Source organism: Tenebrio molitor, chromosome 3, assembly GCF_963966145.1.
Source record: "Tenebrio molitor chromosome 3, icTenMoli1.1, whole genome shotgun sequence".
Classification (NCBI taxonomy): domain Eukaryota; kingdom Metazoa; phylum Arthropoda; class Insecta; order Coleoptera; family Tenebrionidae; genus Tenebrio; species Tenebrio molitor.
In genome coordinates this window covers 28,440,613-28,582,514 of record NC_091048.1, presented here as the reverse complement: position 1 = coordinate 28,582,514, position 141,902 = coordinate 28,440,613, and the positions used below count along the sequence as shown (strand labels likewise).

Here is a 141,902-nt window from a genome sequence, read left to right as displayed (position 1 = left end):
TCTCGCCACCTCTTCAGGATTCACGCTCAATCGATTATCTCGTGTACACATTTGCCTGCATAATGTCCTTATAATATGGTGTCTAATGTAAATATAATGTTTCTCAGAACCGAACCGTGAACAGCATCTAGACACGGTTGTTCACGAATTGTTTCTTGTTGCCCACGTAAATTCCCGGCACCAAATCTGGACGGTAACGAGAACACCACGGGATCGATATCGAAAACATCACTCGATTCTTTTGGCGACCTTCACACCTCGTCTAATTGTGCAATGCGCGTCAAATCTGGACGGCAAGGGGGACACCATGAGGCTAGAATGGGAAATATCCACTCGATTCTTCTGCTTTGGGGCTGAAGACTTGAAATCTTCCAGTTCTATCACGATTTGCTCCAAACACGGTAATTTCGAAATGACATTAGTGCTTTGATGGTGGCGAAGGTCGATGATAATGGCGATCCGTTAGGCGCGCAGCATTCTTTGTGCAACGCCATCGGCCACTAAGTGCTTTCGCCAATAGTATTTAAATATAATAGAAGCTGATTGTGAAGATTTTTTCTCGACTACCGTAATGCTCACCTGCCACTTCGTCTGTTGAAAATCCTTGTGGTCTGGTCCTGCAGGATCTCGACCGCATGAGCCTCGACAATCGGGCAAAAACTCTTCTTCTCGTTACGACGTTAAAGCGACGGTTCGTGTCTCTGGATTGATTTTTTTTCGGTGGAAACGACTTTCGAATGTGCCGTGAATAAGACGAGGAAAAAATCGTCGTCGCTAATTAATCGCCGAAATGTGATCCTAATTGGGAAATCCGCAGACAAGAGATGTTTTTTGTCCGTCACCCACCAAAAAACTGTTTATTCTTTCGCGTGATAATTGAAGCGTAAATATAATTAACTGAAGTTTAAAGCTAACAAACAAGTTCAGAGGGACCGACCAAAAAAGTGCTAATACAAGGAGCTAATATGATTTCCTGAAGGGAGAAGAGGTCTCGGGGGAGATTTCACGGAGGCGCAATTACGTTGCGCAACGAGGACACCAGTTGCGCTAATTGCGATCGTTAATAAATAATTAAGGTGGTCGCGAAGAGGAGAGATTGGAAAGGAAGAGCCGAAGACAACAAGAGGTAGACATTTTTGGGTTGTGTAATAATTTTGGCGTGATTCTTTGTGAAGAATTTTTCTGACAGAGATTTTCAGACAGAATAATTATTCATATTTATATCGTGTGTTTCTCTAACGTGCTTCTTTTTACGATTTTGAAAAATTAAATAACTTATTTTTAAATTAATCACCTTGTGTAGATTTGTCAAAAATGCTTCACTCATATTTTCAGTGTAAAATATCTCTCTGAATGTTACCAAATCGTTAGTTGATAGCGTCAAAAACGCAAATTGTTTTTTGATGAAAATTTCAAAAATCAAAGTATCAAAGTAAGTCTACAATTCTTCCTAATTATCAAAACAGAAGTTTAAGATTGATTTAAAATTAAATACAATAAAAGAAAAGAAACAAAACCTCGAACTTCAATTTTTAATAGATATTTGGAATATTACATCTTGTTTATTAATAGTTTTATTAAGTTGAAGCTTGTGCCGCTATATTGGTTTAGTTATCCTAAGTAATTTGAGTTATGATACTTTAGATTATGTGAAAGTAAAGCTGAGCAAATGAACTTTAAACTTCACAATATTTTAAGTATCACATATCGCTTATTAGTGGTATCGGGTGTTCATTTAAATTTCCGGTCGAAGTAAGCATTGAAGAGTTGATTGTGAACGCACCACTCGTGTAAAAACGTAAGATTTAAACAGCTGATGCGTGATCCGTAATCCGTAGTCCGTTCACAATCGACTCTTCAACGCCAATTTTTACCGGAAATTTAAATGAACACCCGATACTAATAAAAAGAAATTTTGAACTTTAGATTCCTTTCGTCTTTCGAAATAATTCCGCATAGTACTTTATAATTTATAATTGCAAAGTTAAAAAACGAGCCTTTAATCTATTATTTTTTTACATTTAAAGTATCATATCTCATTTATTAATCATTCAAATTGAAACTTACTTACAAGATAACCTTCCTTTACTTATTCCGAATAATTTAACCTACCTACATTTTATATACGTTGGAGAATGTACCTATAGCAATATTGAAAAATTATCTTTAACCCTGATACTATTTTTTTTTTATATTTTACCTCTCATGCAATAGTTCCGGCAAGTCGAAACTTACTCTCAGCATTTTTTAGTTTTCCTGAATAATCAATAATTCAGATTACTGCACTCTAAGTTATGAACCAACAAAACCAAGAACGTCAAGCTTTCATCTTGAATTTTCTTGGATATTTGAAGTATCATAGTTCTCCAATTACATATTGTTAAAAAAGTTTGCAGTTGAACTTCTTTCTTTCGACGAAATAATTATTCAAGCTAGATTACTTTAATATTAATATCTAACAACGAAGCTAAAAAGTGGAGTTTTTATGAAATTATTATATCATAATTACCTTGTTTATTTATTCCGGTAAGTTAAAATTTACATTTTTCTATTACCTTCTTTGAATAACTTCAGCTATATTGAGCTAGAATATACACTGTCTATAAATGATTGTCGGGTCAAGCCAACTTTGGAAAAAAAATATGATTGTGCCGCTTTTGTGAAATCGATGCCTAATTTTAGTTCGTTATTAACTGTCACTTCTGACATTGACGTTTTGTTCGAACTTTTCAGTGGAGCTTTTGTTTTTTATATTCGTTTTATCGCAGCTGATCAGTTCTCAGTTAATAAACACCAAAAATCTGTATTTTTCAATACAAATTGCAAATACACCCGCTTTTAGAGGTAAACAAACTGGCAACATTTTTGAGGTTAGGTTTTGATGTTTCAGTTTTATTTTAGCTTTATTTTCTTGATGATGGTTTATTCTACTGAACAGAACACGTTCATTGTTGTTTCCTACGTAAGAAATGGAAAGTTTATTAATTGTGAATGCATATATTCATTATCTGATTATAAAAATAAATTCCGGGCAAAATATCCAGACAACATTCAGGGTGGTTCTTTGTTAATTCACATTGGACGAATTGTGAACAGGTTTTTAACAACCGGAACAGTTAGCAAGGGTAAATCATCAGGACGACAACCAAAATGTAATGAAATTGTCGAGAGAAAGGGTGGAAGAGACTCCACAAATATCCGTAGCCTGTTTATCTCAACAATCTGGTGTACAATCTGTGTTGTGTATGTTGTTAAATAAATTTAAGATTTTATTAAAAAACCTGCAAGATCTATTTTTTCTGAAAAACATTATTATTTATGTTGGAAGAGCAGATGGAGTCGATACCATATTCGACAGCCCAGTCTAGGTCGTATTTATCACTAGCATAAAAGAAGAAATGTGAAAGCATATAAAAAGGTACACAGGGACAAGGTCTTCTCAACTAACCTAAAAATGTGACATTCAGGATTAAGCGGCACGTTCAAAATTTGACAAGTTTTCATAGCAAGCTGGACCAGACAATCATTTATAGATCCCCTGTAGAATAGTAAGACCGAGAAATAATTTTTTTTTTTGGCATTATATTTTTCTTATTACGAACTATTTCTCTTATTATGCATAAATACATTTCTTTCTTTCTCTTGAATAATTCGAGCAACGCTACTTTAGAATTGAAAATAGGAAGACCGAGAAGAATGATTTAAATTTAATCACAAATCAAATTGTCCACAGTATGTTAAGTATCAAAACAAAACAAAAAAGAAGATAAAAAGATCACTAGATCTCTATCATTCTCGTGAATAATTTCTGTCAGGTATGATACTTTAAAATATGAGATAATAAAACAAACTATAAGAGTTGATAAGTGTTTTATATACAGGGTGTCTCAGCTAAGATTTTCGAGCCTAATAATAACTCAATTATTTTCCAGCAGATTTTTGTGAAATTTAAAATGCAGATATTTTAGACGGTGAAGAATAAAATCCTATTAATGCAATCACCCAAGTCTTAAAAACGTAATTTTTACATGCCTTTTTAAAATGTTAAAACAATTAAGATTTACATAAAAAATTGATCGTCAATAAAAAATGCTGTAGGGAAAAACTCGTCCTTGAAAGACGTCGTCTGGTTTGCAAGAAAAAAGCAAAAAACTGTGTTAAACGTGGCTGCAAATGCTAAAACGTAGACGCGTATGAAACAAACGCACAATTTTGCAGAATTTTGGTCATCCCTTTTCGCAGAAGCGCAGGTGACATATTTGACGTTTATCTTGCTAACCTTGCAAACACTTACAAAGTTAAAGACAACATTTGGACGTAATTTATTATATTGAATGCTTTAATTCTTCCATAAAGGACTAAAACACGATCGGGATATTTTAGCAAGGTAATTTAGTTCACGTACGCTTCCTGTGTCTTCAAATAACCTTAACCTTACATTTTGTAAAGCCTACATTTGGATAGTGTTCCACGAGAAAACGAACTGTGTCATTGAAGTTCTTAGGACACTCTCCATAGGCAATTTTTTTTTCCTTTTTCAACAATACTGAAACTTCTGCCGCTGTAGTCTATTTTTAGAGTATTTTCACAATTTGACGTTACTAATAAAGCGCGCCCAATTTTGACAGACTTTAAAGGGTGTACAAAATGTTGCTTGGCAATTAATCATCAATTGTTTCAAAAGGTAACTGCTCAAATACCTTCGAATTTTATATTAAATTTCTAACGACAAAATCTAATCTTTTCGTTGAATCAGACAAGTGATTTACTTAATTGTTTGTGTAGACCCCTATTTTTTAATGTTTAACAATCTAATAATAATCGCGCATAATTTTCGATAAAGGAAACATGTGTTACAATTACATTTTTTAACTTGAGATAATTTTATTATTACTAACTGAACCTTCACGGTCTAAAATATCTGCATTTTAAAGTTCATAAAAATCCGTTGACCAATAACCGAGATATTAGGCTCGAAAGTCTTAGCTGAGACACCCTGTATATTTTTTTTACAATATCATAAGCGAGGTTTTCGTAGTGATACGCTTAATAAAGTAAAATAAACCTCCACTTTTCTCCTGAATATAATATACCTAATATAATTTGAACTGACACTCGCCAAGAAATAAAATTTTAAATTGCACAATAATTTTCTTCTTGACATTTTAACTATTCAAGTATCATATTTAGCTTATTACTGGTTAGAATTCCTATCATATTCTTGTGATTTAGTTTCTACGAGCAAAGTCCCAAAAACGAAGCTTTCTTGCGGAATCATTTGACTTTTTTGTTGATATTTAAAGCACCATATCTTACTTATTATCTTTGCATACCTTTCATTTCCTTAAAATAATTCGGCACGGCAAAACTGAAAAAAGATGCCAATAAACTCCATGATAATTCAATTGTTTTTGTGACATTTCAAGTATGTATCATATTTTCCTTATTTAAAGCTTTCGGAATATAATGAATCTTCAGCAAATATTAATAAATTATAAAATACATATGTATTATAAAGTCGCCATTTTAGATCACATGTTCGAGTAGTCATCTTGAAGAAATTTGTTTGAATTCTTTGGAAGAACTTGTGCTATTTTGGTGTACAAACGACCTTCTATTTTTGTCTGAAAAAACTTAATTAGAGTACCATTCCGAGAACGGTCCCCAGGTGGCGGTACTTGCCGTACAAAATTTCTCAATCAAAAGTGAAGCATCCATCGAACAATTGGAAACCACCGGATCTCCACAAAGGCCACGATCGCACTTTGTGCTCCGCCGGAGTAATCCACCAGAGCCAATAATTAATCCAGGCACAGCGGAGAGTATTCCTAATGCATAATTGTTATATCAAAGATCAAAGCCTAAATTAGTTTTGATAATCGTCAATAAATCTAGCGTCCTCTTGGACCAAGGCGGTCTGTTTGAGGTCGGCGGGCGGGGTGGGGGGCCCGGGCTCGCGCGGCGGCCCCTTTGTGATGCCTTATACGGTAACTAATTACCGCTGATACCGCCAACCGCCACAATAAGACGATCGGCGACCGTGTGGTCCGTTCACAACGCGCCCGCCTCGAATCCGCGCGTCCGCCCCGGATCCGCGCCGCCGCAGCCGCACTCTCATAAAACTCCCCGATCCTCACGTCGCGGTCACGCCGCGACGCCCGCCTAGGACGCGTCGCCGTCCCCGAGCGCCCGACGCACTCGGTTGTGAAACAGCCCGCTCCTTTACGAGGTGTCGGCATTTGTTCCGAGCGACTCACTTATTGGGTGGGCAGAGGGCAGTCGCATCGATAAAAAACACCATCTAGAACACCTGAATGGCGTTGCCATGTAGGAAGCCATGTTAGGTGTGATTCTTTTGTTTCTGGGTGGTAAAGAGAGACGGGTTAAGTGTCCGGGGACGGTCGACGGAACGAAAGGGACGGCTCGGGTGGGTGTTTGACGTGCATAATTGAGATTTTGATGGACTGATTTGGGGCTTGATGCGTCGCGGGGGGCCACAACAAAACACCGACGACAGAAATTAACTCTGTTGTTCAAAAATGTAAATAAAAAAAAAGAAAACACTTTTCAAAAGCTATTTTTTTTTTGTAAAAATAAAATAATTTGGAATTTACACCGCGATTTAAATTTTTTGAAAGAGACAAGCGAGCCATGGAATAGAGGGTGCTTTGGTAGTGCCATCTGTCGACCAGAGGACACACGTTTCAAGCTCGATTCGATTAACAAACCAAAATAAGTGAAAACAGAAATCTGACATTTAACTTACAGTTTACTTTGATTATTTTTCAAATTGAAATAAAAATTAAATTAACTTAAAAAATTACACTAAATGGTACCATAAATTAACTGCAAATAAAATATGTAGTGTGTAATGAAATTCAAACCATGGAAATTTCTCCACAAAAACTATTAAAAAAAATTATAACAATTAGGAAACAAACAGGAAATATTTAAATTATATTAAATAATTAAGCAGTTACAAAATGAGTTTGTTGTTTTTGTACTAGTCAATAATTAATGTTAAAAAAATTGTTTGTTTAAACGTAGCGACTTGTCTAAAAATAAGTAGAAAAACGTCAGCAACTATTTTTCTTAAATTATAAATTGACATAAATAATCACATAAATAGTGCTAATTTTGTTAATGTGTTTTCTTGGACTTTTTGCTCTAGTCGTTTATCTAGTTAATTGTATTAAAAATAATTGTACAAAAACAGTGTCGATATTTATCATTTTCTGTTTAATGTCGGTAAAACAGAACTCTGACATGTGCGTTTGAGAAGGGCTGAAAGAGAGAGAAAGCGTTAAGTTGGTAGTGTGGCTACTCTCCGCTAGAGGGAGCCAATATCGCAAATAGCAAATCGGAATAGAAAATTAATTTAATTTTTCCAACCACAAGGAATTAGGGAAATAACAAAAGTGTAAATTGTTGGAAAATTTTGCAATTTTTAATAATGCACGCATGTCAAGATTTAAAACAGCAGAAAAAATAAGTGCAAGGAGTTGCAGTCAATGCATGCACAATGCGTTTTGTAAATTAATAATTGTTTGCATCACAAGGGAGGAAAGGTTTCAACACTTGGGGTGAAGTTTATTCACCCAAGGGAGAAAGTGACACTTTATTACAGAAACAACTTCTTTTTGTTTTTTTGACAAAATCTTGAAATTTGAAATATGTACACTTTTTCAAAATTAGAGCATCAAAGTAAGCACACTTGCCGTAACAAGACTTTTATAAACAATTATTTAAACTTTGACAAATGCGAGATCTTTTGCTGTTCTGGAGACACAGATTTAAAAGTCATAAAGGAATTTCAAAATTTAGCACCAGGCATTAAAATCTGTGACCGAGAAAGTTTATCTCTTTTAGGCTCTCCAATCTTTGACCAAGGTTTCAAAAACACCGTCGAAAAAACTATAATTACAGTTGAAAATCTTTTAAACAAAACTGAACTCCTTAACAGACACGTGGCTTATACTTTAATCAAAAACTGTCTTTTCATACCAAAATTTAATTTTTTATTAAGAACAACTCCATTTTGGAAATTTTCTAATTATGTTAATTCAATTGATTCTTCTTTAAAGTCTTGTTTAGAGAGAATACTTAATTTACGTTTAACTGATTTACAATGGCGTCAGTCCACTTTACCGATTAGATTTGGTGGTCTGGGAATTCGTCGCATTTCCGATATTTGCCTCCCTGCATTCCTATCTTCAATTAATGGGGTTAAAAAGCTTGTTTCTTTATTACTAAACTCAAAGGATAATGAGCTTAATATTCACCATTATGATGAAGCTTTAGCAGCCTGGGGTGTAGCAAATGAGAACGAAATACCAACAATTCCACAATTTCAGAAGAATTGGGATAATATTAATATCAAAAGAATAATTGCCAATGACTTAATCTTTAATTCACCTAGAGACTTGGCTCGTTTTAAAGCTTTGCAATGCAGAGAATCAGGATCTTGGTTACATGCAATACCTTCTCCTAATATTGGTACTCTTTTAGATAACACTTCCTTCCAAGTTTGTATTGGTTTAAGATTGGGTTGTAATCTTTGTACACCTCATATTTGCAAATGCAATGCGAAAGTTGACGAAATTGGCACCCACGGTCTAAGTTGTTTCAAAAGCAGTGGTAGATTTTCAAGACACACTGAAATTAATTCCATTATCAATCGGTCTTTAACTTCAATTCATGTGAATTCAACTTTAGAACCAAACGGACTGTCTCGGGATGACGGAAAACGCCCAGATGGGATGACTTTAGTACCGTGGATTAAAGGTCAACCTTTGGTTTGGGACGTTACTGTTGTAGATACACTTGCAGACAGTTACGTATTGAAATCATCTGAAGTCTCAGGTTTTGCCGCTGAAATGGCTTGCAAACGCAAACATAGCAAATATAGTTCAATCATTTCGTCAAACTACGTGTTTAAAGGTTTAGCATTTGAAACCTTAGGCCCTTGGTGCAAAGAAGCCATCGATTTCATTAATGTCATCGGAAACCGACTTATCGCGGAATCAGGCGATTCAAAATCAAAGAAATTCCTTTTCGAGAGGATTTCCCTTGCCATTCAACGTGGAAACGCTGCAAGCATTCGAGGCACTTTTCCAGATTCCGCAATATTATCGGAAATTTTTGTATTATAAAACAAAAATGTTTATGTAATTATGTTATACTTAATATAATAAACAATTATTTTATCCTTATTTGTTGTATCTGGTTTTTACGAATTATCGACGAATGAATTTCGACAGTGGTTCTGAAGAAATCATTGGGAAGATATTCTGGAAGATCAGGCTTTATTCCCGAGATACATATTTTTCAGCTACCTTTATTTTATTTTGTAAAAAACAACCATCAAAACTTGTATATTGATTGATAATTTTTTCTGCTACTTTCTTTTCTATTAAAAAAAACTCTTAAAATGCAAATTAAACTTTCTCAAAATTAGTGCTCAGAGTAAGCACACTTGCCGCAACCAAAATGGCATTTTATAAAAAGTTTGTCATCCTCATTGTTTACACATTTTATTTATTATCTTTCACTTGTGTCTTGTTTTTACAAGGTTTCAAAGAAATTTGTAAACTTTATGCAACTCATGCAAATTGTCTAAGGGTTGGCGTTCACTAGTCTGCATGGTGCATCGTCTAATGAGCCGCATGTAAAGAAGAAAAGACTTTGATCTGTCGGAAATAAGAGTGTCGAAACGTGTTGTGACAGTTCTGCCGCTGCTGAATTATTGATTGACAATATCGAAAAAATTGTTTGTTGAAAATAGTGTCGATGCGTCGGGGCCATCCGGTGTAGGCCCGCCTTAAGCCTCCTCGCAAAACAGAAAATTTCCTCTACAACCGCGAAATCGCTTAATAAAAACAACCAACCATAATAACGACGCTGTAACAACGATGTTAGCCATGTTGTTAACTTTAAACACTCCAAGATTAATAATCGCTTACAAGCAAAACGCATTAGAGGCGACATTCTCGTTTTTCAACGACGCGATTAAACCCGACGACGAGCCGACCGGTTCGCTCCGGTCCGTCGGACGCCTTGTTCGCGGGACGTCCCCCGAAGCCGTCGCTTCTTCGCGCGTTCCTTAACGAATGTGTCCCCAGACGTTTAAATAGTATTAATAGGCTATTGCTTTTAGGAATAATCGGTCAGACATTATGGCGAGCTCGAAAACATTTTAACTAATCTCTTTACATTAAACGCACAGTCGTCGGCATTGCATTCGGATGCAAATCGCGCGTCCTGCAGGATAACGCTGGAATCTCGGCGATTTTCAGCAATTAAGTCGTCGACGGGATGCGATCGAAAATAACAACAAAAAATCAAATAACAGAACGATTGGTACGGTAATGGTGGGTTTGCGTTGTTATTGTTCGCCGGCCATAATGGGCTACGTGATCGTTTATCTCGAGGAATCAAGGCTGGATCGATGAATTTTATATTAATTTGAAAAAAATATTGGAATAGCGGCGGGAGGAATGTGCAGGGGGAGGAGGAACGAGGAAAGGGAGGGAGGTGTGCTTCGATGTAGAGGAAATTGCGCCTCACAAAGACATGGGTTTCCAGAGAAGAAAATTATTAATTGTTTTGGTTCTAGATTTGTTCAAAAATAAAGACAAATTGACAGTGAAGAATTTGTAAGCGTACAGTAAAGTACCTACCCAAAGTACAAAGAGATTATGAATACGAGTCTTACAAAGAGCATTTTGTAACATCCAGGGGTTTAGAAAAGAGTAAGTGCTACAAAATGCCGATTTATGATATACAGGGTGTATTTTTAAAATGTGCCGAAATTTTACCTACAAGGTTGTTTGACAACGTAGAAGACTAAAAGCAATTAAAAAAAAATGTAGCTCAAAAAATAAATGTCATTTTATTTTTTGACAGAATTTTTTAAACATTTTTTCCTGATTGTTGACAGATTTGAACAATTTTGGTAAAATTTTCTTTAGAGACAAAGATAAAATGATTACCTCGGTACCTTTTGGTACCACCTAAACTCTGTGTCCTAACTTTGTAGAAAATCAAAATCTTACAATCAGAACAGAGAAAACAGTTTTAACATTTAAAATTTCCTTCTCAAAACCCAAATAAACCCAATTTTAGAATAATCTTCCCAGTTTAGCAATTTCTTTGTCACCGCAACTCCGTTTGCCCTCGCCCGGCCTCCTCCCTGCCCCGCTCCAGAATAATTGAATCGATCGGACAACATTTGGTCTCGTCGCTTTCAATTATTAACCCAGAAATTGATACATCATTGTCTTCTTGGTCGAAATGTCTGTTATTTAAACAGCAGCCCTCTGACAATTATCCCGTTTAAAATGCATGTTGCGAGATGGCTCCGGGCCGCGATAATTTTTCAACAAGCCGCAATAATTATCCGACTCCTTATTATTAATATTATTACATTTTGTCTTACGACAGACCCCCTCAATTAGACAATTACCGTTTCGATGGTTGTCCTGTTGTGTTTACGGTTGCAAGTATTACCCTCGAACGGGGTCACTTATGTTTTTTAATTGTTGTCGTTTCGTAATTACACCCTGTCAACCTGTCATTAGCCCCGGTGAAATTTTACGGCTTTTCACCAGAACGACAGACGAGAGGGCGCCCGAAAATTCAACAAAACATCCAAGGCGTACAATTCAAGTGATGGTACCGAAGAGCTATATCTTGGAAAGTAACAAAGAGAAATCCAGACAAAGAAAATTAATTGGACAATAACGGTGCAAATATTGTATCTTGATTTCACGAAGCAGATTCTCCAGGTGCCAAAGAAGTACCAAGACCAAGAGCTACATCTCGGAAAGTAACAAAGAGAAATCCAGACAAAGAAAAATTAGAGAATAAATGGTCCAAAGATTGTATTTTGTGATGGGTCCAAGGAGTGAAGTGACTGAAGTGGAGTCACCAAATGGATCCTCCAGCTGCCAAGGAAGTACCAAAAGGTATAACACAAAGAAATCCAGACAAAGAAAATTAATTGGACAATAACGGTGCAAATATTGTATCTTGATTTCACGAAGCAGATTCTTCGTGTGCCAAAGAAGTACCAAGATCAAGAGCTACATCTCGGAAAGTAACAAAAAGAAATCCAGCCAAAGAAAAATTAGAGAATAAATGGTCCAAAGAGTGTATCTTATGGTGGGTCCAAAGAGTGAAGTGACTGAAGTGGAGTCACCAAATGCATTCTCCAGCTGCCAAGAAAGTACCAAAAGGTATACCTTGGAAACTAACACAGAGAAATCCAGACAAAGAAAATTAATTAGACAATAACGGTGGAAATATTATATCTTGATTTCACGAAGTAGATTCTCCATGTGCCAAAGAAGTACCAAGAGCTACATCTCGGAAAGTAACAAAGAGAAATCCAGACAAAGAAATATTAGAGAATAAATGGTCCAAAGATTGTATCTTGTGGTGAGTCCAAGGAGTGAAGTGACTGAAGTGGAGTCACCAAATGGATTCTCCAGCTGCCAAGGAAGTACCAAAAGGTATACCTTGGAAATTAACACAGAGAAATCCAGACAAAGAAAATTAATTAGACAATAACGGTGGAAATATTATATCTTGATTTCACGAAGTAGATTCTCCATGTGCCAAAGAAGTACCAAGAGCTACATCTCGGAAAGTAACAAAGAGAAATCCAGCCAAAGAAAAATTAGAGAATAAATGGTCCAAAGAGTGTATCTTATGGTGGGTCCAAAGAGTGAAGTGACTGAAGTGGAGTCACCAAATGCATTCTCCAGCTGCCAAGAAAGTACCAAAAGGTATACCTTGGAAACTAACACAGAGAAATCCAGACAAAGAAAATTAATTAGACAATAACGGTGGAAATATTATATCTTGATTTCACGAAGTAGATTCTCCATGTGCCAAAGAAGTACCAAGAGCTACATCTCGGAAAGTAACAAAGAGAAATCCAGACAAAGAAATATTAGAGAATAAATGGTCCAAAGATTGTATCTTGTGGTGAGTCCAAGGAGTGAAGTGACTGAAGTGGAGTCACCAAATGGATTCTCCAGCTGCCAAGGAAGTACCAAAAGGTATACCTTGGAAATTAACACAGAGAAATCCAGACAAAGAAAATTAATTAGACAATAACGGTGGAAATATTATATCTTGATTTCACGAAGTAGATTCTCCATGTGCCAAAGAAGTACCAAGAGCTACATCTCGGAAAGTAACAAAGAGAAATCCAGACAAAGAAAAATTAGAGAATAAATGGTCCAAAGATTGTATTTTGTGACGGATCCAAGGAGTGAAGTGACTGAAGTGGAGTCACCAAATGGATTCTCCAGCTGCCAAGAAAGTACCAAAAGGTATACCTTGGAAACTAACACAGAGAAATCCAGACAAAGAAAATTAATTAGACAATAACGGTGGAAATATTATATCTTGATTTCACGAAGTAGATTCTCCATGTGCCAAAGAAGTACCAAGAGCTACATCTCGGAAAGTAACAAAGAGAAATCCAGACAAAGAAAAATTAGAGAATAAATGGTCCAAAGATTGTATCTTGTGGTGACTCCAAGGAGTGAAGTGACTGAAGTGGAATCACCTAAGGGATTCTCCAGCTGCCAAGAAGTACCAAAAGGTATACCTTGGAAACTAACACAGAGAAATTCAGACGAAGCAAATTAATTAGACAATAACGGTTCAAATATTGTATCTTGTGGTGAGTCCATTAACTGAAGTGACTGAAGTGGAGTCACGAGGTAGATTCTCTAGGTGCGAGAGAAGTACCAAGAGCAATATCTTGAAAACTAACAAAGAAAAAGCTAGAAAAAAATATATTAACAAGATAATAAAGGTCCAAAGACTGTAGCGTGTGGTGAGCCGATGGAGTTTTTGATTCCGTGGCTGTTTCTTGGCAAAACAAAATGAACCCATTTGGTGTTGTAATTTGTTGCACTCGCCTCAGTCTTCTTCCCTTTCTTCGTTGTTAATTGGTGGTTAAAAACGATCCCACATGCATCGCCCATCGATTACCTCCGAAACCGTTTAGAGAGCGATCCTATAACACCGACCATTTCGTAAATAACAAGGCTCGCCTCTAAATACGGCCGAATAAACGTTTCTAATGACATTTTAAAAGTGTGGAGACAGAGTTTTTGCCGCGACCGAGCCGCTGCACTTATTATTAAGGTTTGATTACGGTACGAGTGCATCTAAATGATATAATGGTCGATTATATAGCGGTCTGTTGGAGGTACGACTCGATTCCGATGGTTTTTGTGGCCATCCGGAGGACATTTAGCCTTTCTAAACGAGGGGGACAGAGACTTTTCTCGGCAATTCGTCCGCTTTTTTCCGCCGTATTTACTTTATCGCTCCGCGACCGGAATTAAATCGTAATTTGCAGTTCGCCAGATGATTCCCAGAAGAAGTAGGTCCGAACGGATACCGCGTTTTTTCCTTTGGGAAAAGAAATCTAAAACACCTGCAATAACTAATACGTGATTGTCGCTTGTTTAATGATTTTGTCTTCGAGATGGTCAACGATAAGCGAGATAAAAACGCGATTTCGTGACGTCCAGCTCGGGGACTTCCGAGCTCTAACAGTAAATACAGCTCTGGGTTGTTAAATTGGCCGTTATTCTGGCCAATTTACGTTTTATTACATATTTTTTTTATTGTCTCGCGTATTAATTATTCCGATATGCACTCGGCTAGAGCGAGAGGCGTCTAATTGTCGACAATTATTCAAAGCAGAAATCTGCAACAAAGGCGCTATTAAAATTTAATTCGTCGCTATTATCTCCCACTTGAGCGTCTTGCTCGTTGACTTGAACAGAAACTTGGTTTGCTGCAAGAATTCGCGAACCTCCTACTAAAAATATAAATAAGAAAAATTAATGGAAAGAAACGACTTTCAAGAATCTGGGAGAGGTTTTCAAGGTTTTGCAAAACTTTAATTGTTCTAAAAACAACTCTTTTGAGACAAATGAGACAAACTGATTTAGATTCTTATCCGATATGATTTTTTTTCATTTTTTTAAATCTGCTAAAAGGTGAATTGCTCTTACAGTTCGTGAGCCATAAAAACAACCAGAAAATGCACTACAATGGAAAAATAGCTATTTTCAATACAAGTGAGCAAAGTAGTGCATTTAATCACGAGTACGGAAGTTGGGCGTCTGAGCCGAAGACGAGGACCCCAACCGTACAAGTGATCATCAGCTAATTTTTCTGACCACTAAGTAATAATAATATGAAAAAAATTAAATATCGGGTGTTTATTTAAATTTATCCTTAAATTTGGAGTTGAAAAATCGATTGTGAATCGATTGTCAGTCTGCAGAGTAAAAACACAAACAACGGAAAAAGTGAGGTTAGATTTAAACACCTGACCGTGATCTTGAATGCGTGGTGCGCTCACAATCGACTCTTCAATGCATACTTTGAGGATAAATTTAAATTTATCTCGATATTGTCTTCAAAGCCACATTTTTTTACAGAAATAACAAACTGTTTCCTAAGTAAATTAAAAAAAAATTCTAGACTGTTGTCATTACTCGTTATGAACCAAATAAAAATCAAATATTTTAAGAAGTTTTATTTATTAAATTTATCGTTTCAAAATGAAAACCATATCCATCTTTCACCATGAACAAACTTGTCTACATAAAATTTCACGGTTGTTAAGGAATTTTTTAAATTTAATGAAGCTACTAATAATTTTATAATTTGTAAATGTCAGATAAAATGTCAATAAAGCAGGTTTCGAAATATGTACTACTTCTTCATTTTTATTCTTACTTGGGTCATGAAAAACATTGTACCGGGTGAGTCAAGTTTTACCGCCCGAGCGAAAACACCCACTTCTAATCAATTTTCGTACAAAAAATATTGTACGAACCATTTGCGTGAAGACATCTTCCGTTCATTCGCGCATTAATTAAAGGCACTCGCTCCTTCGTCGCTCGTGCTTTAAAAAATGCGCTCATGCGGGAGCATCGTTTTCCCGCACTTGGTTCGTAAATAACTATTTTCTAATAATTGTGAAGATAAAACCAGTACATTCCGTCAAAAACATCAATCAAGCTCGACAAGATTTTTTGAGTTGATTTCGAAATCCGATTAAAAAATATTGAACCCGGTACTATCGTGTCGAGGAACCCCCGGAGGCTTCGTTGTTACATTGTCAATCTCCCCTCCATCGAGCGTGGCTAATCATTTCAGGGAAACACCAACCGGAAAATGTCCGCAGGATCCGAAGAGATTCCTTAAAAAACACTTACCACAGCCGAAATTGCTACCTTGACCAGTCGAAAAACGGTCATCCGACAGTACACTTAATACCGCCAGTCCATCTTCTCTCTCTTCTCCAATTTACGTCGAATTAAGCCCCATAAAACATATCAATAAGAGTCATTAGGCTTGTTCGGACGCAATAAAACGAACTATTTACAGCCGTCACACATTTAATTCGTTAATTACATGTAGCATTAATTAATTCGCGGTAAGGCAGTTAATTTGACTGCGTAATAAACCTGGAAGGTAAGGACTCCTCTTATCTGTGCGACGATTCTGGGTAACTCGGTAGCGAGACGATAAAAACCGTCGTTAAAACTGGTCCAGCGACGGTTTTAAATTCGTCGCTGCTTAAATCTCCGACGAATTTAACTATTTTACATTCAAAGACGACGTTTTACGACGTGTCTTTAACTATTTAGACTTTCGAACGCCGCCGTTAATTACCCCGATCAGGTGGTCCCCCGAAACCGAAACTGAAGCAATGCCGCTCGCGGTCAACTTTTGGACGGGTGGCCCGCGGAAGCACGATTTTTTTGATTTTTTTTTTGAAATCCGCGTCTCAGCTCTAATCACTTAGTCCCCATGGTGCACGGGTGAAATATTAAAACGTCCCTTTTTCGGCTCGTTGTCACTCCATTTTAATAATTAGGGAGGAACGGCCGCCCGAGACTGTTAGCAGAAACGGCGAAGTCGCACGGACTCAGGTCTGGTGTGTTTAAGCGCCATCAAATATTCAACCGACCCTTTTTAACTCCAATTAAGTCGGGGAGACGGTATTGGTGATTTAGCTGCATCTATTATAAATGCCCGTAAGAGAAAGGATGATGGTGTAACGTTACATTCTCGAAAACTACAATTAGCTAAATTGATACTTGGACGGCTAAAAGCTAGCCCATTGGCTATTCCAGCAAAACGACTCCTATCAGAGAGACAAGAGTAAATTATAGCGAGCCGCGTCGTCTATTATTTAAAGTTGGACGTAATGATTTTGTAAGGAACTGTTTATGGAGAGCGGACGGGAGTGGAGTGTGTCATTGCGCCGTTAAACTCGCAACTTCCAAATTAGATCGACGACGGTTCGGATGCGAGAGCTCCTCGAATTCATTTTTAATCTCGGACAGGATTTTATCGGGGATTCTGCGGGCACGGTGCGGAGATAGACCCACGTACGGTTTTAATAGTTCCGAGGATTCAATTCAGATAAATAAAGGCACTCCTCGACCATAATTCGCCATCAAATGCTTTTTATAATGACCGTTTTACGGCCCGTAGAAGGCTACGGCAATCAATTGATCATTATCCGGTCCGAGGGGCCATAAAACAGATTGCTTCGATTTTTTATACAGCGATCAGAATCATTTTTATGCCGGCGGTGGAGATTACGATGGGGGATTGAGAATCGAAGTGGGCTTCGAGGGATGGAAAATTCTACAGGTGCGAGACGAGACGGGAACAACACATCAGCTCGGTTCCTTTCCGAGGAGTTGCAACAACGAGTTGGACTGACCGGAGGATTTCACTTCGGAAAAATTGCGAAAGAGTCTCTTGATGATACAGCATTCAGGCCGGATCGTTTTATCATCACGGATATTACATCAACTGTCCTAAGATCTTTCATTTGTTAAGAGCTATACCTACCTACATACCTACAGGTGTCTCAGCTAAGAATTTCGAGCCTAATAACTCAGTTATTTTCTAGCGGATTTTTGTGAAATTTAAAATGCAGATATTTTAGACGGTGAAGAATAAAATCCCATTAGTGCAATCACCCAAGTCTTAAAAAAGTAATTTTTACATGCCTTTTTAAAATGTTGAATCAATTAAGATTTACATAGAAAATTGATCGTCAATAAAAAATGCTGTAGGGAAAAACTCGTCCTTGAAAGACGTCTGGTTTGCAAGAAAAAAGCAAAAAACTGTGTTAAACGTGGCTGCAAATGCAAAAACGTAGACGCGTATGAAACAAACGCGCAATTTTGCAGAAATTTGGTCATCCCTTTTCGCAGAAGCGCAGGTGACATATTTGACGTTTATCTTGCTAACCTTACAAACACTTACAAAGTTAAAGACAACATTTGGACGTAATTTATTATACTGGATGCTTTAATTCTTCCATAAAGGACTAAAACACGATCGGGATATTTTAGCAAGGTAATTTAGTTCACGTACGCTTCCTGTGTCTTCAAATAAATTGACGACTCTCTTAACCTTACATTTTGTAAAGCCTACATTTGGATAGTGTTTCACGAGAAAACGAACTCTGTCATTGAAGTTCTTAGGACACTCTCCATAGGCAAAATTTGTTTCCTTTTTCAACAATATTGAAATTTCTGCTGCTGTAGTCTATTTTTAGAGTATTTTCAATAAATTTTCACAATTTAACCTTTCTAATAAAGCGCGCCAAATTTTGACAGACTTTAAAGAGTGTACAAAATGTTGTTTGGCAATTAATCATTAATTGTTTCAAAAGGTAACTGCTCAAATACCTTCAAATTTTACATTAAATTTTTAACGACAAAATCTAATCTTTTCGTTGAGTCAGACAAGTGATTTACTTAGTTGTTTGTCTAGACCCCTATTTTTTAATGTTTAACAATCTAATAATAAACGCGCATAATTTTCGATAAAGGAAACATGTGTTAAAATTAAATTTTTTAACTTGAGGTAATTTTATTATTACTGATTGAACCTTCGCGGTCTAAAATATCTGCGTTTTAAATTTCATAAAAATCCGTTGGCAAATAACCGAGATATTAGGCCCGAAAGTCTTAGCTGAGACATCTGTATAGCATTACATGAATTTGCCAAGTTTTTAATAACAACCCGAAGAATTTGTAAAAATTGAAAAATAATGTGATAATTTGAAAATGATTATTTGTATCATTAGGGAAAAAATTGTATTTCTTTCAAATTTGAAATTTAATACCCGAGATCAGTAAATCACATTACTCCAAAGCTACACATATCATTTTTTTACTACCTCCATTTTGTTCTTTAGAGAAAAAATAAATTAAACCTTGTCAAAATTAGAGCATCCTACTAAGCACACTTCACGTATATGCCATTCACGATGTTTTGGCATAAGGGGAGGCCATGGAAAAAGTGCATTTAAGTTGGCAGTAAAGCTGTCTGTTGAATTAGGTTATGTTTTTCTAAGTTTGAGGTTATAAACTGCGTCATTGTCTAGTGCATTGTTGTCAATTTTACTAGTTTGCAATATAACAATACTCACACATTTTTAATCCAATTTAACAAAACAGGAAACTGACTTGAACAAACTACAGAATAGTAGGGACCGGGACCGAAAGACGAAATGGCTCCTGTTAATTTATACACCACTTGGATAACCCACCTATACAGTGTCTTAACCAACCGGTTAATAACTTCTCAATGAATTTTTCATTTTAACCAAAACATTCCTAGAACTAGATTGTATAAAATCTTGTACCTACTTATTAAGCCTTACTTTATTAGAATCTTTCTGCAAAATATTTACACACCCATCGTCTATGACAAAAAAGAACAAAACTATTCAACTTCCATAATTTCATTAGAAAATTCTGAATCATCATTACCTGCATCAAAATCCCAATCAAATTCCGAGTCAGCTTCTCCTAATGAAATTATTAAAGGAAAAACGTTTTCAAATGAAAGATTTCACATTAATTTTGCCCAATCTTCCGAAATAAGTTCTTCACAATATCTACAAAAATATTGGCAAATTTCAGGAGTACATTTCAAAATAGACTCAAGCCATATATTCACAACTCTATCGCGAAGTTGTAATAGGTCTTACATTTCAATTGGGTCGTTGTTTCTTCTTTCACTATCCGTGTTACATTTTTTTCTTGTACTCACCTACGATTCAATTTATACACACAAAAAAACTGAAAATATGTTCTGCAGTCTAATACAAACATCATTAATGCGTCTTAAAGTCGCTTAATTATGATTACAGTAAATTCGACAACATGTTACGTTCATTTTGATAGGTCCGCATGTCAGGCACTTTAGTGACAGCAGAGATGACAGAAATCAAACATGTATCCAACGTTAAAAAATGAAATCATAGCCTCCCCTTATGCCAAAACATCGTGAATGGTATATAGCCAACAGAAAATAGCTATTTTCAATACAAAATAGTGCATTTAATCACGAGTACGGAAGTTGGGCGTCTGAGCCGAAGGCGAGGACCCCAACCGTACAAGTGATTAAATGCACATTTGCTGATGCGTGTTGAATCTGATTTTTCCATGATCATAAAAAAGAGTCGCGGAATTGAAATTTCGGGCAGCATTTTTTTGTCACTTTTTGAATTTTGAGTTAATTGCAGTAAGTGTATTTAAATCATCCCATTCACCTGCTGTCTACCCCTTATTATGCCGCAAAACACTATTTTTTAATGTACCTAAATTAATCAAAAAGAAAAAACATGACAAGAGTAAAAAATGAGGTTAGGTATATTAACGTAAACTGTACATATCATTATCTGTCTGCATAACTATTTTTCTTAACTGTTAAAATCATTGAAACAAGAACTTCTACAAAATTAGCCCAACAGGGAACTCACGAAAATAGTTTTTCACAACAAAATTCCAAACAAAAGAGGTTATGTTGTTAGGCTTTACATGTTTGTGATTGATTTACCGACTTGAGTTTAATCAGTGATACCAACACATAATGCATTTAGCATGAATTTTTCCAGAAGTTTATCCCAAGCAATTTCACGTTTTTTCGTCAATTGAAATCTAAATAACAGGTTAAAAATTTATATAAGTCAAAAATAAGACAAGCCTTAGTTTTTAATATTCAGAAAGTATTTTATTAAGTATTAAGTTTTATTTTAAGTTTATTAAGTATTTTATTTATTTAAAAACAGATTTAAAAAACTTTCAGTACAACATACATACTTGGCGTCCTCGCAAAACATTCACTTTGCTCACTAGTGAGAAAATATTTTTTCTTCACTAGTGATTCAATTGCTGTCTTTGCTCACTATTTTCAGTGCCATTAAAAGTCAAAAAAGCCTGATTTACATGTGTTAAAAATAGGAACATTCAGTGCTCTTGATTTTCATGATGTACTCAATTTTTTTGCAAACGACTGTACCTACTTACACATATCATTTTCTCTACTACTCCATTTCATTTTCTCAAAAAAAATTGTTTTCGTTTCCGACTTAAAACGCTTTCGAACGATACAAGAACAAAATAATATCGCTTTTTGAATTTCAATTAAGACGTTTTCATTATTATGCAATTTTAAATTTTGTTTTAGATTATTTGCTATATTTTATTATACTGCTTATATTTATTATTCCACTGATTTTTTATTGCCAGTGGAGGTTGCATGCATTTTGCAATTTTATTGTTATACGTCTGGCTCAAATTTATTGGAGTTTGGCAAAGCAATATCAATAATGAATGCAGCATAATTTGTTTTATTCACAACTACAATATCCGGTCTAGTTGCAACGATTCGTTTATCACTTTATCAGTCAAAATGGTTCGATTCTAACATAACTCGTAATTATTATTTTCACTCTTTGGTTCTTACCGATAATATTGTGTCTAAGTTCTAGATTAGTTTGTAATTTATTGCTAAACGAAATTGCATTATTTTAGCAACGCAATCATAGTAGTAGTAATTGAAGTCACCTGTGCTAAAACCGAACAGGAGCAAAAAATATAATGTGTATTGGGTGTTCATTTACATTTCTCCTCAAAGTTGGCGTTGAAAAATCGATTGTGAACACACCAAGGATTACGGATCACATTTAATATTCGTAGGTAAAATAACAAGACTTAGTTTTTGTATCGGAATTATCGGATACATTTTTCAATTTAACGAAAACTTTTTGCTTTGACAATTTTACGAGTTGAATTTGGGCATTTTTATTCTGGTTAGGCCCGAGAGCTTTAGCTCGAGGGTTTAACCTTTGAGTAAAAATGCCCAAATATCAACGAGTAAAATTTTCTAAAGCAAAAATGTTTAAGTGAAATTTATCAGATATAAAAAATTAGGTCGTGTTATTTTTGGCAAGATTAATTTCAGAATACAAACTTTAATGTTAATTATCTATTTATAATACCTACAGTTATTAATAACACAATTATTAAAAACAATTTGAGAATCTGACAGGAATAGCATACAATTTTAATCACTTTTGACAAATGACAGAGTAGTAGGACGTTTTTATCGCGATAAACATTTTTGATTGGATTTTTATCAAGCAAGCGCTCTGATTGGCTGAACATGCATGTTTGATATACATGGGAATTAATCCAGGTATGTACTATAAAACTGACTTTCGCTTCTCTAATATGTTTAATAATTATTGTTAATAACTGTTTAAGTTCTAAATATTTGAATACCACAAGTTCTTAATTGAATTTTATGTTTTTCTAATCCAAAACTCATTCCTATATCAGTAGAAAAATGTTTGGTTCATTTTGACAGAAATTTTTAGTTGAAACACAATTTTGCATCATCCATATGATACTTTGCATTCAAATGTTTTCTTAATTTTAAAGTTTAATCCACAATCAGAACTAGATCTGATAAAGAAAATCACAAGAAGCTTAAGAATCATTCTGATAAATTCCTGATTTAAAATTTTTATTTGCAACACTAACCTCGAGAACAGTTTGCGATGATCTAATTAGTGATTAACACAGTACTAGTGTAACGAAATGAATGAAATTCCTTCTATTTATGTCGTTGATTTGTAACAATAATCCTCGGGCATCAGATCAATTTGCATTTTTAAATCGTCATCAGTGGCGGTGCAAAAGTGGGCGACTCCAACAATTTAAGAAGCGATATAAATAAATATTATAATTATTGAAAGGTCTATTTATCTGTATCTAACAGAGAAAGGATTTTTTAAATTGGTCGGTTAAAACAAAAAAGGATATCAGCCAATAAAAACTTTCAAAATGAGCTCCGCCAACTTCCTAAAAAATAACCAAACGGTATTCACATTCGTTGAAAGCATTATGAACCTGTGATCCAATTTGGCAAACTTCGCATATCGAATTCTCTCCCTTGTGATGATTTAGAAATACAAATTGACCTGTCTGCGTATTTTTGCTCGGCTACCGCCTCGTGCTTCAAATTTCGGCCTCATATCTGTAAAGTACACTGACAGCGCTACTCATATGAAAATAACTACATATTACAAACAAAAGAACCCTTGATAGGTATAACTTTTTTGTTTTCCAATAATTACATATTCTCTTTTTCAAACAATATCTATCTTATAAATAATTGTTTTTTGTCTTTTGGACGGTTATTTTGTATCAGAAATTTTGTTTCTAAATATGTTACTCTCAGAACCAGTGAAGAAACCAAAATAAAATAGTAATTTAAATATGTTTGTCTCCAATTTATTATTTTATTAACAACATTCCAAAATATTGCAAAATGTATACATATTGATGATCCATCACCTCTACTCTCTAATTTTTCCATTAAAATCACAATTTTACCAAATGTTGGACTAAAAACTTAATTTTTTTGTGAAATTTCATGTTTCGTTTTGATTTGATTTCAATAAAATTTCTCTAAAAAAGTTTTTCTAATATTCTGAAATTCTTTGTTTTGATATGTTTTAAAATTTGATCCCTTGCCCTTTTTCTTCCTTTGAGCAAACATTAAATTTTTGCTCCAAATCGTCTCTAATTTCAGCTAAAGAACTGTTTCATTCCACAATGTATTCTGTTTTTGTTTAAAAATAAAATTTATATATTTTCTTATATCGGGTAGGTTCACTCATAATTTCTCCTTAAAGTTGAGGAGTCGATTGTGAACCCATTCGTCACTCGCCTGCATAGTAAAAACACAAACAACGCTAAAAGTGAGGTTAGATCCGAGATACGTAATCCGTGGTGCGTTCACAATCGACTCTTCAACGCCAACATTGAGGAAAAATTTAAATGAACACCCGATACATGCTTACTTTGAACACCTCTCAAAAACGGTACTAATTTTCCTAAACATTTTTTTTATATTGTTAATTTCACCATCAAGTCTTTACTATTTTATGCATTTCTTTATAAATTCCTTTATAAAATTATATTTTTCTCCGCGTCCTTGCAGGACCCGTCGCACAATCATAATCATCATCCTCGTGCAATTTCGACGAGCCACCCCTGCCCAACCTCCTAATCTCGTCGCTGCGTCCGTAATTACCCTTTCGCCGTCGAATCCACCCCCAGACAAGACTTGTCCCCCGCACGATCGTTTTAATTATTCGAAGAGTCTGTCCCATCAAAGATTCACGAGTGGAAAAACCGGAAATTGACATGGAAATAAAACCGTCAATTTATTCGACGATGCGCGAACAAAACTCCCCATTAAAAAAAATCGGTCGCGCGAAACCCACCCCTATGCGCCCCGCCGTACGACTGCGCCCCCGGGGAGGCGTTCTGATACACCTCACCCCGAAATATAACTGCGTTAACTTCATTTCGCCATTTGTATAAAACGGGGCCCGATCAATTATTAAGTCGGCGTCTCGACGGCCGAAACGTCGCGACGTGCGTCGATACGCTAAGGGTCGGTTTGGAAATTGGCTCGCGTTGGAGGCGTCGCAAGAATGGCAAATCTGTCGGGGGCGGGGTGGACGGGGGCGTATAAAAGTTTCAACGGACCTTTGGGGCCCCCTGCGGCCGGTACTAAACTTTGATATTGTTTTATTTGCTGCCCTCTCGCCGGTCAAGCGCTAACTAAATTAGTTCCCCGGTCCGATTTGTATTCCGGTATTGCCCCTGTTTTGTTATTGCTCCGGGAATTGCTAGTTTTCAGTAAGGAATGGCTCGACGTCTGGATTTGATTTTAGGGAGCGAAGCTCCATCCCGGAATCACCACAACAACACCAAAAAAATTCATAATCGATTTGACGTAATAACTTGTTTTGATATTTACCAAATAACAATTCTTTCAAGGTTTGTCTCGAATTAAATTTCACAAATTAATTTTATACATTATCCACCAATCACCTGTCAGATTAGCGGCTCTTATTTTAATTGAGTCATAATTAAGTTTTTCTGCGATGCGATTTAAGCGATTACTAAACCTTGCATTCGAAGAAATTAAATGAATTAAAAATTTAAGAATGTCATTACTGACAATCACATTCATAAAATATTCGAGTCGTTAGTGTAACGTTATTGATCCCTGCAATAATCACCGTGCAGGACCCGAGGACATTTTTTTTCCCAATTAAAATGTCTAACTGTAGACACGTCCCTCTAAACTAGTTTTTGCTCTAGTTTAACGTTAATTTCAGCAAGCAATTACCGAATGCCTTCAATTTATTGTAACAACGAAATCACCATTCTCTTTGGGATTAATCGACCGTTTCCAACGAAAAAAATTTTGCTCCACTTCACTAAATCCCGCGTTGCGAAAACCGATTTTGTCGGAACATTAACTTAACAGTAAAACAAAAAAAAGTTTTGCAACATTGGTCGAATTAATTTTTTATTGTTCTTATCGTTGTTGTTAGCGTTTTGAAGGGTCGAATAAGTGTGGGTTCTTTATGATTTAAAAATATTATTTTGTCGGGTTCGAACGAGGAGCAACCCTTGTCAGCGTCGCCGTCGAGAAAAAATCGCTAAAGAGTGGCCCTCAATATTTCATAATCGGTGTCCAAATGGTGGATGCGCCAGATTTCCGTCTCTTGAAAAAATTCACGAAAAAATTGCCACACCTGACCTCTCGAAGGGTTGGGAAAAGGGTTTTAATGGACGCGGTAAAGCGGACAAGGATTTCGGTGACGTTTAACAATATACGGGGTGGCTCGATGATTCGAATTCTTCAAAATTGGCACAGTGGAGAGTGATCAACAAGAAAACAATCAAGAGTGCTGCATCTTTTGTTTCATCGAAACTGTTGTCTTAGCTTAATCCTACACATCTGTATACTTGCAGTCGTTTTATTGGTTGCCTATCTCCCAAAAAATCTATTGCTTTTGTTTATTTTACAAATTTTCTCCATCACCGGATAATAATATTGAGTTTGAGACCACAAATTATCTACGCCCATGCATTGAATGCTTATTTGCACAGGATTCCGCTACGACATGACCGATAATTTGCAACGCCTGCTCTGATTTGTTCCTTAATTTTTATTTTTCGATCACCCAGTACCTATAGGTACCTATTATCATCTTTCCGAAACCCGAAAAGTTTTTTGTAAACAGTCGCCAACCCTCGCCGCGGCAGCAGCCCTCCTCCTGCGGGTGGTGCGGCCCCGCCGCCGCGCTCCGGGATAATCCGGTGGTCGTTCTGCAGATTCCGCATGACCGATACCATCCCGATTGTGTATTCCGGCGGCGTATATTGTTGCAGTCGTTCCGTTGTTTTATCCCCGATCCGGCTCTCACATGCGGTTGGTCGGCGGGCCATAGCTCACGGGGCCCGGGGGCCATCCGTCTTTCTTCCTCTCTCGCGGCGCCCTTATCGCCTGCTCGATCTGATTGCCGCTCTTTCGTCTTTGTCGACGTCACATCAATTTTTCAAAGATGGCGCGCGCGAAAACAAATGAGCAGCACGGCAAATTGGAGTGTAAGAAATAGCGGTTAGCTTTTGTTTTATGCGATGCCAACTGCCGCGCTATTGTTATGTTTAAGGGTTTTTATAAATCTTTGAGCGCCACTGAATTGTTCGAGCGGCCCGATCCGGCCGCCCTTTATTGCCACCCCCAGGACCTCGCCCCCCCGGTTTACGATATCACGGACGCGGCCGCACCAAATTGCCAACGACAGGGTGACGCTGCAGCGGGAGTTGCAACGGGGGTGGGTCGTAAAACGGGCACGGGGGCGGCGGCGAGAGTCGATCGCGAGAACGGGCCGCGATCAAATTTAAGGGTAATTGAGTGATAATTTTTACGGGTTTTACGTCCTCTTCGGGCCTTTCGTTGCGGACGAACTGATTAAAATGGGAAAGAAAGGGGAGAGTGCAGGAGGCGAGACGACGCCGCCACCAAGCCGAGCTTGTCAAGGGAGATGCCGCCAATTAACGTCCACCAGAGTTAAAATTAAATCTCAAAAAATGCAGTGAGCGGGTCGCGTTAATTATTTAGCGTTCGGGAAAATATAGGGTGGATCGATGAAGGGCCAAAGGGCCCGAGAGGCCAGCTGCTACAGTGATTCTCGTAAAAGTTAAATGGAATTAACGTCCAAAACAACAAATAAGAGTTTCCAGACAAAAAAACGAAAATCTTTCCGTTTTCCACAAATAAAGAAACACTGATGTGTCTTATCTACCTAATGGAACACCCTTTTTTTAATTTCCGTGTTTTATTAAGAGCATGATAACAAAGATATCAGAAACAACTCTCAAAATTATAGTGTCAGAGTAAGCACACTTGCCATTACCAACAATGCGTATTAAAACGTTGAAGAATAAATTCCGGTTGTGATTTTGGGAAAACTTTCTTCAAAATAATTTCGAAGAGGCGAAACTGGAATCATTTAATTTATTAACAAAATAAAAGAGAAGAAAATACCAAAAAAAAAATACTGAGAGACGACATTTTGGCTTATTTTTTAAGCAAGTTGAAATATGGAAATTGTATTTTTTGTTTTAGTTTAGTTTTAATAGATAATATTAATAAATAAATAAATTTCCAGAAATGCCAACCTAACCAACTCACTTATTTTCCTTGGTTTTACAAAATTTAGTTTTATTTTCAGCAATATTGGTAATAACTTGTTGCAAAGATATTTACAAGGTGTACCAGCAAGGTAAGTTTACATAATTATTCGAAGAGAAGAAAACAAGAACTAACAAATAAATAAAATAGACACAGAATTATTTAAATTTTATCGATGTCTCAACAAACTTTCAAAATCCTTCAAAAATACTATTTTATGTACAGGTGTCTATAAATGATTGTCGGGTCAAGCCTGCTGTGGAAAAAATATTATTGTGCCGCCTTTTTGAAACAGATGCCCAATTTTAATTTATTAACTGTCACTTCTGACATTAATGGCGTTTCGTTTGTGTTTTTCAATTCAGTTTTCTTTCCGAAAGCATTGAAAAATATTGAAAAATTGTATTGAAAAATACAAACAATACAAATTGCAAATAGGTAGGTCTGGTTTTAAAGCTAAACAAAATTTGTGTGGGCGGGATTTAGCCAACAACCTAACCTGAAAATGTGACATTTAGCATTTGCCGAATTTATTCTACATATAAAGCGGCACATTCAAAATTTGACTAGTTTTCATAGCAAGCTGGATCAGACAATCATTTATACAGGGTGTTTTTTAAAATTTGGCGTTGAAGGGTCGATTGTGAATGAACCACTCTTAATTAATTTTTAAGTAGATTTTTGGTGTATCTACTTATTTATCTTGGTAGAGATCTACATGGGTAGGATTTTGTTTTATTCTTGCACACATCATTTTGTTTTTTTATACGTCCGTAATAGGTTATTTTTGTTTGTGAAAAGTTTGATAATGCACACGTTGTGTAATAAAGTAATTTTAAAAATTTTATTCGAATCCACTCAGCCCCTTAAATAACGAATGACAGAACTGCTAAAATAAAAATGACGTTCCAGTTATTCCAGAAACAATAAACATCCCAGGGCCATCATCCATCAGACGGACCACCTCAGAGACAGATTGACTTGAAAAAGCAGAACCATTAAAAAGAGACGTTCAATTATTCAGCTGGGGAAACATAAAGAAAATTACATTACAAAAGAACCTAATTCATTTATTAAACAGCTGAACGGAGAATAATTGGACAGCGATTCCGAGAAAATCAAAATGGCCCCGCCGACGACCAACAAAACCAAAACGATAGTCCGATGGCCGGACAAACTAGAGGGAGAGAAAAAAAAAACAAAAAATACGACAATTAATTCTTGAAACAAAACACCCGACTTGTACAAACGGTAGGACGGCATCGGGTCCAAACGGGTTAACCGTTGCGTGTCCTGGTTCGTTTTCTTCAATACACCCCGAAGTGACCGTCCATGGGGGGTGTAGAGGTGGTGCAGGGGGTGCAAGTCGACCTTCGCAATTTTCAGTTTCGAAAAAAAATCCTTAAACGTTTCGGTTTTTTGCGAGGGGGGTTGGAGGGTGAAAAATGTGGGGTGCACGTCCCGTTTGAAAAAATAACGAGTTAATCCGCTCTCGTGTGGAATTAATTCGAAAATTCAATTACGGGGGGCGCATAGGCAACACCATTCGAACGAACAAACCAAACCGCTTACTTGATCCACAAAAAAATTAACAGAAAGATATTCAATTTAGCAGGAATCAGTTTAATCCAATGGGAAATGGCGTAGGTGGGGCTAACGAACGCAATCTGGCCAATGATTGGGCTCGAGTTAACTACGTTGGCGATGCCATGGCAACCACTTAGTTGGTGGCTAGTGTTCTCCTGACATTCGTTAAAGTTAGGCGGCTGTTTTTCCGGTCGACTGTCGACTGTTTCGCGTGCTGTACCGTTCAAATTAAATGACAGCCGCGGATTAATCGGTGTGATGAGGCGCGACTCGGTGATCGATTGAGAAAATCGTAGAAGATGTCGGACCACGAGCTCGCCGAAGACGACCACGAGATCAACGTCCTCGACACCGACAGCAGACTCTCGCACAGTGACAGTGAACCGCGGAGCACCAGGAGCCACTGCTCCAGCCCCGACACCGCGCCCACCCCGCACAGCTCCACCAGCACGGTCCTGCCGTTCAGCATTTCGAACCTCCTGGGCAAGAACTTCGAGCACCAGAAGAGCGAGTCCGACGGGGTCGCCTCCCTTTACCACCACAACCCGGCCATCTTCCAGCAGAGGGGCGCCCTCGGGGGCCTGGTGCCGTCGGGGTTTTACGGACAAGGTGTGTTGAGGGTGCCCGCGCATCGGCCTCTCGGCGGCCCGGGCAGCCCCGCCGGGGGCGTCTTCAACCCGTGGACGCTCGGCTTGGACCCGGTGCTGCAGCGGTCGGCGGCGGCGGCCGCCTTCGCCACGCAGGTCGTCAAGGACAGACTGGCAGGTTAGTGTGGTTGTTATCTTTGCGCCGCCAGGGGGCGTCGGGCCGTGATTGCCCGCCGACGGCCAAGGAGGCCCTAACAAGACGCTGACACGCGAAGCGGTTCTTGGTAGCTGATGATGACTGTAATTAAGGGGAACGCCGCCTCGAGTCGCTTGTTCTTTCGCCGTGATCGGATTGCGACACGGCGAGGGGGCCATTACGGGGGCGAGCCGCCGACCCATTCTGTTTAAATGACGAAATTGCGCCGCCAAACAACAATTGAATCGCTGCAAGGCGACTCCTCACTTAGCACTTGGAACTTCTTACCGAAGAGAAACTTGTCCGACGATCAAATTCTAAATGTTTCGAATTTCTAGTATATCTACAGAGTGTGACAGAAACATTGCTCATTCTATTATCTGCGTTACCTTAAAATAATTTGAATATTAAAATCTTTGATCTAGGTGCATTTTCTCTGTTTTTTGTTTCTATCTAATTAAAGATATTAAACAAATCCGTATTGTCTGCATATTAAAAGTTTTGACAAATTGTAAAATAATCCATGTTGCTTCGAAAAATTTCTGCCAAGAGTAAAAAATTGTTTCGATCATTAGCTTATTATTCGAGATGTTTTTAAAATAAAAATCTCGGCTTCGCCTCGTGCCTGAAACCTACTTTTCGCGCTGTAAAGTACCCCTACCGTATTCTAATGTAAAATACTAAAATCTGTGCCACAATTTAAAAAAATATGTTCAAAAATTTTAATTATATTTGGCACATTTCAGTTCTTTTGTGATAAAGAAGAACCAAAAAAGCACTAAATAAAAATTAGACACTAAGTACTTACTATTGAATATAGGCATTTTTTCTACGGTTCTTTTGCAATTTTTCAAATGAAAAACAAATGAAAAGTGAAAAACTATACCTACTACAACCGTAAATTAATATGCGACAATAAAAAAACAAAAGCAAATAGATGTTAGGGGAGTACATTTTGTTGTTACATTTTTTAAAGAATGTACGAACCAAAATTTGTAACTTTTCCCCCTTTCAGGGTATCCAGCTCTTCATTAATTTTCTTTTCCAAAAATGGGAAAATGCGTCCCAATAATATTTGCTAGATTTGAAAAATCTTGTTAAAAATGCATTAAAATAGCGGAAGAGACACAAAAGATTAATTTTTACTTATACAGAGTGATGACAAAATTAAATGTTTATCAAAAATTATTGTGTAGGTGTTAATTCTAATTTTTAAATATGAGAACTGTACACGGTGGATTTTCTAAAAAAATTTATGATATACCTAAAAATGTTTAAATAAACGAAGAAATTGTAGCTAAGAGTAGAATTGAGCCTTATTATATCAAGAACCATTTTATTATTTGAAGACATGCTATGTAATCCTTCAACAAATGGAATCACACTGTATATATTTTTGAAAATGCTTAAGATCCCTTTCTCCAAGACTATGATGGCAGTTTAGTTTAATTAAAAGTATCTCTTTAGGTACAAAATATCTTCGTGATATTTTTAATTGAAAAAATGTAAGTATACAGGGTGTCTCAAAATTCAAATTCAGAGCGTTGTAGGGGATCACTTCAGAAGTCCAAATATGGAAATAAAAAAAAATCGGGACTCACATTTCTCACAAAATAAAACAAACAAACAAAATAAATAATATTATAAGATCAAATTAAATTGAATTTCAATTTTTTCAAGAATAGCTTTACTTTGGAGTAAAAAAATCTTAAATTTTTGTAATTTTTCTTAAAAATGGAACGGCAACGTAGCTAGAATAGTATTTTGTCACTGTGGATATGAAGGCTGCTATGTATTGAACAAAATTAAAGTGCTTATATCTTCTTCAGGAAGAGCGAATTTTTTTTTCTAAGTATTTTTCGAGCTCCACTGGGTCCTTCCCTACCACGCTCTGAATTCGGAATTCGCAAATTTTGAGACACCCTGTAGATATGTACAATGGGTGATTTTCAAATTATTATCTTTGATGTTAGAATGTTTTTCAAAAATTGTAGAAAATAAAAGAAAATAAATAAAAACTGTACATTTTATAAGAATTATTATTGGATAAATGAACAAAACATAACTCCATATACTTATTTTGTAATTTAACCAAAAATATATATAGGGTGACAAAAAATGTATCAAAATATGCGAATTCCTTTTCATATTTTCTAAATGAAAGTAATTTCCACAGCACTATCGTCGTATCTATATTTCAAAATTTTCAAATACAAAACTTCGAGGTTTGAAAAATGTTACCCACTGTATATTTATACATCATATTTCGGCGTGACTTTAACACATGAAAAAAATGTGAAAAACATTCGTACATACCTAATTAGGTGCTCACATTTAGCTAAACAAGTGCGTGATTATAGTTACAAACAAATTAATTCCACTGATGGTTAAGTTAATGGTGCAACTAATTGTACACTCCGTACATATCCACTATAATTTGTACAAAATACGTCAATTTTTGTTAATTCATTTTTACAAAAAACACATTACCAGAAAAAAAAATAAAAAGCTTGTCACACTTTTGTGTTACTTTTATGTCGGTAAACATTCTACCTATTTTATCAAAACCTTTACACGACTTTCACATCTACGACGACATTAACGTCACTATTAAACGTGCAGGAATAAATAACCACTATTTTGTACCTTTTCTTCAATAGTAGGTAATAATTTTATTTGCAAAATCACCGTAATTAACGACACTACAAGCGACTAAGCCGTCATTAAATTTAATCGACCATATTTTACAAAATACTTAACATTTACTTCGGTCAATGGTTACAATCAATTAATAAAAATCCTCTTGTAATTGTTAATTAACCGTCGACCTTCCTTGCGATTTGTGTCAAGAGCAATAAAATCAAACGTCTCAATTTCTCCCACAAACGGCAACTTTTCCTCTAACCTCGACCCGGACTATACCCCGAACAAAAGCGCATCACTCCCGACTAGATTTGGTGAGGCGCTCGTAAAATTTGTCTTCAGCCCACTAGACCACCGTCGATACACTTTCGGTATCATCCAGTCGACAAGAAATTGATGTCAGCTGTTACACAACTGTAATCTCACTTGGCGAGAAAGAAATCCAGATAAAAAAAAATTTAACCGTCACCTAGTTCAGCGTTTTGTAAATCTAGACGCACACGACGATTACGTTTTGTTTGCTGCCACGAAATTTATTATTGTTTCCGGGTTGCCATCACGTAATTGCATTTAAATTGCTCGTTGCGCTGTACAGAAACTCGCTACTTAATTATGGCGACAGCCAACGAGATGTGGACTTTGTAATTAATCAGAACGAGGTGGCTAGATTAAATCAAACACTGTGTATATTGGTGGGGGAATTTTGTGGAGAAGCTGGGGAGAGACGTTAAAATCAGTTCATTTTACAGTTTTAGTAGTAATAATAATAATAATGTGTGATGACGATAATAATAGAGATGAGACTTGTGTTACGAGGGTGGTTCAGAATTTATTGTACCTGGTTTGGAGAAAAAGGGTTGAATTTTTTTGTCATCACGGTTTTGTAAGGTAGTAGTGCAAGTTTTGTCGGTGGTAATTTTTTTTTTGAGAAATGGTGAACCTCCCTCGTACACGATTTAAGTCGATTGGGTTGGGGTAAAATCGTGAAAGAAAATTCATCCGTCGGTCCGGATGGCCGTTAAAAAGCCACCCTCGGCTGCGGGGCGGTAAACATCTCTATCATATTTTTAAATTTGCTAAAACGGAAAAGCTGAAAGGAAACCGCGCGCTGAAACGGGTCCGGGGCGTTCCGGGGGGGCCGCAAAGCCGAAAAGCGCGCTTAGATCAATACATATTACATATAATATGAAGTCACTCTAAATCCAAGCTGGAGCTTTTCGCAACGGGAACTTTTAAAGTGAGCTCCCTCCGGGGACAAGATGGCGGCCGTTAAACTTCCCGCTCCGGTTTGCCAAAGTAATTCACTTCGCTGAATATTCCGAAAGGCCGTATTAAAATTCAGCCGAGTTGTGCGCCCCGGATCCGCCCCGCAAACTCCGGACAGTCGTCGAACACCAATTTCGAATTGTCCGTTGCAACTTTAATGATTTCTAAATCGGGGCATGAATGCATGGACGCGCGATTTTACTCCGGTGTTTTAAATTTTATTTAATCCGGCCGAGTAAATGGGTTTTTAATTCGGCTGTCAAAATTTTTTGCGGGGCGTAAGTGGCGGTGCGAGATACGGCGCGGCGGCGGCGCACCTAAACTAAGTGAAAATGACAGAAAGCGGCGGCACGGAGTGCTTCCGAACGGAAAATTATCCCTCCGGTGGGTATTCGGAGGCGGCTGACGGGACGCCGCCTCGCGGCTCCTACAATTTGCTAAATTACAATCTGGCTGGTTCAATTGTGGGGCTCGTTTGTTTTAAAACGGACGTAATTAGCTCGACTCTAATTGAACCAGATATTAATTCGGATAAGGTTAAATTAACACCGGCGAGACCGACTCGTAAACCTACTACGGTATTCAGGACGGATGAGCAAAAGTAAATTATGACCGACTTGAGCGAATTATGGCTCCTACAAACTTCGTCATCGCGTAATAAACCTGCCGCCCCTTGCTAAAAACCAAAAAGCAAAAATTTTTCACTTACCAACTTCTGGTTTACCACCAAAAACAAAAAAAGTCAGAAACTGTCACAAAGTTAAAAGTGTGCCGACGAAGGAGGAACGATATATAGATAGAAATCTGCCATTTGCTAATTAGTTGTTTTTTCTTGCCCTTCGTAAAACATGCAAACCGCAGCTAGTTAATTTGTTCGTATTTTTTTTACGTCCGGTAGAAGTTGTCCTAAACTAGAACGGCAATTTTATAGTGTCCACTGTTTGAATTACGGTCCTGGAAGAGTTGTCTAAATTTCTTATTTGACCAAGTCATAAAACTGAGAAACCCACAGTATCGTGAAAGATTTTATGTACAGTGCGTTTTAGTAGATTTGTTGTCAAGCGTTCGGTTTATAGTCGGGTTGGACTAGTTTGTAAAAAAGATCATCGAGAATACCAAATGAGAGAAAGTAAAGAAAAAATATCAAAATGACAAGACCAGTAAGAGTGACCTGTTCTGTATCTGTCCTGCAAAGACTCTTGCCGTAAAAAATTTCTGATATAAATTTTGTAATGTATGATCTTATAAAGAACCCGTTTGGTTCAGACTGATTTGAGTGAATTTAAAATCAAAAAATAAAAGGAATGTTCAAGCAACCTTATTGGGTGTTCTCGTAAAATTATCGAAGTGGCTCTAGAAAAAGCATGTAAAATGACGCAAAGGTTTAATTTTATGGTTCAAGTTATTTTTTTCTTCGTTTCTTGTCGCCGTTCAAGTTTAGTTTTAACTCATGTAAAATAAAAATTAATAGATTGAATACAAAAAGGTTTATCTAATCTAGTGAAGTGTTGTGAAATTGAAAAAATTATAGCGAAAAATATTAACCAAAGTAAACGTCTAAAAATGTTTAGGTTTTAATATTGAAACTCATTGTTATTTATGTGACAAAGGAGAAGAAACTGTAGGTATTATTTCCTCCTTCTCCAAAAGTAATTAGACAAAGGAGGAAACAACACTGTACAGTGTACTCCATTGTATACAAATAAATTTTTACTGTCTTATTTTTATTCTTTACAAAATAGTAGGTATATTATATCATTAAGAGTAGAAGTGTCTCTTTTTGTTCTAAGCCCAGAGATTGAAGACCGAAACGCAGTTGAGGTCGACAACTGGGCGAAGCACAAAAAGAGCTTCTACTCTGATTGATATACCGGGTGATTCAGATTGGTATTCGCGCCCCTATATCTTTTTTATTTTAAGAAAAAAGCATAGCAAACCATATATATTTGTAAATCGCTTATAAAACTACAATAGATGACGTTGTCAAATCTTCTCTACGATTACATATGTCAAAGTTAAAACAGTCTACTTTTTTTTTTAAATAGTACATTATACATTTCTTAGTCTATTCTTGTAAAGCTTTTTTTTCTACATTTGAATGTGTAAAAAAAGTTGACACTTGCAATAGGAAAAAATCGAGAAAAAAAATAAAATATGATTTAATTTATTCGAAAGTGTTATTTTCTAAAAAATGCTAGTTAGCCATGGAGACAATTGAATTTTGACATTAATAGCGTCAATTATTAAAGTACCTTCATTTAAATAATTAGCTATGTTATAACCTACATTTAAATAAATAATTATGATATAACATCTGGCTTCGAAACCTAACTTCTTCCTGACTATACCGCTTTGAATGCATACACGATGAAAATATTGGGTGATTCAAAATGATTGTGGCCAAGTATGGCAACTATGTACGAAAATGTATGTGGCAACTGTGTGAATGGGGTAGAGTTGACATTTGTATGACATTTCATAAGCGTGCATTTGATTTTTTCAATTCCATTACACATTGATTTGACAACTTACAAAATTGCGCGACTATGAACTGTCAAGGAAATGTCAACTCTACCCTATCCACACAGTTGCCACGTAAATTTTCGTACATAGTTGCCATAATTGGCCACAATCATTTTGAATCACCCAATATGTTGTTGAATTTTGATAGTGCATGAATGGCATGATGAGTCTTGGGAATCGTATTCGAATTATTCGAATGTTTGAATAGGTGACTATGTAAAATTCGAATGTGTAAATTCTAATATTCGAATAAAGTAAATTCAGGATGTCAAATAATTTTATTTTTTGGCTATGTAATTCTTAAAATAGTGAGGTGCAGGGAACCAACATAACGAATTTAGCATAGTAAATTCAGTATGGATTTGGTATTTCGTCCGAGTCTCAGTTTTCTGGCCGAGGCGCACCCGAGGCTTGAAAACAAACAAGGTCAAATCATTTTATTTTTTGGCTACGTGGTTGTCTTGTAAATAGTGACATGCAGGGAACCAACATAATGCGAATTTACAAATGTTTGGCTTACTAGCTCTTTTTAGAAAATAACGCTTTCGAATAAATTAAATCATATTTTATTATTTTTCTCGATTTTTTTCTGATGTAAGTGCCAACTTTTTTTACACATTCAAATGTAGAAAAAAAAGCTTTACAAGAATAGGCTAAGAAATGTATAGTGTACTATTTAAAAAAAAAAGTTGACTGTCTTAACTTTGACATATGTCATCGTAGAGAAGATTTGACCACATCATCTATTGTAGTTTCACAAGCGATTTACAAATATATATGGTTTGCTATACTTTTTTCTTAAAACAAAAAAGATGTAGGGCCGCGAATACCAAACTGAATCACCCGGTATAATATTTTATCTTCAAACGGATCACAAAAAAAAAATCGAACATGAACTCGCTTATTTATTTTTCTTTTCCTGCAGTTACAATCTTCAAATTTTAAGGCACTAGTAATTTCTACTTCCCTTGGTACTTGAAGTTTCGATAATATTACTAAAGTCTACAATGCTATCCATTCTATCCGATGTACTTTCTGCAAATTTCCATGTAAAACTTTCCCAAAATGGTGAATGATTGCGATTTGTAATTATTTTTTGTATCCTGAGCTTTTACTACGATAGCAGAGCCTAAATCTTCGATATCTGTCATTATCAAATTGGTGATTTCATTGCATCGAAAGCGGTCACACTTAGTGACTAGTAAGACCTACCTCTAGCGAACTCAGAAATTTTACCTGTGTAGCCAAAAACTTTGCATCAGGAGCAATTATATAGAAATCATATACTTTTCGCCCGGGATTGTGGTCGGATTAGATCTACATTGAGTTTGCCGCGATCTGCATCACTTTTGGAGCGGTCGCTAAATACAACAAACGTTATCAAAACGTAAATAGCAAACTTACAACTGTTTACCTGTTAACATTGAAGGGCAATCTTGCACTATTTTTGACATTTGTTTGACATCTGATCTGACATTCATGACATGCCCACAAGTCCCACAACGCGCGGTTAAATATTGGATAATAATTTCGTTATTTCGCTTTTTTAGAGGCTTTATCTTAATCGGGATAATTTATTTACCTATTAAATATTTGGTGTAATTGATTAATAAATCGTGACAAATACCTACTTAAAATGACCTTACATTTGGGACTCGTCTACTCCTAGAACTTGAAGAACTTCTACTCCGCTCAGAAAAAAAATTAGTTTAACCGTCTCTATGGGGATACACAAAGGCGCGAGGTTTTGCGACCGCTTGAAGATAAAATCCTTTGTGTTCTAATTGAACTTTCTCAAAATTAGAGGAGCGCCAGAGTAAGCACACTTGCCGTTACCAAGGTTGCACTTTATAAACAGTTTCTTTTGTCTCAGCTGGTGTGTCTCGTTTTTACGAATTATTGAAATAGAGTATGATTTATTCACAAATGAAAAAAAAAATGGGGAAATGTCAATCTAACTGGAAATCTTATTCCTCGCTCAGAGTTGAGAAAAATATCTGCAATTACTTTCATTAATGTTGTACAATTAATATTAATAAAGAGATTTTTAAGACCATTTTTTATTCATTTCAAATTACATACAGGGTGTAACAGAAAAAAGTACATTTATTTTAACTGGTAATAGGACTCATCTGCTACAACAACTTGTTCAAATAGTTTTTGTTCGAAAACAAATTCTGAAGGGTTTTAAAAATTAATCTAAATTTACTAAAGATTTTCTTACCCGCTTAACTACATTTGAGAAAGAAACAAAATAAACAGCAGTAATAAAAAAAAACAAACGAAAGTGAAACAATTTTATTAATCAAATGCAATACGAAGGGAATAAAAACATTCAGTTTATACGATTCCTGTTTAAAAAAGTTTTCAGATTAATAAAATTGCATTCAACGTCAAAATAAAGGGGGGACAAATGGCAGTTCAATTTTGCAAATTCTAAGAAACTTTATTTAGAAAAGTTGTTGTAATTGATGAGTATTGAGTACTATTACCAGTTAAAATAAATGCACTTATTTCTGTTGCACCCTGTATTATGATTGTTTCAAAATATGAATTTTTTTTTGAGATACGTATTTAGATAAATAAAAATCAAAAGGAACCCCCAGAAATTATTTGGGGGTCTTTCTTTATTTATTCAGTTAAATCGTCACATTTTCTACTGTATTTCTTATCGTTAGTGAATTTTTTGGTTGTTTTAAATGACTCATAAATTATAAGAGGGAACACATTCTTGTTTTAAGAAATTAAGAACATCTGGAAAAATTAAATTAATAAAACAAAATATTTCCTTTTTAATGGAAACTACATTTTGACGTCTTAATCTAGCGTAATTTTTTTCACTTTATCCGTGAGGGAAAAGCACACGTTTCTTCCTTGTCGTGGAAATTATAATACCTATGTATATGTCTCGAAAAAAAAACAGAAGTAGAACAAAGGACCCGAGATATGTAAGGGTAAAAATATTTTTTTGAAAAATGAATAATTTAAGTACATATTAATAATACAGGATGACGTTGGAAGTTGTGCAGATATTTAGCTCCACAATAAGTAACGATTGAGCCAATAATGCCTTATACAACTGTTGATATTTTTCGAGAAAAAGGGGGTAAAAGTTTTTCAAAAAAAGTTTGGAAACCACTGAATTTTATGAAAAAATATTTCAAAAAAATCACAGTAGAGTTTTTTCTTGTCTTTAATTCAAAATTAAGTCACTTTGACAAGAACCTCAATCTAAATCACAAATGGCGAAGCCCGTGGACATTCAAAACTAGCGCGGCGAAAGGTTTCCTCAAAGAATACTTCCCAATGCACGAACCTTTGTAAACGTTGTGCAGCATCTTCGCAATTTCGGGCGTTTCGAAATGAATAAGCGCGATCTTGGCTGTCAACGAGAAGATCGCATTTTAGTTGCAGAAGAAGAAATTCTTCACGAAATTGAGAACCAGCAACGAACAAATACTCCGCGTCTTGCAAATTACCTCTTTTCTCAGTTTGCGAGTTCAAAACGCCGCTCAGGAAATTTGGCAAAACAGAGGCATTGTGAATCCTGGGCACGTCGTGCTGAAGCTTGCATTGCAAACGATGGCAAGCATTTCGGGCAACTTCTTTGATGTTTGATTTTATGCTTTTACTCACAATTACAGTCTTTTTACTTTGTCGTTTAAGCATTTGTTGTTTTCTGAATAAGTCGCAGGTACTATTTTATCATCACTTTACAAATTTATAATAAAACTCAAAAAAACGTTAACGATAAAAAACAAACATAACCTCGATTGACAGAAAAACTTGACATTTTAAGTTGGAAGAACGTCAAAATTGCCCGCTAAATTTGAAATTTTTTGGCAGATCCGAAACAAACTGATTTCTTTGATTTTCTTGTAAACATGAAATTTATATAAGGCCAAAGTTAGGTTTTTGGGGCCTTCTTTTAACACTTACTACCTCAGGTTAAAATATCTACACAATTTTCAAAAACGAATACATATTGTTTTTGTACCTCTATATTTAAAACGCCATTTATCGCATATGTTTCCATAACACCTTGACAAGCTGTGCCTTTGCACGTTTTAGTCACGAGGTGAAGTTAGCAACGGGCATTTTGATCACGCTCTGGTTTTTAATAACAAAAATCATGTGACACTCAAAATGAAGTTAGTTGTCACTTGTCAATTGACGTTTATCAGGTTCGAATTTTATGTTTAAATTAACATTAAATAAAGAAGTTACGTGTTATATTTGCATTGTTCATTTGGTCGTAGAAAAAGTATAGTACCTATCTATGCAACTCGTTTATAAACTTTTCTAGACACTCGTTTATTAAACACTCGTGTCTAAAGTGCCGTTTATAAATCTTGTTGCATACTTAATATACTATTTTGAAACAGACTAAGTTTTATTGTTGAGTCTTGAAGGCACAGATAATTTCATAACAAAAATCAAAATAAATAGATACTTATTAGTTAAAATTATGACGTAAAATATTCAACTCCGTCAACAAAAAATTAATTTTTATTTCAAAATTTAAATAGTTTGGTCATGCATGACACGATTTGTGACTACAACATGTCTAAATTATTTATAAAAAAATTATGAATAGATGTACGACTTAGATGGATTTATGAATATTTTTGAATGTAACAGTTTTCCGTATTAGCATAACGTTAATTTGGTATATTATAAGGATTATTATAATTTTTTGAATTATCCATAACCATAAGCAGTTAAAATTTACATGAAACCTGTATTGGTACTTAATGAACTCGCGATTACAACAGAAAGAATGTCAAAAGTTCCAACTTTCATTTTCAACTTATCGCCAAACAACAGGTTGATACATCGCCGTTTAAACGCGAAATAAAAAGTGCAATTAAGATAATGTTTAAACACTTTTGGCTCAACACTGGAAACTCGAATCCCATTAGAGGAATAAAATGATAATGAATTTTTTGCCGATTCAATCTGCAAATTCTCCTCTCACGGTCAGCCGGAATAATACCCGGAGAGGAAACACGAACGCGAACAATGTCGCGTAACGCAACAGGAATTAATCTATGAAGAGATTTTCGCCGAAGATAAATCCCCCAATTTACAAAACTAATAAATTCTTTCCGGCAGTCGTAGCCGCGCACTAGACTTGATTTATCAAATTAACGTCGAAAAGTGCGTGTTTTACGGCACCGCACTGACCATAAATTTTTCCAAATAATTACTTAACTAGCCGCATACCGACAAATTTCGGCGGCGCTTCCGGTTTTACCAAAGCGGCGGCACCTTTTTACAATTCGAAAGGTAACGCCGTAACTCTAAATTATTATTATTTATTGCGGTTTGCGTTTATGTTTTTTCTTGTGCCGTCGCGCAATCCTCCCACATCCAACACTCCCTCCCCGACTGCAGTAAACTTTATCATTTTAAACATCCCCCGCAGGTTGGCTCGTTCATTATAAATGAGCCAATTTAAAATTCATCCCCGTTAAAAACTCCCTGATATTAAAAAAGTAGGTGTCAATTTTTCTTACGAATTTTTAACTTAATCACGACGCGTTCGATTTGTGCGTTTCACCGAAACCGAAGAAAAATAAGGTTCTATTAATTAAAGTGATTTAGTGGTCGGGTGATGGGCGTTGTAAATCAGGAGTTTACGAGGTGCTTGCGGGTTAGGCTGGTCTTACACGAGTCGCTCTGGTGGCTTGTGAGGTCTACAGTAAAAAATAATTAGAGAGTGCGTTAGTAGAAGCTTTCGTGGTATTCGCCTACAAGACTGGAGTTTCTGTATTTGTGCATAATTATTGGGTGACTGATGTGAATTCCAGGTAAAGCTTGTTCGACCATCGGATATTTTGTTTCTGGCCATTTCACGGTTGGTATTTAGGTTAAGTGGCGCCACAGTAGCGGTTTCACTTCAGATCATCTAGTAGTTAGGTTTTAGAATGCGATTAAAGAGGCTACTACGATTATTTACGCAACACACAATTTTTTACAAGACGAAGTTTACGCGCACGCGTGCGGTAAAAAACTTTTTACAACATTTGTCAAGTTAATTTTTTTTTTACATTTCCGACTAGTTTTCCGCACCTATCGTGCCTCTCCGCCCCCATCTGGCGGCGGCCGTCGCGTTTTCATTAGTTCTGTGGTCGCGCGTCTTCGCGCTATCGAACCTGAAAGCTTTATGTTGTTTTGCATTAAACAACTGATTATGTTCATCACGTTTTGTTTGGTTTATAGGTGACTTAAGAGAGTCATGATTAATTTTCTCCTGATAGCGATGGGATTTTAATAGCTCTTTTACGGTTAAGTATGTTGTTTTAATACTGCTCTATTGTCTCATAAATAAACTTAATAACTCACTCCCACTTCGTCCCATTTCGCACGAATTACTTTTATCTCGAATTATTTTAATTGGTTCAATTGATTCCCTCGGACCTGCCTCCCCCGTACCTTTCCGCTTTTAACGGCGACGTTCGACGCCGCCGCCGCCGCCGCCTAAGTAGAGGGTGTTATAATGTGCTGAAACACTTTACGATATCGTTTCCATAACGACCTAATAACTTGCCGCCGCTGCCATCTTCGGCGGGCCTCTTCGCTCGTAAAATTGCGCCGCCACCGGAGCGGCGCGACTAGGCCCCCCGAAAGGAGCTGGAGACCCGGGGGGCGACCGCAGTGATCGTGTCGGATACGCAACGGTTGTCGCGCCGTAAACAAAATCGAAGCAAACGAGCAATCGGACAAGATAAGCGCCACGAAGGCCAGAGTAAATAGTTTGAAAGCAGGGAGGCGGCGTGTTTATCCCCTGCAAACAACGAAACGACTTCGTGGCACATGTTGGGACACGAATCGGATGTGCTGTGTACATAATGAGAGTTTTTGTTTAAGTGGTGGCCATTTTGAAGACGCCATTTCGTTGACTGCGCCGTTATTATTGGAGCGGCACACGCGATGGGACACTTATTAATTTACCATTCGAAAAACTAATCGGCCGAGAGCTCATTTACATCGAATTTACCTCCGCGTTGTAATACGGGGCCATTATATTAACGTGATGGCGGAAATTTCCGTCGACGTCCGATCGATATTAATCATCCTTTATGGAAATTTAACATGTCATACCTGGGTATTGACAATTCTACTTTTGATAGCCAGATATTACATCTAATGTACTGTCATATACCTGTTATTTAATTTATTCATACGTGACGTTAACTTAAACGGCGTCCGGACTATCGATCACGTGCGCTACCGGAATTTTTCGCGCCCACCCGGATTCGAAAATTCCAATTGTTCGTTATTGGGAATGTTAAATGAAGTGTTGTCGGTGCGGTGGGTTGGCCATTAGAGGGAGATAAGGCGGAGTGGCGTTGATGAGGGCATCAATAACCAGATAGAAACGTGTAAAAGTCAAGGACATCACAATTCTTCGCTGGTAGATAAGGAAGTGGCAATTTGCAACAGTAATAGGGTTGATTGTTTGTAGTAGGGTTCAGGAGAGGCGCGAGCGGAGATTGAACGACCGGTAACGGTTGGACTCAGGTCGCTATTTTAAATGAGCAAGTAATTTTTCATTATCATCATCATTAATTTGGGATGTTTGGAATTAATGTGAAGGAATTCGATGGCAGTTACTAAATTAAATACATTTCTTAATAGTGTTTCCAATAAATTTGCTACTAAAGTTGAATCATGATAGATATCTGATATTTTTATTGAGAAACTAGTTTGTATACTTAGTTAGGAGGAAATGTGGACAAAGAAGACGACGGTAATTTATGATGATTTTTGTCGATAGATATCGAAGAAAAATGAACTGCGTTTAAAGCAGAACAACAATAAAGTAGTTATTTGTGTATTAACAAAATAGTCATTTGTGTATCAAGGCCAAAAAATGCGTCTTTTTCGTCCGAATCTGAGTTTTCTGTCCGAGGCGCAGCCGAGGCTTAAAACCGGCGAGGACAAAAAACACTTTTTGGCAGAGGTGGACATTACATTTTTTAGACGACCGCACGAACTACAAAGCAAAAGAGATTGAAAAAATCACAAATTTATCTTGTATCTACCCTTTTCAAATATACTATTAATATCTACATATTAACCATGTTTTTTTATAGTACCTATTTGTTATCAGCTAGCCAACAAAACTAGAAATTTACTATTTGCAATACAATTACTTATTTACATAATTTATGGTTTGCTAACTTACTAAACAGACCAACAGATGGCGCAACGGTCAGCGTCCGAAAAAGAGCTATTTTTCGTCCGCTTGTGACTGAAATTACCGTTTTCATTAAGGATGCCCAAAAATATATTTTTAGCTTAAATATAAAAATTTGGACAAGTTTTGAGTTCGTTTTGGTAATTCTAGAGCCGGTTTTGACACAGTTTAGATGAATTTTTCTTTTGCTTTTTATTTTAAAGTTTCCAACTGACTCTTTGATATGTACCGTATTATTTATGGTAAGAATATTCTAAATTGCCGTAGAAAAAATATGAAGGAATGTAAAAAAGAATTCACTTAATACACGAGTGTTTTAATTGATATCATTTTTTTCTCTTCATTTTTCTAACCAGGTTTTCTTTTTTCTTTCTTTCATTTGGTATCTTTTTTACTTGACTATAAAGTAAATCATTTTCACAACTACTTTGAGCAAAATTCTCTATCAAAAGAGGTAGGTAAGTATTTAACTTACAGATTTAATTAATGAATATAAAAACAAAAATAAATAATAAATAGAAAATGTCCATTTCCTCCATATTTTTTGGGTGAAAGTAATGGTGTTCCTGGGGAGTACAAAACACTTTTACTCGTCTAGTTGGAGTTTATTAAAACTATCTCAAAAAATGACATTGTGAGTTCTTTGTAACAAAATATATTTTTTATTAAATTCTTAAGCTTAACCTGCAAGTTTCAATTTTTTTTAACAACTAGAAATAGGTTAAATATCAAAAATGCCATAAGATGGTCCACCCTGTATGCAGAAACAAGAAATTATAAAATAACATTATTTTGTAAATGTTTTTGCATTTTTATGACTGATTATAAACCAACAAATTAATTTTTGAAAAATAACAATAACTTCCTTTTTTTGACAAGTGACTAATGGAACACTCTAGTGGAGCACTCTTTTTTTGATTTGTTAAGACCTTTATAAAAAATTTACACCACCAAATTTAGTAAAATAACTTTCTAACTTTTTTTTGAGATATTTATTTTGATAAAAATCTCCTTCTAACCACCAGTCTTACATTTCGAAAATATTTTCTCCATATTCACTCCTGTAGTTTCTTTGTTCTATTTTTAATTCTTTTAACTTTATTTGTTATTTCAAATTCCGTTTTTAACCGACATACGCAACAAAGAAAATGCGAATTTTTATTTTTCATTCAAATCTTTCAAGACATCTCCCAGTGCCTCTCATTTGAAATATTCATTTCTTCTAACATTGAATTAAATTAAAATGAAGTAAAATCACCTATTTTAATAAATAAACGATAGATTCGTTAAAAAAATAATTACATATAGGTATCTCGACAATTTGAAATACATAGTAAAAAATCGTTGCAATTACGTTTTCTTAATTAATTCATACTTATTTTAACCGTAAAAAAATTAAAACAAAGCAAAAGTAATTCATGCTCGGTTTGAATTAAACATCAATTAAGCCCGACTAGCAATTATTTACGGTTTTCAATTTTCATAATCGCCTTTTACATAACATTACTGCATTACAAAATGATTACAAATTGAAAGCGACAATTATCTTAATAAAAAACACAATTCAATCTCTTTTTTTCGCAATCGTATTACATTAAATGTCCGACGCAGACGCCATTTTCAATGAATTGAACAATAATTCATATTTTCCACCAAATCGGAACCAGTCAGCGTGAAGGTAGATCCACACCGGTGGCGATCCTTCAGCTGTCTCAATTTCGGTTAGTTAATCAAAAGTGACGCTTGATTACGTCAGTCAAGCCGAAACCCAATCACATTAACAGTTATTACGACTGTCAGTGTGATTCGTCAAATGAAAAGTGTACATCAAGAAATCGTTCCCACATCATTCGAACCTTTTACAAACACCACATCAATGAATTAACCAGAAGGGTCCAGGACCAATCAACGTTAAACCAAACGTTTTTAACTAAATTTAGCGCGCACTTTATAAATTATACGCGGCTGTCAGCTTTTTGTCAGAGTCAAAATAACACGGACGTCATCGATCAAAAAAAAAAATTGATCACGTTTTATTATTGACCAATCGTTTGGACCGATTTGTGTTGACATGTGCCAAATTAGTAGAACCAGAGACTATGAAGGTTGGAGCGAGTGACAGCTCTCAAGACTTCCTGATTTGTGTCCAATTCAACTTGTGTGGTACGAAACGAAACCATGACCGATGTGTTGATATTTACAAGAATACCATCTTGGTGTTGACATTTACGACGTGACTGTGACGTGTTAATCTGCATAATTTCGTGTGTCAGAGGTGAACAATTTGGAATTCCCTGTTAATAATTTTTAAAAAAGTTTTGGCGGGCGATGAGGCGGAGCCGGTTCCGGTGGTGAGTCCGGTGATGCGTAGGCACCAGAGTTTCTTGTGTGGATAATTACCAAAAGGTTAAGAAAAAAAATCCACACGAAGAAACAAAAGAGAATTAATAATTCAGACAGACACAGGAACATTTTCTTCGATATGATGGGAAAGGCGATCGTAAACAGTAATTTACGTAATGCGACAAAAATAAAAAGTAACAAATGATTTTTATATTGTACATGAAAGGTACGTATTACCGATTATCATAGATAACCGAGTATGAGCTTAACTACCAGTTAAAGCTATTGAATTTTATTTGAAAACCTCCGAAGCACGTCGCTCGCACTGTAATTATCCGCCATCTTGAATTTTATAATAAAAATGAGCATTTCAAACACGCCGTATTAACCACACGTAAAAACATCATTAAGAAATCAGCCAATGGGAACGGTTCACGTAATAGGATATTTTTTCGTTCCCCACCAGATTACATCTGGACAAGTAATAGAACAACGGCCATAACAATGCCGGCGTTGTGTCCGTCCACATAAAAAATTATTATTGTTATATTAATTAAACACAATTCCATTGTTCGTGTCGCAACATGTCGTTCGAGCAAAAACTGTTGTCACACATCAATCACGATATGTATTTTTCGTCGCGACGTTGCGTCCCGACATGTTGTAATTTTATAATAGAGAGCTTATTATTTTTAATGCGCGTGTTTGCATGCCGTGTAAAATTAAATGTTAAATTCGATTAGTATTGGATTTTAATGCAGCTGACCCGACACCACACGATCGTATTAATATATTAACGTTTTACATGACGTTTCGACTAATAATTAACTGTAATTTATTGTAATTACGCGATCGAACACTTCGCTAATATTTATCGGCGGGACTATTAACGTCCTGTAAAATATGTACAGAAGTAATTACGTTTTACATTATTCAGTTGCCAATGGCCGCATCTAACTTTAATTAGGTGCGAGGGCAAGAGTCTGCTGGAAGAAATTACGGTGATGAGGTGAAGACGTTTAAGGTAAATGAAGGTTTATTATTTCCTGATTGTGATTATCGAGGAAAGAACATTGCGTTGCGATTTTACATCGGTTTATGCCGAAATCACAAAATATTTCTTGGGTGTTTAAATTTTTTCGTCGCTGTCGGAATTCATTCTTCGTAAAAACGAGAATAATCACCGATTATAAAACATATATCGGGTGTTCATTTAAATTTAGCCGCAAAGTTGGCGTTGAAGAGTCGAATGTGAACACACCACGGATTAGAGATCACGGATCAGCTGTTTTAATCTAACCTCACTTTTTGCGTTATTTGTGTTTTTACTCTGCACACTGATGAGTGGCGCGTTCACAATCGACTCTTCAACGCCCACTTTGACGAGAAATTTAAATGAACACCGGATATTTTATGAAACGCAAGTTTGGCGACGGCAAGTGTGCTTACTCTGACGCTCTAATTTTGTAAAAAATGTAACTTCAGTTTTAAGAAAACCTTTCCTAGATAAAAATAAAAAGGAGATGGTAATGGCATTTATTCCCTGAGGTGATTACTCCATCGGCTATGCCCCCGGGGGAGTTAATACACTTTCCTTCGTTATTACACCTATACATATACCTAACTAAGTATTCATTTAAACTCAAATGTTCAGTGTAAAGGTCTTAAATTTTTGTCAGTTCATTTTCCACATAGGTACACCCAATGTATTCGTAAATAAAGGTTATCTAATATGTATTTCCTTGTTTTTTCCTTCCTTCAACGTTTGAATCTTTCGTTTTTTCCCATTATCACTATTACCATGTATGAAATTTTCTTCAGAAGGCCAATCTCATTTTTCTCTTTTACTTATTTATTGGGTCTTTTAACCTCGTATTTTTTTTAGTTAAATGAATAATGAATTGATGAATGTTTATTGTAACATATTTACATAAATTAACTTTCTTTTTGCTGGTTTGTTATTGTACTTTAATTTTATTTAAAAGTAAACGATTCTTAGCTGTGGAGAATGTCTTTTTCTTCAAAAAACAAAATACAATTTCCTTTGTTAATCACTCAAAATATATTTTTTACTGGTGAGAGAAAAACTTGGACTCACGAAATAATTAGGTTTTTTCACAGTTTTGTTAATAAACATAAAAAAGTAGAATAGAACCCACAAACAAAACAAAATGTCACAATAACAACCATCCCACAATTCCCTTGGAATATACAGGTGTTTCTGAAATACGTGTTAATTTTAACCAGTGGAAGAACGCGCCAAATCATGGAACTTTTCTCTATAACATTTTTACGAAAAAGCAATACAAATTGATTTAAAATTTGGAATAAATTAACCATCAAACTGTATACCCGCCTATAGGTAAGGGCGAAAATTTTCTGTTGTGATAGAAACAGAGCTTTGTTAAAAAGTTCCATTGTTATAGAAAAAAATAAATAATCAAAATTTAGATTCTCATGGTTACAAAAAATAGAAACTAGTTAATCACACAAAACGACTCGTTTGGTAAAAATTGTAGGGCATAAAATCTTGGAATACTTTTACGAATTTTACAAAATGTTATAAAGAAAAGTTTCATAAATTGGCGAGTTCTTTCACTGGTTAAAATTAACACACGTATTTCAGAAACACCCTGTATTCTTGTCAAAATTTTATAAATATTATTTCAATATTTAAATCAATTACAGACGATTTTGGATAAAATGTTATATTATACTCATGCGGATAGTATTACTCATTAGTCACCTAAGAAAATTACCCAGTAAACTTTTTCTTGCGTGACTAATTTCGTACATTCCACACTCGTATAATAATAAACAACTAAGATAGGTACATAAAAACACGCGCGTATTCGAATGCAACGTTATGTCAAAATTTCAAAGCAATCGGCGAAGAACTTTCGGGGATTTAATATTTTGAACAAGCAAACATTTAGAGTGGATTTTCATGTTTTGCTGTTACTATAATAGCGCACAAGATCGGCCAAACCTTTAGATATTTAATTAAAAAAAAAACAATTATCTGTTTCGAATGGGTCAGGAGTTATACATTTTTTAATGAAACCCTGCAACCCCACTTTTTTGCGAAAAAGATGACATAGATCAAAAACGATGACAGGTAAATATTGACGAAAGGAGATTCTCAACTTAAAATCTAACTTAGAATCCAAATTTGAAGTCAAAATGAGACCTTTCCATTTAAAAAAACAAATGTGGGGGTAATTTCCGGTAATTCCGGAAGAGTCGCCATTTTGAAAATATTTTATTTGAACTTGGAGTAGTCGATTATAGTCGACTACCAATTTCCATGTTGATACGGTTTTGGGAAATCAGAAAATTTCTAACGAACGGGCTACGTGAATCACTCTGTATAATATATTGTCAACATTTCAAAGCAATCGGAGAAGAACTTTTGGAGAACTTAGATTTTGAACAAACGAACAGTCACATTTTTATTTATATAAATTATCTATCAATTTTTTATCTGTCCTTTTTCCAAATTAATTTCTTTTGTGTGTTTTCCTTGTTATCTATCTCTGGTCCATCTTTCATTATCGTGTCTTTTTTATTTATCTTTTTAAAACTAGGTAATTTCAAGAACTATTTTACTGCACCTTCTACAGAGAAGCCTAGATTAGTCGTTGAATTCTCTTTATTTTTTGGAGTAGGTAGGTATCTATTTGCGGTTTTTTCAAAACAGAAATTTACCGTTTTTCTCTTTTTATCTCTTTGAAATCTACGTAATCTTACAAAAATTGCATTGTTTTGGTGTAGTTTTTAGGCTTGTTACAAAATTTTTAAAATGTACCTATTATTCTTCTTCTTCTTTCAGTTATTTTCTTTTTTTTCTTGGTTTGCCTTTTACAATTTTTATAACCCAAAAATTTATCAGGTACTTTTTTTTTATTTCGTTTTAACTTAGGTCGGTACATAATCTCGAAAAAATCAATTTTTTTCATCATCATAGTTATTAAATTTTTATAAAGAAGCTTCGATATGTTAAATATTCTCTTTTGGCTATTTATTTTCTAACTTCATAAAAACTAACATTTCATACTACATATTCCCAAAGTTCCTTCATTTCAAAAAATCTTTAGTTTCCTTGGCAATTCTCTTTCCTAGAACTGGCCTCATTTCCTATGCTGATTATTAAAAATATTTCCTTTTAATTTCTCGCATTCTACATATTTATCATTCATCGCAATATAATCTTTTACTTTGTATCTTCTATTTTAGCCTTGAAAATTCTTCTTCATTTCCTGTTCCACATTTCAGTTAAAGTCAACAATGAAGAATTTTTTTTTGTATTTTTCTTCATATACAGGGTGAAATCGATATACATCAGAATATTAAAACTCCAGAATATTCAGACCATTTGTGAAAATCACATGCATTCAATTTTGCTGTACATCTCCTCATGAGAGCAGAAATGCCATGTAGAGTTGAGTACGCCACTGATATCACGTTAAAAAAAATTGATTTTCGTTCATACTATTCGTTTTTGCGGCTCTGTGTTTTTAAGTGTTTTTGGGCAAATTTTTTCATAGTAAGGTTTTGTGCCTCTATTTTTAAAGCGTTTTTGCGGCTATTCATGTTTAGATTTATTAGAGCGGCGAGAAGCGTCTCGTTCGGGAGAATTAAGTTAAATTGAACTTGATGAATTTAAAATATTTAACCACATTTTCGTTTTATTCATTTATTGAAAATACTATGCTTTTACATATTATAATGCATTTCAATTTCACCCTGTATAATTCCCAATTTCATCTATTTCAAATAGTTCTTTCTTTTATTACTTTTTACGTATTTATTGAAGTAATGCTTCCCTCGGAAAAATAATTTTCTTTTATGACTTTTCTTCTAGATATCTACATTGATGCCACTCATATTTTTGTATTATCTCTCTGTTGCATTTTCTTTGACTTTCTTTTCTAGAGAACCGTAGTTTTTTATTTCACTTCTATTTTTATTCTAAGCAATATTCTCTTTTCTTCAAAACACATAGGAACCTACTATTGTCTCAAATTCTTCTACTTATCACATCGACATGTTTCCCTTCGTCGTTAAATATATCATCTGCCTATTACTTTCTTAAGTATATCCAATTCTTGATTGTTTTTTATTATAATTTATTTAAGTGTCTTATTTCAAAACCATTTGTTTAAAAAAGACGATTAATAATAATCATTCGGCTTGTGTTTGCTTTTTGATGTCACTTCACATCAAATTTTTTCTTTTAATTTATTTTTCCTTCAAAACACTCAAATATTCTCTTCCTTTAACTCCATTCTTTTTTTTTCCTATAGATATTCGAGTGTATTTAATAGATTTATGACCATAATTTTATATTTATTCTTCTTTTAAAATTTCGCCAGATATGAGTATTTTCCTCTTTCTCTTCTGTTATTTTAATTTCCTTATTTAACATTTTTTTTATTTTTCGCTTCATTTTTTTCACTCGCGGCACATTCCCCAACCATTCCTTTCCTCTCATTCTCCCATTCTTTTCAAATTCCAACGTCACCAACCCCAAAACTTTCGCCGTCAAAAATTCCAACCTCCCTACCATCCCTCAATTTCACCTCCCCCCGTCGTCCCCACCCGATCAATTAACCCGCCGCAATGGAATGACAAAATCTTGAGCGCTCTACCACGAACCCAGACATAAAACTCCTTAATTACCCCGTTCGGAAATCGACGACTTAACCTTGCCCATTGTTACAGCGACGTTCCCGATGACCAGGCGGATCGGCCACCCCTACCAGAACAGGACACCCCCGAAGCGGAAGAAGCCGCGGACGTCCTTCACGCGCCTTCAGATCGCCGAACTGGAGAAGCGGTTTCACAAGCAGAAGTACTTGGCGTCGGCGGAACGCGCCGCCCTCGCCAAGACCCTCAAGATGACCGACGCTCAAGTGAAGACGTGGTTCCAGAACAGGAGGACGAAGTGGAGGTATATTATACGACTCTGTTGTTCTATTCGCGACCACCGTGTGCCGTACCCGAAACGTTTTAAAGTGGGTGCGATAAGCTGAAAGCCACCACGGTACTAAAACGCGCCGCACTAAATTACAAACGTTTTAAATCCCTCTCTGGAATTTATCGAGAAGATTGTGGAGGCTTATCGGTGCTCCGGACCTGTTGGAAATATTCGATTGTTTCTTGAAGGAAAAATCAATCGGTAGCGACGTCGAAAAAAATGTTTTATCGACTTGGTCTATAAACAATAAAATTTATCAGAACACGCATCTGTTTTTTATGGTGACCTCATTTGCAAAAACTACCTATAGTGGAGGCACCTGATTGGCTCGAATTGACTTCCGAGTCGTTTCCTCTCGGAAAAAAAAATTGTAATGTTCTGTCAGGTCAAAGGAATTATTTTTGTGCGTAAAAAATTCCACCGTTATTGTCTGTAAATATTCGTCGTTAATAACGGGACAGTTGACGATCGAAAGACAGTTAGTTGTGTAAATTAAATCATTAGAGGTACTTGCGCAACTACAAACCATTTCCTGAACAGTACAAGCACCTACTTCCACTGTTACAACGAAGAGGAAGCTTTTAAACACTACAATAAATCCCCCACGACCAGATAAGTGGACACGAGTCTGTAGGAGTCGATGGCATTTGAGGAATGCGATCGGTTTTGGGCTCGCAACCACCTCCAGATTTGCATAATTGTCGAATTGTTTGCAGAAAGACGAGCGACCGGTCCGTGGTGGCGTCTTTGGGGTGAGTGTGGAACAGAAGGGGGCCGTGCGAGGTGCCTTGCGAGCCGCGGAATCCCGTCGGTGTACGTAAATCGTGGAAAAAATCAACCGATGCCCCTGTTGAAATCGTGTTGTCGCGATGTGGGGCTGCGGCTGTCAATTGTACCCCGCCGGCGCCACCGCCTTGTTAAACACGGTATGTCCATTACAGAACAGGTAATTAAAAGTCGAGGCAGTTTGTTACAAAGGACTACTCGACACAGCTCCGGTTTTAATCGACAAGCGTTGGCTCCTCTCGGCTCTTTATCTGGCGCGCTGCGTATCGGCGGCGGCGGCGGCGGCGGCGGTCGAATTAGGCCGATTACGTCTGATGTTAAATCCATATTACTGGTTGATGTTGCATGCGAACGGCCGAACGACGTAAAACAGAACGAAACAAATGGAATAAACGACGAGGCGAAATTCGATTAGGGTGTGTTTTACCAGGGCTTGACGTCGTCTCAGACAACCAACCTTCAGTCAATTACACTAATACGATCTGTGGCGAGATGGCAGAGGAGTCGTTAAAGCAAATGCGTCTTTTCCGGGAGACGACCGCGGGTAACGGCCGGACGGAGACGATAATCGCGACGGAGATGGTCCTGACGTGTTCGGACGCCGTGAAGGCTTTTTATCCGGGAAAAGATAATCATATTTCGGGACGCAATCCTTATCTTTCTGCACAAAAAAAAAAACAGAGACTTCTCTCGGGTCATTCGAAACCGAAAAAGAACTAGCCGTGATGAATTTCGCAGCGAAGCTTGAATTAGACGAACTGTAGTGATTTTGAGAACGTTGAAATCTTGATTTTCATAAAGGTGTGCATTATGTGTGACCTGTCGGTTGTAAAAGAATCATGAGGAGATCCAGTCGTATTTACGAACTAGTACTAGGTAGAGTAAATGTTCGAAATGTCTGCCTTCAGCTTCCAAACATATTATTATTAAGCTATTTGAAGCTTGTTCTGCTTCATTTAAGACATCTTCCGGTAAAACACAATCATTCAAACACATTTTGCGAAATTGCTACTTTTATAAACAACCAAATGTAACTATGACATCTGAACATATCATGCAAACGCGATTTCCAACTCGAAAAAACTTTTTTTGTGCTTAACAGGATAACAGGCTTAAAAATGATAATAGGGCTTGCTTTTTGTGGGTGTCAAGCGGCGAAGGTGACGATATACTCAGAGGATGAAATAGGGGTGAAGCGGCGAAGGTGAGGGTATTTCCAACTCGAAAAAACTGTCTTTTTTTCTTAACAGGGTTGAAAATGGTAGTAGGGGTTGGTTTTTGTAAAATTAAAGTAGACAGTAATTTTCTTCTTGTTTTGAAGATCAAGTGTACAAAATTTCATCAAGATCGGAGTAAAACCGTAGATTTGCATACAAAATATACAAACAAACAGACATTCAGTTTTATATTATATAGATCATTAAGAGTAGAAGTGAGTCTTTTTGTGCTAAGCCCAGAGATTGAAAACCGAAACGCAGTTGAGGTCGGAAACTGGGCGAAGCACAAAAAGACCTTCCACCAGAAATTAAATTATGTAATAAATTGAGTTGTTTAATCGCGTGGGGAGGCATTACACTCTTGGTCACCCAAAAGTGGTTATAATGGCCACTCAGTCATTAATGGTAATAACACAATAATGCAGGGGTTGAGTTTTATGTCCTATTTATAAATGTTTGCCGGATTTTATCCCTTCATACAACAGATCTGATATTGCAAAACTCGATTAACTGAAACTCAGACATCATTTTGGACGCATCAGAGTGAAACAAATTTCAATCGCATCGACCTGATCTGGAATAAAATAAAATGGCACGACATTATGAAAAGAGGGACAGCACGGACCGAGGCCGGATTTAATTATCACGAATATTAAATTTCACATCAGGCGGTCTGATTCCGCCGGCCACCCATCCAAACTATAACCGCGTTCGACGTTGCTTAACTTCTCTGATCGAATGAAATCGGCGCGTTATTATTATTATTATTATTATAAATATGCCCCAAACTAGCTTCCCTTTCCAATAATGTAAGAATTTTGGAAAGTTTGTTGCCCCCTTTGGCAACACCGGGACCACTTAAACCTCACCGACCTCAGTTTATGCAAATGCTATAGAAATAAGCGTCCCTCGACCGGACCCAACTAAGACCCATTTGGCAATTCCACCCTCGTAAGCCGTCCGGAAATCCTCGTCCCATTCCATTAACAGCGGTAACATCTCTTGCGCCCATTCCGTGCCAACAATTATTGAATAATTAGTCGCAATTACCGGAATTAATTGTTAAATGTATTTAACTTGACAGAGTGTTGTGCTAATTTATTATATGTGGCAAACGCGCTATCGGGGTAGACTATGTAAATCATAATTAAAATAACGCCGGGACCGCAACAGTGCTGCAGGCGGCTGGCTTTAGTGCTTTGTTAATAATTGAACGTCAGGTGCGATTAGTGAAACGCCTTTTAGTCGCGCGACCGAAGTGACGGAGCGGCACAACCGCCGCCTCCGACAGCGGCGGCGTTCTTCTCCCGGCCGACCTCAAACACCCGCCGTCGCCAATCGGACGGGCGCGTCCCGGCCGGAACAACCGCTCGCGGAATTATTAAATGGGCGGGAGCTAATTAAAACGAAGCAAAGACGGCGAGTTCCGCTCCGCTCTAATCCGGGTACTGATTAGATGTGCGCCCGCGTAGTTTAATTAGTGTGTTAATTAATTATGAAAGCTTCATTGTATCAACACCTAACGCTATTTAGATAATGTTCTCCGCTGTTCTGTTGCTGTTCATTATTCGCTAATTTTCGGAATTGTTTAATTTGTTTTTGGGAAAATTAGTTGGCGGCGGCGGCACCGGTGACGTACCGTCTGACGTGCAAGCACAAAATTAAACAGATGCAAGGGGCGGCGGTCGCGATGGGGTCGATACGCCGCCAATTAAGGAGGGACCGACGTTCCTTCCGCTACACTGCAATGACAGCTGTCATAAATCGTACAAAACAATAATCTTCGCCATTTAATTGGCCACAGAGGACTGGCGATTTTCACACGACAGAGCTTTCCTCACAAGTGGAAACAGTGGCGCAGCTTAATCCACTCACCTATACGTTCACGGCCAATTCTGATTCGTTGATAATGATAACGTGACAAATTATACAAATGACTTAAGTCACGACACACGTTTTTAAAGTATACTAAACGTTATGAGATCGCTCTCCATCCTGTCCGAATATACATATCAGGTACATACTTTCGAAAGATACGAATGAATTAAGTTACGACAACTGTTTTACTTCTCTCTGTTGACATTGTTATGTACCAACTGTCATTAGAAAAAAATCTTATTGTAAAAATCGCATTCCTGCAAAACACATCCACTAACGTCTCTTCTTAGACATTCTTATGTGGTGACAAAACATTATGAGACAGTGCTCCATCTTGCTCTCAACGAGAACCACTCTGTATATTTACACGTTATCCTCTTTCAAGGATAAGATTGAACGTGTTAGACACAACAAGCACACAATATTGAAGATTTGATGTTTCCAAAATTCGTTTTTTATCACAGAAAAAATACATTTTGAATTTTCTTGATTAAACAGCAGTAGCAAAAATTACTAATAAATTTGTTGTAGCTTTCAAATACCTCTAATAAAAATTAATAATACCTCAAGCAATTAAAATAAATTACAATTCATTGACAATTGCGACGGTGAATGATTTGTCGTCACATGACAAGGTAAACGAATGAGTCAAGTTACGACGGCGCTTTTCATTTCTCCCACACGTGTTGATATGTGATTATTTACATTTAAATTTTTTTTTTATCGCGATATTTGTCACGAAAGCAACAACAATACAAGGTCTCACGATTCGGATAATTTGTAGTAAACGTTATGAGATACAGCTCCATCCTGTTAAAGATATGTACACTTCTAAATTACTGTTATTTTTTTGTATTGGTTTGAAAAGTATGTCAACGTGATCATTTTTGACCTCTTGTACATCTCTCTTGGCTGAAACCGATCATTATCTTTTATTTGTTCAGTGGGACACTCTGTACGAGTATTTTTATTCAATTAAAAAATCTTTGCAAGGCACTACTTCAAGTTGATTTTGTGTTCAGCAAAGATTTTCTTCTGGATTTCTTCAGAACGGTTTTGGTGTAAACTAGAGTAGAGGTGTTGGATTTTCTCATGGCCTGTGACCTTGAAAATATCTGCGCGAAGACGGAGCGATAAACCAGTGAAAAATCTGTAAATGAAAACTGAAAACGTCGACTACTTTCAAATTTGCGCAGATATGACTCATCATAGCCCATGAGAAAATCCAAAACCTCTACCATTTTTGGTTTTCATTTCGATATAAGCAATTGAACGTTCACCTAGAACTTTTTTTTGTTGTTTTCTTTCAAATTCAAAGTCAAATTAAAATAAACAAAATAGAAATCATTTCCCAGAAAGCAACGAAATAATAATGATGACAAAAAGCTATGTTGTATCACCTGCCGACAAAATTCAATTGTTTGTGTAAAATTATTTAGTTTCGCAAGTAAACTGGTCTAGCTTCTTTCGCGGGTTAATTACCATGACAATCGCGCCCCCATTTCGCCACTTAACAAAGCCCTCGATTATTTTCCACTGAATCGAAGTACGGTTGCTGCGGCACTGCTCGCAACTTTTACTTTACTTTACCATTTAAATAATTAACCCGGTTTGGCGCGATTCCCACGCGGCGACAAAATTTTTCGCCGCCCCTCCCTCGCGAGCGCAAACCGAACCGTGTCATAAATTCCGCCCCCGAACTGATTTAGGACGTTTTGCCCGAAGGACATGATTGTGTTTATGCCCCAGTCGCGGCGTATCTCATCCCAGGTGATATTTACACGACGGATGAATAATGTAAGAGCCGGTGCGGATGCACCGGGCCGCAGTACCTGTCTCGAGCTGGATCTATAACATCTTCAGGTTGACAGGGGATTTTAAAGCGCTCCGACGGCTTTCCGCGTCCTGTCAACCGCGACTTAAAAACGTTTTAATAATTCCGCGACTGCCACCGAACCTATCGCCGGTATTTATTATTGAGGGAGCTGGAGGAGTCGCCGGGTTCGTTCTCGCCGTCCATTGTCGGCTCGTTCGTGCTCTGTTAATCAAGTAAAACGTACGACCAGTGACAAAACCACTTCCAGCTAAATGGCCATTAGTTAGAGCACCGCCAACAAAGAAAATCTGCAACATTTTATTATTATCGCGCTTGTGTCAATTTGTAAAACGCGAAACGACTATTAGGAACGACGCGCGGACACATCGCCGACGGTTTCCGTTTCCGCGTTTCACCCCCGGACTAAGAACGATTGTTTTGCCTCGACTGATAGGTTGAGTGTCGACTGCACGTGTGAATATTTAACATCCTAAATACTAGACCTATGTCGGGATACATTATTCAAGATATCGCTCTGTCGGCTCCTGCATAATACAGCAGCTTTTACGCCGTCAAATTGGCACTGCCGGAGCCACGAATCGGACCCCACCACGTGTTGTACATTGTCAATCAATTCGCGACTCGAGAAGAGGACACCACGTGACGCGCGCTTACGCACCCACAGTGCTAATCGCGGCCCCGCCCATCCACTTCTCGTCCAAAACCCAAAAAACCCTGATTTGTTTTTCTGCTGCAGGCGCCAGACGGCGGAGGAGCGAGAAGCCGAGCGACAGGCGGCCAACCGACTGATGCTCAGCCTCCAAGCGGAGGCCCTCACCAAAGGCTACATGAGCGAAGGTCCACCTCCAAGTTCCGGCCCCGGGGACACAGCCTTGAGCGCCTTGCAGAACCTGCAGCCCTGGGCGGGCCCGTACAGCGCCCCCCAGCCGGCCCTCGCAGAATCCATGTGTTAAAACAAACGAACGAACTAAAACAAAGTGCAATCGAAACCGTGTTGTGTCTGTGTGAGATGGGGACCGACTCCCGACTGACGAACGCAGCGTAGTGTGATCTATATGTATAATAAGAAGAAATTAAATTCCTAGAGTAAAGATTGTAGATAATGAGTTTACTGTAAGCACTAGACTAAATGCATCTTGCGAATAAAATGTATGACACATCGATCGTGTTTTTTTCAATTTTCGACGACAGGAAATCAAACCGCAAATTGAACATTAGATTTGACCAGGCGAGACCGGCTCTGCTGTTATTATCAGTAGGTATGGGCCGGCTTTAAAATTAAGCGCCAACCCTGTAATTTCGATCTGAATGACAAGTTTATGTCACAAATTATTGTCCTTGGGTTGCGTGCGACTTTTTTGACAATCGACTATATCCTGTCCTAAATCGAATTTGTTTTTGGGAGCTACACCTGTGTACGATTGGGTTTTTAGGATAATTTGGGCAATTTCGGAAATTACACCACCGGAGCGACTGGATTCGTGACTTTAATGACTAAATACCAAACGGCCCCGAGATAAGAACCAGGCGCTGGGGGCGCTGCACTCCTCCAATTAATAATTAATCCACTTACACTAGTTTTGTTGATTTAATTGAAAAAATGTGCGACACTTAATCTCGAACTTCCTCTCGTTCGGCAAAAAATCAGAAACCGAACGATTATTATTCCATTTCGTTCTCCAAGCTTTTTTCTGATGCTGCAAATGAAGTCTCGTTTGAACGAAATAGCGATGTGTATTAGGCTTGGAAGCGTAATCATCGTGATTTTTGCTTAAATGACTTTAAAATGACGATGCCGTTTGGGATTGTTTTTGTGGGTGGTGACGGTCTGATGCAGGATGAAGATATTCTTGTGGGTTTTTATCGGATGATTTTTACGGTGCGGATCGACGATTTCGTGAGAGAAATTTTCACGTGACGGGATCGTCGATCAGGAAAGTAATACGCGCTGAGTAAAAAATTAAGTCGCTTATAATTGGCCACTAAGGAAAAGACGTCTAAGGACGCAAAAAGCAAAGTAATGTGCGAGGGATAAAAAAGATGCACGAACGGGGAATTCGTGTTGACGAATTTCAAATAAAACAAATGAAAGGACAGAAAAACAGAGAGGACAAGAAGACGTAATACATTTTTTTACTGAGGTAAGTATGATAAGAAAAAATGGGTAGGTATCGATTGAGACAAATATATCACGATTTGGAAGATTTTCAAGAGTTCAAGTGAACTATTCCAGTAGCTCAAAAAATATTTTGAAAAAAGCAAAACATAAATTTGGATAATGTCGAGATGATCAAAATCAGAAGCCAAGTCTGATGATGTACCTAATAAATGTCTTGGGATTTTTTCTCGTTAGAATTTATAAAATTAAACAAAAAGTTATGTTTGACTGTTGATAGTAAAATTTTATAAATAAATGAAGCAGAGCTCCTCTCATGAAAGCTTCAGAAAGTGTAATTGTATACATACATACATATTTAGGATTTTAGAAATTTTCGAGGAAAAAGAAAGTAGAAATTGTAAGAATATACAAGGTGTCGCAAAATTAACGTATTCCAAGTCGGGAGTCTTGTAAGGAAAAATCTCAGGAATCTCGAAAAATTAAAATAAAAAATATAATGAGGTCTTTACAAAGATAGGTATACCTATGGGTCTGAAGGTTCAAACTTTTCATCATGTTTTCTTCAAATAAAAAATATAAATGGTTGACATTCATTTTAAATTTTTTTGAAAAAACAGCTTCATCTCGAAAAAATAAAAGTTTTATTTTTCCAATTTTTGTTCAAAAGGGAAGTACAACATAGCTAGAATATTAATCAGGTACTTTTGAACAAATATTGGCAACTTTGATATTTTTTTCAAAGTGACTGCAATTTTTTTTAAACATTTTTAATTGGTCAACAGGATGTCCTCTACTAAGCCCCGAACTCGGAATACCTACGATAATTTTAAGACACCCTGTATTCTAAGAGTAAAGAAGTGATAAAGTGAAATACATAATAACAATGTACATTTAGAAGAATCTTTTTTTGGAAAATGAGTTAAAAAGTGATAATATTAGCTACGATTTTATTTATCTTAATAAAATAATTCATTGGAAAGGAAGCTGTTTATTACGTTCTGAGTCACCACACGCTCGGGGACACGGCATTCAGGCCGAATTAATTGATCATCACAAATGTCATTATGAATTATGATGAAATTTATTATATCTAAAAATTGGGCCTAAGCAAAAACCCATCTCCCTTTAACCTCGCCCCACCACTCGATAAATTATTATTTTTATTATTATTGTAAATATTTCTTGATGAGATGAAATGAAAGATTATTTTATAAAAGATTAATTCCCGCGTACATCAAACGTGCGTGTTCAGCCAATCAGAACGCTTGCCTTTATCCAATCGAAAATGTTTATTGCGATAAAAACGTCCTGCTACTCTGTCATCTGTCAAAAGTGATTAAAATTGCATGCTACTCCTGTCAGATTCTCAAATTATTTTTAATAACTGGATTATAAATAAATAATTAACGTTAAAGTTTGTATTCTGGAATTAATCTTGCCAAAAATAACACGACGTAATTTTTTATATTTGATAAATTCCCAATTTTCACTTAAACATTTTTGCTTTAGACAATTTTACTCGTTGATATTTGTGCATTTTTATTCAAAGGAATAAAAATGCCCAAATTCAACTTGTAAAATTCTCAAATCAAAAAATTTTCGTAAAATTGAAAAATGTATCCGATAAAAAAATTAGATCTTGTTATTTTTACCTTCGAAAAAAATTATGTAGGTACCTAGTATTAAGTATTATGTACCTACATATTTAAATAACAAGCAAATGTTTTGAAGACGAAGAAAATCGCTAAAAAACTCAAAACCTTCTTTCAGAATTTACAAATGATTTTGTTTGAATTCTCACCATTTATATTTGTTTAAAAATACTAACTTTCTTATAGGGATGATTAAATAAGAACTTTTTAATGAACTTTATGACGAGATTCTTTAACAAGAAAATCATTTTGGAAGTAAGGTAGGTATGTATAAATAAATTTGCAAAAAAAAAAAAATCAAGACGATTTGTAGTCTCTTAGAACAAGTATTTTTAAGAGGAAGAACTAAGAAACAATCTCTTTTTTTCTGAACCCAAATGAAATTCATTACTTAGGTAATGTTTCGAGAATCTAACAGTGATAATGCTTGGTTTCTTCATGAAATATTATCAAGAACAATCTAAAAAAAAATTTTTTTTTAAAACAACAGGAGGATGTGAGATGTAAAAGAAAAAAGAAATATCTGTATATTTATAATTATTTATTTAACGAGTTCGTGTGTAAATTGGTCTATAATTGGTTTAAAACGCGAGTGAAACTAGCGTTTTAAAGACCCACGAGGGCCAAAAAAAGTCCAATTTACACAAGAACGAGTTGAATACAACGTTTTTTTGTTCGACGAGTCCCTTAAAAAACCTTTAAAATTAGCTTAACGTTTCGTTTTTACAAGTTGTGACATTTATCAAAATCCGTTCACACACGAGAAAATTCTCAAAATCTGACAGTGTCGAACAAAAAATGTGTTTTTAGTTGATTTTAGTAACGTCTTGAAGAAACAAAATAATCAAACATTTCATCTAAAGAAAGAATAATTAAGTTTCTGAGAGCGATTTTTGGGATTATAAAACTAAAACTATTTTTATTTTTGGCAGCTAGATCCACAGAAACTGCTCTAAGTAATTTACAATTTACCAATAAACCAAAAGAGAAAATTTAAGAGAATTTTCATTCATATACCTAAAATAAAGCTGTTTCATTCTTTAATAACCCTGATTTTATTTGAATATTTTTGTTTAAACATTAGAACTTTTACATTTCAGAACTAAGTCACCCTGATTCTGTTTCTCTAATAAACCCTATATTATTGTCAAATTTAAATTTAAATCATGATTTAAATCAGTTCTCCTTGATCTGTGATGTACCTATGTATACTCCTTAGTAGATAATTAGAAGAAAAAACAATGCACCATCATTAAAAACTACATAGTTGTTTTTTAATTAATACTGTGCGACTAAAGTTGAACATTATTTTCACAGCGTAAATTAACGTACCTACTTTAATTTTGCACAACTCGCGCTGCGCTCGTGCCTGCAAACTTCCCACTTGTAAAAAAAATGTACTTTATAGACATGTTACATAAATAACAATTAAGTACATACTGGGTGGGGCATCGTATACGCGCACGCGAGAAATCGCTACTTCTAATTAAATAAAATTTGCGAAATTTTATATACCTGACTAATTATTGATAAGGTATATTTGACAATTTTAAAAAAAAATTTTGTTAATAAATAAGGCCGTAACAGTTTTATTAGTTTTCTGAAATTAACTGTTAATTTACCTATAAAGTTTTTACACTAAATGAATCTGTATCTGCTAGCCCATCAAACCCTGGTGGCACAATTACAAATTTTGACTTGGTTAGCTAAATAATTCGCTTTATTATTTAAACTAAACCAGATGGGTGATTTACGGCACAATGGTATCATTTCCCAACAAAGGTATAGCCGACCGTTTTAAACATTTTTGCCATAAAATTGACAGTTTCCATTGTCACCTAAATTTACGACAGCACAAGTAGCAGGTCATAAATAAAAATGATTTTGAAAGTTGAAATGTAAAACTGCGTTTAATTCAAAATCTAATTGGTATTTTTTTCCGTAGATTTCGTAAATAATTATAGGAAGTGAATCTGGGTAGGTTAGTATAAAAATTAGAATTTTTCTTTTTGGTTGAAATTTACATTTTAATTTTTTTTGGCTTTGTTTGTAAGTGAAAAATTATCAAAAAATTATGAAATGTACCTTACCAATAGCCAGGTAAGTCTGAAAAATTTCGACAATTTTATTTAATTAGAAGTCGCGATTTTTCGCGTGCGCGTATACGATGCCCCACCCGGTATAAATAAATTTGCAAAAAAAAAATTCAAGACGATTTGACTCTTAGAACAAGTACATATCTTTAATAAGAGGAAGAACTAAAAAATAAGTAAACATTTTTTTTTCTGAATCCCAAAAGAAATTCATTAGATAATGTTTCGAGAATCTAACAGTGATGATGCTTGGTTTCTTCATGAAATATTATCAAGAATAATCTAAAAAAAACTTTCTTTTGAAAACAATAGAAGGATGTGAGATATAAAAGAAAAAAGAAATATTTCTATATTTATCGTATTTTATCTACGATCGTGTAAAAAGTAGGCACTTTTTACACTAAAAATCGTTGTCAAAGTTGACGTTTAGTGAACTGACGGAATCGTGCCGTAAAACTTTTAGTACACGCTTTTTTGGCACAGAACTGTCAGAATACAACAATACAATTTGTTGGAAACATTGTTTAGAAGTAGGTTGCTGAAAGACGTGGTTCTCAAACGACTTTGGTTATTCATAAAATATTGAATCAATAATATGTAACTATTTTATACAAATTTATGTTGTAACCGGTGCGATGATCTCACGATCATAGATAAAATGTTGTAAGACATACGTGTAAAAAGTTCCTTTGTTGCACTCACATCCTTTAAAATACTCCCTCGTATCTCGGTTGTATTTTAAACACGTTCGTGAAATAAAGGATAACTTTTTACACTTATATCTTAAATAACTATTAGTACATCTTGAAGAAACAAAAATAATATCAAAGATTTCATCTAAAGAAAGAATAATTAAGTTTCTGAGGGCGATTTTTGGGATATAAAACTAAAATTATTTTAATTTTTGGCAGCTAGATCCACAGAAACTGCTCTAAGTATGTAATTTACAATTTACCAATAAACCAAAAGAGAAAATTTAAGAGAATTTTCATTCACATGAAATAAAGCTGTTCCGGTCTTTAATAACCCTGATTTTATTTTGATATTTTCATTTAAACATTACAACTTTTCCATTTCAAAACTAAGTCACTCTGATTCTGTTTCTCTAATAAACCCTAAATTATTGTCAAATTTAAATTTAAGTCATGATTTAAATCAGTTCTTCCTGATCTGTGATGTACACCCCTTAGTAGATAATTAGAAGAAAAAACAATGCACCATCATTAAAAAGTACATAGTTGTTTTTTAATTAATACTGTGCGATTGAAGTTGAACATTATTTTCACAGCGTAAATTACTTTAATTTTGCACAACTCGCGCTGCGCTCGTGCCTGTAAACTTCCCACTTGTAAAAAAAATGTACTTTATACACACGTTGCAAAATAACAATTAAGTACAACAAGATGCACGTAAATAGATATATAAATACAATTAATTTTTTCTTAGATCATCAAAAAAAATCGGTTAAAAATCAAAATTTTCTAGAAGACTCGATGACGTTACCAAGTCTCGCTTCAACCGCTGCTCATCGTTCCCATCCCTGGTTGAAAAATCAAAGTCACCGTCTTCTTTACCTCTCCGTTTGGCGAAAACGCCCGTCTAGACGCACTTCCTGTGTCCCACCTGTAATTTTTCTGTGTCCCTTTCCGACCGCTCGCACAATTTCCGACATGCACTCGGTGTATGTGTGTAGCCGTAAATAATAGTAATGAATGCGTAATGTGTACGAGCATTACGTATTGAAGCAACACGGTTCGCGACAGGGCAGAAACGATGAAAATTTAATTAGGCGAGCGTGCCAATTATAACCGCTTCAAATATGTAGGGTGGTTAAGGGCGCCGTTGGCGGCTGGCGCGCGAATTAAAATATCAAAATGCAATGATTTGAACGGCGGCGGGGGCGGCCGAACGGCGCACCAGATCGGGCGATAACCACATATCGTTGGGGTAACAATTGGATTAGCCATTTAACGTCAAGTTTGAGTAATGGCCGGTAACCCGGGCCCCCTCCTCTGCCGACCGAGCTGCTGCTGATTAAAATGTAATCTAATATAGCTACACCGGAAAATATACACTGAACGCGAACCGAATATTTTGGCCCTTTGTTACGTGTGTGTCTATCTATAGGGGAGGGTCGTTTTATTTGTTTGCCGAATTAAAATCTCATCTGAGCGCCGGACGTTATTGCCAATCAATTCGCATAATTGGTTTTGCCGGAGCGCATATTCGGCAGTTTTCACATTTTTATCCACCAACCTTGATTGATGCACCCTCTACGCACCCCCCCCCCCCCAACTACCTGTCCCGGCTGATTCATCAAACAAATAAAAAGACCCGACCGCACGAAAATTACTACAAAATCCAACCGATCCGCCGGAGTTTCTTCTTCTTCTTCAGAATCTGGTGCGGTTGCGGTTTCGCCCCGGAATTTCAAAAATCACACCACCATAAAATTCCAAGAGTGCTCCACTGTTTTATTGCACCTCGCGTGCGCCGCAATAAAATGCATCTTGATGCAGATCCGCCGGAGATTTTTACAACAAGCGCAAATTAAACTGCAACAAAGATTCAAACCCCGAACATGATCCGGTTGTTTGCACATCATCGTTGACCCTTCGACTTATTCAAATCGTTAATCGATAGGCCCGCTCCAGAGACACTTTGTAACTGAATACTCGTGGGTGAGAGGGTCGACGTTTCGCACCGGCCCGGTCATCAGGGATCAATTAAGCGCCTGCATCACTCCCGGTGCATTAAGCGTTCACGTGTCGCATCTGTCCGTCGTCGGGAAAAAGCGGGGAGAAAAAGTGAACCGTCGGATGACGGAAACCGGAGTCGTCGAGCGACAGTTAACTTAATCCGGCGAGAAAAGCGCTGATCGCCACTGTAATCGCTTGTCCACACCGATTCCGGCTCTAATAAGTCAGTCGGACCCCAGTTTGACCGGAAAAGCGATCGCGCACCGCACCGGAAAAATCCGGACGGTGGAGATAACTTAATTGGGGGACGTGGTAAGTTCCGTGTTAAAGAGGCGGGAGGGAAAGAAAGTGGCGCTTCTTAGGTTATTAAAAAAAACAATCTGAAAGATAAAGTAAAATAAAAATTATTATGCGAAGTCCTACATGGATTATAAAAACGAACTGAAAAATAAAAGGAGATGATGTTTCAGGTCTACAAAAACTTAGAAAGTAGATTTATGTCCAAATCGAGGTAGTGAAAATGACCTTGAATGTTAGGGCATCAGAGTAAGCACACTTGCCGTTACCGAAATTACGTTTACCAGTTTTCAAGACATCCTCGAAGAGATTTAAGCGGCTAATTGGATTTATTAGCAACAAATCTAGAGGGAAATATAAAACGGGATGATTGATTCAAAAAGTGGATGACAGAAATATGCCAAAGAAATTAGGAAAGATGTCATTTTTGTTTATTTTTCCAGCAAGATAAAGGAAGTAAAGTCGGTACAGGTTGCAAAGAAGTATCTTGCAACCGACATTGAGAAACTTGCCTAATGTAACGAAGTTTGCAACGACTGCAACAGTTACTTGTTTGGTATGCGTCGGGATTCTAGTTACATTTTTTTAACTGTCAAACGCACTGTCAAATTGCTGACTTTTAGGTTATGTGTATTAAACGTTCTTCTTGTAAACGTTATATCAATTTGACAGGGATTTCAAATGTCATGAAAGAAAGAAGCGCCAACGTCGCCAACTATAAATGTTGTAAATTACCAGAAATGTTACCAACATAATTTTTCCCCTGTTTCTTTGCAACCTGTATCGATTTTATAAGTCCATTTAAAAATCAAAAAACCACCAACGTCGCATTTTCCTCGATAATTACTATCGGCAACGCTGTCTAGTGTAAAATTTGGTGAGAATTGTAATTTTGAGGTTAAGTATTTATTAACTGTCTTGTTTTTCTGGGCATGTTTAAGCAAAGATAATAAAAATTTATAAATAACTGAATCGTACTGAGCAATAATAAATCAATTTGAACGAAATTGAAAGCAATTGAATTTTACTTTGAATCAAATGTCATAATTTATAGTTACAAACATTGCAAGAAAAAATAACTACCTAAGGTTTTTTAAATTTTACCAACCTAAAGCAACAGGTGGTGGTTTTTTGATTTTTGAATGGACTTTGCATATTTGGAATGATTTTTAACAATTTTGTCCGATTTATTATTAATGAATAAATTAATTTTTTAATTCAGAATATTGCTTAATTTTTACTTTTACTCCCTAGGGAGAAAAAACATAGGTGTGATCCTAAAACGAAGAGGGAGGAAATGTCCACTATTCGTTGAATAAAAATGTTTCGATTTAAAATTTAAAAGGTGAAATTTGGAAGCTTTTTACATTTAGCATTTTAGTTGTCACTGTTGAAGCGCAGAACGTTGTATAATCTGTCATAAATTTTTGAATGCGTAATTTTTTGCGTACTTGAATATTCCGCATGTTTTTATTAGACCAGATTTATTATTAGTTAAAACGTAGCGGGTAGGTTACGAAATGATCCAATTCCCCAACCTCGAGTTCGTGTTTCCGTGATAGGCCCTGCGGCCCTCTACGTGGCGAGGCCTCCGCCTCCGGCCGGGCCGGCCCTGGTTCCGGCAATAAAAAAGCCAATCCTGGCGTTGTTACATATTTCAGCGGCGGACTTATTCTTCCCCGTTGTGTGCGCCTCCGCCGTCGATCTAATCTAATTAATATTAATTGCGAGTGGAGCGAATTCCGAGAAACAAAACATCATAATTACGGGTATCAAGATAACAGAAAGCCAGCGGCCGGTAATAAAAACGGCAATAAAACAACGGAGCGAACCCACACAATATTTCCAGCATACATCATGAAGAAAACGGAATAATGCCGAGTGTGGCGCACGCAATGCGAAACGCACAACGGCAAAACGCCACCTCCTCTTATATATAAATTAAGTATAGAGGAGCCGAACAAAGGCTTTCAAAATAATTACCGAAGGAAGAATCGCGCTCTAAATAATAAATAATCGAGTTGTTAGTCACTTTGGCGACGAGAAGATGAGGGGGTTTCGACAACGCACACGAGACCCAGATCTGATCTCACGCGCAGGGAGACTACTCTCCACGAAGAGGCGCGCACACACATATTGTTCGCCTCTTTACGGGGGGCGCTAATTCGATTTGGATTCCTGCAGGGAACGGGGGACTCTCACGACCTACGCTGTTACAAAACCGACGCGATTAATTCATTCACGAAACGACTCGTCGCCGCCGGATTACAAACATTTCAAATCTCCCGCCACAAATACAAAATCAAGTGTTTCGGGAATTTGTTGAAATCGCCATGGCAACGCTGTCATTTCAACTGCAAATTGCGATCCTTTGTTACAGCACGAAAAAATAAACGATTCTGAATAATGCAAGCTCTGAAAGTGTGGCGACAACTTGTTCCCAAGATTAGTACAGGTAAGATCGAGTGCAGCGCGGAAAAAGTTGCGGAAATGTGAAAAAAATTTGACCGGATGACGGCGAAAACTTTTTACCTCAACAGTTTTTCCAAATTCCTTGTCCTAGTTTTTCTTAGCGGCGTTGTTCGGGAACTGAAAAATAATTTCTCAATGTAATGGAACCAACACGATTCATATTTTGACACATACTGTACTTAAAATCCAGGTAAGCAGTGGCGTAGAAGTGGCTTGAAATGAGGGCGGCAGTGTAGGTAATTAGTGGCTCTTGAACTGCATAACATTGACACAAGACTTCTCGCATGATCTAAGAAAAGCAAATAAGACAATACAATACATAGCATACACAGGATGATTACAAATATCAAATGACTGCTTGATTCTTTTTTCAACATTTTTTGTAGGTATTTTCAACCGCGTTAATTGTAGGATTTTGTGTTAACATCAGTCCAAAATTGAATTTTTCATTAAGAAATGCAGCTACAACGAAGCTACCGTGTTGCATCTATTATGTAGATTGGAATATCGTATGTATTTGGTTTCTTATTAATGATTATTAATTAGGTCAATCAATATTGAAACAAGTAGGAGAACATTTAATTCTCTTACTCTTTTAACCGCGCTGTGGGATTAAAAATGTATAGATAATGCAAGTATCAAATGCATTCGGGGCAAAACTTTTCCTTCATTTCAAAATAGAAAAGTAGGTACTTTGTAGGTCAAGATATTTTGCTTCAATTTAATGTTTTCATTATTTTATATTATATTTCTTGTCATTTTTGTTTGGTCTTTCTTTTTCAGAGCAACGAAGACACGCCGCTGCGAAAGTTTGCTTTCCGGGGACCCTGAACGATCTTCCCACTCCGGAGGGCGACTTCTACACCCAAAACAACGCCAGACAACGAAGAAACAACGTGGACATGGTGTTCGGAATAGGATTTTTCTTGGCCACTCTGGCGTTCGGAATTGCCACCAACCAGTTCGAGTTCCGCAACGACATACCGGATCCAATTGCGGATATCGAATGTTACAGAGAGGAATGAAGAAAAACACAAAACAAATATGAAATCAATTCGTTCGATTGTTGATACGACTTGAAATATGGAATAAACATAATGTCGAGAAGCTAATCACCATTGATCCCTTCCACCACTTATTTATTCATTTATTTTGATCCCTATCGTACAAATAAGAGTGGCTTGCGGTAATTTCTTTTTAACAAATGGATTAGAGTTTGTCAATTGTTCTAAAAGGAAAAAATTTCAATCATATTCGAAACATTCTTGCGCCATTAAGCAGTAATTGCTGTTGTGATCTTTCGCAACACAATCGCTCGAAATGTTTGGTAACGTTCTAATGGTAGTTTCTAAAAATGAATGCATCGTAAATGATTATCTAACGGAAGCATGCGGTTAGAATTTCATAACGCGTAAAAACGAGATATTAATTCCATCTCACTTACTTATCCGCCATTAGAGGCGTCTCGACCTTTTTGCGCCACCATCGGGTGCATTTCGTTTTGCTTTTGTTCCAGCACCGCCTTGATACGGTTTTTAACAGTGTAGAGGGTAAGTAGGAGGCAATTACTCTCGCACCCCTCGAGGATTCGGACACCATAAGTTCATTAGAAGTCAATCAAGTAACATGCGAATAAACCGAACAAGCCGTCCCTGCGATCCGGACGCTTTTATTTAGGATTTTTTTTTTTTGGTCCAGTTTCGGTACAAATTGGAACCGATCGTGCTGGCCGGACCGAATAACATACTAATTTCTCCGTCTGACTTTTATCGCGTGACAAATTTCTGTCGCCACACAAAAAAAAAACGAAAATACTTAAAACAACGACAATCTAAGCCTGCTGCGCCGTAATCAATATAAATAGGGAGATAGGTCGGAATGCCTCGGAAATTACTTGTAAATGCCCTCGGATCCGGTGATAATACAAAAGAACGGACGGTCTGATGTGGTCACCTTTTTTTCTCGCACTGTTATTTATTGCCGGAGATATTATGAAAGTTTCATTTAATTTCTCTGAAATTTTAATGGAAGGTTTCAGCTGTTGTGCTCATTGGCTCATTATGATTAAGTCTTATTAGATACAATTTATTGAAATTTCCCTCACCGCCTATTATGAATTAAACACTTTTATTAATTAGCGAGCCGACGGTTTCACTTTGAATTTTTAAAAGCTTCACTGCCCCTTCCTGTCGCTCTTATCGATCCACTGGTCGACGAATTTTAAGTATTTTGACGCCGCCAGGTCCCAAAGTTTCAACCAAAAATCCACGGTGGAGCATCCTTCGTGACCACTCCATACAGTCCGCCCACAATTGCCTCCTTTAATTAAGAAAATAATTAATTTAACAGTTTTGTTACTCCACACACAACAGTTCACACCGCAAATTCCACCCAAATGTTTACTTGAGAAGATTTAATTAAAGAAAAAGTAATAAAACCGTAATTAACAATCCGTGCGAAATTATTAGTCAAAGATACATAACGTAATTTACTTTTTTATTACCTGACAGTAATGACTTAATTAAGGAATAATTTGAATTTCTATTTGTTCAAAGAAACTCTCGCTAATCTAAAATAAAAAGTATAAAGTCAGTCCCTTACAGATAAATGTCACAACACTGCAGAAGTGTCACCAGGTGAACGTACGTCGATGATTCATACATTAATCTTGTACTCGCTGTCCAGACGACTTGATTCTTTTATTTCTTTTTATTTGTTTCGTTTTCACTCGTGCACTCATAATCGAAAAAGGATCATAAATCCTGATCAGACACAATTTTCGTCGTTGGAACTGCATTCCGAGCTGATCAATTTCACCGTCTGATCGATCATCGCAGGAGAAATTTTGAATTTTTGTAATTACACCAAACAAGTGATTGCACCACTCATCTGTCCCCACAAGTTTGATTTCTTTCGTCGGGGACCAGAACACGAAAATTCACCACTTTCTACACAATTTAGTACGTTTCTCACGCCAAAAAGACATTTTTTCCAAATCGAAAGAATTTTCTGGAATGACGTGACGCTCTGGGTTGCAATTTTTTCACGGTACCAACCCCAAAATTGTTAACAAAAAACACCAAGTATGAAAAGTGTGAAAATTTTAAATCGATGATAATGCTGGTTAATTGTGCGTTTTGTTTGTGGAAAGAATGTTTTAAACGTTGGTTTGAATTTGGTATTGGTCGCCCTCTTGTAATAAGTTTCTATAGAGGAGATTGGCGAGGTTTGGGAGTTGGATAGAAACCTGCAATACCGGGAGCCTTGTTGTAGGTGGCAGCAGTGCGTTTCACACCTGTCAAAGTCAGTATGTCGTGTGAGTCACTTGTCCAGACGTTTTGTTGTGTCGAGATACGTTTTAATTTCACATAATTTCGAGATTACTGATTGTCGCAATCGCTACAGCAATAAACCCAATAATAGTTAGCCGAAATTAACTCGCCATGACACCAAGAACAGCCTTCAACAGCGCGTGTTCCCAATACGAGTTTCGTAGTGCAAATAGTGCTGATCAACATGGTTTCTCTTGAACCGTGCTCTAATTTTCGCAAATTTTGACTCGACTTGTGCTTGAAACGTTAGATTAGAATGCGAGTGAGCCTGTGAAACGCTACGTGATGGAGTCCTTCAGGAAGTGGTTTTACCGACCGAAGGTACGTGGTCCTGGCTCGTGGGCCATTTTTCCAAAGTAATGCAGATAGCGAAAATTGATGTCAGTCTGTTCGTTATTCCAAACAATGCAAAGTTTGTCTGAACACGGGACAATTTAATTAGTGTCGTGTCGGAATTAATGTCATAACCTAATTTCCCAATGGACTACTTTTCCCTGTCGTCGACAAAACAGAAATGAATTCGATGGTTGCCTCTTAATTAAGCACTTTGTTTCGCTTTCTACCTGCTGACGTCACCAGGTGCAAACAATAAAAATCAAAAGTTTCCTGGCTGGTGACGTCAGTGCATAAACACGAAGACTTTGTTGCAGCGCGACGACAAGTCCCTCCTGGCCCAGTTCTTCTTCGCGGACGAGGCCCTCAACATCATCGCCAGCGAGCTGGACAGCTTCGACGGCCGCAAGGACCCCGGCAGGTGCACCACGCTAGTCAACCAACTCCGCCAGTCCCAGGACAAGGTCCTCACCATCACCAACGCCATCATGGACGTCCTGATCGGCGACGAGCGCGCCAACCGCGACTTCAGAGTCAAGTTCCCTGAAGACGTCCTGCAGGAGAACCTCGCCGGACAGCTCTGGTTCGGGGCCGAGGTACGACAGCTCGAATTACACGTGCTGACGACACCGCGGAGGACCCTGACCAATCCCCTCTCCCCGCCCATGTCGTTTTTTATTTTCACTCATCTTTTCGCCTCTTCCTTCTCGCGCAGTTAGTTGAACGTCCGAAATATTCATGAGGCCAATTTTATTTTTAAATCCGGCCGTTATTCGCGTTATCAGCGATCTGGCCCCCTCGGACAAATATTGACGAAAAGGAGCTTGACCTCACGCTAAATGTTTGCGCAAATTCGGCGTGCCAGGTGGATCGCTGGAATATCGACGGAGGTGCCACCTGGACTGAGGTTGCAGCTGCTGCAAAAAATGCGACGCAAGAATTCAATTCCAAAGAAATACGTTTTATGGTTTTGCACGAGGGAAAAACGCCGCGCCGAGGTTTTATCGCTCGAAAGAAATTAAATTTTACGTAAAAATGTTTACGGGGTCGTTTTTGTCAAAGGTGGCGAATAAGGCGACCCAGAGGGAATAACCTTCATTTCATTTGCATGTCGAGAAAAAAAAAGAGGTAACGTCCCTTGTCGGAGACGAGTTCGTTGTCCCATTAGCGATTTTCAACGAGAATCGCGTTCATTTGGTCACCCGATTTGCATTTTAATTGGTTTTTTGCGTCGAGGAATGCGAAGAATCGAATATTGATGTGATCTGTCGTTGAGCGGTTTTTTTTGGGTGTGTTGCAGTGCTTGGCGGCGGGATCGTCCATAATGAACAAGGAGGCGGAGAGCACGGCGATGCGTCCCCTCGCCAAGGCGGTGACCAAGAGCCTGGAGACCGTCCGCAACCTCCTGCGGGACACGTGCCTGCGCAACAACACCCCCAACGGGCCGATCAAGCTCGACAGCAACGAGCTGGTGACGGAGATGCTGCTCGAGAGCTTGAAGATCTTCGACAAGCTGTTCGCCGAGTTCGAGTTGGCGTACGTGAGCGCCATGGTGCCGGTGAAGTCGATGCACGAGTACGAGCTGCAGGAGCTGATCGGCGTCCTCTTCTCGGAGACGCTGCAGCGCGCGCTCAAGATGCGACTGCTCACGCAGGAGATGGTGGACGACTGCGATCCGGCGCTCATGTTCACCATACCTCGACTAGCTATAGTAAGTGGCCTTCTGATCTTCCCCAGCGGACCGTTGTGCATCGACAAGCCGACGGAGGAGATGAGCAACATGTTCAGACCGTTTCGGACTTTGCTCCACAAGATACGGGAGCTGTTGTGGACGTTGAACAAGAGAGAGTTGTACATGTTGGAGAAGCTGTTGTGCGATAACGAGCAGATCAGTGACGTGAAGTCGGTTAGTGACGTGGACGTGCACTGTGACCTGGACGACTTCATCGACCAGTTCTACAGCGACAACCACAAGGAGTTCCCGGTGGAGAGCGCGCCGACCAGCGAGCCCGAAGAGAAGTACCCACCGGTCGAGGAGAAGACCTTCGACTACGAGGAGCGAATCTCACTGTCGGCCGTCGACATTCCCTCGACTTCCGGCTACCTGATCCCCAACAGCATTGCCCACGACATCATCGTAGCTTCGATCACCGATTCGGCGCAGACCTCCGACAGGCTGGACTCGCCCCCCGATCACGATTCCCTCGAGGTCATCTCCGTAGCCGCTGCGACTCTGTCGTCGATCTTGACCGAGGAGAGTAGAGACAGCAGCAGGAAAAACTCGCCGAAAAACAAGGTCAAGACCGATTTGGAATCGCCCAACGACTCCGGGATCTGCACCGAGAACACCAGCTTGGATCGGTCGCCGAGTCTCGACTGTCAGTGCGCCGGAAATCCGTCTTCCGCAACTTGCAAGTGCGCCACTAGGATTAAGAATTCGCCGAGACACGTCAAGGGGAAGAAAGCCGGACCGTCGGATTTTTCTCCCGGGACTAGCAAACTACTGCCGAAGGCCACACTTCCGGCGAGGAAACGCGGCAAGATTCCCAAACAGGTGGAGGGGTTGATGGACGAGGATTCGTCGAGTGTCGGCAGTTCGGACACGTCGTCGTTCAACAGCAATTGCGCAGACGACGAGGAAATCGCTCTGGCAATGCAGGCGGCGCAGATCGCCAGCAGGAACGAAGTGAGGGCCAAGTATCGGTTAGTATCCCAGGGTTTTCTTCCACAAGAAGGATCTTTTGTCTCCAAAAAATACACGTCTTCGGGAGGGATTTTCTCCAGTTTCATAAGTCCGATGTACACAAAAATTTGCAAAAATCACGTATTCGGTGCGGCGGTCACGAATGACCAAAAGAAAACTGTAAAAGAAACAGCGTTATCGAATAAAAAGAAAAAATTAAATTATGACAGGCATCACAAAATGGCAATAGATAGTACTGCCAACTGTAGGAAGTACAACTCCAGCCTACTTGTGTCTTCTTTTATAACTTTTACGTTAAAATTTCTTCCAAATTTCATTGTTGCATTATCTTCAAGAATATTCTTTTTAACGTGACCAAGTCTGACCTGACCTAACTTGATCATATTTGTGGTGGTTTTATTGTCCTAGGTGAAAATGGACACCAAAAATAGTGTGAGGTCTTATTTTTTAATAGGTTGGCAGCATCGACAAAAACTTTGAATTTCGCATGAATTTATTGACAACCACAAAAATTCTTTAAAATAAATAAAAACTGTGACTGTAGTGTTTGTTTTGTGCCATATTATGCTTCTTTTGCGCATACGATTCATTTTGAGCGTAAATAACTTACTTGGAGCACCATAAATTGTATCTGTAAAAAGTAAGGTTATGTGAATTTTTTATTTTTCCAAGAAAGTGGCTTTTCTGAATTAATTTTTGTTGCAGCGTAGACGTTCGAATACTAAAGCCTCGTGGGCATAAAAAAAACATTGCGTTTTCACAATGTTTATTGTATTTTTGTTGATTAGAAAAATGTGTTTTGCAGGTCTAGCGAGGACCTGATCCACCGCCTGTTCGTGTGCATCGCCGGCGTGGCCGACCAGCTGCAGACGAACTTCGCGAGCGACCTCCGCAACATCCTCAAGTCGGTGTTCCTGATGAACACGTCCGACGCGAACGACAGCAACAACGTGGACACCACCTCCCTGGAGGCGTCGCTCGAGTACCGCCCCTCCGAAAACGACGTGATCGAAAACAACGAATTCTCCGTCGACCCGAACATTCTAGCTCAAGAGGCGCTCTTCGACACGAACGTCTACTTCCACCTGGACTCGGAGAACGACACCGAGGACGACTACACGAACCACCCGAGACAGACGCAGACCGACGAGCGCAACCTCGCGTCCGACCTGAACCGCTACGCCTCCCTGCGCGAGGACCTGGTGCACCTGCACGGCGAGGCGGAAGCACCGTCGACGGAGCGCTCGTGCGAGCCCACGGAAAGGCCTCCCATCTGGATACCGGACGTGGAAGCGCCCAAGTGCATGAGCTGCGGTGTCAACTTCACCGTTGTGAAGAGGAGGCACCACTGCAGGAACTGCGGAAAAGTGTTCTGCGCCAGGTGTTCATCCAACAGTGTTCCTTTGCCAAAATTCGGACACCACAAGCCGGTCAGAGTCTGCAACAGGTGTTTCATCTACAACCTGACACCTTTCACGATGTGAACGTACTTAAATTTTATTTCGTTAACAAGGCTTGTATAGAGAGTACTTCATATTTTTATTATTAGTAAATTATAGTAGACAGAGTCGGTCGAAGTCGTTTCGCGGCTCGACCGGACGATAAATTTCAATTTTTGCCTTATAATATACATACTTGGTAGGCTTAAGAGTTAACGCGGCGGTTTCGACGCCGCACTTCGCATTTCTGAATGTTCAACGACACGTTTTACTTAAAACAACTTTATCGTCCCCCTTAATTTTTCTCAAGCGGAAATGCAGATTTTACTAGTTTATCGAGTGGTTTTAAAGGATTCAGTTTTACACAAGGATGTGAGATTATTAGCTCTAGTAAGTACAAAGATTAAAACGCAGTGTCTCATAGTTTTTAATTTGTTGTACTGAAATATTTTGTGATAAAAAGTGTACATTTTATTTATAAATATGGTTCGGGGATTATCCATATCTCTAATAAAGATTATTTTGAACTGTTTCGCCGTTTGTCTGATCGATACCTCATCTCCATGGCGATCCCCAAACATCAAATCTGATGGAAGTAGATAGGTGAATTTTTTGTATCGAGACAAGATGGATGAAAGCGATTTCAGCGAGGGGAATGAAGAAGGCGAAGAAGCGCAAGAGGAGGTCCTCGACCCGGACAACCCGGAGCACGCCTTCGCTATCCTCGAGCGCAACTTCAACAAGGTACGCCTCTCTAAAGTCTTCGCCGCTCAACACTCCTGCCATTCCAGACGGTCGCCGAGATCGAGCAAAACCCGGAAGCCGCGCACTTCTCGGAAGACTTCCACAAGCTCTTCGAGCACCTGTACACGTCCAACCAGAAATGCAAAGAGCTGGAAGACAAGCAGAAGAAGTTGTCCAAAGAGCTCGACGACAAGGGCGCCGTCATCGACGTCGCCAACAGACTGGCCGACCTCGACAAGGGCACCATCACCGATCTCAAGACGCAAATTGAACACGCGTGGAAGCTCGCAGATGCGGCGCACGCGCGCGAGCAGGCCGCGCAAGAGGCCATCGACAACCTCCGCAAGCAGATCGACAGTCTCAATGCGGAGATCGAGTTCAGGAACAAGATGGGCGAAGACACCTCCGAGGAGTAAGCCTAAATGAGAGTCTAGACCCGTAGTAAAGACCCCTGCGCAGGATGGGGCAGCTGAGCAAGCACAAAGAAGGACTGGAGAGGGAGAACGAGAAGTTGCTGGGGGAGGTGACGCATCTGACGCAGAAGCTGACCAACGCTCTGGAGTACCAGAACGAACTGGAGAGGAAAACTTCTCTGGGGGATCTGAAGATCAACGAACTAGCCGGACAACTAGAGGTATAGAGGGTGGGACAAGCTCTAGGACTATCTGTACGACTTTCAGGACCAAGTCAACGAGACAGAGAAGTTTAAAAGGATCAGAGATAAGTTAGAGAGTGACATTACCGAGCTGAACTACAAGATCGAAGACAGAGACACTCACGTGACTAATCTCAACACGGTCATCAACACTCACTTGAAGTCGATCGCCAAGCTGGAGGACAAGATCAAGGAGGAGAAGCTCGGGAGGGAGAAAGTGAACAAAGAGTACGAAGCTGTTGTGGCGAAGCATGCTAAGTTGCAAGACGACTACAACGCCAAACACAACAGTTTGGAGGTGTTGCAAAAGAACTACAACAAGAAGCTGACAGATATTAAAGTATCTTGATTGAGTTTTGTGAGAAAGAGAAAGTAGAGACAGTTTTACAGACACACGAAGAAGACATCGCCCACTTGAAAGCGGACTTGACGAAAGTGACCAAACAGAGAGACATCTACGAGAAGAGGATGTACGTGATGGAATCGGAAAAAGCTGACACCATAAGCGATCGTAACCAGTTGCGACAACGTCTTGCGCTCTTCGAGAAAGAAATCGACGATTTGAAGCGACAGGTGGAAGCTGGAAAAAGAACCATCGAGAATATCAATCGGGAGAAGGAGATAACAACCAAAACCATAGTCAGATATGAAGGTAATAAAACAATCGTGGAAGAATGAAGATTACGTTGTGTTGCAGCGGTGAACAAGGACCAGCAGAAACTGATCAAGATCCAGGAGCAAGGCAAGAAGAAACTGGAAGCGGAATTGGACAACTTCATTATCGACACCAACAAGCAGATGAAGCAGATTCTCACTCTGGAGAGACAGAAGAACTCTCTGGCTGAGGAACAGCTCAACTTGACGAAGAAGATTGAAGACACGATGGACGACATCAAGCTGAAGAAGGTTAAACGGAACAGGTGTAGGTTTAAGGTTTTTACACTCTTTTAGGCCGAGATTTACGACTTGAAGAAGAACATAAGCGAGGCGGAGAACAGGTTGCGCATGCAGCAGAATCTGTACGACCAGGTCAGATCGGAGAGGAACGCTTTGGAGAAGTCGCTGCAAGAGTCGAGCGCCGAGAGCGGCGAGTTGAGGAAGAAATTGAAGATAACCAATCATCAGATCGAGCAGTTGAAAGAGGATGTGTCGACGAAAGAGCAGCTCTTGATCAAGGAGGAGAACATCATGAGGAAGGTGCAGAAGGAGAAGGAGAATCTCAAGTGGGTCGGAGCGGGTGTTGAGAGTTGAGCTAATCGAGGGTTGCAGAGTTGAGTTGAATCTGGCACACGAGCAAGTCAAGACGTTGAAAGACAACATCGCCGAGCAAGACGCGGAGGAGAAGCGTCTTCACAAGCAGATCTTGGACAACGAGAAGCTAATCCGGGAGCAGAGCAAAGATTTGGAGCAGTTGATGAACGAGAGAGACATTTTGGGGTCTCAATTGGTGCGAAGAAACGACGAGATCGCTTTGCTCCACGAGAAAATCGAGATTCTGCAAACTACGCTTCAGAGAGGTCGAGTTTGTTGCGTGGTGGACGTGTTGATTTTGATTGAGTGTTGCAGGAGAGTCTCAGTACGCGCAGAGACTTGAAGATATCAGACTGTTGAAGATCGAGATCAAGAGACTGAGACAGGAGAAGATTCTCATGTCGAAAACAATCTCGAATTCGATTGATTTGAAGCAGGAAGTGTTCCATTTGGAGCGGGACATGATGAAGTGGCGGTTGAAGTGCCGCGCCCTCGAGGAGGAGCTGCAGAACCCGATGAACATCCACAGGTGGAGGAAACTCGAAGGTTCGGATCCGGAACTGCTCGACGTTTTACAAAAAATTCAGATATTGCAAAAGTAAGCACGTAACGTACTGTAAGGAAAACTACTTTCAAAGGGGTTATATAACATTCGACATATATAATATTTGCCAGGCGCCTGATAAAGCAATCTTCGGAAGCGATCGAGCGCGAGAGGCAGCTCAAGGAGGCGGAGAAGCTTTATTTGAGTTTGAAGCAAGTGCTGGCCAAGCAACCGGGTCCGGGGCTGCGGGAGGAACTGACCAAGACGCAGCAGGCTCTGAAGAACCGAGGAGACCAACTCAAGGTATTTGTGTTTTTGTTTTGTACGGAACGCGCTTACGCAACCTGTGCCATTTACGGCGGCTCAAGTTCATTAATCATTACTGTTACACAACGTTTCGCAGTGCATGGTGTCGGAGTTGAACATGGCGGAGCTGCAGGCCAAAGAGTACAAGAGTGATTTGCAACGAGTGACCGACGAGCTGAACGAGCTGAAGAAGAAGTACATCGCCGAGAAGAGAGCGCAAAAGATTCAAAAGCTCGCCTACGAGTCTAGCCGAGACGCGAACCAGTACCACAACAAACAAAACGGCGCTCAAGTGAAATACACTGGCGGCGGTTTTCGGATGTCAGTGCAAAGTATAACGTCGTTCGACTGAGCTGTATCTAGTTAAATTAATAAAAACAATTCCTCTCAACCTCCTGATCTCTGTTTTAAGTAAGTACAGACAACCCCGGCCGAATTGCGCCAACCTCTGTTGTTTTAGGTTAGGAAAATGACAAAATCGCTTGAGGTGTGCGTTGACAGTTACGAGTCTGCAGTGGCCGCTATTGCCGGCGGCGCCACGCGCCTCGAGTTGTGTTCGTCGCTGGTAGATGGCGGGCTCACACCAACCCCAGGCCTCCTCCTCCAGGTCCTCGAGTACTCCAAGAAGGTCCCCATTTTCTGCATGCTGCGATGCCGCCCAGGAAATTTCGTCTACACGAGCGAGGAGATCGAAGTGATGAAAAAGGACGCGATGATCTTGCAGAAGTACGGCGCGAACGGGTTCGTTTTCGGGGCCCTGAACGCGAACGACGAGGTGGACATGAAGCAGTGCAGAGAGATCATCATGGCGTGTTTCCCCCACCCGGTCACCTTCCACAGAGCTTTCGACGTCTGCAAGCGCCCCACGATAGAGATCGAGGTGATCATAGACCTGGGGTTCAAGAGGGTGTTGACCAGCGGCCAACAGACCACCGCCCAGCTGGGGGTCAAGCTGATCAAGAATCTGATGGAGCAAGTGGGCGAGAGGATTTGCATCATGGCGGGGGGCGGCATCACCAAGCAGAATCTCGCCTTCATCATGGAGCACACCGAGGCCAAAGAGTATCACGGCTCGTTCAAGAAGGTGAAGGAGGCGGCGGACAAGGAGAAGAAGGGCGAGGTGGACGTCGGGAACGAGAAAATCTACGTGACGGATCAAGACTGCGTCGCCGAGATCGTTCACATTTTAAAGACTGTTTAAGTATTTTCCTGTCATGATGTATCCGTAAATGTCAATGTTTCCGGGGTTTGACCCGAAATTCGTGTCTTAATGTTGTTACAGACTAATAAAGAGTAATGAGACGATTTGGTATAAGTACCCGAACCCATTAAGAAGTTGTCGAACCTGGAGGTTTGTCCCATCGGGGCGAGCGCCCCCGTGGGTCGTTCACCCCCGCGATAACAATCGATACGAGACAACCAGGTGAGTCCACTAATTCCTCCGTTTTATTAATTTTACTCGTCACGCGTGTGCGACCTCCCACTTCTTCGTGACCCACTAGTTCAATGTCGCTCTTCGATATTTATGGGTCTTTCTCCACAATTGGGTTAAAGTCAAGAACCCAAATTGATAGGACTCAAGGCGTGCAAGTCTTCACGGACACCCCTCGAAGGAGCTGACTCGATCCTGAACTAGTCCGTTTCGCAATCGAGAGAACGTAATTATCTTAATAACAATGTAGTCGAATGTGAGACAGCAAAAGCGCATTTTTCTCGAATTGCCGTCATTGCCAGCCGTAATGTAACAAAGCGCTCGCCTTTAATTATTATTCTTAACGACCATTCTAATAGCGCAAAACGCTGATACTTATTTACACTTGTCGCCGTATTATTTATTGCTAATCATCGTGCTGCCGGTAAATTAGCTGTGATGCAACCACACATCGATCATACCGCAAGATAACTTACAAAAAATTTGACACATGAAGTGTCAGATTTGACAGCCGCCGGACGAATCAAGCACAGACGTGACTTCAATTTGTCGCAAGTCGGGTGGAATTTGCCCCTTTGTGTTCTAATTGAGCTGCCGTACAAGGCAAGCAACCAACAGAGTAAATGTTGAAAGCTTGTGACGTCACAGATACTTTATTACACATGTTCTGCGTAAATCAATAGTTTTTGTCTTTGTGACAAGACGTGTTTGCTTTCGAAGTTTTACAATTTTACAACTATCGTCAAACAAAATTCGGTTGTGTTTTCTTAGTTTTGTTTGATTTCGGGTTAGCACTTCTCGGAAACGTTTATGCGTTTATTTTGTGCAAATAGTGCCAGAAGAAAGAGAGAGGGAGGAAAAGAAGATTCTTCAGCAGATCAGGTACACCCGGCTCAGCTAGTAACGTCACGGGTTTCGACGCATCTGGACTGGACAGAATGGTTTACAAATAAAATGCAAAAACTAGTGAAAAAGGTTGACACGTTTTTTCCGTACAAAGTTCTTCGTTGCAGCTCAAGTGAGAGTGTCAAGGAGTTTGGACGTCACTAAAAAGAATGTCGTAAGTTATTTCCCGAAATTTTTTTATTATACCAGGAATTGTAAATTAGTATTTTAAATTTAAATGGAGTGATTCGGTTTCGCTTTTTTGAATTAATTCCAATCCGATTTATTACAATATTTTATTTCCTAATAACATGCGATGATTTAAAAAAAAAATCGAATTACCTGGATTGCGCTATTCTGATGCTTTGATTGGTTCAAACCACCATTTTCGCCTACTCTGATTTTTTTTTTATTTGATCGCACGGTACAATCATCAACGACAGTCACGACGTCATCATCATATTACTATTAACAAGTTATTTAATTTTGGAATTGCCAAAACAACAATAGGTACAAGATTAAACGAGGCTTATAAAACCATTAAAGAAGTAAAATACCGCAGCAAGAATAATCGTTGTATATTTTGCGGTTTAAAGATCCTATTTGTTTGCAATAAAAAAAAAGGAAATTGTTTTTATTTAAATGAAAAAAAATTCAAGAAGTGTATGTACCTTTTGAAGCACTTTGTTTATCAACTGAAAAGATATTACCTTGGCCGGCAAGTCACCAGATCTGAATTCCATTGAAAACGTGTGGTCTCTGCGTGCACGATTGACACAGTTTTGCTTCGAACCGAACCAAACGAAACTTCCAGAGTTCTAGATGTCGAAAGAGTTGGAAAACTGGTAAGTCCAAACCTGGAAGTTGTTTTCCTTTCGCGTATGTTTATCCGCAGAAAAAAAAATAATGATATTCTATTTTTTGCTACAAGGACATAAAATTTAAATTTATTCCACGTTTTTGTGTTCGACTAATTTGAGAATAGAAATATATTATTTAACAATGTAACTTGACGAATATTTTAGATATAATTACGGTGTCGCTGTTAAAAATTATGATTTACACATTTTCATTATTTTGTGGTGTGTATTTTGACCTTTGCACGGATCGTACCATGTCCAGAAACAAATTAGTCTACTGTTTGCCAATTACCATTTGCATTTTAATGATTTTAACATCTTCTAATTTACAACTTTCGCTGAATTTTTAATGTGCACCAGCATTTTCCAGTTAATTAAAATACAGCGCAATTTAGAACCAACTCTCCATTAAAATCTTCACCTGTCCACTCGGATCTTGTCTTTTGTTCAATCGAGTGCCCACATTTTTCACTTCATTACAAATGTTTGCTCGAAAGCAATCAGCGTAAATTAATTATAATAATAACAAGCGGAAACTTTCTGTTTTTTAACACGCTCAACAATTTTCTGCAAGTGAAGAAATCACCGCAGCAATATCATGCACGGTTATGTGACATAATAGGTGGAGCTGTGTGTACACGACACTCGAAATGATCCCAAGGTCGTTTGTCACACCTAGAAACGAGTGCAATTATTTGAGCGGATGTGCAATCAAAAGAAAAATCTTCTGATTTTCGCAGAAAATTGTGACGTTCTCGAAGCAATGCTGCCTCAGCTTGTCACAAGATTTATTGCTTGTTGGTCGCGCAAAGTATGCAGAAAAGTGGTGCAAAGATGATTTTTTTTGTCGGAGGAATGGGTGCCTGACTCACCTGATTCGAGTCCGCTTGACAAACCTTGAAGTTGAGTTGCGGGTCTGAAACGATCTCAGAAATTACAGAAAATTGATTGTGTCTTTATTATTACAGTCATTACAAAGGTTGGAATGAGGAACATTCTTTTACAGAAGAAGTTACAAACAAGCGAGTCATTTCAAAGAAGAAATCTTCTTCTCTGCTTTATTTTTACTCTCTGTGGACATTTTGTTGGTAATCAGTGCAATTATTCTGCTTTAGCCTCTTGGAAGATATTGTGGTAACGGCAAGTGTGCTTACTCTGATGCTCAAAAAAAAAAGAAAAAAAGATGTAGACCTCTGGAGTAAAGTCATGTTATGACACACTCTGATACTAACTCCTGTTATTTAACTTCTTTTTTTCAACTGTTTGTAACCCTTTTAGCTACTGACACGATACCATATCCCACAGCTTAGTCTTAAAGCGTGTAAACAACACTGAAATGATGGATCAATTAGATATGTCGAGGTGTTTATTATCTACATCCTGGAAAAGGATCAACGTTGACAAAAAATTTTAATGTACCGATAATTCAGTACTTTGAAAAAAAATGTTTCCCATCCAAATCCCGATTTTTTGGGGTGGAGACAAAAGACGGTCATCATCTCTGACCTTCGTTTTTCCTCTCCCAAAACCCTCAAGGTAATTTTATCGACAAGGACATTGATCCTTCAATGTATTCAACATATTCACATAAATTTCCTTGCCGGACAATCTATTTAAAAATATTCCATTTTACCTAAATTAAAACACATGTTTGTCGTGTTTTGTTTGAAAATCCGCAAGAAGCGAAACTAGCAGACTTACGTAAGAATCAAATCTCCGTCTCATTTACTTTCAAAGAAATTGAAAAACGAGACTGATAGAACAAGTGGTTGGTAGGGTGCGTTCAAATCGAGAAGTACATGGGCGGTCCCGTGGTTTAGGGGCGAACCAGTAGGCCGGCCACCACGTGATGTGTACTTTTCTGCCTGCCTACACCTTGTCAACAAATCAATTTGGTTTGTTTGCCGAACAAATAAATTACGAAAGTCTTTACTAACAATACTTATGTCACCACCTCCTCCCCAGTCCCCTCCCAAGTCCCATTTTCATATCGATCGAGTTTTCACCAATATCGCGATTGCGACAGCGATAATATTCGTCGGAGAGTTTTGGCAAAGTTGTCGACGATAGATCGAAAAGTGGGGACTTTCACCCCGTCCGCAGCATCCACAGTTGTTGGTGATTTGAGAGAAAGCACAATGAATGCGGTGGTGTTGGCAGTGGCGGCGCCACCGCAAGGGCGCCGCCACTTCCGCACCAATCAATCAATCACGTCGGTGCGTCGTTGATGAAAAGCGTTGGGTGTTTTCGAAGAGTCCGTCGAGGGATGCGGCGTATGGAAGAGTGTCGGCTTCTGGTCGAAACCAAAAGTGTTTCCCTCACTCCTCAACTTTCATTTGCAGAGAAGAATGGTCTGCAGTTCGTTGCACGCAACGTCTTAGCACCTGAGTGTGACCAATAATACGATAGAAAGGCATCTTGTTCACTTTCTATCGTCGGCGACGAAAGCGCAGTTGTGTCGAAGAAGCGGTCTAAATCGGCAACCCTTGTACAGTGTTGGAGGGTGCGACGACCCCCGCGCCATCAAAAATTCACGACGATTGACCAGTGACGTCGTCAGTCTCTCTTATTTACGCAGTCTTCGCGTTTTCTCTCAGTTGGTGAACATGTGGTGACCTAGACGGTTCTAGTTTCTGTGTTTCGGGTTTTTCGCGCTTTTACCTATTTCCGTGAGATGTCTGGAGGTGGCGAGGAAGCCGCCCCCAACACCGCCAAGGTGAAGAGGATGTTCAGCTGGAGCAGCAACGCCCTCAGGTGAGTCCCGCCGAATCTTGCCTTTGTTGCTCAACGAAATCGAAAGTGGTACCGTCACTGAATATTTATCGATTCGAATTATCAAACGCATTAAAATTCCCCAACTCAACTAATTAGAACAAAACGAGGACGCATAATGAAAAATTACAACGAGAAACTTGGAGCGTGGTGGTGGTACCGAACGGTTCATGTGCGAATAAAAGTTAACGAGAAGAAAGTTAGGTAATATGGAAAAGAGACCGAAGAAAACGAGTGTTATGTAAAGACCTGGTACTGGTACCACCTCAGATGTGCACACGATGAATAACACTTTCAGTTTACGCTAATTTTCCCTTGAGCGACTCACGTGCTCGCTGCCTGCTGGTACAGAGTCCAATCGGTACTTGGTGCACTTTTACACCCACAACACCTGTTACTTTGCACCATTTTTATCGGTACTAATTGTACCGAGATTGATTAACAGCAACCTTGCCAGGAAATTTTCGAATAATGGCGAAACTGCCAGGTAGCCGTGGTAACCCACAACCAATGACTCTCCAGGCAAGGTAGTACCCAAGGAATTTGCTTTTTCCGAAAATTTCACAATTTACTATTGGGAACTTGTACACGAATCCACTTGGTGGATTCAGGTTTCCTTCTAATGTTTCTAAGAAGAACGACATTCTTGAGGTACCACAAAAATCTCAAACGTATTTGGAAAGTTCAAGTTTGGAAACTGAATTAATACGACATTTTCCTTGTGTTAAACACATGAGTCAAGTTTAAAACCCAACAGTGTCATTGGATGAAGACAAAGTGACTTCAATCTTGACATTTCCAAAAGAATATTTGGGTACTCTTGCATTTTTGGAGTGTGAAGAGAGCCTCGAAGACAATCAGTTCAGTTTAGACATTTGTAACCACAAAGATCACTGAAGAAATTTACTTGAAGAGTACCATTTTTTCTAAATAACTCAGGTGGTACCAAGGTACTGTGTGTTGTAGTACACTTTTCAAGATAGGGAAGATAGGGTAAAACAAAACCAAGCCTCTGCCAAGAAATCAATGAGCGGTACCACCACCAGAACTGTTACCATCGAGATCGGAAGTGCAGCGTTCACGTCATTTGAACCAGAAGTACCGATTACTTCCTTGTAAACCAGAAGGTCGCCTCCATTTGAACCAAGTACGTCATAGAATTAATTTGAGCAAAGTACTGAGCAGTACCATTGCTCCAGAGGTGTGGCGATCGTTTCTGGAGCATCTAGAAGTGCAGCGATTTAAACCAGAATGTCACGAAGTGTTGTCAAAACTGTGACATTCGAGTGACACATGTCTCGAGTCACATGTCGTAACTTGAAAATTGAAATTGTGACCAGCCGGTATGTCGTAAAGAGTTTTCTCTTTTGCGTACAGAAAATGGCTTTATGTAACTTAATTACCTCTGTTGATGTTTCAAGTTAACGCGGACTAGAGAGTACTAAAAGGTGTGTGTGTGTGACAGAAACGGACATGGTTTGCGAATCTGGCCAGGAGAGTAGTACCGTAAAACTCAGAAACCTGATTGAAAACTTTTGACATTTGCGAGTGAGCGACAGGAAGAGGTAGGTCGGCAGCGCGAGAGAACGTGACGGTGCGAGACGTTGTGCGGAGCCCGGCCGAACCTATCTACGACTCGCATGTCCAGGGCCTCGTCGTCGGATAAATTTCCTACATTTTATGTAAATCGCGCTCCTACCACACAAGACAAAATTCTTGAGTTAATGAGCGCCGCTCAAGGTTTACAACTCTGCCGTTTTTAATCAACAAACAACAAATTTTTTCACGTGAGTGTCCGGCGCAATTCGCCAATTCCCCAATTCCGTTTGGTATGAGCGACAACGTTGCACAACAGCCTTGACGGCGTTGCAAAAGTGTGCTCAAATCATAACAACGCGGCCCACTTGGACAACAAACGTTTCGACACCACCTTCCGGCAGGGCTAAGGGTGCGTCCACGCGACGTAACGTTACATAAAGCGGTGCATAATGCTTCCTCTGCCAATGGCTTTCGTGTGTATAGGATGTGCCCAGGGCGGTGGAGAAAGTAATTCTGTTTCCTGATCGACTCTCCGACTTGCATAACCTAACCCACTTCGATCTGTGCATAACCTCTTCGCGCGCGCACCAATAAAAGTCAAGTGGACTCAGAGCGGTTCGCTTGCACAATGCAATTTCGTGGAAACGAAACGAGAGAGGGAGGAATTGGGTCTCCGGTCGATCGAAAGTGAGGCGGTTCGGTGTGCACATCAGAAGCCGTTTCCGCAAATACTCGTAACAATTACCAAACGTGTTTACCAGATTTGCTGGTAGGAACGCAGTGTGGACGAAACGAGATTTGTCATGTAGGAAGAGGGTCATAAAAGTGTAGTTTTATCGCGTACTATTCGAAAGGAGGAATATGATCAACGGTTTATGATCACTAAAGGTCACGTATTTTGCACTTGTGCTGACCATAAAAACACAAAAGAAAAATTCAAGAAGTCAAAGCCAATAAAGTTCAAGAAGATTCAGGTCTGGTGGATCTGTTGGCAGTAACTTTACAACAATGCCTTATCAAGGTGTTTTGTTGAATAAGATAAGAAGAAAAATTAAGGTGTGTGCCATGTCATATCGTGGGTGTTGTTTGTTGGATTAAAATCTGGAGAGCTTGGTGGCAGTGAAAAAAAATGTCTGGTTGAATTAGAAAATGGAAGACAAAGCGCGTCAGAATTCGAAGAAGAAGGAGTCTGGCTTCCAGGAAATGGATGATTCATCTTACAGTCCTGATCTGACTCCAATCGACTACCAACTATTTTAGAAATTAAATAAAGGAGTGTTGGCAAGAATGGTGCTTGTGATTTTGGAAATAAAATAAAAACCAAGATCTGGAGCATGTCATTGACATTCTCCGTTGGATCAAGGTCTGGATAGTTTGGTGGTGTCATTGACATTCTCCATTGGATCAAGGGCTGGATAGTGTGGTGGTCGTGGTAAAAAAATCTATGGATTTTTCGAAATTGCAATTTTTTGATTCAGAAAGTAAAAGATAAAATTCAAGATTCCATCGGATCCAGCTCTGGATCCTTTGGTAGTTGCGATAAAAAAAAATCTCGAAGTTTGTAGCTTCTATGGAGAAGAAGAAATCTTCTCTGGAAAACTGACGGTTTCAAGGACCTAAATCTCCCACTTCACAGCCCCCACCTAACTCCAATTGACTCCTAATAGAAGAGTTTGTGAGCAATAATATTGTCTCAAAGAGCTTTCCACAATCTAGTCTTTTTTTGGGATTTAAAGAATCAAAGAACAGAAATGCAAATCTGTAAATTGCTACATGCACTTTCTGTTGGATTAAATTCTGGAGAGTTTCGCGTCAATAAACATTTAATATATGTATTTGCAAAACTGGCGATCTTGAATTGTATTACAACATCTTCACACCCACGTTTTTAAGAGTAATTGTTTAGATTTAGTGGAGAAAGTAAATTCTTCCAGACGATTTTGTGGAAAGAATGTAGAAAGAACCTCAACAGGAATGAAAATTAAAATCAAGTAACACAAGCTACTTTGCGTTGGATGAATATTTGTAGAGTTCGCAAACAAATGTTTAAACAATTTTTAAAATTATCTAATTTAAAAATAATATTGTGGTCGTAAGTTCTGGAAATAAATTGGATAAATTTGTCAAATTGACGCTTAGTGCCATGCAGGAGGCACAACAATAACGCATGCAAATTGGGTCCTTGAACCAAAAAGAACCCATGCGATTCCATCACACACTTCCGGTCCTTCGAGCCGGATTGTTTAATTAATTTGTGGGAAACATTCAAAGCACAATTTTTTAGTCTGCACTTGTACGAAACGTCATCGAACCGAAACAAGACAAATCGTTGTACAAGTGTGGACCTTCGGGCCGGATTTTTTGATGATCCAAGAAAAGTAGAAAGTACACGAGAATTGTTTTTCATGACATTACGTCATTGTCCGCGTTTTAAAGGTGTCTCTTTTCACTTGCCTATTAATACTGTCCTGATGATTGTGCAAAAAACCCGAAACACGCAGTCACCCATTTCAATTAGACCAATTACTACCCAATAATTAATAACCTTGCTTATAACCGCAGAAATAATTAGTTATTTCTCTATCGCGTTGACTTTGTCTATCGACAGGACATAAAACTTGGATCGTGTTCGATAACAGCACTATTACAGCTTCACCTATCGCATTATAAATATTGTTTTATAACTTCACACCCAATAAACTAGATACATAATGTTTTCAGATTTATTTGGCATTAATTTAATTTCAAAGAAACATTATTACTGTCGCCATCAAAGCACTGGATATAAATTCCCTATCGGAAGGACTTTGTCCAGTCGATGTTTTCGTGTGTTGTAATGAGAATAATCATGTAAGTGGCTTGTGACGAAACTTGATTTTTGGTAATTAACACCGAATTGACGCTCGAGCGGAAGTGTTATAGGTGGCATAACACCAATCAGTGAGTCGACGTCCACTATTTTATTAATATTACGAAAACTGGTCTGTCTGTGACGTAAAAATTATTTGGGCTGTCATTGTTGTTTGTCACTCCTGCAAACCAGTCTGGCTTGCAGGAAGTATTCAGATTTATTATTATAATCTTGGCGGAAAAATTACCAAACATATGAACGCCTCGAGAGGATTGCGAATGGAATCAACAAATCTGGTATTTCGTGGCCATGAAGGATCAAAGCTGGCCCCTCCCACCTGTTCATCGATAAGATTCGTGACGTCAATTATAAACTTTAGCATTTTTGGGATTTTTAGAATTTTGGGCGTTTGCGCACTTCCTAGACAAAAACGACAATTCATTAAGATTCTGGTAATTAGATTTGCATTTAAAAAATACATATTTGAATTGACGCAGGAAACCGCTTATTGGTGTTTCGGAATTTTTTATTTGTTGTTCAATCTGGGGAAAATCAATGAGTGTGGCTCAAGGAACCGATTCGGACACCGCACAACCCTGAACTGACTCCAATTGACTCGGTGGAAAAATTCGACGCCTGTGCTGGCTCTCCATAGAAGAGAATTTTCGTTACAAATATTTCTTTCTGTAATCCAGAAGGGTTGTTATGACTTAAAGAACCAAATGAGAATAATACATGAGGTATCTTACGTGTCATAAGCATTCTTCATTGGATTAAAATCTGGAGAGATTGGTGGCGTGGTCAATATAGATGTCTAGATTCGTTCAAATTGCCAAGACAATGAAAGAAGTCCTACATGGAAATAATGTGGCTTCGAGGAACTGATCATCCAGCTTACACTCCTGATTTGAGTCCAGTCGAGTACCTACTATTTATTATTATTATTATTATTATAGAAAATCGACGGAGAAGTGCAATTGCTGACTTTGCAACTTTAAAGATAATTTTATAAATAGCCTCTGTTGTATCCAAATCTGTAGGGTTTGGTGGCAGTGTCTAGATTATTTTTAAATATAGAGTCGTGGTTTTAAAAAACTAAAAAAGAACTGCTTTGATATAGAAAACTGAAGGGAATTAAAGACAAATTGCCCGCACGAGGTGAGAGGAAATGAAATAATCCACCTTACAGCCCCGATTTGGCTCCAATCGCCTACCATATTTTTTCGGAATTGAATGAAGAAATCTAGTGCAAGTTTTGGCTATTATTACGGCGAGAAAATACGTTTTTTCTTGTGAAATTGCCTCGTCAAGAATTTCTCTCCGGTTTTATTTTTATCGCAACATTCTTAGCATCTAGAAGGTTTTTTGCAATTTAGAGAATAAAGAAAATGAAATTCAAGATTCGTAGCGTATTTTCCAGAGCATCTAGGTCTGGATAGTTTGGTGCTCGTTGTTCTTAGCCTGAATTGTTTAAATTTAGGAAATTGAAGGCGAAGAATGTTGCTTCAAGCAACTAAATCGCCACATCACAAACCTGACTTGACTCCACTTGACCACTAAAAGGTCAAAAAGATCTGATCAAAAGCTGAAAAAGGAAAACGTGACGAAAGTTAAAACTTGCAGCACGCACGCCAAGACATTTTCTGTTGCATTCAGTTCTGGAGAGTTTGGCGGTAGCGGTAAATTAATATCCAAGTTATCTTCGAAATAGATGTCCTTGCTTTATGTAATTTGTCTCGGACGCAAGTTTAGAAAAAATATTTTAATTGAGGAAGTTGAAGACGATTAAATACAAATTCGGACGAAACGAAAGAGTAATGATGCGAGGAACTAAATCAACCACTTTACAGCGCTGACCTGACTCCCATTGACTCCCCGACGTGGAAACTGAATCGACGCAAGAAGAATTGAGGAAATCCAAGCGCTACAGACATTTTCTGTTGGATTTAGATTTGGCAATAGTGTGGCGACGCTTTTTTAAAGTTGTACAGGGTGATTCAAGTTTTTCCGCCCGAACGAAAACACACACTTCTAATCGATTTAAAATTCTCAAAAAATTCAGGAATGATTGTGTGAGACTCTAGAACATTCTGTAAAAATTTAAAATTTTTAATGAAACGAGTAAAGATTTCGTTTATTCAATAACCGCTACATTGATTTACATTATTTTTCACTGAGAGTCTTTTCAAACATTTAGGAAAAATTTGATGTCATTGAAATCATGAAAGCATCACCGGTTTTTTAAATAAATGGAATTCGATATTAAAGTGCAAAATTTAGCTATGATTTATTATTAAATTGGGCGGTCACTTCAACAATAGAGGTTTACTTGGGTTATTTATGGTAACCTAAAGAATTACTAGAAAAGTTCTCAACAGATGTTTCCCAACAATGAGGGATTTATTTATGACACTTATTTAAAAAACTAATCATTTTCTTTTGATGTGAATTTCATAAATATGTTCTTTAAATTAATTGTGAATTATGAGCGTGCACGGATTTTTTTTGTGTCAAAATAGATTTTTAAAATTTTATGGCTCTGAATGAAGTGATACGGGAAAATTGATTGCACACGTTTGAAGCCTTACATGAAGGGAATGTAACCCTAAAGTTTCGTAATTTTTACTAATTTTTTAATAGGGGCGATAAAACTTGAATCACCCTGTACAGAATTTTAAAAAATTCCCTCCGGACCTGATTATGCAACACACCATCCACCAGTGTTATTGGTGACAAAGTTTGAAACGTAAATTCGGAGTTGAATGGATCAGATCCTGTCGTCCTTGGCTGGAATGAACTGTTTTCTCTTGGGCCTCGTCTGAAAGCAGGTTAGAGAAGCAAACGGGGCCATCACTCCGACGAAAACAAAACCCCGAAAACATTTGTCCCGAGCAAACCACTCAACAAGTGTCGCAACCAATAAATCCATTCAATTGGGTCGGCGTTTCAATAAATTTGGATCGCATTAGCGACCATTTCTTTATAATGGAGTCGTAAGGCCAAGAAAAACCGAAACCCGCTTACCTTCTATTGTACAGCACGAGTCAACAGTTTAAAGTTTACCAACGGAATAATTTACGCGAACAATGGAAAAAATCCATCGACGAGGCTCTCGAGCGTGAGCTGTTTCGACACTCGATTGTGACACTCTGTATATAAATAATAATTGTTTTTTTTTGGCCAGTTGTGTGTGTCACCGCGAGTCACGTTGTCCGCCACTTGCGCCTGGAAGAAATAGGTCGAAACGTAGCGCGATGACCCTCGGGTTTTCCCACCAGAGTGGCACGCAAGTGCGTCCTGCTGCCGCAGGAACGGTCTCGAAGAAGGAATTCGAGCGGATCGTCGATTTACGCTGCGGTCGGAAAAAGAAGAAAACGGTCCCGGGCGAAGAACCTCGCGACCTTCACCCATACAAGCGCGGGCGCGGGTCCAATCTGGGCGAGTCCTGCTATCAGAGGAACGACGCACAACACCTTGGATAACGACAAATTGCAGTTGTAATTTTGTACGTGTCACTTTACATAATAATGTACTTAAGCGGGAGGCCGTATTGCACTCGCGCTATCATAAATTGCGGGGACCGACAAGATTCTTTAATTAACCTTTGGTCGACTTAACAATAACGCAAGAATCGAATCGATCAAGGCCATCTGCCCAGATGATCCACGGGGCGAAGTGCGATGATGCTGTTTATTCCTCGGTCCGCGTCCCGGCGTGTTTTGTCCTCCGTCCGCTCGTGTTGGGGTCAGGGCGACGTTACGCGATCACGCCGCCCTTGCTCTGCAAGAAGTGACGCTGCGGAATTTTCCCGCTTACTCTCAGGTCCGACGAAGAACCGTTCAGTTCCTGCTCAAGGTTCCGCTCACAATTTGCCCCCTTTGACCCCGACGGAAACGCCGCAGATCTGCGTCCGCGGTGTTGTTCGGTAGCTCGGTCCAAAAAGAAGAAGAGCACCGCGCGGACGCGACTCCAAGGTGAACCGCAAGACTGGTCCGCAGGTTAAGACTTTTTTGTCGCGGTTAAAATAGCTGTACAAGGAGAACTGGACCCCAACGGGGCAGATCTGAGTCCAGGTGAGAGCGCGTGGCGCCGGAAAAACCGAGCGGGTTTGGTCATTTTCACTTCGATTGGAATTTCACCGGGTCTAGAAAGTTGCGCGGCCAATTAGAAGTATTTTTGTGAATGATTTGCAATTATTTGTACAGTTTGTATGGGTGAATATTGGTGTGTGACGTGACTGGCCGGCTCATAAAAATGATACGCCTGTTTGTTTATTTTTACTGCAAATTGTGATTGGCAACGGACGTGCTAATGACAATAAATCAAGTGCGAATTTGTGAAAAAATGTGATTTGAGTTAGAGCCAAATTAAGACTTTTCGGGCATGGGTTCCAATCATCGAGGCAAGTGTTAAAAGTCATTTGTGAAAGTATCGCTGGAATTACCTGATGCACAAAACGTCATCCAACAATTTCCATAATTCGAGCTTCGGCAATTATTTTATTTATTCTACTGTATTTTTCCACGTCGTCTCAATTTTTTTTTTATTTTCGTCTACCATGATGTCCTCTTCTTTCCCTACTTTTTGCCCCATTTTTTAACGTCTACACCGAACCAGATCTTACCAGTTCTTTATTTTGAATTCTTCAGATCTGCCGGACGATCTTCATTTTTCCTTGCTTTTATAAAACGTCCAAGGACAATAATTGTACAACATTTTATTCTCCACTATTATTTGCCTTTCTACTTTTTCTTCCATTTAATAATCTTTTTCTGTTCCTCACCACATATCCGTTTACTGTTACGTAATGCTGTTCAATTACTCATTGTAATAATTGCAAAAGTGCCTTTGCAAATCATCGCAGAGACGATCAAGTTGCTATGACACTATTTGTATGTCATATGTCACAATTATTTTGACATGTCATCATTTGCGAGACGGTAGATTTTTTTTTGAAGAAGTAATAAACGAACGAAGGAAAAGTATTGTATTCTACTCGCGTGTAACGGCGATTACAGCACTCGCCTACGTGGCTAATAGTAGCTATCATTACACGCTTGTTGAATAATATGCCATTTCTCAATATTTCACTGTGGACTAATTAGGCATTATTTTCATTTCGTTCCCCACAAGTTTTAGAAAGTTTTGATTGTGTGGAAGCTGCTAAAAAGCTTAATTTTCTAATGTTGCTGTTATTTACTGTCTTTCTAATTGATTGTTTGTTCTTTTATTCCAAATTATTTTGTGTCAGAAATTTTCTAAAATCTCGAACAACTCTGTAAAACTTGACAAATTGGTAAAAGTCAAAAAACACTACTTTTAAAAATTCAAAATGGCAGAAACTTCTTAACAAGCTAAACTACGTAAAGGACTCTAGTTAGTGTTCATTTCACAGAAGTTTTCAAAAGTAAAGCTAAAATTTCTGATTTCCATTTTTTCCCATATTTCTTATTGTACGTTTCACTTTTATCCTGCTTCACCCTCTTCTTATTTTTCAAAATTTTTGAAAGTCCAGAACAAGCTAAACTTTCTAATTTTCAAAACAAGTCTTTTTAACGGAAGTCTTACGAATCAAATTATTTTCTTTTTCGTCAGTTTTTTCTTTTCACTCACTTTCCCATTAGTTTTTGAAAAGCGAAAGAAAAAAAGAAAATTATCAAGTTAAACTTTCTAATTCTCATTTTTTCTATACTTTTTAATAGTCTGTTTCACTTTTATTCTGCTTCACCCGCTTCTTAGTTTTCGAAATTTTTGAAAGTCTACGAAAGCTAAACTTTCTAATTTTCGAAACAAGTCTTTTTAACGAAAGTCTTATGAATCAAATTATTTTCTTTTTCGTCAGTTTTTTCTCTTCACACACTTTCCCATTAGTTTTTGAAAAGCGAAAGAAAAAAGGAAAATTATCAAGTTAAACTTTCTAATTATCATTTTTTCTATACTTTTAATAGTCTGTTTCACTTTTATTCTGCTTCACCCGCTTCTTAGTTTTCGAAATTTTTGAAAGTCTACAAAAGCTAAACTTTCTAATTTTCGAAACAAGTCTTTTTAACGGAAGTCTTATGAATCAAATATCAGTTCCTTTCTATACTTTTTAATAGTCTGTTTCAATTTTATTCTGCTTCACCCACCTCTTAGTTTTCGAAATTTTTTAAAGTCTAGAATCTAGACTTTCTAGAACAAGCTAAACTTTCTAATTTTCAAGACTTTCACATTCAGAAAAGTTGAGTAATAGTCTGTCTAAACTTTTAATGCAAGGTCTTTTAAAATCGTGAGTAAAAATACTCGTACTTACGCAACAATACTATCACAATTGAAACAATTACATGTGAGTAATTTATTAATCCAGGTTATTTTACCTAGTTAACCTACTTCCATTTCTTAAACTCACAAATTACTCATAATCATTTACCAACCCTCTCATTTCTAATCTTATGGTTCAATAAATAGTAGTACTTTCTGCTTTACAATCTTTGTTATAAGTTTCCAAAGCTTAGAAAACTCCTAATTATCCACCAAATTGTTATAACTATGCTCTACATTTTTTCTTACAGTTATTGATTTCTGTCAAACCCTTCACCGTCTTTGTCTTAAGTTTTCAAAAGTCTAGCACGTCAGAAAACTCCAACCAGGCCAACTTTCTAATTTTCGTCTCTTTCTTTGCTTTTTAACGAAACTGTTCCCATCACGAGTCACAAGTTTTGTAAAATATAGTACCAAAGAGAACCCCAAGAAGCTAAATTTCCATCGCTTACAATAACATCAATTACTCATTCGATTTTTTGCATCCAACGAATTATCGCACACGTCTTGTACCATAAATACCTGAAGGATGCGTATCTATAATTACCCAACGCCCATGACGCAATTGGTATTTTTATCAAGCTCACCTTTTTTTTATCATCCACGTTGCGTCGAGTGGACTCAGATCGGGCAAACCTAGTGGACAGTTTGAATTGCGTAAACCACAAAACGCACTCTCTCCCGAGTCCAAAAGGACGACCATAAAAAATAGGTCAGGTCGGCGATGAAAATGCGATCGCACCAATTAGAAGGAAGAAAGAGCCTGAGTGTGTTGTTATGTAAGACAATCAATCGACGTCACACTAACCTTCCCCGGCCGTTTCGCCACTTCTTCGCGCATATCAATAACCTTTCCATAACTCTCCGGAGGCGCAGATTGGGCAACGAAGACCGCTCCATTTGCCAACAAAGCGTGCCATTACTCTCGATTTTTTTTTCTTGCGGCAGTGTTGACGTCAATGCGCGAAAAAACCAATTAGCGGGAAGAGTGACGTCGTCGCTTCTTCCCCCGGATCGCTCCGGGAGCACGGGTAGGGGGGCGAACGGTCGCGCTTATCGCCAAGACTTCAATGGTCAGTCCGGCGACGAACCTCCTCGACCGCTCACGCTCAACTTCCACCGGATTTTTCCGGGCCCGATCATTGTTTATGATGTATGTGCGGTTTCGAAACGGCGCGCGGTGAAGAAACTGCTGTGTAATACAAACTCTCTAAGAAATTGCCCAATTACATAACAAGGCGACTGGTGCCAAATCGGTGGATAACGGTGGATTTTTTTACCATTTCCAGGACCAGGAATGTGGTGTTCGCAGTGAAAGTTGTTGTGTAACGTACCAAGCGACATGTTGATAACGTGAGTAGGCCCCCGAGATTTTTTCTTTTTTTTTTTGGATCGCTCTGGCATTGAATCTTAGTTGATTGTATCTTTGTTATTAATTAATTTGGCGGTCTTGCGGCGATAGCCCAATTACCGACCCATTCAGCGTTTCGTTATCCTTCACGCAGGAATATCCCGACACTCACTTGTTCTATGGACCTTCCCCACGAAATCTTCCGTCCAATTATGAATTATTGATGAATCATTCGTTAATTAATTACCTACGCAAATCAGCTCGCTCCGTTGCAAGGTCTCCTCTCACCCTTCAGAGACGTCCTCCACACCGCGTTCACCCCAAAGACATTTTCTTCAATTCAAGATACTTTCTGGAATTGGTCAATTACTCAATTTCCGGGAAATCCGCGATTATCGAACCACCCTGTACTAGCATTTAGTGGAAATGACATGCGATTAGTTACATAAACAGCGTTACAGCGTTATCTATTATTAGCGACCGACATTTTTGCTTCTGACTGAAAAATTCTCTTGCCACTTTCTAATTAGGGCCTGACAAAAGGTTTTCAACAATCGCCAATACGCACTTGGCACCGGTTTGATTGGCGGTGATGGTTTCGCTCAATTGCAATAAATTAACCGGGGACTTTTTATGGTAATGTAAAATACACATAAATTATTTTTATGTCTCACTTACTGAGATGTGCAAGTAAACAATGTTAGTCACCACAAAATCTGACAACAGTGGCGCCGTCAACATTTTTAAAAAGAACAAAACACTCCAGACTCGAGCGTCAAAACACTTTTGCCAAACTGTTGCGAATCTGTGGGTTTTACCGGTCCCGAGTGAAAAAACTGAGTGGGCTGGCTAATGAGTAATGACGGTACTTGCAAATAAGATGTAAACATAGTATTATAACGTAAAGTACTCGTTTGTCAGTGCTTTTGGTGTGGTGGTACCGGTACCTGGCCGAACAGGTTTGTCTTCCCGGCCCTCTCGCGCCTTGTCGAAATTCCTCGATCAGTACCCGCGGGTACTATTCCGAATTTTCGTCCTCCACGATAAAGTCAACTTGTTTTGCGCAAGCACCACCTTGTCTGGGAAAACATGTCAAGGAAGTGGAGTGAAGTACAATGTCTGCGTTGCGTAAAACTGGCTCGGACTCCTGCGGTACTACCGAGATGGTGCAATCTTCGCCGCGAGTCGATCGGAAACGAACCTTCCAATTTGGAGGCAATTACCGCCGCGCCATTTGCATAATCAAGCGACCGTCGGTACTAATGGTGGGTCACGATGTCCTTTTATTGCCGCATTTTATTTCAATTATGCCTAATCATTGTATTTGTTTGTGCGGGCGGTTGTGCGGCCGTCAATATAGACACTTTTATTGTCTTCTGGCCACCTGTACTTGTGCATTAGCAGAACGCCCGATCGGTGCAATCCGGCGAACTTTCTAACAATAAGTTGCTAAATAAAGACGCTCAAGGTTACATTCCGAATGCTTTGGGAATAATACGGCGAGCAACACCACTTGCCCAACGCAGACCCCGCGGAATATCAATCCGGCTCGAAGGACCATGAAATTCGAGTACGTGCGCTCCCGTCAATGCCATTTCTTCGAAAACTCTACCATGTTCTGTTTGCATAATAACAAACGCGAAACGCGAGTACTCTTCCTTTCGGCGAGCGACCCACTTAACGTCGGTTGAGTAACAGTACGATTTTTTTTGTTCCAGTGAGGGATCAGCGATGGGAGAGAGAGTGGAACCGGTGGTACCGGGACCCGATCTGGTCGGGGTGAACGTGGAGCGACCGCCCTTGGTCCACCAACAGTCCACGGTCTGGAGCAAAAGACAGCACGCGGTCTGCGTCAGACACGCCTTCAAGCATTACGGCTCCAAGAAGAACCCCAATCATGTCTTGAGCGACCTCAACATGACCGTCGCCAAAGGCACGATGTGAGTGTCCAGTTTGGTGGTCCAAGACCTGGAGCTTCATGCGCTTGTTTGCAGATACGGCCTGCTGGGGGCGTCTGGGTGCGGCAAGACCACGCTGCTGTCGTGCATAGTGGGGCGGCGGCGACTCAACACCGGCGAGATCTGGGTCTTGGGGGGCAAGCCGGGAACCAAAGGGTCTGGAGTACCGGGGAAACGAGTGGGGTACATGCCCCAGGAGATCGCATTGTACGGGGAGTTCTCAATCAAGGAGACCATGATGTACTTCGGCTGGATCTTCGGGATGGAGTCGCCCGAGATCAACGAGAGGTTACAGTTTCTCCTCAACTTCTTGGACCTGCCGAGCCAGAACCGTCTGGTGAAGAACCTCAGTGGCGGACAACAGAGGAGGGTGTCTTTCGCTGTGGCTCTGATGCACGACCCCGAGCTCTTGATCCTCGACGAGCCGACTGTCGGAGTGGACCCTCTGCTCCGTCAGAGCATCTGGAACCATCTGGTCCAGATAACGAAGGATGGCAACAAGACTGTCATCATCACCACGCACTACATCGAAGAGGCGCGACAAGCGCACACGGTAAGTCTTTGGGTACTGCTGGGACTTGGTTAATTGTGGGGTTCTAGATCGGCTTGATGAGGAGCGGGAAGTTCTTGGCCGAAGAGTCCCCCCGTGTGTTGTTGTCGATGTACGGCTGCCAGTCCCTCGAAGAGGTCTTCTTGAAGTTGTCGAGGAAGCAAGGTCAAGTAGGAAGTCCCAACGAGGTCAACATTAGCAATAATATTAGTTTAGCAACACTGAACTGGGGGAAGAAGGACTCGATATCGGTGACGGAGGAGAGCGGAGTGGTGGGCTTGAACTTCCACCAGAGCAAAGAGATCCTGATCGCCGACGGCACCAACGGACACATCGACGTAAGTCTTTGCAGTTTTCTAGGACGTGGAGTTTCTCATTGTGACCCACAGTTGGGCAAGCCGTCGTCGTCGAAGAGCAGCATCTCCGAGACCTGCGACGACTGCACCAACTGCTCCGAGTGGACCTCCGTGGGCAAGATCAAGGCCCTCCTCCAGAAGAACTTCCTGCGGATGTGGCGAAACGTCGGCGTGATGCTGTTCATCTTCGCGCTGCCGGTCATGCAGGTCATACTGTTTTGTCTGGCGATAGGCCGCGACCCCACCGGCTTGAAGCTGGCCATCGTCAACAACGAGAAGAACTACACGAACCAGTCGTACCAGGAGTGCTCGTTCGACTACGGTTGCAAGTTCTCGTACCTGAGCTGCCGCTACTTGAACAATCTTCGGAACACGACGATCATGAAGGAGTACTATCCGGATCCGGAGTCGGCGCAAGAGGCGGTCAAGCGGGGACACGCATGGGGAGCTCTTTACTTCACGGAGAACTTCACGGATGCTCTCGTGGCGAGGATGGCGCTGGGGAAGGACGCCGACCCGGAGACTCTCGACCAGAGCGAAGTCAGGGTCTGGCTCGACATGTCAAGTAAGACGACTCGGCACTCTTGAGGAGGTTCGCTCATCGCTCTCTTGCAGATCAACAAATCGGGATCATTCTCCAGCGGGACTTGCAGCTGTCGTACCAGGACTTCGCCAAGGACCTTCTCGGGGCTTGCGAGCAAAACCCAGACCTGGCCGAGATTCCCATCTCCTTCAAGGAGCCGATCTACGGCTCCAACAAACCCTCGTTCACCGATTTCGTAGCCCCCGGGGTCATCCTGACGTAAGTCTCCACGACAATCTCGTCCAATCTTCTAATTACTCTTTGCAGAATCGTCTTCTTCTTGGCCGTCGCGCTGACATCCTCGGCGCTCATCATCGAGCGCATGGAAGGCTTGCTCGACAGGTCTTGGGTCGCCGGTAAGTCCCCCGACAACTCTCCTTCAAGCTTTAATCCCTTTCTCCTAGGTGTGACTCCCGGTGAGATCCTCTTCAGCCACGTCGTCACCCAGTTCGTCGTGATGTGCGGCCAGACCGCCCTCGTCCTCATCTTCATGATCCTCGTGTTCGGGGTGCAGTGCAAGGGCGACATAGGCTGGGTCATCGTGTTGACCATCCTGCAAGGTCTCTGCGGCATGTGCTTCGGCTTCGTCATCTCGGCGATTTGCGAACTGGAGCGCAACGCTATCCAGCTGGCTCTGGGCAGCTTCTACCCCACGTTGCTGCTCAGCGGGGTGATCTGGCCGATTGAGGGCATGCCGACGGTGCTCCGGTACGTCTCCACTTTCCTGCCCTTGACTCTGGCGACGACGTCGCTCAGGGCGATGCTGACCAGGGGGTGGTCGATCGCCGAACCCGCCGTCTACTACGGCTTCCTGGCGACGGTCATCTGGATCGTCGCGTTTCTAACAATTAGCATGCTAGTACTTAAATTCAAGAGAGGGTAATGTGTTCGATGCGGTGAAGAAACGTTCTTGTGCCCATCCAAGTTCAATTGTTCTATCAATATTTATTCGGTTGTTTTGGATACGTACTGTACAAAACTGACAAAATCTGTTATGAGATCAAACGCAAAGTGGTTATAGTCATTTTTTATTATTATTTATGTAAAATAACTTGCCTTGATGTTTAACATAACTCTATTATGTTACACGTTAGATTAGGTTTTATATACTTTTGTATTATCCATTTCTTTGTGACCAACTTGATTCAATCACAGCTGATGGCTTTAATACTTGACGAGCAACGAATACGGTTGTGCTGTCGCAGATGTCGGCGACAGTTTGTAAAGACATTCTAGACAAGTTTTAATACAAAGTGCTCAATGTTAATTTTATATTGTTATTTAGATGGTATTGTGATGTATGTTTGTTTAGTGATAATAAAAAAATATTCATATCTCCACTCAACATTATTTATCGAACCCTCTTGGCCCAAAAATGATTTCACAAATAACCGAAACACTCATTCACCGTTATTAAACAATGAATCAACTTTCTACTGTCGCTAAATGAAAAAAAATCTCTTCATTCAACACTTCATCTTACGAGTTAATGTCGCTGCGTATTACTGGTTGGCCAAATCGCAAAAACTGACTTTTTTTAGAGTTTCCATCATAAATAATTGTGATATAATACAGAATAAATAAAACAATTCAATTTAGAGGACAAAGTGTTGTGAAACATTTCATGGGTATGCAACCAGCAAAACATATCCTGCACGATGGTATATTGCAAATGACTATTATTCGGTGAATCGGTATTAGTCAAGACATTTCTCATGTCCTTTCGTTCTACAGGTTCACCTTAATTATCCTATCTAGAAATTTCTATAATTGCATTTTAATAGAAATGATAAATTGAGGTTACGAACGATTAGTTGCTTCGATACTTATAGAGGGCACCAGTGAAAATTGACAGTTGACAGATCGGTGTAACAAGTTTTTGAGTGGTGTTCAAATTTTCAAAATAGAAAATATTGATTTGGGTCGCTATTTACAGTGCGGACAGGTGAATTGGATGCATGTCAGGATGTCTGGGATCGTTGTTGTCACATGTGGCTTTAATGTGGGACCGGTCTGAATACTAGTAAGGTCCCTTCAGCACAGCACTTTTTTAAGGATTCTGACCTATTTTTAAGTTATATTAAAAATAGTTAAAATTTCAAGGCATTTCGGCCTGTTTATATTAAAAGTAAAATTTCTTATCGCCGATTAAATAATTACACTACAAAATCAATTTAGAGGAGGAAGTGTTATGACACATTTTGTGGGTATGCAACCAGCATAACACTGTAATCACGCGATAGAGGTATATTGCAAATGACTATTATTCGTTGTCAGTCAAGACAGTTCTCATGTCCTTTCGTCCCACAGGTTCACCTTAATTATCCTCTCTAGAAATTTCTACAATTGCATTTTAATATAAATGATAAATTGAGGTTACGAACGATTAGTTGGTTTAATAAATATCGAGGGCGCCACTGCGCCAGTGATAATTGACAATATATTGACAGATCGTTGTGTTTAAATTTTCAAAATAGAAAAATATTGATATTGGGTCGCTATTTAAAGTGTTGACAGGTGAATTGGATGCATGTCAGGACCAGGATGTCAGGATGTCTAGGAGTGTTGTTGTCACATCTGGGACCGGTCTGTTGTAAAGGTAAGTACAATGAATTTTTTTAAGAACCTTGGGGGCAAATAATTTATAAAATAAAATACAAATAAACAAGAAATTGTGGTCGGATGTCATTCGGCTTTAAATTTGGCGTCTTCCGCGAACCAGTCCTTTGATTCGTCGAGTCTTTGCTGCCAGTATTGAATCATCTCCTCCAAAGACTGGTCCTCTCCGCCGTACTCCTTGGGCAAAATATCCTTCGGGACAATTTTGTGCAACGCTTGCACCCCACTATAGTGCACCTGCACCCTGCTCCTCAACTTGTCAGTCATAAAACTCTTGAAAATGCTCAAAACAACATTAATATACATTGGGGCGTTGATAAACTCCAGTCTCTTGGGCCTGCAGTGGTAGTTCTGCCAGGACCGAACCGCTTTCTTGATAACCGCGGGGGTCATCTGCTTGGCGTGCCCCAACGTGATCCCGCTCATATCGAACACCGCCACGATCCCGTAAATCTGGACCCTCTCGTCGTCTTTGGTCGCCACGTCCAGAATCATATTTCCCGCCTTGAACACGTCGTCCTGTTTGTGCACGTTGGGATCGTGCGCCGCCGTCCTGATAATAACCACCAGCTGATTGTCAAAGTGCTTCCTGAGCGGAACGAACACGCCCAGCCGCACCAGCTCCCGGATTTGCGGCAGGGCCGGGTCGCGGTCGCGGTACCACTCGGGGGCGTCGCGACGCAACGTGTAGTAATCGGTGAGCTTGGCTTTGGTGCGGTCCAGGTCGAATTTGCAGGCGCGCAGGAACGGCAGCAGGGAACGGGCGTCGCACTTGACGTGGAGACGCGGGTTGGCGGCGGCCCACTCTTGGAGGGAGTGCAGGGCGGCGGCGCGACTCTCGTCGGTCTCGTGGAGGACGGTCGCGCAGAATGTGCGAGCGGCGGCGTCGAGCGTGAACGCGTAAGGCTGCATCGTGATGCACTGAGACGCGAACGGTTGAGGTGAAGGTTCGGGGGCGGCGATAAGACGAGGTTTTTTTGACAACAGGAAAGAGCGGCGAGGTCTTTGGTCGTAGCACACCAAGGATTCGTTTTTCTATTTAATTGCAGAGTAGTACCACAGTACCATCTGATTGGGGCAAATTTGATGACAGTGACAACAGTAGAGTTTATTAGTCAGAGCAAAGGTCAATTAAGAACAAATAGATGAAACAAAAACATTGTTGATGGACACAATCGAATAATTAAAAAGCAACTATTGTCAGAATCTTTTGTGCAAAATGTTCATTTGCAGAATAGGTGTAGACGTTGTTGGGTAATATTGAGATTTTGCAGAAAATGCCACAGCAGAATTTCTAGTTGTGCAGTGTTGGTTGCAAACATTTTTTAACCGTTTTGTTATAATCCTTGGTTATAATACAAGATCTATTCGAAACCTACAAGTCGTACTGTCTAAACCGCAATTTAAAATAGATTGGTTAAATCACTGAGTGACATAAGCGACCTTGGCGAACATTCTGCAATTGCACCGCTCGAACTTTGACAGTTCTCTCCTCGTTTGGATTTTTCTTATGCAGAGTTTTTCTGGAGTTGCATTATTTGCGGTTGCGGTTTTACGTTATTGAATTTTTTCCCAGCAAAAAGATCGCCGTAGCGCCACACAATTAAAATTCTTTAACACTTGCCCAATTTTTTTTTTGCGTAGAAAACTAAATAAAAACAAATCAAGTGGTACTTTTCCGGCCGTACTTGTACTGCAGCTTCAGCTGTCCTATTTTGGTCACGTTGGTGACTTCCGGGATCCACTCGATCAAGAAAGGGTTGTTGGTGTTGTCGCTTTCGTCCACGGTACTCTGCCCCACGTTCAGAAAAAATATAAAACTAGACTGACAAGCCACATTGTCGTGGTCTTCGTACTCCACGTACCCTTTCTGGTTGTCGTGGATGAATCTTTTGGAGATTTTGAGCTTGACCTGAAACAGAAAGCAGTACTGTAGTGTATTGCAGTACTCCTAAAAGTGTGACAGTACTTCGGCAGTATCAAAAATTTCTTTCAAATGCAGAATGTTCATGATGCGGTAGTTCTGCGCAGGAAACACTTCATCCTCTTTGTAGACACTCGGGATTCTCTTTTTGAACTCTTGGTAAAACACCTGCAACAAATCCAGCCACTCTTATAGTACCAGCGTAGTACCTCAAGGTACCTCTGGGATACAAAACACCAAAGTGTTCAGATTCCCATAATTCTCGAACTGCATTGTCTGATTGATGGACTCCGTCACGTACGTCAACCAATCGCAGAATTTCCACGACGCAACCTCCGTTGTGCCCACGTCTTCCCTCTTGTCCAACACTTTTATCTCCACCGGAAAAATATTGGGGACCACTCTTTTAAATCTCTTGAAGTGACGTTTCACCACCCTGTCCTGTATCCTCACCCTTCTGGTACTCCCGTTGAGACTTTGTTTGTTCTTCAGAACAACATTGTCTGTGAAGTTTTCAGGTCTAGGACATCCAGGATCTTCGTCCCGCGACAACTCATAGTTGGTAAAATGCACAAATTCTTCGGAGAATTTGGGGTCGCTGGCGAGGGCGCAAATGCAGGCGTAGTAATGGATGCACTTCAAACGCACATTACTCGACTTGCTTATGATCCCTGAAACTGACAGTACCGGTAGTACCGAGCGGTACCCCTCGCAAATCTCTTACCCATGAATTCGGTACAGCTGCAGTAGTACTTGTCGTAGATTTCGCGCCCTCTGGTGCACCCGAACGTGAAGTGCAGGTACCCTAGAGGGTGTTTGGGGGTGACTTGACACTTGACCGCCATGACTGTCCTAGACACCCTCTGCACCAGGGGTCCCTCTTTTTCCGTCGCCAGCACCCACAGCTTGGTCTTGATTTCTTTGGACACTCGCAACGAGCTCAAGATCTCTCTTTTGAGCTCGACCGGGGTGGCCATGTTGCGACTCTTGATGGCCGAGTCGATGTGGACGCAGAGCAGCGAAGTGTTGTGCGGCTCCAGTTCGTGGCACTTCAAGATGGAGTCGTCGAACAGTCTCTGGCACGAGTCGACGAAGCACAGCGCGTTCTCCGACAGGACGCTCTTGTCTTGGTCGTGCGAAGGGAGAAGGGGCAGCTGGACGAAGCCCCGGTGGTCCGGGCCCCTGTCCCTCACCCGGACCGAGTAGACCTGGCGCACGATCCCGGTCAAGCGCACCGCGTCCAGGCTCACCTTCCGCTTGTCGGCGTAGTCTTTGAAGACGGCGTCGCAGCGCTTGTTCTTGCAGATCATGCCGCGCGTACCGTTGTAGACGCCGCATTTCGGACACTTTTTGATGCCGCGTTTGGTCGGACGACCCAAGTCCGACAGGATCTTGGGCGTTTCGCAAACAGGAACTGGTAAATATGTGTAGATTGACAGGTCGTTCATCCTGGACGCAACACCGAACAGATCTAAAAATAAAAGCGACGAAAGCGGACCCGCGCCGGGCAAATGGAGTGGTCCGTGTTTAAATTCAACCGTGCACGAAATGGGCACGGATGGAAGTAAAAAATGTTTCATCGTTTGGGGCCCCCACGAGTAACCTTCGGATTTAACTCGAGTACCTCAGGGTCAATTCTAGGGTCCAGATTAGCGTGGATTCGGTTGAATTGTGCCATTTAATGCCGTGTTGCGTCGAATTTGAATTTGTAATCGTGAAATTGGTGCTTTAATTCGAATTGAAAAGTAAAAATATTTGAGGTAGGTGGCGCTGTTAGTATTTGTCATATGTCACGTCAGATCACGTCCTGTGATTAGTCAGTTGTCATATCTCGTGCTGCGATTAGTTGATATCAGTTTGTTTCCTGGTGGAACATCGCATTTTAATGAAAATCGTTAGCCAGAACTGATTCGAACGGCGAAAATGTTGACCAGCCACATCGGCACGGTGTTAAAACAGGCGGTGACAACTTTCAGCAGCAAAGAAATGTTCTTCCAAAACCTGGAGATCCTGAAGGCCCTCCTGGACAAGACAACCGCCGAAGACGTCAACCTGCACCCGCAGTTCATGACGGAGGGTCTGTGGCAGCGCTCGAACAAGGCCCCCGTCACCTACGTCGACATCTACGAAGACTACAACGTCACAATAGGAATCTTCATTCTGAAGCCCGACATGAAGCTGCCCCTTCACAACCACCCGCAGATGCACGGCTTGATCAAGGTCCTCGGGGGTAAATTGAAAGTGACCAGTTACTCGCTCAACACGGAGAAGACGCAACAGATCGACAGTAAGACACCGGGGTTGACAAAGTTCGTGACGGCGGAACGTTGCGCCGAGACCGTGGTGGAGGCGCACAGTGACTGTTGCATGTTGGAGCCCGAGGTGCGCAACTTGCACGAGATCGAGAGCGTGGGGGGGCCGGCAGCGTTCATCGATATTTTGGCGCCCCCTTACGAGACCACCATCCCCGGCCACGGGGTCAGGAAGTGCAGTTATTTCAGGGTGTTGAGAGAGGTGGCGCCTGGGGTGTTCAGGTTACAGGAGATCACGTCCCCGTCGTGGTATTGGACCGATTCGTTTCCGTACACGGGGCCAGAGTTGTCCTAGCTAGTTGTCGCGCTTATTTTTTAAGATGTATTTTTTTACTTCATATCTAGTCCTTTAGCTTGTTGCTTGCCATTAAAGAGCGGGGTGGTGATCGTTGCGTAATCACCACAGATCAACAATTCCAATTCATTCTTTCATTGTGATACTACTTAGTAGACGTTCGTATGTTCTGAATCATGCACCACTTGTTATGTAGATAACGAAATTTGTAGAAGTCACCGAGTTGCAACGTTCTTAGTCAGATTTGCCTAGATAAGTAGATAAACGGTGCTGGTTTCAATTGTTAATTCCTTTACAAAAAAAAAGGAATTTTTGTTATAGTTAAGACATGTCCAGAGAGAAACAATAATAAGCAGTTTGTCAATTTAATAAGTAACTAATTTACGAACCCCCTCAATTAAATAAACAAGGAATGCAGGATTAACAACTTCTAATAAATCTCTAAAAGAAAAATTGTCACAATTTCACCTAAAGATAATTGAAGAGCTTCAATCAGAATTCCGGTTGTTGTGCAAGTATGTGGAGATGTTAGCCTCTGTGTAGTCTAAGATTTTGCGTTGGCACTGCCGGATGTACTGTTGTTGCTTGTGATATATCCTCAGGAAGCCCTTAACTGTGATGAAAGTGAGCCCCCCTAAGATGGTCCTGTGAAAATTGGACTTGACCGAACTATAAAACAATTTGCCGAAAAGATTGGCGATCGTGGGCATGAGCAGCGCCCCACACAATATTCTGGTGGCGGAGACGGGGCTGCTGACCGGGGGCAGATCGTTGTCGACCATAGATTCCGTCTGGAGCACGTCTCCCCTGCGTAAAAACCATAAAAACAATTTTTTTGCGGGATGATTGGTCACCTGAATGGCAGTACGTTGTGAATGATTGGGACCTTGGGGAAGTGCCGCCTCATGAAGTTCAAGACGGCGTCTTCCCAGCAGATCAAGCGCCCCAAGATTAAGGCGACGGGGATCGACGGCAGGCCGAGGAGCAGGACCAGGGGGTCAGCCTGCTCCATCATGTCGATCCCTTCCTTGTGTCCTATGACCTGAAGAGACGAATAGTGGTGAATTAGTTTTGTTGGGGGAGGTGTCAAGAGGTACCTGCATCACAGTGATAGCCCCGTAGGTGACTCCCGTCCAGTAAATAGCGCTGGCGGCGATCCCCGCCGCGAGGAACAACGACCCCCTGAACACGATCCCGTCGACAGTATCCAACAACAACACGAACAGCCCCATGTTGGGGAAGACTATAATGTACTCGGTCTGACATTGGGGGCACACCACCTTCCCCGAGTGCCCCGACTTCTCCTTCTCGTCCACCCACCTCTTCAGGCACGACTGGTGGACCTGCAACACACGGTTAAACAGGTTTGGGGGCGGTGTCGCGCAGATACCCATTTGGTGGTGCCGCGACACTTGCAGGGCTGCACCCACAGCGCGTCCAGGTCTTCATCCTCGGTGGCGAAGCAGACCCAGCAGCATTTGCTGCGCGAGTCGCGCTGCTTCAGCGGGACATCTGGACTGGGGTTGGTCGAGCTGTCGGTGGAGTCCCGGGTTTCCATTCTCGGAGGAACTGGGGAGGACTGGGGTGCCTACACTGGCAGAGCCATGACATCGACGTATATGGAGATGAGTGGGTATTCCAAAATACGAAAATTTTACCGAACGTCAAAATTGTGTCAAAACAACTTTTCCGAGCAGGATTGCCAAATTGCGAAAGCGAAAGGCGCTGATTGAGAGCTATTTACGGACAGCCTTGGGGCGACCTTTGATACCCCAGGATAGAACTGATTTCGATTTGTTTACGTTTTTGCACCTTATGTTATCTCGCCCTTGAGCAACATTACGTCTTTAACTGTTTTGTCAATGTCGAAGACCTAACCTCAATTTCATTTCATCCAACTTTACTTCAAAAAAAGACAACAACACAAAGCCAATTTCATTAAATCGTAGTAAAACATCCAAAATACACTCGAATGTAATGTTTGAGATGATATAAATCCGACATTTTAACTGTTTTTCGCAACTTGGAAAACATAACCCCAGTTTAGCTTGGTCTAAAGCTGACGACTTAAAAACACGAAATCTCTTCGTAACATGTTCTTTATTATCAAAATATTACAATACATCCGTGCATAACACTTTACATCACACAAATTACGCATTTAATCGGTTTTCTACCAATTTGTAGACATAACCTCACTTTTGATGGCGTTTGAACAAAAACTATTTTATAAAACAATTTATTACCAAAAGAGATATAATACATTTGTAAATAACATTTTTGTACAATAAATTACTTCCTCTTTTTCTTCCTGTCCAAAGTGTTGAGTTCGCTCTGCTGCATCGACGCTTCAGCATAGATCCTCTTGACCTTGTCCCTCCGCTCGTTATCCCTGCAAGAAAACCGTTACAAGAGAGACCACCTCATTAATCCACACATACCTCTGGATCTGTTCCTTGACTTTAAACCTCCCCAAGAACGCCGTATCTCTTCGTATCTCGCGCAACGCCCCTTTGGTTTCTTTCTTGAGCTTATGCACCAGTTTCTCCCGTTCGGCTTTTTCCTTCGACTGATATTTCCGCCTTTTGCCCTCAAAACTAAACAAACAATAACACGAATCTCAAATCGACCAAAAACTTACACTTCTTCTATCTTGGGTTCGTAAAGTCGCAAAGCTGTCGGTTTCTTCGCCTCCATCACGATGTACTCGAGTTTTCTCTCGATTTTTCTATCTGTCAACTGCCGAGACACCTTTTCGAATTGCGTCTGTACAGTTTTGGGGTAGTTGCGCGTGGGCAACAACTCCAAATAAACGCGAATGTCGTTGAAGATTTCAACGTTCGAAGACAGCGTCGACAAGTTGTTGTCGAACTCCTCGATCAGTCGTAACGTGGTGTGGATCGCTCTAATTTTGAACGAATCGGTTATTTCTTCTTCGACCAAATCGGAACGTTCCATTTTGAAATCAAAATCGTCGCCGGAGCAGTCGTTCACTAATACTAACAAACTTGAGGTGGGTCTGAATGGAGGGTTGACTTTGATCAGTCGCACCCCAAGTTTGGGGATGGCCATGTGGAGGAGTCCTCCTAAGTAGCTAATCGCGGCCGGTAGGTGGCGCTTCGACAACGCGGTATACTGCACAAAAGAGGATTAGACTGGGTGTTGCCAACCTAACTAGGACTCACCTCTAGAACTAAAGTCACTATGAACAACCCGTACGCGATATCCTTCCTGGACTCGACCCTACACTTGTGCAAGATTTGTTCGAAAAAAACGAAACAAGGTGTGACGACCTGGTGGCGGAAATCGGAAGTAGAAAAGAGCAAACTGACCAGTTTGAAGAAAATTAAGTTTTCCACTCCCGGATAATTACGCTTTTTGATTTTCTTGAAGTCTTCGTATTTTTCTTTGATTACTTCTTTCATTGAAGAGTAAGCGTTGAATTTGTCTAGTTGGGTCAATTCGAACAGTTGGGGGGCTAAGGCTCCGAACACCTCGAAACATTGATCGATGAAGGCTTCAGTGGCGCAGTCGTTCAAATGTTGCAACAAGTAGACGAATAGCATTCCTAGTTTTTCTTTGTTGTTTTCGGCGAGACTTGGATGGTTGCACTTGATCATCCTCTCGATGATCACGCTCTGGTGGGTGCTCGATCGGCCCTCGAGCACTTCCTGGAGGGCTTCGTAGGACTCGGGGAGGGCGAAAGTGTAAGGCAGTTCTTCCCTAGCTTTGTCCATCATTTCTTTTCTCCTCAATAAATCAGTCTTGATTGTTTCTTCTGTTTTTTCTTCGTCGTCTTGAGTGGCGATTTCTTCTTTGACGTCTTCTGTTTTTTCTTCATCGTCTTGAGTGGCGATTTCTTCTTCGACGTCGCTTTCGTCGCTGGCCTTCAGATCAGACAAATCATCTTCATCTCCATCTTCACTTTCCTCTCCTTCCTCATCTTCATCTCCACTTTCCTCTCCTTCCCCATCTTCATCTCCACTGTCATCTTCGTCTCCACTCTCTTCTCCGCCTTGCTTCTTGCCGATCTTCCTCCCGTCCATTTGCGCCTCAACCTCCACATTCGACTGTCCTTCTTTGTTGTAACTCAACATATAGTCCGGATCCTCTTCATAGACGAAATCATCATCCAAATCGTCCGCGCTCCGGTGCACCGGAACTCTATCCCCCTCGTCGAACCCCTTCATGCGCTCCCGCCTCTCCTGCTCCAGCTCCTCCAGCCGCTCCTTCTCATCTTGCGCCATCTCCTCTTGGGTCTTCAACCGATCGGAAACCGTCCCCCGCGCCTCGAACCGCAACTCCCTCATGACCTTGTCGTAGTCGTCGACCTGCGCCGTCTCCACCTCCTCCTTTTTCTTGCCCTTGTTCACCAACGGCAACAAGTCTTTCCACTCGGTGTCCAACTTCTCGGTCAACTCGAGCGTCGCCTCTTTGGTTTTTTGTTTCTCAGCTTTGCGCTTCTTCGACTCGGCTATCAACTCGTCGATCAACTCCCTGTGGGTCTTCGCCCCTTCTTTGCCGGTTTTTTTCAAGATGCCGCCCCCGAAATGCGCGTCCCCCACGAAGCTTGCATCGAGCTTACCTGACTTGTCCTCGTCGGAGCTGTCGTCGTCGGATCGGGGGTCGTCGAATTTCTCGATCTCGGCGAGGGTTTGGCCCTTGTGCGTCAACACTTCGTCGTCGGCCAGGTTAAAAATCGATTTTCTGTTGTGGGCTTTTTTTCGGATGGCTGCGAAACGCGCCATGAGTTTGTCCTCCTGGGTCATGTCTCTGCTACGCTCGCCTATGCGCTTATCGGTGAACTTGTTGGCCTTGTTTTGGAGCTTGTACTCTTGCAGCAGGGTCCCCTTGCGCTTCCTGATGGCTTTGGCTCGAGACACGCCGGGGAGGCCTCGGTCGTTCTTCGATTTTTGCCCCAGAACCGTCATTTTCTGTCGGTTGATGTGCACCTCGAAGGGATTGGGGGTTTTTTTGGTGTCCGGGGCCGCACTCTTAGACGGCTTCTTCATGGTGTGGGGCACGTGCGGAAAAGTGAGGTTAGAAGTGTTGTTGACAACAAAGCGGTGACAAGTGACGGATGCTCGGTTGATACAGCGAGGTCGGTACGGCAGTTTCCTGTTTTAGTTGTCATGGACGAAGTGGAAAGGTGATGAAAATTTGTCAAAATAGCAATATTTTGACGTTTTGTAAAATTCCGATTGATTTGACATCAGGCGTATCGATTATTATACAAATGGTATCTAAATTATTTGTTTTCCGATCTACACTAGACATAAATCACTGTGCCTTCATTACAAAAACATTTATCTGACCCTGTTGTTGAAGGTGAGAGAGAAATTTGTGATAATCCCCGATTCCCAAAAAAAGCACCGTTTTTAACGCTTCGGCCTTGCGCTAATCGGCGAGAAAAAATCTCGTGTAGCGGGCGCTCCTCCGACTGTTCGAATCCAGGTTTGGACTTGTAGAGTGCACGAATTTAGATCTGACATTGGCATTGTGTTAGTGTGTGCGTGCGTAAAAGCGTTGTCTAAGGAGTCTTTGTCGTTGCAGGTGATCATCCCGACGATGGAGTTGTCGCAGCGCCCCCGGAAGTAGCCCCAGAGAGCCTCCCGAGCAGCCCCCATAACACAAATATGATAAATTCATGACACAAATTATCGCATGAATTTCACCTGTCTACTGTACTCAGGTTAGTCAAATACCTTAAAAATGAGCGAAACCGATGCGAAATGGGCATGCGAATACTGTACATACGAAAACTACCCGTCATCGATCAAGTGCACCATGTGCCGGGGTCCGAAGCCGTTCGTCAGCGAAGACATTTACCGTTTGCACGGCAGCGACGACAAGCTCACATCGAACGCGGCCGGACCCTGCGACAACAAAACCAAAAGGAAGTGGACGTGCGACACCTGCATGGCGTCCAACACGTCGCGAGACCAGATCTGCCAGCAGTGCGGCGGCCCCCAGCAAGTCTCCGCCAACAACCTCCACGAACACATACAGCCCCTCAAGATCTCGTCGCAGCACTCCGACCTGGCGCAGAGCCTGTCAAGGTCGCGCAACAGCAGCCCGCCCACCATCACCAACCTGGAGAACAGCCGCAGGACCCAGGGGAAGTGGATCTGCGTTGTGAGTGCCCCATCATTATTTTTTTTTATTCATTCAAGCGCGTCGGGGGTCACCGACACACGTTTCTCCAATCGGGTCAAAAAACATTTTTAAATTTCTGCCAACTACGAAAATACTCGGCGGGATTGGGTAGCGTGACCGCAATAAATCGACACTGGGAGCGTGTTCGATTCCGTACAGTTCGTGACACGATAAAGGGGACGTCGATGATTGTCGAAAAATTTGACATTTTTCGACGGGCGGTTCAGTTTGCGACATCGATTCTGGCACGCGCTGTATTTTATTTACGACCGCGACCTTCACATTATTTATTGTTCGGCGTCCTTGCACGTTTGCAAATTGTCCGACAGCACGGTGAATTTTTTAATTAGTTAAGCAACAGCGAATCTAAAATTTTCTCTGACAAACTGTACGTTTTAAAAATGGAAACAAATCTTTTTCTTTTTAACGAAAAATCGTATTGAAAGTAGCACTTTTTTAAATCATTTTGTTCAATTAATTGTCAAAGATTACCTACTATGTATACAATTCTGTTTTTTTTTTTGCATTTGCAAAAAAATGTGTACAACACGTTATGAAAGAGTCTTTTTTTTTCACTCATTTGCTTGATTAACTCGGGCTCCACCCTCGTTAATCAAACTGCAAATTCATGAAAAAAAGTATGACTTTCATAACAAGTTGTACAATATACTATTTGCTGTTTGCTCATTCGATTTAGGACTTTTAGAAAGTTACTATTTTCTATTCCTATCAAACAATACGTTCGTGCGATTACTGTTATATAATGCTATTTATTATGCACTGCCATGAGTAATGACTCGTTAGTCTACAGGTCGCGACCAATAATTATTTTGAAATGTCGTTATTCCCAAGTCTGCAAAGATTTGTTTGTTGAAACGGAATTTTGGCAACGGCAAGTGTGCTCACTCCAGTGCTCTGATTTCGAGAGTTTAATTTGAATTTTAAGATTTTTTTACTAAATTTGGCATAATGGGAGGCCATGATTTATTTTTTAAGGTTGGACACACTGTTTGATTTCCGTCATTACATGCCGACCTATCAAAATGGACATAATATGTTGCCGAATTTCCTCCGATGTCTTCTTTTCGATTCTTCTATTGCAAACTAGTAAAACTGCCAACAATGCACTAGGTATTGACGCTATTAAACTTAGAAAAACATAACCTAATTCAAAGACGGCTTTACTACCAAATTAAATGCAAAATTTCCATGGCCTTCCATTATGCCAAAACAACGTGAATGCATTTTTGAAACAATTTATGTGTACGCCCCTGGAATAAAGTGTTATTTCTTCTCTTGTCACGTGAATAGTTATTGTCGTCAGTTGAAAATGAAAGAAATGCACGACGGTGGTTTATCAATTATTACTCTCTCGGATGAATTACGCCACTCGGCTGCGGCTCGTGACACAAAATCATCCTCACGAGTAATAGCCAGCATTATCCGCTCATCGAATAATATACTATTTTCAACGTAGACACTTCAGATATCAATAAAATGTAATAAAAACAAACGCATTTAAAGAGAGAAATTCGAATTCTTTATTAATTAGACGTGATCTCGTTTGGCGTTTTTGATATTGGACACGTTTCGATAGCGTTAGATGTCATTGCTTGATATCGTGTATGGAGAAAAAAAAGATCAGTAACAATAAATTGCAATCTAAAAAAAAGTGATACGACATGTTAATACATAATAACAAATAATTTGTCAGTGATAAGGTAGATTTATATCTTCGCTATCTTACTGACAAAGAGGAGAAAGCTTTGAGAAGCATAGTTTGTGATCAGCATCTATCAGACCGACGTAGAAGTTTTTCAAAGAAAATGAGCTAGGTAACGAGCGTTAAAAAAAATGTCACATTTGGAATTGGCCGTGGTTTGGAGAACACGTTTGTCGATACTTACCCTGCACAGCCTAAAATTAAACTTAGGAATGTGAACAAAACGTCAACGTTTTAAACAGACACGTTCGAAAATGAACAGACCGTTGCAAAATTTTTGAACGCAGGTTAGAAGCACAAAGTGAATAAAAAATAAATCTATGTACGTAACTAGGTAAATGAACGAAGTAAAACACGTTGATTTAACAATAGAACGTTTTATTTTGAATTTTATCCAATAATTCTACAATACATGGTCACTTAAAATTATTTAATTTGTTTTGTTGGTGCCTGACCTTGGCGTAATCATCATTTAAGAAATTGCAGTTGCAGCGCAAGAAAACACTTTAACATCTTATCGAATAATTATTTAAGCAACACGTGTGTAAATCACTACATTTTTTTACAAGTTTATACACACGAGGGCAGTGAACTTTGTAATGCGATCAAACTGTTTCAGACACAAGTTACGTACCTAACTTTTTGCAGGATCATTCTCTCTTTAAAATCAAATTCTTACGAAAAAACAATCAATAAAACGTCAAACTACGGATCGGGTAGCATTGATTACCTTTTTTAAAGGCCGTGCAAAAACATTTGTTTTTGTTTATTCACAAGTCAATGTAATCGCATATACTAAGGACAAGGTAACATTTTATCTGCCCCGCCCATTTCATTTTCTTAGTTATACTCCGTACGGTGATAGATTGTACGTTTTTAAATTCTAGTTCCAAAACATAAAGCAGTGAAAAATACTAAACTCTCCATCTCAATTGTTTCACGTTATGTAGAAAACCATTGTATCCCTGCAGATTAATTCCCGCCAAACCGGTTTCTGTGTCTGTCTTCTGTCAAAAAACGTGCAATCTACCAGAGTACGGAGTATACCAATCAAATATAGTCGTTTTCAATGACATCCGTGCTGTCAGTATGACAGTATATTGGCATCACTTACTGTTTCAGTTTAGTAATTTTGAATTTCCTGATTTGGTAATTTACCTTCACGCGGCAAATTCAAATTATTATCTATGATTTCCGACAAAGCTAAGAAAATATGTAGTCTGATTCAGATTCCGAGGATCACTTAGTTTAACCGTGTTTTACACCATGTTGAAGATTGAGTTTTATTGTTTGTTGTTGATGTTTCACGAAATATAAATGTTCTTTTACCATAACCTCAATTTCTTGTTTGACATTTTTTTAACTAGGATTTTCTTATACTCTGAATACTGGTTATGAATGTGTATGTACAATCTGCAACAACATATTAAAAATGACACTGACAGCACGGATGTCATTGAAAACGACTATAGGTTGTTAAGACGATCTGATTTACACAGTAAAAATTTCTGACATTCGAATTGTCTTAATGACATTTTATTTTTTAGAACCTAAAACAATAATTGTGGATTTGACAGCAAAATTCTAACCTTAACTTTTTTACGTGGCAAATGTGATGAAAAGTTGTACAGATTGAATCTGGCTTTGATTCTGATTGGTCAATTTTAGTGGGCGGAGCAGATAAAAAGTTATAACGGCAATACAATAGTAGAGATAAAATAATACAAACAAGTTTATTCCATTTTTAATATTTATTCAGAACAGTTTGAAACGCACCGATTTGTTGACAGCTGTGGCAACCATTTATTTTCTTACATCGCCATTTTTAAAACGAACAGCGGATGTCAGAGTCGTGCCGAAAGAAACTCATCGGGAACGAAATCTTTCCCATTCACCTCTTTACTGTACAAGCCCGTGGCGTATCCCGAGTTTAGTATTTTTCAAAATGCCGCGACCGTTACAAAAAAAATTAATTTTTAGTAAAGTTGCGAGTCGATTATGTGCCAACTACGCCACTGCTTTTTAGCATAATTTTTTGTCTTTTTCTCGAGAACCGGCTTATATTTAAATCGTCGAGTGACGAACCGTGGGCCGCGTTTTCCGTCATAAACCAAACAAACCTTCACCTGTTCGTTGAACACGTTTCGCGGCCAGGAAGCGATAAATTCCGGTTGAGGGATCGCGCTGTTTGTCTGTCGTGCGCAAAAAACCAATTAATGAAAGAAATCTGATTCGATCTGGTGGTTTGTTTCCTTCCAAGCTATGTACTTACGAGAACTGGCCGAAGACGAAGAACTGCGCCATGTGCGGCGCGGTCGGCAACAGCGCCCTCCGCTCGCAAGCCTCCAGCCTGATATTGCCGTCGCCGGAGCGCGACAACGACTCCGAGCTGACCCGCACCAGCCCGAACATCCTGGAGTCGGCGCCCGCCCCCAACAACTGCGAGAACGAGCGCAAGGCGCGCCACCTGCGTCGCAACGCCGACTGGAATTGGTTGAACGCTTGTATCGGGGTGATCGAGGGTGATCCCAACCCCGTCGAGGCGTACCTGGCTTCTGGCGGCAACCCGGCCCGCACCCTCACCGCCTCCGAGGTCTCCATCTTGAATAGGAGTTCGGCGTTCGACGTCGGGCATACGCTCGTACATCTGGCGATCCGGTTCCAACGCGAGGACCTCCTCGCCGTGCTCCTCTCGCAGATCGAGGGCTCCGGGTCTGGGGTGAAGCGGGTGCCGAGTTACGTCGCCCCCGATTTAGCCGCCGACATCCGGAGGCACTTCGCGGCCAGCTTGCGCCAGCGCAAGGGTAACTTCCCTTGCAACTTCGTCACGGACTTTCCCACTTTCGCCCTGCCGGCGGAGGTCGAGGAGCTGCCGGGCACCGTGCAGGAGCAGCTCTTCAACGAGCTCCTCGACAAGGACGCCCAGTGCCAGCTGGAGAGCGAGCCCGCGGTGATCAACTGGTCGCTGGAGCTGACGGTCAGGTTGGGCTCGCGGTTGTACGCGCTGTGGAACCGCTCGGCCGGGGATTGCCTCCTGGACTCGGTGATGCAAGCCACGTGGGGGGTCTTCGACAGGGACAACACGCTCAGGAGGGCCCTCTCGGAGAGTCTCAACCAGAGCGGTCACATGTGAGTACCAGTGTAGTGTGGAGAGTAGTGGAGAGTAGTGACGTTTTGCGTGGAGGGTATCTGACCGGACCTTTTCAGGTTCTACCCCCGCTGGAAGGAGTACGAGGCGAGTCAAGCCTCGTTCCTGCAATACTCCCTGGACGAGGCCCAGTGGGAGGAGGACTGGACCAGCCTCCTCTCGCTGGCGAGCCAGCCGGGAACCAGTCTGGAGCAGCTGCACGTCTTCGCCCTGGCCCACATCCTCCGCCGCCCCATAATCGTGTACGGCGTGAAGTACGTGAAGAGCTTCCGCGGGGAGGCCCTGGGCTACGCCCGATTCGAGGGAGTCTACTTGCCCCTGCTGTGGGAGCAGAGCTTCTGCGTGCGCACGCCGATCGCCCTGGGCTACACCAGGGGCCACTTCTCGGCCCTGGTGCCCTTGGAGCCGTACAGCCGGCTGGACACGCGGCCCTCCACGCAGCACTCGAACATCGGCGCCGACCAGCTCCAGAGCACCTTCCTGCCGCTGATGGACCGCGACCGCAAACTCCTCCCCATCCACTTCTTGACCGAATCGGAGGTAGGGCGGCGGGCGTGGCCTGGCTGATAACTGTAGGTTTGTCTCTAGTTGGGCCGCGAGGAGACCATCCTCAGGCAGTGGCTGGACGTGTGCGAGACCGAGGGGGGCATCCTGGTGGCGCAGCAGCTGCTGCACAAGCGCCCCCTCCTGGTCGCCCAGATGGTCGAGGAGTGGCTCAACCACTACCGCCGGCTGATGTAAGTATGTCTCGTGGGCGGGGTGCCGAGATTCATAGAGGCGGTGTGGCACGGGTTGCAGCCAGATGACGTCGGCGCCGTTCGCCAGGCCCATCCCCATCCAGGACTACTTGAGCGAATACGACACCGACGACGAATAGCGCAGGTTAAAGGTCGCGTCGGAATGACGCGATGCTACCGATGAATTTTAGTACCTAACTCCTGTAATATCGTGACGGTGACTAGCTAATCGTAGTTTAGGAGAAAGCATTCAAGCCGGAATTTGCACAGCGTCATTGTGGGAATTGATCTGAGTTTAATAAATTATTCGTTCTTTCGTATTTTTCAACCGAGGGCATACTTCTTCCTTTGCCTATGCAAACATTGTATAGATTTTCCCTGTGGGTAGGATATATTTATTTTTTTATAGATAGCTGAAGTACAAATAAACCGCAAAAATATATAATATTTATTTCATTGTGTGTGGGTTGCGGCCGGGCCTCTTCGCCCCCCCTTCTCGACCGAACTTCTTGTGATGATGTGCTTTATTTTTGTTTTTGTACGGAAACATCGGTTGGATCTGTTGTTTTGTTTGTTGGGTTGTTACTTCATTTCTTGTTGTGCTGTGAAATATTTAAATCGAAGCAAGATGTGTATGGTTTTCAAATAACAAATCCAAAGTCAAATTACTTCTAACTTTTACTAGATAGAAACGTTTCAAATAGATTCTTAAATTGTGAAATACTTACGAAATTTATTATACATAATAATTATATTGCATTGTTAACACACTGTTATGAAAAATATATATTATAAATAGAAAATAAAGCGTTTAAGAATTATTCAATCGTTGCATAATACGACGGTGTGCCGCCCCCGCTCAATAAAACACCCAAATCAAATCGATTTTTATTTCTTCTTACATAACCTTAAAAATACATAGGAATTGTCAAATATTCACTATCCTTTGCGCCCTCTGCCGACGACACAAAGAAGAAAAATATTTCGATTTTCGAAACATCACATCGCCTAACCTAACCTAACTAAGTACAGTTGAGCACGCTGATGTCAGAGGGCGTGCCCCGCAGCTCGTTGTTCATGGTCTTCAAGAGCGGATGCTTGCCGCAGCCGCACCGGTTGCGGAAGTCGTCTAGATCCAGCGCCCAGATCATGCCGCCCCCGAGGTGGAGGTCCTTGATCAGGCGCGATTTGCGCCGGATTTCGGCCACGTCGTCGTACGAGACCCACTGGTTGGACATGTAGGCGTAGGGGCCGATACGGCCGTGGGGGTCGCGGGTCACGGTCCAGCCCCGCTTCTTGACGCGCTCGCAGATCTGCAACAAGTGGTTTTGTATCGGGTAAGAGAGAGTGGAGGAGTGGTACCTCGTAGAAGGCGAGGAAGCCGCCGGCTCTGGTGAACTCGCCGGCTTCTCCGGGTCCGTAGGATTTGGCGTTGAGGCCGCGGTCGCCCGAGTCCGCTAGGCTGAAGCTCTGGCCGTAGAGGGGCATCCCCATGACCAGTTTAGACGGCGAAGCCCCCTTCTCGATCCAGTAGTTGAGGGAGAAGTTCTACGGGAGAAAACTTGACGAGGGGAGTTTTGGAGGTTGGGGTACTTACGGCGTTGAAGTAGTCGTAGGCGTCGCCGGGGTAGTAGTACAAGGGGGCGACGTGGCCGGTTTGCTTGTCCCAGTGGCCGTGGAAGTCGTAGGTCATGACCGCGATCCAGTCGAAGTACCGGGAGAGGGTGGGTACGTCGTACCCCGCGTCGATCACAGCCTTGCTGGGGGAGACCGCCGCCGACAGCAACAACCCTTTAGGCTTGAATGCCAGACTCAGCTCTCGCACCAGATTGGCAAAGTTTTCCTTGTCCGAGTCGGGACCCTTGTTGCAGTCCACTTGCCAACACTTGGGGTACTCCCAGTCCAGATCCAACCCGTCGAAGCCCCACTTCTCGATGAACTCCAGCGCGTGAGCCACAAACCTCGCTCTGGCTTGGGGGTCGTTGACCAATCTCGAGTACTTGGACCCGGCGGAGTCGTTCCAACCACCCAGAGCGATCAGTACCTTGATCCCTCTGGACTTGAACGCCACCACTTTCTTGTAAAACTCGTTGTCTATGTCGGCCCACGAGTCGTGGGGCTTGAGCGTCATCGTGCTGCCGTCGAGTACCGCGAAACCGTAATTGATGTGGGTGCAGAGGCTCGCGTCGATGTCTTGAGGGAGGTACTTGCCGTCGCCTTGCCGGTACCACGCCCAGTTCGTGAAGTAACAAACCACCTTGTAGGCGCCTTCCGTAACGTCGGTACCGCCCACAGGAGCAGCCGGAGTTGTCACAGGTTCCGGTACTTCTACTTCAGGTACTTCCACTTCTGGAGTTTGCGTCGTTGTGGAAGGTGCAGCGGTGGTGGTACCATCTGGGTGGCACTCAGTATTCTCGGGCCAGTCGCAGTGGTCTCTGTTCCAGAACAACCCATTGGGACACACCTGGAGTTGGAGTTCGCCTTGGTTGCACAAGTAGTACTGGTTGCAGTTTTTCTCGTCTGCTACGAAGAGGCGGCCGCGGCAAGGGACGGAGTCGGGGGGCATGACCGGCTCTGGAGATTCCGTCGTTCCATATGAGGGTTTTTGCGTTGAGGGTTTTTGGGGCTCGTACGGAGGAGTTGAAGGTTTGGGAGTTGGTTTTTGGGTCGGTTTGGGAGTTGGCTTTTGGGTCGGTTTGGGAGTTGGCTTTTGCGTGGGTTTGGACGAAGCTTTGCCCAGAATACATTTGGGATCTGGCTTGGCGTAGTCTCTCAGCACCCTGTTGATGGTCCTCAAGAGTGGGTACTCCTCGCACCCGCACAAGTTCCTGAAGTCGTCCAGATCCAGTGCCCAGATCATCCCACCCCCGAGTCCCATGGCTCGGATGAACTCGGATTTGTGCCGGATCATCCCGATGTCGTCGAACGACACCCATTGGTCCCTCAAGTGGGCGTACGGGCCGATACGGCCACGCCTATCCCGCACCACCTTCCAGCCCTTGTTGATCACGTTGGTACAAATCTGGAACATTTTGGTCAGCTTTGCTTCCCCCAAATCTCTCAGTACGTACCTCGTAGTAGGAGAGGAATCCTCTGGCGCGGGTCTCTTCCCCGGCCTCGCCTCCACCGTACGTGGGTGCGTTGACGCCATTTTGATTGTTGTCCGCCAGCGAGAAGGACTGGCCGTACATGGGCATCCCCATCACTAGTTTCTTCCTGTCGGCTCCCTTCTCGATCCAGTAGTGAATGGTGAAGTTCTGAAACAACGAGGTCAGAACCGAGGTACTCGGTCTCTCATTGGTCGTACCGTGTTGAAAGTAGCGTCTACGTCATCAGGGTGGGCGTACATCGGGGCCACGTGTCCCGTGATCTTGTCCCATTGGCCGTGGTAGTCGTAGCACATCACCGCGATCCAATCGAGATAGCGGGACAAGGTGGGTACGTCGTACCCTGCGTCTACCACTCTTCGGCTCGGGGAGACCGCGGCGGACAGGAGCCACCCTTTCGGTGTGAAGGCCTCGTGGAGTTCCTTGACGAACTCCGCGAAAGAAGACTTGTCAGACGCTGGGCCTTTGTTGCAATCGACTTGCCAGCACTTGGGGTACTCCCAGTCGAGGTCCAGACCGTCGAAGTTGTTGTTCTCGATGAAGTCGATCACGTGGGCGATGAAACGTCGCCGAGATGACGGATTGTTGACCAGACGCGAGTACTTGTCACCAGCTGAGTCGTTCCAACCACCAATAGCGATCAGTACCTTGATACCTTTCGCTTTGAAAGCTGTGACCTTCTCGTAGAACTCTGAAAGCACAATCTAGCACCGGTACCACTCGATTTGGGTGAACTCACTGTTGTCGAAGTCGGCCCAAGTGTCGTGAGGCTTGATGATGAGTTGGTCCCCGTTCAGTACCGCGAACCCGTAGACTATGTGGGTGCAGAGGTCCGGGTCGATATCCGACGGTAGGTACTTCCCTGGGCCTTGTCGGTACCAAGCCCAGTTGGTAAAGTAGCAAACCACTTTGAACTCGGAGTTTGGATTGACCAGAGCCTGTTGGGTGGTACCGTGCGTCGGGGAAGGTTCCAAAGTGGACGAGTGCACACTTGGTGGTGGTTCCGTATGCTCGGCTTCTACGGGTTCGGGTTTGTACGGAGGTTTCGACGGTTCCTCCGTATCTATGGGTGGGATGGGTTCTTGCTGGCCTGTCCCAGCATCCGCCAGAACATTTCTGATGGTTGTCAGAAGCGGGTGGCGTCCTTCTCCGCACCGGTTCTTGAAGTCGTCCAAGTCCAAGGCCCAGATCATCCCACCACCCAGATCCATCTTCCTGATGAACTCCGACTTGAGCCTGATCATTTCTCTGTCGTCGAAGGAGACCCATTGGTCGCCTCTGTAAGCGTAAGGTCCCATTCTCCTCTTGGGGTCTTGAACCACAGTCCACCCTTGACTCTTGATGTTGTGGCAGATCTCGTAGTAGGCCAAGAATCCGGCAGCTCTGGTGTGCTCTCCTGCTTGTCCAGGACCTGGAGCTTTGGCGTTGAGGCCGTGGTTGGACTCCTTCTCCAGGCGGAAGGACTGGCCGTAGAGGGGCATCCCCATCACTATCTTCCTCCTGGGTACTCCCTCAGAGATCCAGTAGTTGATGGAGAAGTTCTAAAAGCAGATGTCAAAGTGGTACCGGTTGGTACTTGTCAACTTACAGCATTGTAGAAGGCGACTTCGTCTTCAGGGTGGTAGTACAAGGGGGCCACGTGTCCCGTTTGCTTGTCCCACTGGCCGTGGAAGTCGTAGGTCATGACAGCAACCCAGTCCAAGTTTTGGGCGAGTACCGGAACATCATACCCTGCGTCTATCACAGTTTTGCTGGGAGACACCGCCGCCGACAGGAGGTACCCTTTAGGCTTGAACGCCGCCTTGATCTCGGTGACCCAATCGGCGAAAGCCTGTTTGTCCGAGTCTGGACCCTTCTTGCAGTCGACTTGCCAGCACTTGGGGTACTCCCAGTCCAGGTCCAAACCGTCGAAGTCCCATTTCTCCAGGAACTCCAGGACGTGCTTGATAAACCTGGCTCTGGCGGCTGGATTGTTGACCAAACGGGAGTACTTGTCGCCTTGGGAGTCGTTCCAACCCCCGAGAGCCAGAGACACTTTCACTCCTTTGGCTTTGTACCCAGTGACTCGCTTGTAGAACTCTGGAAAACAGGAGTTAGGTGGGGGAGTAGAGTTTTGGGAGTTTTACGGTTGTCGAAGTCTGCCCAAGAGTCATGCGCCTTCACTATCAGCTTCTCGAAGTCCAAAACGGCGAAGCCGTAGACGATGTGGGTGCAGAGGTCTGGATCGATGTCTTCGGGGAGGTACCGTCCGATTCCTTTGCGGTACCAGGCCCAGTTGGTGAAGTAGCAAACAATCTTGAAGTACCCTGATTGGGGTTTGAGTGGTTCCGGGAGTGGGGGCTTCTCGGAAGTTGGAGGAATGGGTGGGTGCCACTCGGTGGGTTGCCACTCCGGATAACTCGTACTGGTGGGCGGCTTCCTGCTGGTACTAGAAGGCGGGGTACTGCCAGACTCAGTACTGGAGTGAACTGGAGCTTCCGTGGGTTTCATAGTTGCAATCTCTGCAACGCTGATGCTGCTGGTACCATCGCACTTGGCTTTCTCCGGCCAGTCACAGATTTGTCTCTCCTGTACAAAAAATATACACTTTGATCGTCACTTGTCTGGGTACTTACATTAGACCAGTGTAGACCTGGGGCACAATTGAACACTTCATACTTGCCCCAAAGGCAGTGCAAGTACCGGGTGCAGTCTTTAGGGTAGGCAGCGAAGGCGTTTTCGCCACAAGCGGAATAGGGTTGTGGATGATCTAAAAAATCGTCAATCATGATCCCGTCAAAATTTTTAGCAACACTTACCAAAACTCATTTTTGGGAGTTGGTACATCTGGGCCAACTCCTTGCGCCCCACACACTTGACCTTGTACTTCCAGTCGCACATGTGCTCTTGGGTGTTGTAGTGTAGACCTGGGGCACAATTCTGCGGTACTAGATGACCATTTACGCAAACGTAAAAGCTGGAGCACGACTCGTGGGGGTAGTACTGGCCTGGACTGCACTTATCGTTGACCAGTTGCGAAGAAGTAGTACCACTAGTAGTGGTAGGCCGAGGGGTACTAGTCGTCTTGGTTTGCCAGTGGCTGGTGGTGGTGGGTCGGTACGGGGGTCTCGTGGTAGGTCTTTGCCAAGAAGTAGTTGTGGGTTTTTGCCAAGAAGTAGTTGTGGGTCTTTGCCAAGAAGTAGTTGTGGGTTTTTGCCAAGAAGTAGTCGTGGGTTTTTGCCACGAAGGAGTCGTTGGTTTGTGACCAGCTGCAAACCAAGTGGTACTGAGAAGAGTCTAGGTGGTACCTCTAGTACTTACGTTTGTGTTCTTGGCACTTGGCTTCTTTGGGCCAGTCACAGACTTTGCGTTCTTTGTTCCAGTGAAGACCTCCTGCGCAGTACTGCTTGCGCAACTCTCCCAGGACACACCTGTAGTAGGCGTTGCAGTTTTGAGGATCTGGAAGGTACTGCCCGGGTTCGCACGGCTGCGGGGGTTTGTCGACTTCAGGCATGACAACAGCTGGGGGCGGGATGGTTGTTGCGTGGGTGGGCCAGGAGGTAGTTGTGGTGGAGGGCCTGGTGGTGGTGGTACGTCTCGTAGTTGTGGTCCTCCTGGTCGTCGTGGTTCTTCTAGTGGTGGTGGTGGTCCACCAAGGACTCGTCGTGGTCGACCACCAACTACTAGTGGTGGGTTTGGTGGTGGGCTTGGTCCACTCTGGATGCATATGCTCGGTACTAGACGCTCCAGTGTCTACTCCCGTTGTGGTTTGAGGCGGCGCGGGGGTCACAGGTTCAGGGGGTTTGGTACAATCCTCCCTGGATGGAGTGTCGGGGATCAAGCCCAATCCACGATTCAAGCTTCTGAGCAAGGGGAAGGAACCACCGCAGCAGCGATTGGAGAAGTCGTCCAAATCGATGGTCCAAGCGATGGCGCCTCCAAACCCGCTGGACTTGATGTAACTGGCTTTCTTGCGAACGGAGGTGACGTCTTCGAAACCCACCCATTGTTCTCCATGGTAGGCGAAAGGTCCAGTAGCACCGGTACTATCCGGAGTGACGATCCAGCGCTGGTTTCTGATTCTGGCGCAGATCTCGTAGTAGGCCAACATGCCTGGTTGCTTGGTGTATTCACCGGCTTCACCGGGACCAGCGCTAGGGACACCTTGCCCGTGGTTGTTAGTCTTGGACAAGGTGAAACTCTGGCCGTAGAAGGGAATCCCGACGAGGAGTTTCTCTCTGGGGGCTCCTTTCGCCACCAAATACTCCATGGTGTAGTTCTAGAAGAATGCGCTAGAATCTAGACCATCTAGAATCGAAATTCAGACTCACCGTGTTGTACTGGGGGTACTTGTCCCCTTGCCGATGGTACAACGGGCTCACGTGACCCGTCTGCCGCTCCCACGCCCCATGGTAGTCGTACGTCATCACCGACATAAAATCTAGAGCGCCACCAAGCGACTGCAGATCGTACGCCACATCTATGACTTCTTTGTAACCAGAAATTGCTGCTGCTAGGATCATGGGAGGCTTCTGCTTGTCAAACTCGCGACGCAACTCCTAAATTGACAGAATAGAAGAGTTGTCATCTGTGTAAGTCTACCAAGCCTACCTGGATCAGTTTGGTGAAGTTCGGCTTGTCAGAAGACGCTCCTTTCTTGCAGTTGCTCTGCCAGCAGACCGGGTAGTTCCAGTCGAAGTGCAAGCCTCTGAAATGGTGGCGGCGCAGGAAACTGACCACCCCTATGACGAATCTGCGGCGCGCCGATCCGTCGCCCACCAGTCGAGAGTACTTGTCACCGGCGGAGTCGGTCCAGCCCCCCAAGGACAACAGCACTTTGGTGTCTTGGAAAGACGTGACTCTTTCGTACAGATCTAGAAGAGCGGAGTTAGAAGGGTTGGAAGTCAAAGGGGGGAGTATTACTGTTGTCCAGGTCGGCCCAAGGGTCGAACTCCTTCAGGAGGAGCTTGTCGGGATCCAGACTGGCGAAGGCGTAGATCACGTGGGTGCAGAGCCTCTGGTCGATGTGCTCCGGCACGAATTTTCCTTCGCCTTTGCGGTAGAAGGCCCAGTTGGTCATGTAGCAGACCACCTAGAAGAAGACGAGTTGGAAAGGAGTGTCTCGGTTTTGGGGGGGCAAACCTTAGGTCTGTCGTCCTTCGGGGCTTCGGCTTTGAGGAGATGGTCAAAGAGTCTCAGGGAGTTGGGCACCTGCATGATTTGCCCAGGTCTGCACTTCTCCCCCAAGCTGAATTCGCACCTCCCGTTGGCGGGGTCGAACATCATGTTGTCGGCGCACGAGAGGTGGTAGCTGAGGCCCGACCTGCAGATGTAGTAGGCGGCGCAGTTTCTGGGGTCGGTGAAGAGACCCTCGGAGCGACAGGTGCCGTAGGGCTTGGTGGGGGCGTCGGTGTGTTGTTGCAACGGGAGTAACTCGTTACCTAATCAAACTGTCAGATTGGAGAGACCCAAGTGGAGGTTTTTACCTCTGAGGTGGCGGTTGATGGTGCTGAGGAGGGGCCACTTGACCCCGCACACTCCCTTGAAGTCGTCCAGATCGGCGGCCCAAACGAACACGCCCCCGAGGTTCATCTCTTGGACGTAGTTCACCTGGGGAACCACCACGCACTTGATGCTGCCGTTCAAGACCAAACCCTTACCTTTCGTTCGACGCTCTCGGCGTCGTCGTACCCCACCCATTGGTCCCCGTAGACCATGTAGGGCGCCCCCGCTTCGTCCACCCCTTTGTGCCACCCCTCGTTCAGCAACATGTCGCAGATTTCGAAGTACGCCAAGTAGCCTGGGTTTTGGGTGTAGAACCCTTCCCGCCCTGGACCTTTGATCGCAGCCCCCTCTTGCGTCTCGTTGCTGTACTGGAGGGTGAACGAGCGGCCGAAAAAGGGAATCCCCACGATAATCTTCGACTTGGGGAGTCCCTTCTTGATCCAGAACTTGACCGCGTAGTCCACGCTGAGGAACAAGTCGAGGCCGTTGTCGTGGGGGCGGGGGTAGAGATTGGAGTGGTGGTCCGCCACGGGGTCCCTCTCCCGGTGGAAATCGAAAGCTTGGAGATTCACGAAGTCTACAAGACTCCCCAGACGCTGGGGGTTGAACCCGTCCTCGACCCTGAACCGCGACGCTGGGACCGCGATCGAGAGCAACCACCCCCGAGGCTTGAAGATCTCGGAGAGTTCCTCCAAGAACAAGTTGAGGTACTCCTTGTCGCTCAGTTGCCCTCCAAGCTCCTCCGCTCCCGGGTACTCCCAGTGGATGTCCATCCCGTCGAAGTTGTACTGCTTGATCAACCCAATCGCGGACCTGATGAACTCGCGTCTTCTGTTGGCACTAGAGACCATGCTGCTGAAGCGGTGGGACCCGTCCTGGCGCCCCTCCCCCACAGAAATCAACACTTTGAGCTTGGGGTTGAGTCTCTTGAGACCCGTCACCGACCGGTACCCCCCTTGGATAATATCGAACTCGTCGTCATTGGAGATCATGTTGAAGGTGTGGGGGTCGATCGACGCGAAAGCGTAGATCACGTGGGTGCACGCGTAAGGATCCAGATCCTCAGGACTGAAGGACAAAGGTTCCTTCCGATAGGTCGCAGCGGCTTGGACGTAGCACACCACGCGGTCTTGCTCCTCCCTGGGGTCGTACACCGTCTCGACAATCTCCGAGTGTCTCCCTCTCAAAAAGGGGTTGTCCCCGAAGAGACTCCGCCCACGTGCCGGGTAGCGAATCAGCTGCTGAGACACGTTATCGATCCTGTACGGTACCGAGACGTACTGCTCGCTGATCAAATCTCTGAAGTACTGGATCGGGGTGTAGAGACTGACACGTGGGGGGTAGTAGTAGAATTGGTACTCATTGTTGTCCAACTCGAAATCGTCGACGTCGTCGGGTTCGTCCGGGGGCGGTCGCTTCTCGACGGCGTCTCGCAAAGGTACTCGGATCGAGTCCTCGATCCTACAAAAAAAATTATCAAGGGGGTCGCGTGGGGGGCGGGACTTACAAATCTGGGACTCTCTCGACGGCTGTACGGAGCGGCAAAGACCTAGTACCGTACTGATCACGATTTGTGTAAGCGGCATGTCTGTCCGAGATCTCAGACACTTCCGGTGGACTCTCGACGGCGTCTCGACGAAAAGACGGCGATGAGAGGGGAGGGATGTGGGCACGTTTCGTCCGTGTCGATCCCTCTTCAGGGACGTGACGTCTCGTCACTCGTTCTTCGGTGGGGGTGAGCAACACCAGTAACGCACACAACTGTAACACACCGGTGTATACTTGGTTGCCTACTCAACGACGGAATTTAAAATGTTTGTGTATTGCTGGTTGCATACGCGTCCGGCTGTAAAGTGACATTTGTTGTCCAAAACTGATTTGGATTGGGATTTTGATGCAGATTAGGCGGCGGCAAACCGCACACACTCGTTATTTGTTTATTTATTTGAAGCCCCCTGGAGCGAGTTACGAAACGGTGATTCACGTCGTTGCGGCGAGGCGAAATTCCGATGCCGCCCACAGCGTTTCGGTGTTGTCTTCTGGGGACATTTAACTCGTTTTGGTTTCGCACAAACCGGCGGCATTTGCATGCCCCAGGTGGTACCGTTATGATGCCTGGATAATGAGCGAGTGGGCGAGGGTTCGGCGGCAAATTCGAAAAGCCAGGCGAGTGGTTCCCGCGCGGAGATTCGTTGAACTCGCGAAACTATGCACAGAATCGAATAAATTATTCAAATTGTGGTACTTACGGTGAGGTGCAGGAGCTCCATTTTAATTTGAGGAAGTTAGAGGCGCATAGGTGGTCTGTTGCGGACGAGGCACACCAGCAGTCTTGCGTTCTCCCCCTAGAAGAGACACGGTCAGCATTGACGGCGACAATGAAGAACAAACGTGCGTGCCACTGACCAATATTTATAAAAGTCGAGGCACAAAGGAGTCATTAGAATTCCTGTCGGGGTCCGACGGGCTTGGAATTAGTCAAAGATAAAGAGACGATCGTCGTCTGGTGTTGCAATTTTTCGCATTGATTCATTCGGAGTGAGTAATGGGGTGGGATGGGGCTGGGGTTGGCCCACGCGAGGAGTTGTTGCGGTGGGGTCGTCGGCTGAGGTGACGGACGGAATGCCGGTCGGATCTTGGCGGCGAGTCATAATTTGATCGGACGACATAATCTCGACAACAAAAGGTTCATTGCTCCTGAACGGTGGTAATGATATTCTAACAGCAGGAGAGGTGATAAATGCCCAGAGTGATGCCGGAGCTGACGGCTGTCTGCTTTACATTCTACGAATTTTGTACCATTGTCTGCGGAGGCTCGTGGTACTCTTTGGTACTGTTCGGCCCGGGAGATATTTTTTAATCAATTGGGAATTTTCAAGGTCAAGGACAAGGAGGTTTGACGAATTCAAAGCACGTTTTTGAAAAATTTTGAAGATATACAGAGTGGACATTAAATACATATTTTTATTGCGACTGGTTTTAAAAACACTAAAAGGCGAAAGTGATTTTGTTCTTTTGGTCTTGCTCCAGTGAAGAAGATAAAAGGAACGCGTGCTTTTGGGAATATACAGGGTGATTTTGAAAGTTGTGCAGATATTTTAATCACGAGCTACTGGCGTCATGTAGAACTCGGAAAAAATGTTTAAAAATTCTATGTCAAAAAATAAAATGACATTTATTTTTTGAACTACAATTTTTTTTAAATTGCTTTTAGTCTTCTACGTTGTCAAACAACCTCGTAGGTAAAATTTCGGCACATTTTAAAAATACACCCTGTATATCATATTTTATAAAACGTACACCAATGCGGTTTCCTTGTTTTAAAGCATATTTCCTATAGGTTACTTCGCAGTGGCGTACATTTTATAAAACATGATATACAGGAGTGTATTTTTAAAATGTGCCGAGGTTATAGGACAACGTAGAAAACTAAAAGCAATAAAAAAAAATTGTAGCTCAAAAAATAAATGTCATTTTATTTTTTGACATAGAATTTTTTAAATATTTTTTCCGAGTTCTACATGAAGCCATTAGCTTGTGATTAAATTATCTGCACAACTTTCAAAATCACCCTGTATTTTGGGTTAAATTTATTTTTTCAAAATTCCAAATTTAGAATTTCCAGAACATTTGCGGTTTGGATTTTTTTGTTGAATATTTTTCAGTTAAGAAAAGAAACGACATGACTACTCCTTTGTGACCGACTACTCGATTTTGACAGCGAAATATACACAGTGGACACGTGAATGCTCAAATTTTTGAAAAAAAATGGATTGGTGTTGGTCAAAATTAATTCTAGTTTGTTTTGATATTTGAGAGAATTTGGGAAGCTCTAAAAGTAAAAATGAATGAAATGAATTTTTTGGAAATTTTCGAAATAATGTCAAAATTTTGAATCTGAATGTCAAATAGATTTTTGAGTTAGAAATTACAAGGTCAAGTGCGCTCGACTGGGAAAAGGAAAGAGCTTACGTCTTTACATAATCTGTAATACAGTTTTTATTTTCGATTTGACATATACACAGTGGATACGTATATTTTGTTTTTTCGAATGTCACTTCTTGAAAAAGCCGAAGTGAGTGGAGCAAGAAATTATTTCTTTATAAAAATTAATTCATACGCTGTTCGATTTTTTTGATTTAAAATATATACAGTGACCACATAAACACTCAGATTTTTGAAAAATGTATAAAAATGATTCGTATTGGTCATTTTACGTCAATTAATACTGGTGAAATTGGTGGAAAAGGTAAAGAAAAATAAGCCAAGCAGTGAGATTTTTCGAAAAATACTTTATGTTTAAAAATTTTCAAAATATGGAATTTTTAATACGAACGTTTTAATCCTGATTTTCCGGTTGAAGATGTCAGGGTCAAGTACAAACAAGCGCGGAAACAAACGAAACCACTTTGTCAGAACTAGCTTAAGCGTAGTTAATTTTTTTAATCTAAAATATACAGAGTGGATTCGCAAAATGATGATAAAAATAGTGCAATTGGTCAACTTTTACACCAATTAATCTGTCTTGCCGAGGACTAGAATTTTTGGAGAAATATTTTTGACGTGTGCAAATTTTTCAAAATAAAATTCAAAATTTCAAAATCGACAATTTTTTCGGTAAACACTTCAGGGTCAAGCCCAAAAGGGAAAGAAATGAGACTGCACCTTTGTAAAAACTGCCCGAGACGCTGTTCATTTGTTTGACTTGAAATATACAGTGTGGAGAGATTGAGAGATCAGTTTTTGAAAAAAAAAAAATGACTTCAAACCGCAACATTTAATCTCGGAACTGGTGGACCTTGAAGAGATGAAGAAAGCAAAAAAAGCGAACATCTTCATAATTAAGGTGGATATCTATTTTTTGCTGGTTTAATTTAAACACTCAATAAATCAGGATGAAAAATGGAGGAACCCACGCTAATGGGACCGTGCGCATTAGCATTTAAAGCCGTCTTGGGTGCAAAACCTGAAGTGTTTAACCACACAAATCACACTTTTCCAAAATTCCTGATTTGGAATTTTTTCGAAAAAAATCTAGAGCGGCTCGCTCTAGTTTGATGCGTCCAAAAAAAATCGTATTTTTTTCAAAAATTCTCTTTTTCAGCTTTCCAAAAACCGGCGAAAATTTTCGAAAAACTTACTTGCGTCTCGGGTCCGCCCCGTAGTCACACACACGCACAAACCTCTCTGCGGTCGTCTTCTGGGGCACATTCACAACCTCACTGGCCGACAATCAAACACACAAATGCGTTTCGCACCCGAAAGACTGATTCTTATAAGCGAAGAGGTGGAGGTGCGACCGGCCGGCCGAAATCATCTCGCCAATTAACAATCCGGTCTTGGAAAAGAACCATCGAAATGGTGGCGGCGACCACTGCAACCGTTCAATGCATATCGCTCCTTGCAATTTGATAGCAAATGCCAACGAATCACCTTGAACTTGAGGCCGTCAACGCAAACACTCTCCTCTCGCGCCTAATTGGCGCACTTACCGCCAGATTTGGGCCCAACGGATCTCTCGTGGACGACCACGAACTTGACCTCTGTTTAGCACTTTTTCGCTAATCTGTGCAATTCCTCCGTACAAGCTTTTTACGACGGCGCAAATCCGGCGGGATTGGTGGCCGATCGACCGATGGATTTTGCAGAAAAGCGTTAAATAAACACATAAAACGAGAAACACGAAATATCGTGTTACCGGAGGTATCTAAAATGGTTTTTAATTTGGTACTAGCCGACAATAATTTTTGAAAGAATTTCCACAGATTAAAAGACAAATTATTGTCTTCCTGCATCACACTTCGTAAATGTTTTCTCTGGAGATGTTAATTATGGTCGTAAAAACTGGTCGTACCGATTTATCACTCGGATCTTCTTCAAAACCGAATTTTTTGTCAATGGTACCAGAATTCTTATCGTAATGGTGATGCTCATTCGGTTCTCTATCTAGTTTTTATAGCACATTTAAAGGAAAAACAAATTAAATTGAGCAATAAAAAAAGATAACAACGTTTGAACGAACATGTTACGGTACCAGGATCTGGTACCACCAAGAATAAAAGTATTTCCGAAGTCCAACTCGAAACGTCGATATTGGTCGGGTTAAAAATTTTCGTTTTTAGTGAAAAAATGTAGTACCTACCTACTAGGATTTGGTACCATCAAATAGAAATGTTGTCTAGAGATGAGTCAAAATGTCGGTGTAAAATATTATCCAGGTGCAAATTGTTTGTTTTTAAAAGAAAAGATGTAGTACCAGAGTACCAGGATCTGGTACCACCAAGAAGGAGAGTACATATATCCAAAGTCTAACTCGAAAGGAGTCAAAAGGTCGATGTTATCAGGTTAAAATTTGTCGCTTTTAGGGAAAAAATGTAGTACTAGGATCTAGTACCATCAAATAGAAAAGTTATCTATTGTTATGTCCAAAGCCTTTCTCGAGAGGAGCCAAAATGTCAGATTATTAGGCAGGTTCAAATTGTTTGTTTTTTAACTAAAAGATGTAGTACTAGGATCTGGTACCACCAAATAATAATAACAGCTAAGTAATACGTAAAGTTAAGGTCATTTCCGATAGAACCGAAATAAACAAAACATGTTCAAATCTTTGGAATTTTCAAGCAAATTCGGTCATTTTGGACAATGTTTTAAGTTCTTTTTTTCAATTTTTTCTTATCTTCTTTCACTAAATGAAAAAATTTTGTGGATCACTTGGTATATTGCTTTATTATGACATTCAACTCCATTCATCTAGTTTTGACTCACACAAACACTATTCTCGCCACAATCAATTCATTTAACAATATACAGTGTGTCACAATAAACTAACAATTTTTTTCGTCACAACTGTAAATTCACATTTTACGGTCTTTTAACTGTCAAAACATAATTCCATTTAATATAACTACTTCATGATTTACAAACTTGATGTGTCGCCTAATTTGAATATGGCGATGATTAACGGCCGACCACAAATGACAAGTGACAAGTGATGTTTTATGAGTGAAAATATTTGCATCACACATTTTATTACACGTTGGTCATAAAACACAACACAAAGGTGAGTCATAAATCAGAGCGAACTGCGTTTTTTTCGATTAAAAACCATAAAATCGATCATTTCGTCCATCTCGCACAACACTTACCGCAACGTAACTTTACTTGCAATTTGTACGCAACGCAAGCTTGACAATCACCAGAAAAATCAATGCAAATTCTGTCGCAGGTCGTTGCTTGATCTTGCATCTTATTTTCTCCGCAGCCTTGTGATTTGCCTTAAGGTGGACCTTTCTATTTACATAATGTAACGTAGAGAAACAAATGAGTGGGCCGCCGCTACTTATAAATTACCGTAACGGATCACAATTGAATAAACAATTACAAGCAATCCTGTGTTTTAAATTCTGGACGTTCCTCAATTCTTGTCAACAAGACGTTACGTAACGTACAAATCAATACGCTTAAAATAGACGCTCTTATCTCCGGCAAATAAAAATTATCTGTCTGCACATCTGGATGTGGCTTTTGTTAGTCACCTGAGCCAATTTTCCAGCAAGGACGACGTTTCCGGGTTGACTTAACGTATCACGTATCCGTTGCGGATACGTTGCGTAACGCAATACAACCAACAGTAGAGTTTAGTGACAATCTTTGTTTCTTGTTCTTATTGGGAATTTTTTGGATGCTACACGTGACGCAACGCAACGTAACACAATCAATAGCATACAGTTCGATGACAACAGAATGAAAATTTGAATGTGTCTTTTTTTATTATAATTTTTGATTCTCGACATAACGCAACGCAACACAAGACGGACAAATCCTATTTGTACCGTGATTTACAAAGTAAACTTAACATATCCGTTGCGGAAACGTTACGTAACGCGATACGACCTGCAGTAGAATTTAATGACAATCAAAATGTAATGTTTCTTCTCCTTATTGCAATTTTTTGGACGTTACACGTGACGCAACGCAACGTAACAAAATCAATAGTAGGTACAGTTTGATGACGATTGAATTAAATTAGAATTTTTTATTGTATTGGCGTCCTTTACATTACGCAACGCAACATAAGTCAGACTCACGTATCGACGTGATTTACAATGTAAACTTAACATATCCGTTGCGGATACGTTACGTAACGCAATACAACCAACAGTAGAGTTTAGTGACAATCCTTGTTTCTTGTTCTTATTGGGAATTCTTTGGACGCTACACGTGACGCAACGCAACGTAACACAATCAATAGCATACAGTTTGATAACAACAATGAAAATTTGAATGTGTCTTTTTTTATTATAATTTTTGGTCCTCGACATAACACAACGCAACACAAGACAGACAAATGTCATTTGTACCGTGGTTTACAATCAAAATGCAATGTTTCTTGTTCTTATTGCAATTTTTTGGATGCTACACGTGACGCAACGCAACGTAACAAAATCAATAATATCTACAGCTTGATGAGGATTGAATTAAATTAGAATTTTTTATTCTATTGGAGTCCTTTATATTACGCAACGCAACATAAGTCAGACTCATTTGTACCACGTATCGACGTGATTTACAAAGTAAACATAACATATCCGTTGGGGAAGCGTGACGTAACACAATCAATAAATATATTTTGAATACAGTTCAATGGACAAAGTTCAATTTTTTGTTTTTATTGGAATTTGTTGAATCCTCGACATTACGCAACGCAACGCGAATCGGAGAAATATCGTAATTTAGTGTTTTTAGATCGAATTAATTCTTTCCAATAAATGATCGTTCGTGATTCTAAGTACTCGTAAATTTGGTGTGATAAATTTGTTTGTTGCACTCTTCCCGAGTACATTCGATCTGTTAGTGCGTTGATAAAACTGATAAGGACGTATCTGGAATTCACCTACCTGTTATGACATAATATATCGAATAAACAACGACAAGAGATGTTACAAATATTACAATAATCAGAGATAAAAGAAATATGACACTTATAGAACGCTTTGTAACAAGAAAAGGACACCACGTGATGTTACGCCTATGCTCATACACTGTAAATAAAGCTCCGCCTATCCCTTTCTTCTTAAAGCGCTACTGTGACTTCTAATTTGATTATATTTGGCTTGGATAATAAAAAATAAAGCTTAGTTTCATTTGGCTTAATTAATATACAGTGAGTTTAAACAAATTGAAAGAATTACTTTGAACACATTTTCAACGGACAAGATTTTTTTTTTAATTTATTTAACTGATACTCTTGCCAGTCGAATTTATGTATAAATGTAAAAAGTGTAAGTCGTCTCTGCGTTACTCCAGTTGGTGGTTGAGCAAAATTTGAGTCTGGGTTTTTGGTAAAGAGTGAATCAAGTTGTCAAGCTACCAAGCGTGATAAATTGTGTTGGACAAGAGATCAGGAAGCTTTGGTATCGATCTGCCGTTAGTGTTACATTTATAGAACAAATTGCAACAAGTAAAGGACGTCACGTGGTGTCATCCCCATGCTCCTACAATGTAAATATAGCTCCGCCTGTCCATTTCTCCTTGGAACGCTACTGTGACTTCTAATTTGTCTAGCTCTGATTTGCTAGTGTCTAATAAAAATGAAGCTTAGTTGTAGTTAGTTTAATGGATATACAGTGAGTTTAAATCAATTGAAAGAGTAAATGTGAACATATTTTCAAATGAAAACAAAAATTCTCTTGTACATTCGGTGGACTCCAGTCTTCTCAGGAAGATCTCTTCAACAAAATGTGAAAAGTACAGGTCTTAAAAGTGCCCCCTGCGTTACTCCGGTTGATAGTTGAGTAAAATTTGTGCTTGGATTTTGGTAAAAAGTTAACAAATCGAAGTTCATTTGACAGAAACGTTGTCAAGGTAGAAGGTACATTGTGTCAAAGAGCTTTGGCATCGACCTTCTGTTAGTGTCACACTTATGAAACACTTTGCAAGGAGAAAAGGACATCACGTGATGTCCCGCCAATGCTCTCTTAGCGTAAATAGAGCTCCGCCTATCCCCTTTTCGTTAGAACGCTACTCAGGCTTCTAATTTGTTTGACTCGCACGTGTTTAATAAAAAATCAAGCTCACTTTTATTTGGTTTATTTAATATACAGTGTGTTTCAACCAATTTAAAGAGTAATTTTGAAGATAATTTCAAATGAAAAGAAAAATTATCTTGTACATTCAGCTGGCGCTAATCTTCCCAAGTAGACCCTTGGCATAAATGTGAAACGTATTGGTCTTAAAAGAGCCCCCTGCGTTACCCCGGTTTATTTTGAGAGAAAAGTGTTGGCGCAAGGTGCGAGTAAATCGTGTTGGATAACATATTACAAAGCTGTTGTATCGACCTTCCGTTTGATATAATGAGGCATAATAGATTTGAAAATGTCACCATTTCAGGTTGCATAAAATATGCATACGTGTGGGAATCGATCGGAGCAGGTGGACGGCAATAAAATTTAATAGAAGACGCGAGGGGGCGTTCCAGATATCTGAAATATTGACGACTTCCTCGCCGCTAATCCTTACGATTTCAGTAAATATTCGTTTTTGTTGTCATTTGTGAATATTTGATGCGTCCGAGCGACCAACTCGAGGGTCAATATTCCTAACGACAAACCATCACCATTAATATTAACCGACACACTTGGACTTGAGACAAAGTTTCGACGATTAAACATTTAAACGACAACAATGCGAAAGCGAGGAGCGCATTTTTCGGATCGATCGCAAATGTCACCGAGGAAGAGGGCGAAGAGGGCAGAACCTGAATCCCACCAATGGGACCCGATGGGACAATGAAGCATCATTAATCCGCGCGCCGCGGAAAAAAAGATAAGAGTGGCACATTCGAACCACTAATAACACCGAAACAGGTGCTATTAAAATCTGTTTTTTACGATGTTGTGTGACGTCACGCCGATATGACACGTTGAAAACAAATCGAAGAGTCGAGGATGGGCTTGACGTTAAATATTTGTCTCAGAGTTATCAGTTGTTTTGAGGTTTTGTCGAGTGTTTCTGACTGGGACGGAAATAATGATCGATTCTGGAAATAAAAACGCACTAATAAGAACCGATACGATTTGTACGATTGGGTCAAATGCGCAGAAAATCCGAAAATCTGGATGGGTTTGGCGGTGTTGCTATAGTTCGCGCGGCGAACCTGTGGAGTAGCCACGTGATAGCCGTAGCGACGTCATGAAAAGCCTGATTTACACTGCCTCGCCAAATTTGAGTTTTGAATTGACGGAAATTTTGGCTGCGTGTATTGAGCTGCACCGTATTACTCCATTGAGTCGCCGCACCGACTATAGCACCTGTTGTTGTTCAATCGGCGATT

At 40.7% G+C, this 141,902-nt stretch overlaps 12 protein-coding genes and 1 long non-coding RNA gene across 25 annotated transcripts; 7 read left to right on the top strand and 6 right to left on the bottom strand.

Moving 5' to 3' along the window:
• Positions 1–29,678: 29,678 nt before the first annotated feature.
• LOC138127123 (T-cell leukemia homeobox protein 3-like) lies at positions 29,679–60,149 on the top strand. The gene is made up of 3 exons (XM_069042981.1): positions 29,679–30,291; positions 53,015–53,243; positions 59,725–60,149. Exons 1-3 carry the CDS (start codon positions 29,826–29,828, stop codon positions 59,939–59,941), a joined length of 912 nt encoding a protein of 303 aa, XP_068899082.1. The 5' UTR covers positions 29,679–29,825; the 3' UTR covers positions 59,942–60,149.
• A 10,047-nt stretch (positions 60,150–70,196) lies between these two features.
• On the bottom strand, positions 70,197–73,365 carry LOC138126865 (uncharacterized). 3 transcript variants are annotated; one of them, XR_011157994.1, is made up of 4 exons: positions 72,922–73,365; positions 72,425–72,639; positions 70,495–70,609; positions 70,197–70,437 (listed from the first exon to the last, which is right to left on the bottom strand). It is a non-coding gene; the product is annotated as an uncharacterized lncRNA (long non-coding RNA). The 3 variants fall into 3 exon arrangements; XR_011157993.1 differs by having other exon boundaries at positions 70,197–70,609; XR_011157992.1 differs by lacking the exons at positions 70,197–70,437; positions 70,495–70,609 and having other exon boundaries at positions 72,385–72,639.
• Positions 73,366–73,615: 250 nt separating this feature from the next.
• LOC138127391 (lateral signaling target protein 2 homolog) lies at positions 73,616–78,658 on the top strand. Its single transcript, XM_069043445.1, has 4 exons — positions 73,616–73,973; positions 74,303–74,581; positions 75,286–76,688; positions 77,495–78,658. The coding sequence occupies exons 1-4, from the start codon at positions 73,938–73,940 to the stop codon at positions 78,171–78,173; spliced, it is 2,397 nt and encodes a 798-aa protein (XP_068899546.1). The 5' UTR covers positions 73,616–73,937; the 3' UTR covers positions 78,174–78,658.
• A 79-nt stretch (positions 78,659–78,737) lies between these two features.
• LOC138127389 (cilia- and flagella-associated protein 58-like) lies at positions 78,738–82,019 on the top strand. 2 transcript variants are annotated; one of them, XM_069043437.1, is made up of 11 exons: positions 78,738–78,872; positions 78,920–79,284; positions 79,332–79,506; positions 79,553–79,867; positions 79,918–80,179; positions 80,225–80,433; positions 80,479–80,750; positions 80,797–81,044; positions 81,094–81,376; positions 81,454–81,625; positions 81,726–82,019. In XM_069043437.1, exons 1-11 carry the CDS (start codon positions 78,756–78,758, stop codon positions 81,978–81,980), a joined length of 2,673 nt encoding a protein of 890 aa, XP_068899538.1. In that variant the 5' UTR covers positions 78,738–78,755; the 3' UTR covers positions 81,981–82,019. The 2 variants fall into 2 exon arrangements, with proteins under 2 accessions (XP_068899538.1, XP_068899539.1); XM_069043438.1 differs by lacking the exon at positions 81,726–82,019 and having other exon boundaries at positions 81,094–81,394; positions 81,454–81,582.
• A 78-nt stretch (positions 82,020–82,097) lies between these two features.
• On the top strand, positions 82,098–82,930 carry LOC138127392 (copper homeostasis protein cutC homolog). Its single transcript, XM_069043446.1, has one exon. The coding sequence runs from the start codon at positions 82,098–82,100 to the stop codon at positions 82,827–82,829; it is 732 nt and encodes a 243-aa protein (XP_068899547.1). The 3' UTR covers positions 82,830–82,930.
• An 823-nt stretch (positions 82,931–83,753) lies between these two features.
• Positions 83,754–104,405, top strand: snu (snustorr). Of its 5 annotated transcripts, XM_069043440.1 has the most exons (8): positions 87,226–87,559; positions 101,337–101,558; positions 101,613–102,129; positions 102,177–102,464; positions 102,516–103,047; positions 103,098–103,284; positions 103,333–103,421; positions 103,470–104,405. In XM_069043440.1, exons 1-8 carry the CDS (start codon positions 87,480–87,482, stop codon positions 103,946–103,948), a joined length of 2,394 nt encoding a protein of 797 aa, XP_068899541.1. In that variant the 5' UTR covers positions 87,226–87,479; the 3' UTR covers positions 103,949–104,405. The 5 variants fall into 5 exon arrangements, with proteins under 5 accessions (XP_068899544.1, XP_068899540.1, XP_068899541.1 ...); XM_069043443.1 differs by lacking the exon at positions 87,226–87,559 and adding an exon at positions 83,754–84,120 and having other exon boundaries at positions 102,177–103,047; XM_069043439.1 differs by having other exon boundaries at positions 87,221–87,559; positions 102,177–103,047.
• A 1,100-nt stretch (positions 104,406–105,505) lies between these two features.
• On the top strand, positions 105,506–122,307 carry trbd (trabid). 6 transcript variants are annotated; one of them, XM_069042724.1, is made up of 6 exons: positions 105,506–105,664; positions 115,769–116,350; positions 120,355–121,223; positions 121,302–121,782; positions 121,831–121,979; positions 122,041–122,307. In XM_069042724.1, exons 2-6 carry the CDS (start codon positions 115,928–115,930, stop codon positions 122,117–122,119), a joined length of 2,001 nt encoding a protein of 666 aa, XP_068898825.1. In that variant the 5' UTR covers positions 105,506–105,664; positions 115,769–115,927; the 3' UTR covers positions 122,120–122,307. The 6 variants fall into 6 exon arrangements, with proteins under 6 accessions (XP_068898825.1, XP_068898826.1, XP_068898824.1 ...); XM_069042725.1 differs by lacking the exon at positions 105,506–105,664 and adding an exon at positions 115,299–115,364; XM_069042723.1 differs by lacking the exon at positions 105,506–105,664 and adding an exon at positions 115,317–115,454.
• pinta (prolonged depolarization afterpotential (PDA) is not apparent) lies at positions 105,695–106,645 on the bottom strand. The gene has a single exon (XM_069042728.1). It carries the CDS (start codon positions 106,594–106,596, stop codon positions 105,751–105,753), a length of 846 nt encoding a protein of 281 aa, XP_068898829.1. The 5' UTR covers positions 106,597–106,645; the 3' UTR covers positions 105,695–105,750.
• Positions 107,348–109,347, bottom strand: LOC138126907 (uncharacterized protein C2orf42 homolog). The gene is made up of 4 exons (XM_069042726.1): positions 108,333–109,347; positions 107,828–108,285; positions 107,654–107,776; positions 107,348–107,596 (listed from the first exon to the last, which is right to left on the bottom strand). The coding sequence occupies exons 1-4, from the start codon at positions 109,186–109,188 to the stop codon at positions 107,348–107,350; spliced, it is 1,686 nt and encodes a 561-aa protein (XP_068898827.1). The 5' UTR covers positions 109,189–109,347.
• Positions 109,404–110,587, top strand: LOC138126910 (2-aminoethanethiol dioxygenase). Its single transcript, XM_069042729.1, has one exon. The coding sequence runs from the start codon at positions 109,532–109,534 to the stop codon at positions 110,213–110,215; it is 684 nt and encodes a 227-aa protein (XP_068898830.1). The 5' UTR covers positions 109,404–109,531; the 3' UTR covers positions 110,216–110,587.
• Positions 110,567–111,773, bottom strand: LOC138126908 (E3 ubiquitin-protein ligase MARCHF5). The gene is made up of 4 exons (XM_069042727.1): positions 111,606–111,773; positions 111,313–111,558; positions 111,070–111,257; positions 110,567–111,022 (listed from the first exon to the last, which is right to left on the bottom strand). The coding sequence occupies exons 1-4, from the start codon at positions 111,771–111,773 to the stop codon at positions 110,704–110,706; spliced, it is 921 nt and encodes a 306-aa protein (XP_068898828.1). The 3' UTR covers positions 110,567–110,703.
• l(3)07882 (Nucleolar protein 14 homolog l(3)07882) lies at positions 112,441–115,227 on the bottom strand. The gene is made up of 4 exons (XM_069042719.1): positions 113,401–115,227; positions 112,857–113,350; positions 112,657–112,812; positions 112,441–112,607 (listed from the first exon to the last, which is right to left on the bottom strand). The coding sequence occupies exons 1-4, from the start codon at positions 115,225–115,227 to the stop codon at positions 112,508–112,510; spliced, it is 2,577 nt and encodes an 858-aa protein (XP_068898820.1). The 3' UTR covers positions 112,441–112,507.
• A 548-nt stretch (positions 122,308–122,855) lies between the features above and the next one.
• On the bottom strand, positions 122,856–135,877 carry Cht10 (Chitinase 10). Its single transcript, XM_069042718.1, has 20 exons — positions 135,712–135,877; positions 132,820–132,915; positions 132,078–132,331; positions 130,726–132,031; positions 130,552–130,675; positions 130,208–130,506; positions 129,989–130,157; positions 129,677–129,939; positions 129,397–129,624; positions 128,387–129,344; positions 127,885–128,334; positions 127,702–127,835; positions 127,213–127,654; positions 126,675–127,165; positions 125,826–126,627; positions 125,287–125,777; positions 125,051–125,236; positions 123,577–125,001; positions 123,342–123,527; positions 122,856–123,292 (listed from the first exon to the last, which is right to left on the bottom strand). The coding sequence occupies exons 2-20, from the start codon at positions 132,838–132,840 to the stop codon at positions 123,002–123,004; spliced, it is 8,520 nt and encodes a 2,839-aa protein (XP_068898819.1). The 5' UTR covers positions 132,841–132,915; positions 135,712–135,877; the 3' UTR covers positions 122,856–123,001.
• Between the last annotated feature and the right edge of the window lie 6,025 nt (positions 135,878–141,902).

Excerpts from the sequence above, each read along its gene's own strand:
- LOC138127391 (XM_069043445.1), top strand. The coding sequence starts at position 73,938 with ATGGAGTCCTTCAGGAAGTGGTTTTACCGACCGAAG. Across the intron at positions 74,582-75,285 it reads AGCTCTGGTTCGGGGCCGAG|TGCTTGGCGGCGGGATCGTC; the intron begins GTACGACAGCTC and ends GGTGTGTTGCAG. Across the intron at positions 76,689-77,494 it reads GAAGTGAGGGCCAAGTATCG|GTCTAGCGAGGACCTGATCC; the intron begins GTTAGTATCCCA and ends TGTGTTTTGCAG.
- LOC138126908 (XM_069042727.1), bottom strand. The coding sequence starts at position 111,773 with ATGGAAACCCGGGACTCCACCGACAGCTCGACCAACCCCAGTCCAGAT. Across the intron at positions 111,258-111,312 it reads GGGCTATCACTGTGATGCAG|GTCATAGGACACAAGGAAGG; the intron begins GTACCTCTTGAC and ends TCGTCTCTTCAG. Across the intron at positions 111,023-111,069 it reads CACAACGTACTGCCATTCAG|GGGAGACGTGCTCCAGACGG; the intron begins GTGACCAATCAT and ends GTTTTTACGCAG.
- LOC138126907 (XM_069042726.1), bottom strand. The coding sequence starts at position 109,188 with ATGAAACATTTTTTACTTCCATCCGTGCCCATTTCGTGCACGGTTGAA. Across the intron at positions 108,286-108,332 it reads CAGCTGTACCGAATTCATGG|TTTCAGGGATCATAAGCAAG; the intron begins GTAAGAGATTTG and ends CGGTACTGTCAG. Across the intron at positions 107,597-107,653 it reads AAATTTTTGATACTGCCGAA|GTCAAGCTCAAAATCTCCAA; the intron begins GTACTGTCACAC and ends TTTCTGTTTCAG.
- trbd (XM_069042724.1), top strand. The coding sequence starts at position 115,928 with ATGAGCGAAACCGATGCGAAATGGGCATGCGAATACTGTACATACGAA. Across the intron at positions 116,351-120,354 it reads AGGGGAAGTGGATCTGCGTT|CTATGTACTTACGAGAACTG; the intron begins GTGAGTGCCCCA and ends TTTCCTTCCAAG. Across the intron at positions 121,980-122,040 it reads AACCACTACCGCCGGCTGAT|CCAGATGACGTCGGCGCCGT; the intron begins GTAAGTATGTCT and ends CACGGGTTGCAG.
- LOC138127392 (XM_069043446.1), top strand. The coding sequence starts at position 82,098 with ATGACAAAATCGCTTGAGGTGTGCGTTGACAGTTACGAGTCTGCAGTG.
- Cht10 (XM_069042718.1), bottom strand. The coding sequence starts at position 132,840 with ATGGAGCTCCTGCACCTCACC. Across the intron at positions 125,778-125,825 it reads TTGGGCCGACTTCGACAACA|AGTTCTACGAGAAGGTCACA; the intron begins GTGAGTTCACCC and ends TTGTGCTTTCAG. Across the intron at positions 125,002-125,050 it reads GATTCCTCTCCTACTACGAG|ATTTGTACCAACGTGATCAA; the intron begins GTACGTACTGAG and ends AAAATGTTCCAG.
- LOC138127123 (XM_069042981.1), top strand. The coding sequence starts at position 29,826 with ATGTCGGACCACGAGCTCGCCGAAGACGACCACGAGATCAACGTCCTC. Across the intron at positions 30,292-53,014 it reads CGTCAAGGACAGACTGGCAG|CGACGTTCCCGATGACCAGG; the intron begins GTTAGTGTGGTT and ends CCATTGTTACAG. Across the intron at positions 53,244-59,724 it reads AACAGGAGGACGAAGTGGAG|GCGCCAGACGGCGGAGGAGC; the intron begins GTATATTATACG and ends TTTCTGCTGCAG.
- pinta (XM_069042728.1), bottom strand. The coding sequence starts at position 106,596 with ATGCAGCCTTACGCGTTCACGCTCGACGCCGCCGCTCGCACATTCTGC.
- LOC138127389 (XM_069043437.1), top strand. The coding sequence starts at position 78,756 with ATGGATGAAAGCGATTTCAGCGAGGGGAATGAAGAAGGCGAAGAAGCG. Across the intron at positions 79,868-79,917 it reads AGAAGCTGACAGATATTAAA|ACACACGAAGAAGACATCGC; the intron begins GTATCTTGATTG and ends ACAGTTTTACAG. Across the intron at positions 81,377-81,453 it reads AAAATTCAGATATTGCAAAA|GCGCCTGATAAAGCAATCTT; the intron begins GTAAGCACGTAA and ends AATATTTGCCAG.
- LOC138126910 (XM_069042729.1), top strand. The coding sequence starts at position 109,532 with ATGTTGACCAGCCACATCGGCACGGTGTTAAAACAGGCGGTGACAACT.
- snu (XM_069043439.1), top strand. The coding sequence starts at position 87,480 with ATGTCTGGAGGTGGCGAGGAAGCCGCCCCCAACACCGCCAAGGTGAAG. Across the intron at positions 101,559-101,612 it reads ACCGTCGCCAAAGGCACGAT|ATACGGCCTGCTGGGGGCGT; the intron begins GTGAGTGTCCAG and ends GCTTGTTTGCAG. Across the intron at positions 103,048-103,097 it reads GGTCTGGCTCGACATGTCAA|ATCAACAAATCGGGATCATT; the intron begins GTAAGACGACTC and ends GCTCTCTTGCAG.